The following is a 144,179-nucleotide window of genomic DNA, read 5'->3' on the forward strand; positions in this document are numbered from 1 at the left end:
CTTCCTGATGATAGACACTAGCAGGAACACAGAGGGACCCACAAAACTCATCATGTAAGGAGGGTCCTAAGGATCTCCTATCTGTTTTGATGACATCTTGATAGTTTTGACAACGGGACATCAAAGCTCCATCGCTAACAGTGAATTGTGCTCCATTGGGTGCCAATAGCAGCGGTCACATGGTCAGAACCCCACTTGTGACAAGCTATCATTCGAAGCTTTTCAGCTTATTACAGCAAAAGAGGCATCTGCAGAAGGTCATGGTAACATCCAGTAGAAGACTGCACAATGCAACATCATCTCTCCCTCTCTGCTATTCTCAAGTTCAGGCCCTGACTCTGTTATATTTTTTGAATATATCACTGGGATAGAGAATTTTAACTGAAAGGAACTTCAAGTGTTGTAGCATCCACTTTGGAAAAGGGTCGATTACAATTTTAAAAAGACTGTCTCCAGGAATACAATTAGCTTACATCGGCTGCAACACCTGCAGTTCAAGACCACCAAAGGAACGTCAAAATGCATATTTCTATTTTCCCTCATGAACTTTAACTCTTATCTATTCTACCTCCCCCACTGTGTGCGTATGTGTATCTGTGTGCGTGTATGTGTGCATATAAAAGAGAGGAATCTATTCACATTTCCTGACTTGATCATAACAGAGGTGGTGGTGTAATGGTATTGTCACTGAACTAGTAATCCAGAGACCCAGGATGATGCTCTGCAGTCCTGGGTTCAAATCCCACCGTGGCGGATGGTGAAATTTGAATTCAATGAAAATCTGGAATTAAGAGTCTAATGATGACCATGAAACCATTGTCGTAAAAACTCATCTGGTTCATTAATGCCCTTTAGGGAAGGAAATCTACCATCCTTACCCAGTCTGGCCTACATGTGACTCCAGACCCGCAGTAACGTGGTTGACTCTCAAATGTCCTTTAAATGGACGGTAGTTAGGGATGGGCAATAAATGCTGACCCAGCCAGTGATACCCACATCCCGTGAATGAATTTTAAAAAAAGATTCTTGAGAGCTTACATTCAAGACTCGTGCGTTTTGGGCGGAAAAATGGGAAGGCAACTAATTATCTAAATGGGGAGAGACTTCGGGGTGCTCCAGTGCAGAGGGATCTGGGTGTCCTTGTTCATGAGTCGCAGGAAACAAGCACGCAGGTACAGCAGACAATAAAGAAAGTGAATGGGATATTGGCATTTAAAGCTAAAGGAATAGAATATAAAGGTAAGGAAATATTGTTGCAACTATACAAGGCATTAGTGAGACAGCACCCTGGAGTATTGTGCACAGTTTTGGTCCCCTTATTTGAGGAAAGATGTAGTGGCATTGGAGGCAGTTCAGAGGAGGTTCACTAGATTGATTCCAGAGATGAGGGGTTTGTCGTATGAAGAGAGATTGAACAGTTTAAGCCGATACTCTCTGGAATTTAGAAGAATGAGGGGAGATCAAATTGAGGTATACAAGATGATAAAAGGTATGGATGGATAAAGTAGACGTGGAGTGGATGCTTCCGCTGGTGGGGCATTCTAGGATGAGAGGTCATAGTCTTAGGATAGGAACAGCAAATTTAAAACAGGGTTGAGGAGAAACTACTTCTCACAAAGGGTTGTGAATCTTTGGAATTTGCTACCCCAAAGTGTGGTGGATGCTGGGACAGTGAGTAAATTTAAGGAGGAGTTAGACAGATTTTTAAACGGTAATGGGTTGAAGGGTTATGGGGAGAAGGCAGGAAAATGGGGATGAGGAGCATATCAGCCATGATCGAATGGCAGAGCGGATGCGATGGGCCGAATGGCCTAATGCTGTTCCTATAACTATTGAACTTATGAACCCACAGACGATGAGTGGAATTGAAAATGGGAACAAAACTCAAAATATCCACCTTTGAAACTAGTACTCATCCAGACCAGAGTGAGATGACTTAGGAAAGGCTCCCATTGTCAAAGCTACTAAAGATCTCTATCCCTTGGAGAGTTAAAGAGTTGAGCTAGGCAGTTAAAGTTCAGGTTTTTCCCTAAAGACGGGAAAACTGAAATTCTAAAACTTGTGGCCATACACTTGGATTTTGAATCTGAGGAAGCAGACAAACCGACTTTAGTAAACTTAGAGCTAGAACAAAAATGACCAGAGCTAGTTTTCCGAGCGAGGGAAAAAGAGAAAGAGAGGAGGAAGAAAAATGGAGAACAAACAAAAGGCAAAGAGAGAACAAAGGAAAGTGGAAGGAGAGGGAGAGAGAGAGAGAGAGAGGAAAGAGAGGATAGCAGGCGAGAAAGAGCATGCCAAAAAGACACACAAGAACAGGAGGTGAGGTTCTTTGAACTTATATTCAAGGGGGAGATGACTGCTAACTGCTTAGAAGCACCAGAAGAGGAGAGCAGCATTCCCCAAGGCACTAGTCGCTTGCAAAGAGAACAATAAAGAATTCCCACCCAAGAACAGGGTAAATTCCCATGTGCTAGTAAAAGGGCTCACAGGAGACTGTACGAGGCACACCTCGGGGGACAAACCCTATTCTTCTTCGATTAGTACCATGGGTTCTTCAGCCTCAATTTGAATATGCAGACTGTTAAATGTTTCATCTTCAGGCTATTTTGTTTGAAAAATATCTAAAGGACTTTTTAATACCCAAAACAAGTCCAAAGGTTCTGCTACGTTTGCAGTTTCTTGCAGAATTTTAATTGTAGTTGAAGATTTTCCAAAATGTGAAATGATTCATAAGGTTATTACTTGTGGTAACTTTTTCAGATTCTTGAAATGACTGGAAGTCGTGCAGTACCTCATGAAGAGGCGTATTTGTAATTTCAGGTCTAAGTAGATCAACAATAATACACAAAACACATAGCACAGACACAGGTCACTTAGCCCAACCGGCCTCGGTCAGTGTTCATGCTCCAACAGAGCTTCCTCCCTTCTACATCTCATCTAAATCTATCGGCATATCCTTAAAATTGTATCTCCCTGATGCATTTATCTTGTTCATTCAGTCAGGATGCTAAAATCAATTCTGGGATAGAGGGAAAAAAGAGCCAGAATCCTCCTGATTACTACTGGATGTGCCTATGTGTGGATGGTGGACAAGAGCAGGATGAAGTTTGGCTCTGATGTTCCCTGCATGTTCCCTCCCTAAGGGGAAGCAGTAGCATAGTTATTGAATGTATTCAAGAGGCAGCTGGATATAGCACTTGGGGCAAATGGGATCAAAGGTTATGGGGAGAAAGCAGGATTAGGCTATTGAGTTGGATGATCAGCCATGATCGTGATGAATGGCGGAGCAGGCTCGAAGGGCCAAATGGTCTCCTCCTGCTCCTATCATCTACGTTTCTAAGTTTCTATGTTTTTATAGTGGCATCGTTGCTGGGCTAGTGACCCAGGGTAATGCTCTGGGGACCTGGGTTCAAATCTATGGCGAAATTGGAATTCAATAAAAATCTGGAATTAAAAGTCTTGACGATGGCCATGAAACCATTGTCGATTGTTGCAAGAAACCCATCTTGGTTCATTAATGTCCCTTTAGGGAAGGAAATCTGTTGTCCTAAATGTGACTTCAGATCCACAGCAATGTGGTTGACTCTTAACTGTCCCCCTCAGGGGTGGGTAATAAATGCTGGTCCAGCCAGCGACACCCACGTCCCATGAACAAATTAGAATTTTAAAAATTCAATAGCCTGTTGCCCTTGTTTTGACCCCTGTGGATACTGGTAAGTTTTAGAAAGATATCCAAATTTCAAGTTTCAAGACTTTTACTGCAATGAACAAATTAAAAGCAACATTGTCAAAATAACACCCAGTCGGCAATTTATACTCTCAACTGCAGGAGAGGTCTCCTTAACTTTTAACTGACAGAAAATCTTCCTCCATGGTTCTACCTTGTTCTATCACTTCAATGGACGCCTCATTCCGCAGGGGCCAGTCCAAAGTGATTTGAAACTCCAGGCTTACTCCCTTCATGTGGGCTTACTCCCTTTCCCTTCCTTTCGCAGCCCGGCAACTCCTAATCCCAGAACTGACTGTCATGGTGAAGGACGAATTGGAGATCCTTTCCTCTAGACAAATTACGCAAATTTTCCAGTCTCATTTAAATCTTCACAAACAAAGTCTCTTTAATCTGAGTGTGAGCCGCCGCCACCAGTGTTTCACCCGGCACGGTGGCACAATGGTTAGCATTGCTGCCTCACAGCGTCAGGGAATCGGGTTCGATTCCCAGCTTGGGTCACTGTCTATGTGGAGATTGCACATTCTTCCCGTGTCCACGTGGCTTTCCATCAGGTGCTCCGGTTTCTTCCCACAGTCCAAAGATGCATGGGTTAGGTGGATTGGCCATGCTAAATTGCCCCTTAGTGTCGCAGGATGCGTAGGTTAGAGGGAATAGCAGGGTAAATATGTGGGGTTACGGGGATAAGGTCTAGGTGGGATTGTTATCGGAGCAGATTCAATGGGCCGAATGGCCTCCTTCTGCACTGTAGGGTTTCTATGGTTTCTGAGTCACTCTCTCTCTCTTTCAGATTCTTGCACACTGACCTATCTGAGAGGCCCAGGGATTTGTTAAAAAAAAACTGTAAGTCGAGACTACCATGGCTTTCTATGGTCTATTTCCCTCTCAAAGTCCATCTCTACGGCAACATGAATCACATGGGCCTGGTATCCAGATAGAAATGCTGATTTATTATCTTCCAAATCCCCAACTCCATTCTATCTTGGAATTAAATGCAGTTTAAAGCATAATTATTTACAAAACCCGACATTCCTGACACCTCGACATGGCTTGGAAACTAATGGTCCATCCACCACCAGCACAGCTGCCTAGGTCATTGTTTACAGGTTTGAACATCTTGCACCTTCTTCCCAATCAAACAATATTTTCCCACCTTGAACCTTTAACAACAAAGCCACCCTAGCCCATTTGGCAGCATTCAGAACAGGACACACAATCCCTTTCACATTTTGCCCTAAATTAAAGACACAGTTCCAAACATAATCTTACAAACTTCATATTAAGACTCACACATGAAAAGAAAAACTTGCAATAATATTACACTTTTCATGGTCTCAATGTTTCAAAGTGCTTTACAACAAATTAAGTACTTTCTGAAGTGTACCCAGTGTTGTAAAGTGCACAGCAAGCTCCCACAAATAGCAATGTGATAACATCCATGTCATCGGTTTTAGCGCTGTTCACCAAGGGATAGGAAAGCTGCTGGACACTGGAGAGAATTCCCATTTTCTTCTTCGAGATAGTGCAATAGGATCTTGTACACCCACCTGAGAGAGCAGACAGGTTAACATCTCATCAGAAAGGCCGCACTGCTGACAATGCAGCATTCCCTGCACTAGCTTTTGTGCTCATGTGAATAATGATATTGGTCACCTGGGTGAATAACTGGAGAATGTCCGGTGACTTATGAAGCTTTTTTGCAGCAACAAGTCAATTACTTTCGGGTGAGGACAGAGAGCTGTCAAAGGGAAACGAAAGTGTTTGCTTAGCATTGTTAAAAATCTTCGCTTGATCTGAGCAATCCAAATGGACACAAGACTGCATGTTCAAACACGACTGTGGATCGCCTTATGAGACATTGACCAAAAGAAGGGCGTTGACCAAATACTCAAGTTCCATTGTGGCGACAAGGAGAGATCTCTTTATTGTCTCGTACCCAGACAGAAATATTTCAGAGACACAGAAGATCAGAAAAACAAAGTAGTGTCTCAAACAGAAGTAAATGTCAGTTGCCTTTCATGCTGTCATCATATAGTGGCAATACAGTGGTTTTATATCATGGAGAATAGTGCCATTAAAGGGAATGTGTTCAGGAAATGAGAAGTTCAACTCAGGCCATCCATATTGTGCCTGAAAAACAAGCAGGCAGGAATTAAAATTGGGCCTCTGCTGCTCCAGACCTATAAGAGTCATATTCAGACCGGCTTTTAAATGGAGAAACAGCCGACCAGCATTAGATGGGCACAAGGCTGCTCTGCTGTGCAAACTATGCAGTGAGTATCACAAAGTATCACAGTGCCAGGGACCCGGGTTCGATTTCAGCCTCGGGTCACTGTCCGTGTGGAGTTTGCACATTCTCCCCGTGTCTGCGTGGGTTTCCTCCCACAGTCCAAAGATGTGCAGGTTAAGTTGATTGGCCATGCTAAATTGACCCTAGTGTCAGGGGGATTAGCAGGATAAATACGTGGGGTTATGGGGATAGGGCTTGGGTGGGATAGTTGTCGGCACAGGCTCGATGGGCCGAATGGCCTCCTTCTCCACTGTAAGGATTCTATGATTCTATGAAACCAGGATCCTGTGCAATTGTATGCTCCAATGCAAAGTTCAAGTAAGTCTTGAGCAGCTTAATCAGTGAGGACACTTGAGAAAAGATCACAAGAAAAAGATGCAATAACATTGATCGGTGTAGTATATAGACCACCAACTAGTGGAAGGGATGTAGAGAAATAAATTTGCAAGCAAGTTACAAGAGACGTGCAAGAATTATAGACTAATTATAATTAATTAACATTTGGAATATTGTATGCAGTTCTGGTCACCTCACTGTAAGAAGGATGTGGAAGAGTGCAGAGGAGATTTACCAGGATGCTGCCTGGTTTGGAGGGTAGGTCTTATGAGGAAAGGTTGAGGGAGCTAGGGCTTTTCTCTTTAGAGCGGAGGAGGATGAGAGGCGACTTAATAGAGGTTTATAAGATGATGAGGGGGATAGATAGAGTGGACGTTCAGAGACTATTTCCTTGGGTGGATGTAGCTGTTACTTGGGGGCATAACTATAAGGTTCATGGTGGGAGATATAGAAGGGATGTCCGAGGTAGGTTCTTTACTCAGAGAGTGGTTGGGGTGTGGAATGCTGTGATAGTGGAGTCGGACACTTTAGGAACTTTCAAGTGGTTATTGGATAGGCACATGGAGCACACCAGAATGATAGGGAGTGGGATAGCTTGATCTTGGTTTAGGACAAAGCTCGGCACAACATCGAGGGCCGAAGGGTCTGTACTGTGCTGTACTGTTCTATGTTCTATAATGGCAGACTTCAATTATCCAAAGGTCACAAGGTTATAAGAAATGGGAGTTCTCCTTTTTAAGGTGGAACTTATGAAACAGATTTTTATGGCGCATTCATGCCACCGCCATACTCTGCCTCTATGATCACTTACCTTCCAATAGGCCCTAACCATTGGCAAGCCCCATGCAAAAAACAACCAACTTTCAGCCATGCCAATCATACCAAGCTGAAGAGTGGCCATTTGGCCCCTGCAGTTAAATTGTTTCGGGAACTCCACCAATGATATTGTGCTCATCTGAGATTCAGCTTGAAAATCGCCCCTGATATGAGAACAAAGAACAAAGAAAAGTACAGCACAGGACCAGGCCCTTCGGCCCTCCAAGCCTGCACCAATCATGATGCCTGCCTAAACTAAAACCAAATGCACTGACGGAATCCACATCCTTCCATTCCCAGCCTATTCATGCATTCGTCTAGTTACCCCTTAAATGCCGCTATCGTACCTGATCCCACCATCTCCCCGGGCAGCGTGTTCCAGACATTCACCACCCTCTGTGTAATAAACCTGCCTCACACATCTCCTCTAAACTTTTCCCCACTTAAATCTATGTCCCCTAGTAATTAACTTTTCTACCCTAGGAAAGAGCACCTGATTATCCACTCTGTCCATGCCACTCATAATCTTGTAAACCTCTATCAGGTCACCCCTCAGCCTTGGTCATTCCAGTAAGAACAATCAGAGTTTATCCAACCTCTCCTCATAGCTAATACCCTAATAGCTAAACAAGGTTCCCCACCAGCAATGTCAAGCTGGAAAATTACACTGAGAATGCCTATTTCTGCTGCAATCCCATTCCCGGGCGGTGGATACCTGGAAAGAAGCTTCATAGTCACCAGCCATTCTCCAGTTATTCACCCAGGTAACCAATAGCATTATTCACGTGAGCACAAAATCTATGTTGAAACTCTAGTGCAGTGGAGGGGGTGGAAGCAAGCACATTAGCAACGTTCAAGGCGTATCTTGATGGACACATGAACGGAAGGCGAACAGAGGGATAGAAACCATATCTGGACTGTAAGTAGTGGGTCTAAATAAGGATTAGGAACCAATGCAGGCTTGGTGGGCCAAGGGGCCTGTTCCTGTGCTGTATTGATCTTTGTCCAAACTCATTTTGTATTACAGGCAGCAAGATAGGGAGAAGATTTACATTTTAACACGTGGGGGCTTGAATCAAACCCAAACCAGGAATTGAAAGGACATTGAGCTGATTCTCACACAGTTGGTTTCAATTTCAGCATGAATCATTTTGTTTTCAGATGTGGAAGCAACACTTTGCAGAGACTAACCGCAAACTAGGGCCGCAGAATTGCTCAGTGCTTCACTGCATGAAAAATGTACTGTCATTGGTTTAGAAGCATTTTGCTTCAGGACCCTTACTTTCAAAGTGACGAACCAGCAATACGATGCACTCCCAATTGGAATGGGGGCTCCGATTTTATTGCTTTACGTCAGACTGCCGCATGGCTGGTATCACACTGCTCACCGCACAACAAACACTGAAAGTTACAACCTTCTTTCATTGAGTGGCGAATGTTGTGTCGATTCATTCTGCAGGGGTAATAAGACACTGTGGGTTCAGCATTGCAGGGCACCGATCTCCAGTGCAAACTAACTGCAGATAATGGGTAGAACCAAGAGCCAGTTTCCATCTCGCCTGGAACCTCATTCATATCGCTGCCTGCTTTAGGGGTGGCACAGTGGCACAGTGGTTAGCTGCCCCAGAGCTCCAGAGATCCGGGTTCGATTACGGGCTTGCGTCTGTGTGGAGTTTGTACATTCTCCCCGTGTCTGCGTGGGTTTCCTCCGGGTGCTCCGGTTTCCTCCCACAGTCCAAAGATGTGCGGGTTAGGTGGATTGGCTATGCTAAATTTCCCCTTAGTGACAGGGGGACTAGAAAGGGTAAATGCATGGGGATATGGGGATAGGGTCTGGGTGGGATTGTAGTCGGTGCAGACTCGATGGGCTGAATGGCCTCCTCCTGCACTGTAGGGATTCTATGATTCTGCTGTATGCCCCCCAGCAGCTTGTTGGCAGGTGACCAATTTCTAGAGGCTGGGGCTGCCATTTGGAAGAATCTATCAACAACACCTTGGCCATCTAAACAAAACAGCCTCACAAGTTTGATTTGTCACATGCATTGGGATACAGTGAAAAGTATTGTTTCGTGCGTGAGATACAGACAAAACACACCATTCATAGAGTACACAGGGGAAAAGGAATAGGATAGGGTGCAGAATATAATGTTACAGTTACAGATAGGGTGAAGAGAAAGTGTACAGGTGGCACCAACACAGATTGGACACCGGCGATCGCTCTGTTAAAGGAGTATACTTTGCATCTATTTTACACCGAGGAGACAGGTGTAATGCGTACCAATTACTGCTCCTCTGGCTCCTTTATCGCTGAATGGCCAGTTTCCAGCAGGGAGGAATTTTATTTGAGTTTGGGTTTTATTTTTAAGATTTGCGTAAATATCAGGTTGCTTTGCAAATGTTAATCGGAAGCACACTTGAAGGCATTGACCTCAATTCCAACTCTTGGCAGTACGTGCACCTGTGTTTGGCTGCAAACCACCACCAGCAGATACAGTCCATCAAGTTGCCTCATTTGTGCAATTGGTCTTTGGATTTTTAAAAGTAGATTTGGGCGGCACGGTGGCAAGCACTGCTGCCTCAGCCAGGGACCTGGGTTCAATTCCGGCCTCGGGTGACTATCTGTGTGGAGTCGGCACGTTCTCGCCTTGTCTGCGTGGTTTTCCTCCGGATGTTCCGGTTTCCTACCACACTCCATTGAGGTTGACTGGCTATACGAAATTGCCCTAGTGTCAGGGGGATTAGCAGGATACATATGTGGCATTACGGGCTTGGGTGGGATTGTTGTTGGTGCAGAATCAATGGGCTGAATGGCCTCTTCCTCCATTGTGGGGACTTTATGGTTCTATGAACTTTCAAACACTTGAGTGACAAGTACGTCCATTGCAGGGTAGCATGGTGGCACAATGGTTAGCACTGCTGCCTCACAGCACTAGGGACCCGGATTCAATTCCCGGCTTGAGTCACTGTCTGTGCGGAGTCTACATGTTCTCCCTGTGTCTGTGTGGGTTTCCTTCGGGTGCTCCGGTTTCCTACCACAGTCCGAAAGACGTGCTGGCAAGGTGCATTGACCAAGCTAAATTCCCCATCAGTGTACCCGAACAGGTGCCAGAGTGCAGCGACTGGGGGATTTTCACAGTAACTTCATTTCAGTGTTAATAAACTTGTGACTAATAAATAAACTTTACTTGCTTTCCACTGCAAGGGAGGGATTTTTTCCAGCAAATAAGTGAATTTGACACGAGTTTACTTTGGAAAATATTGTGATATTTTGTCTATATATATTTTCTAAAATTTCATCAGGCCCATGGAGAACTCTGCCTTGAGGCTACCACCATCATCACGAGTTCAACTTCAACTCCCAGGCATGCATGCCTGGATGGTAGCGGGCAGCTGCTAGCAAGTTCAGAAGTAAAAAAATAAAGTGAATCTGACGAGACATGATATTTGGGAGTTGCGCACATGATTCACCGAGAACAAAATAAGACTTTTGTACATGGCCGGACCTTGCTTCTCTGCTGCAAATCTTACATGGGGCGGCACAGTGTCACAGTGGTTACCACTGCTGTCTCACAGCGCCAGGATCCCAGGTTCAATTCCCGGCCTCGGGTCACCATCTGTGTGGAGTTTACACATTCTCCCCGTGTCTGCGTGGGTTTCCTCCAGGTGCTCCAGTTTCCTCCCACAGTCTAAAGATGTGCAGGTTAGGTTGATTGGATATGTTAAATTGACCCTAGTGTTAGGGGATTAGCAGGGTAAATTTGTGGGAGTGGGGCCTGGGTGGGATTGTGGTCAGTGCAGACTCGATGGGCCAAATGGCCTCCTTCTGCATTGTAGGGAATCTATGATGATATGATGTAGGAGCTTTGAACTAGATTTATCTGGGTGTGTCCTAGCAGCAATTCATTAATTAACTCTCCACCTATGGCTTTGCCTTGTAATTAAAACTGCACTTCAGTTGCAATAAAATCAAATAGAAAATGACTTGAGCATGGCTCATGGGTTCAAACACAAAGATTTTTCTATATTTAACAATGGATTAAGTGAATTTCCCTCAAAGCTCTTCTAATGCAAGTGACAGGAATTTTAAGAGCCTTGTTCTGTTTAATAGCTCAATGAACACTTAAGGCAATTCAAATTTTCAAAGGCCCTGCAATCAGCAAGTTGAAAACTGAAATTGAATGCAGTGCTCAGAGTGTAAATGTGACTGGGTGAACCACTCCACATTTCAGGCCTACACCCCGTTCCAAATCCCTAAGGCTCAATCACAATCACTCATGTATGATTCACCCTCTGCGTCATTGAAATAACATGGCGGATTCCAGACCTTTGTAATGCATCACAATAGAAACATCCTTTGGTGTCTGGAGCGGCACTGCAACACTGGCGTGACTGCCCAGCTATGGAACCCACAATTTAATTTGGGTGTGAACAGCACACATTGACTCAGTGCAAACAGTACTTGGAATGTTCAATCACTTTCACAATGAGAGCTTTACCATTTCCATCCCCTTTCCAAAAGGCACCCAGAACTCTGAAAGGCCACACATTTGCTGGAATTTGGGAAAAGGCCTGCAATCCTACCCTAAAAATGTTTTTACCTATTTTGACTTCTTATAACAGGTAACTTCAAAACACACCCCCCTGTTGAGGTTGTGGTGAAAGTGCTAAGTGCTGACTGGATCAGCCCAGTTGATTTACCTTAAAGATGGACACAGGAAGGAGGCCATTGCAAGTTTCATCTTTTTCAGAAGCGTTTTTGTTTATACTTTACACCTCAAAAGCACACATTTGAAAAAAAAAAGCACACAGTTTGCTATCCTTTAACCATCCTAAGCACTCACAGAAGTTGCATTCATGTCTGGCCAAGATGCAGAAATGAAGGATAAACAACTTCTATTCATATAGTCTTCTCCACAATGTCAGGATAATCCAAATAACATATTTCTTTATTTATTAGTATCACAAGTAGGTTTACATTAACACTGCAATGAAGTTACTGTGAAAGTCCCCCAGTCACCACACTCCGGCGCCTGTTCGGGTACACCGAGGAAGAATTTAAGTGTGGCCAATGCACCTAACCATCACTTCTTTCAGACTGTGGGAGGAAACCGGAGCACCTGGAGGAAACCCACGCAGGCACGGGGAGAACGTGCAGACAGTGGCCCAAGCTGGGAATCAAACCCGGGTCCCTGGCGTTGTGAGGCAGCAGTGCTAACCACTGTGCCACCAATCCAAAGTAACGCTGGAAAATCTCAGCAGGTCTGACAGCATCTGTGGAGAAAGAATGGAGCTAAATGTTTCGAGTCTGGGCTAGATTCGAAACATTTAGCTCTATTCTCTCTCCACAGATGCTGTCAGACCTGCTGAGATTTTCCAACATTTTCTGTTTCGGATTCCAGCACCCGCAGTATTTGCTTTTATCAGATCCAAAGTACTTTGAAAGGGTGGCCGATGTTGTTCCTTGGACGAATATGCTGGTTAATTTCACACCAAGTCCCACAAACTGCAAAACGTGATCAGTTAGTCTGCTTGGCTAATGTTAAGGGATAGATGTTCGCCAGGAGGTCAGGATAACTCTTGAATGTGGCCAAGGGATTTGGTTGGTTGCATCCACCTGAACAGGCAGTAAGTGCCCTTTAATGTCTCGTAAACATCTCCGGCAGCACACTGAAGCACAAACCCAGATTATGTGAAGCCCCAGAAAAAAGGTGGGAATGGTCACGAGATGTTCTTGGGAGGTCACGAGATGTTCTTGGCAGGCAGGATTAAGGAGAATCCTAAGGCATTCTATTCATACGTTAGGAACAAAAGAGTTGTCAGGGAGAAAATCGGACCTCTCAGGGACAAAGGAGGGGAATTATGCTTAGAACCCAAGGGAATAGGGGAGATCCTAAATGAATACTTTGCATCGGTATTCACGAAGGAGAGGGGCGTGTTAACCGGGAGTGTCTCGGAGGGAGGTGTTGACCCGTTAGAGAAAATCTCCATTACAAGAGAGGAAGTGTTAGGTTTTTTAGGGAACATTAAAACTGACAAAGCCCCAGGGCCTGATGAAATCTTTCCTCGACTGCTCAGGGAGACGAGAGATGAAATTGCTGGGCCTCTGACGGAAATCTTTGTCGCTTCTTTGGACACGGGTGAGGTCCCTGAGGATTGGAGGATAGCGAATGTGGTCCCGTTGTTTAAGAAGGGTAGCAGGGATAACCCAGGAAATTATAGGCCGGTGAGCTTGACGTCCATGGTAGGGAAGTTGTTGGAGAGGATTCTTAGAGACAGGATGTATGTGCATTTAGAACGGAACAATCTCATTAGTGACCGACAGCATGGTTTTGTAAGAGGGAGGTCGTGCCTTACAAATTTGGTGGAGTTTTTTGAGGAAGTGACAAAAACGGTTGATGAAGGAAGGGCCGTGGATGTCGTCTATATGGATTTCAGTAAGGCATTTGACAAAGTCCCACATGGCAGGTTGGTTAAGAAGGTTAAGGCTCATGGGATACAAGGAGAAGTGGCTCGATGGGTGGAGAACTGGCTTGGCGATAGGAGACAGAGGGTAGTGGTCGAAGGATCTTTTTCCGGCTGGAGGTCTGTGACCAGTGGTGTTCCGCAGGGCTCTGTACTGGGACCTCTGCTATTTGTGATATATATAAATGATTTGGAAGAAGGTGTAACTGGTGTAATCAGCAAGTTTGCGGATGACACGAAGATGGCTGGACTTGCGGATAGCGAAGAGCATTGTCGGGCAATACAGCAGGATGTAGATAGGCTGGAAAATTGGGCGGAGAGGTGGCAGATGGAGGTTAATCCGGATAAATGCGAAGTGATGCATTTTGGAAGAAATAATGTAGGGAGGAGTTATACAATAAATGGCAGAGTCATCAGGAGTATAGAAACACAGAGGGACCTCGGTGTGCAAGTCCACAAATCCTTGAAGGTGGCAACACAGGTGGAGAAGGTGGTGAAGAAGGCATATGTTATGCTTGCCTTTATAGGACGGGGTATAGAGTATAAAAGCTGGAGTCTGATGATGCAGCTGTATAGAATGCTGGTTAGGCCACATTTGGAGTACTGCATCCAGTTCTGGTCGCCGCACTACCAGAAGGACGTGGAGGCGTTAGAGAGAGTGCAGAGAAGGTTTACCAGGATGTTGCCTGGTATGGAGGGTCTTAGCTATGAGGAGAGATTGGGTAGACTGGGGTTGTTCTCCTTGGAAAGACGGAGAATGAGGGGAGATCTAATAGAGGTGTATAAGATTATGAAGGGTATAGATAGGGTGAACAGTGGGAAGCTTTTTCCCAGGTCGGAGGTGACGATCACGAGGGGTCACGGGCTCAAGCTGAGAGGGGCGAAGTATAACTCAGATATCAGAGGGACGTTTTTTACACAGAGGGTGGTGGGGGCCTGGAATGTGCTGCCAAGTAGGGTGGTGGAGGCAGGCACGCTGACATCGTTTAAGACTTACCTGGATAGTCACATGAGCAGCCTGGGAATGGAGGGATACAAACGATTGGTCTCGTTGGACCAAGGAGCGGCACAGGCTTGGAGGGCCGAAGGGCCCGTTTCCTGTGCTGTACTGTTCTTTGTTCTTTGGTGTGGATTATTCTCATGACCGTGTTACTCAGCTCAGAGTGTGACCAGCCAGCCAAACTGACTGTAGAGGCTCCTAATATCTTTTGATATCATATTAACACATTCACCCGAAACTCTTCTTTCACAATGTAACACAATTGTGAATCATTTAAAATACAGGTTAAGAACTGCATTAATCAAACTGCGTCTACAAGGATGTTGCCCAGACTAGTGGGCCTGAGTTATAGGGAGCAGTTGGCCAGGCTAGGGCTTTTTATTCCTTGGAACGCAGGAGAATGAGGGGCGACCTTATTGAGATGTATAAAATCATGAGGGGCATGGATAGGGTGAACACACATGCTGGAATTTTACCGTCTTGTCCGCCCGAGGCCAACGGAGAATGCCATCCTGTGAGCCTTGGCCACCTCGCCAGTACAATTACGGCCACGGTCTTTTTCCCAGGGGAGGGGAATTGAAAACTAGATGGCATTGGCTTTAAGGTGAGAGGGGAAAAGATTTAAAAGGGAACCTGAGGGGCAACTTCTTCTAGCAGAGGGTGGTGCGTATGTGGAATGAGCTGCCAGAGAAAGTGGTTGAGGCAGGTTCAATCGCAACATTTAAAAAGCATTTGGATAAGTACATGGATGGGAAAGGATTCGAGTGATATGGGCCAAACGCGGACAGTTGGGATTAGCTGGGAGAGCACCATGGTCAATACAGACCAGTTGGGCCTAAGAGCCTGTTTCCATGTTGTATTACTCCATGACTCTGCATCAAGCAACTTGTTAGAGAAAATCAAAGTCTGCTGCTTTGAATCTTACTTGGATTGTAACAAAAAGTTCTCACCTTCAAGCTACTGTGGTGCAAATAACATTTTTGAGTGTTAGAATTGTGTCAAAATGGGACAAATGCAGGACAGAAGCTGATTTCTTCAATATCCATAAATAGCGCTGAGTTAATTTATTATGAATGGCGGAAGAAAACAGGCAAATCATTTAACATTCGTAGTTTCACATATTACCAAGGTGCAAGAAAAACAGGTCAAACTGCCACTCAACTACCAAGGGCGGTGCAGAGAAATTTTGAGGTCACCCTCAGAAAAGGAGTGGTGAATAATCCAATGAGTATAAAAGTGAATTTTAAGAGTGCGAGCAGTACATTGCCAGCTTCCCAGCCTCCTGTGCAAAATCTCTGAATCCAAAGATGTGGATTGGGCCAGTGCTTGGCTCCCTTGAAGGGAGACAGATGAGCAGATTTTGATTATGAATAAATTTAAACTGTTAGGACTGCTGAATAAACAGAGACACCATATGGGTTGGGCATGCCAAAAGCTCTGATAAGCTTTAAGGGTTCGGTGTGATGCATTGAGGTCATTTAAGTGACTGCTTAAACTACAATATTCAGCTCATAATTCCACTAGATCGTGTCTTGCTAAAATGCAAACCTACATGATTGCAGTCATGTTATTGTCAGTAACTAAAGGTTAGATATGGAACTAGAGAAAGAAAGCCAAACAAAGCACAAGTCAATAATTGATTTAAAGACCTAAGACTTTAAATCAGATGCAAATAAGAAAGGCATTTTATTTCTATTTTCCTGTGGACAACCTCGGCCAAGACGGTAATTTATCTAATCCCAGTTTTCCACTCCAAAACCAGTTGCTAGGGGGATGTGGAAAACGATATCAAGGTGTTCCTCCCTCAGTATGGCATTTCCCAATAATAAAAATGGTTCAGTCTGCGAATTCTCTGTGTGGGGGAAGAGTCGTCCTAAGACAAAGAATCGGTATTGTCCATCAGCACTTCGGTTATTTGTCCTCCTCCTCCTCCTCCTGTATTTCTTAAGTGTGTATTTCTCAAGTATCCAAATCAGGAAAACAGGTTTGGAGGCTGCTGCTGTATCAACCAGCACAAAAGAACAGAATTAACATGTGCAGCCAAAATGATACAATCATCAAAGCTTGTGTTGAGACGGAGCCAACCAAAGTGAATTTACCCATGATCAGTTTCCAGCATGACCCCATCGGCTGGCAAACGAAAAGTAATTGCAGCGTTTAAGCAGATGGAAGAGGGTATCCTCAGAGACACAAAATCATAGAATCCTACAATCCCGAAGGTACAGGAGATCATTCGGCCTGTCAAGCCTTCACCGACAACAATCCCACCCAGGCCTTATCCCCATAACCCGACATATTTAGCCTGCTGACGCTGAGGGGCAATTTAGCATGGCCAATCAACCTAACCCACCCATCTTTGGAGTTCTTTAAAAAGGTACAAAAGTTTTAATTTGCTGGAAGGTAACATTATTAAATATTTCCTCCATTGTGTACTCGATTCTCCCTGACAAAATGCATAACCTCACACTTTCCCAAGTGTTCCATTTGCCACTATTTTGCTCACTTTCCTAATCTGTCCAAGTCCTTCTGCAGCCTCCCTGCCTCCTCAACACTATCTGTCCCCCCATCTATCTTTGTATCATCCGCAAACTTAGCCACAATGACCCCAGTTCCTTCATCTAGATCATTGATGATCCTTCTTCTTATACAATTCCTTGGTGACAGCTCATAACAGTGAGGGAGGGTGCAATCAATCACTGGGGAAGATATTTAGCTTGAAATTAATTCTCCCCCTGAAATGTATCTGACTGGCTAACATGATGCTGTTGAGATCAGGAAATGAACAGTAATGAAGGTTGTTAGGATAGAGCCACCATTATGAATATAAAAATGTAGACCATATATGTAAGCAATATAAAATTATGCATCACAAATACTGTAGTATAACAGTGAAACGCCACAAGAAATATATGTTATAAATAAAACTGCAATTGTAACTGAAGAAATGTCGATTTAATTTTAGGGTACTGATGGCATGTATAAGTGAAGATAAATATTCGACCCTGAAATTATAATAATTGTATAATTCTTTCTGATCATACATTACTCTACTTATTAACCTTATGTAGTATTCTGGACAATATTGTCACACCACTCCCTTATCGATACACCCACCTAATCGATACACCTTTGGACACTAAGGGGCAATTTAGCATGGCCAATCCACCTAACCTACACATCTTTGGATTGTGGGAGGAAACTGGAGCACCCTGAGTTTGCATGTTCTCCCACACAGACACAGGGAGAACGTGCAAACTCCACACAGTCACCCAAGGCCGGAATCAAACCCGGGTCTGTGTCACTGTGAGGCAGCAGTGCTAACCACTGCGCTGTTACGTATTCAATGTTACAATTGAGTAAAAGAGGAATCAACTGGATCAAAATAAACTTCTGCTTTCTTATCTTTTATGTGTTTTATAACCTGCACAAATAAAGACTTGTACATCTGAGTGATCTGCACTTCTGTGAAGTGTGGTGACTATTGCTCACAGTCCGTCATAGTTAGGCATTTAGATAACTGCTGCAGAAAACAAAAATAAATCTGGAACACTGGGGGTGTACTGACGTAAAGATTATCACGTACAATACTTGTGTCATGTGTTGGGGATATATTTAATTTGGAATTAATTCCAAAGTTACAGCAGAAACTTCAATCAACCAGAAGTCAGAGCAAACAATCTCTGCAATCAGCTACAATCAGAATTATACAAAGTGAGGTCACTCTGGTGTGTGAACGACAGAAAGGGCAAAATTTTATATTAACAAAAAAAGAAACGTACAGGCACCAAAAATCAACCAAGAAAAAGATTAAGGAAATAATGACAAAAAATATCATAATCATACCTCAGCCTGTTGATTTCTATGTAGATCAGGGGTCTCCAAACTACGGCCCGCAGGCCAGGTATAGAGTCCTGGGATGCGTAGGTTAGAGGGATTAGGCCTGGGTGGGATTGTGGTCGGTGCAGACTCGATGGGCCGAATGGCCTCCTTCTGCACTGTAGGGTTTCTACTATGAACAAAAGTGCTGGAAAAACTCAGTAGGTCTGGCAGCATGTGAAAAGAGAGAAAAAACAGATAACATTGAGTTGAATATGAAGAAGTTGTATCGGACTCGAAACGTTAACTATTTCTCTCTCCTCAGAATGCTGCCAAACACACTGAGCTTCTCCAACACCCTTTTTATTTCAGATTTCCAGTGATCACGGTATTTTGCTGTCCTTTTAGGTGTGAAATATGTTTGTGACTGATTCAATCTTCAAAATATTATCAGCATTGCACTCATCTTCAAATTTAATCATGCAAAAATGTAATTTAGACTTTAAAAAACAGTGCTTACAATACAGAATACAGCTTCATAGAATCACTACAGTACAGGAGGCCATTCGGCCCATCAAGCCTACACCGACAACAATCCCACCCAGACCAAACCCCATAATCATACATATATTTACCCTGCTAATCCCCCTTACATGAAGCGGCGATTTAGCACGCCCAATCAACCCAACCCGTGCATCTCTGAAGTGTGGGAGGAAACGGGAGCACCCGGAGGAAACCCACGCAGACACAGGGAGAATGTGCAGACTCCACACAGACAGTTACCCGAGGCCGGAATTGAACCCAGGCCTCTGGTACTGTGTGGCAACAGTGCTAACCACTGTGCCACCAAATTAATTGTGGCATTGGATAAAATAAAGTGCTTGCAGCATTTTTGTATCTATGAACATATCGATAATAATGAAGTCTATTGGCAGGAAGATGGATAGGCATATTTCTGGAACTCAGAATTGCTGGACCAACAAGTCGAAATTCTACGAAGGGAATGGATGATCAAGGGCATTGGCTGTCTTGTTATCTAATCCTTTCCGACTGCATCTCAGGAGAAGCAAATATATTGAGCCCAGTAAAAAGTGTTAGATTAGGGGCAGAGAAATTCAGAGCTATGTAACAGACACCGACAGGTCAAGGACTTGACCACCCAGCTATTGAAGTTTCCTTACATTTGTATTCTAGTCAATCTCATGTTGCCAGATTTTCACATCTGCACTTTTGGTCCTGCAAGTCTCTCATTTAGTAAGATGTCTTTTAATAGTGACAAGCTCAGACAAGTTGGTCAGAGTGGCACAGGGTTTATTGAGATGGATGAAGATAGTCTGCATTGAATCAATTTTTCATTGAGGTAACAGCCCCTTGGGTCATGATTCAGAACCTAGAAGAGCCTCACGTGAAGATTTGTGGAATACCCTGTCACTGATTAAGAGACTAATGATCAAGTGTGTGAGATGAATGTCACGCATGTCACAACTACAAGAGTAAAGGGCCCATCATACTCTTCCTCAGTCCAATGGCCTGGAAGAAATCATGACCCCATAGAGCCACAGGTTCCAAGTGTTTGTGGTGCTGACAAATTCTCCATTCAGGTTATGTACTTGAGGATGTCCAGAAATTCCCTTCAGTGAGTGGTTGTTACATCTAGCAGTATATTCAATTTAGGCTAGTTCCAGAGATGAGTTGGCTTGATCTATGGTATAAATACGATCCCTGTGGATGTTCTCAAGTGGGCGGTATGCAAGGCCAAGGAGAGAAATGAAGGGTCCTGGTGCTTCCCGTGTTTCAGGTCCCTTATCCCCCAACACAATTTCCCCGGCCACCTCCACCCCCCGACCTTCAAGATTCACCAAAGGTCCTAGTAAAATGAAACTACCCATTGTTGGCATCTGGTTACAAATATCATTTCATATGTATGCAGTATGTGTCATTAATATTAAGGCAGTAACAATATAATGCAGTGTTAGTTTGTGTGGTCTCTATAGGTGATCCCATCATGACTATTAAGTCAGAAAACATTTTTAAAATACTTTTCCAATTCAATCAAATCAAGTCCAATTCAGAGTCTCAAAAAGTTGAGATATTTCCGATCCAAGCTGACAAGACAGGACCTTCACACCTGTCTAGGGCCTGATCTACATGAGCCAAGCTGATTGGAGTAAGCGCAGACTCACCTCCTCCAAGGCTTGATCTCATTTGCATCTTAGCCAAAAGGCCGAGATGCCGCTTTTAAAAATAGCTTCAAATGAAGCTTAAATGTAACCCAATGACCTCAACCAAGCGCAGCATCCGATCCATACTACACTTGATCTTAGCCAAAAGGCCGAGAAGCGATGATAAGAACAGATACTACACTTGATCTTAGCCAAAAGGCCGAGTGTTATTGCAATATTGTTAATTTGACAGGAAACATCCCTTTAGTTATTTATAACAATTATTTCAGCGACTGCCACTAACATTTTCTGTATATTGCACCACATGTACATGGTGACGTCCAGGACTAGATAAATTTGTATATGATATTATTTCAGGCTGCTACTGACTACAGGTAGTTGTGTGGTTTTCCAGCAGACTTTAAACAAAAAACAATGAAGCTGCCCAAAGGTTGGAGTCTGACCTGACAATCCCAATTTTATTTCTTTAAGCGGGGATTTTGGGTCTGAAACTGTATTTGCTCTGTCCGGACAACAAATTTAAGAGCCCAGCCCACCCACTGGGGTTCTGCAATTTATGCAATCCCACCCCCAGGCGGTTCGTAAGCTTGACTAACCACATCCAAAACCAAATAACACACTCTGGCTACAACTTTTATTGAAAGGTACTTGAAATTAAGTCGCTTCATACGAGTACACATTAACATTTCAGAATGTATTTCATTTATGGATTTGAATACTGGATTCTTAAACTTGAATAATGAACAGCAACTTTCATAGATCAGAGTCCCTACCTGCAGAAGGAGGCCAACCGGCCCATCGAGCCTGCATCGACAACAATCCCATCCAGACCCTGATAGTACTCTGCATGCGTTAGTTGCAATAGGTTAACTCCACGAGATTTGAATCATAGAATCCCTACAGTACAGACAGAGGCCATTTGGCGCATCGAGTCTACACCAACAACAATCCCACTCGGCCCCATTGCCATAACCCCACATACCTGACATACTAATCCCTCTAACCTACGCATCCCGGGACACTATGGGGCAATTTAGCATGGCCAATGCACCTAACCCACACATCTTTGGACTGTGGGAGGAAACCGGAGGAAACCCACACAGACACTGGGAGAGCGTGCAAACTCCCCAGTGACCTGAACTGTGAATCGAACCCAGATTCCTGGAGCTGTGAGGCAGCAGTGTTAACTACTGTGCCACCCACAACTTTACTACTTTAAAAACAATTTCCAATCTACTGTATCGTATGTATTTTAGCCATTTGATCAAAGCTGAAAAGTTAGAGATCTCCTACTGAACACTAGAAACAGGGACCAACTTAGACATAGTTGGATGACAAATGTCACAGAGCAGTTGCAGACAAGTAACGGTGGATGTACAAGGATGGCACAAGACAGACAATTGTGACAAGCCATGACAGCAAATCCCCTGGTAGGAGTAGCTTCAAGCAAGAACAGCAGGATAGTGTATGCTTAAAAACTGAGCAATCAACGAAATGAGTTAACACTGGCTGGGAATTAAGCCTAACTGGGCTACACAGTGGTTAGTACTGCTGCCTCTCAGTGCCAGCGACCCGGGTTCAATTCCAGCCTTGGGTGACTATGTGGAGTTTGCACTTTTCCCTGTGTCTGTATGGGTTTCCTCTGGGTGCTCCAGTTTCCTCCCCCAGCACAAAGGTGTGCGGGATACATGGATTGGCCATGCTAAGTTCTCCCTAACTGTACCCGAACAGATGCTGGGGTGTGACGACTAGGGAATTTTCACAGTAACTTTTCATTGCAGTGTTAATGTCAACCTACATGTGACACTAATAAATAAACTTGAGGGAACACATCAGCTTAGCCTTTTCCTGTGACTAGAGTCAATAACACAGCAAGTCAATCTGTTCCTTCTCTTTGCGTCATCAATGCTCAATAAGTAATAGACACAAATAACGAATAATTCTTTGTTGGTGGATACAGTTATTTTTGGACAGCAGTCCACCCAGCATCAAACATGGTCTACATTAAAATAATGAAACCAAAACATTCAGTGGAGAGTTGCTTGCTCTCCCGAAGGTGGTCACACCATGCGTTAAATCAACACTGGGCCAGCAAGTTATTCCCCCTACAGGTGATGGTGAACCAGGAGGGAAATCACAGCTTTGCTTAATCCTATTCTTGTCCAACATCTACAAAGTATGCATTTCATGCGGGACCATTCGAGCAAATTACAGTGGATCCCCCAAAACATTTTTGACCCTCCTATAAGGATATAGAGGATATTGAATATAGTGCCCCAACTTACTGATTTGCTTAATATAGATATGGAAATCAACCTGTGACCTTTCCCAAAACACGTGGCACAATTAACAATCAAACATTTGGGGGGGGGGGGGGGGGGGCGCGCATCTCGGAAGCTATCTTGCTGGATAACAGTATGAAATCATCATGCAAAGCTTACTTCCTCTTCACACCCCATAACATTCCCTGAGAGAAAATAGGAAACTTGGCTGACAACTTGAAATCATAGTGGATTTTAGAATGGATAGTTGAAACATCACAAGGCATATTTTCTGAGCAGATTTAAGACAAAGCATTTTACGATGCTAAGTTTACACGTGCCAAAACTAACTTAGCAAAACAAAGGAGATTAAGAAAGATGATCACAGAGTGAGGTCCAGAACTTTCCAGTAGCATCATGCTAAATCTAACTTGGAAACCAAAAGTATATGAACAGCAATATGAGACAACTGGAATGATCAAATCAATCAGTTTTTGTGCAAATGTAAAAAAATCATTTTGTTTTTAACCCCCCCCCCACCCCAAGGAGATCTATTAAAAATCAGATCCTAGGCTTTCTGGTAGGTTTAAAGCAGCACCTTCCAAGTTGCAACCCCTATTGGGGCTTCAAAAAGAGCAGATGGCATCATGAGCTCCCCCTCCTCCAAGATTGCACCCACATAGATGCCCAGGCAACATCCACTCTGCCCCTTGCCATACCTGCATTTCAGATTCTCTCCCGAAGGAAAGTGATAGTATTGGCAGGTGGGCAGGAGGCTTCAGAAACATCTTGTGCAGGCCGCAAACCCCAAATAAGAAGCTGCCAGTCCTGTGTTTGCAGAGCTGGGCTACAAATGCGGGGCTCCACCCAGTGATAAGCCCAGGGTAACAGCTGCCATTTTATCGGTGTAAAATGCAACACAGTGCATGTGTTCCGGGCCAGGAAGCAGGATGGGGCCTTTATTGATTCTTCTGTGATGGGGGAATACAGGGAGTTCGACTGAAACTTACATAAGACATGCAATAACATTTTTATGAATCAGATTTAAATACAGGTTTTCATATCATAGGAGAGTGGTGCAGTGGCTAACATTGCTGCCTCACAGCACCAGGGACCCAGTTCAATATCAGCCTTGGGTGACTGTCTGTGTGGAGATTGCACATTCTCCCCATGTCTGCATGGGTTTCCTCCAGGTGCTCCGGTTTCCTCCCACAGTCCAATGACGAGTGGGTTTGGTGGATTGGCCATGCTAAATTGTCCCCTAGTGACCAAAGATGTGTAGGTTAGGTGTATTAGCCACGGTAAATGCGTGGGGTTATGGGCGGGGGCCTGGGCAAGATGTTCTTTCAGAGAGTCGCTGTACTCAATGGGCCGAAATGCCTCCTCCTGCTCAAAGGGTCATCTGGACTCAAAACGTCAGCTCTTTTCTCTCCTTACAGATGCTGCCAGATCTGCTGAGATTTTCCGGCACTTTCTCTTTTGGTTTCAGATTCCAGCAGCCGCAGTCATTTGCTTTTATCCTCCTGCACTGTTTGGATTCTATGGTTCTGTGTGTATGCTGCAAACTTTAATTAGATACAGAATGTTATAACGCTTCTTCCTTGCTGTTTTGTTTTTGCTGGCGTCATGTTAATTCTCAAATGTTAAAATGGAGTCACATGGAAAATAGTTTGGGACCCTCCATCAAGCAGCTGAGCTATACAGATCAGTACGGACCGGGATATAATTCGTCATCAACGTACCAATTGATCTCAACTGGAGTGGTGGTAGAGGCAACACTTTATCTCTGCAATGACTAAGCATAATACCTGGCTCAGCTGTAAAGTTCCTCAACTCTAGCAACCTGCTAACACTCACCAACTCTCAGGTACGAACAATAGTCTCCTGGAAGGGTGACTTACACCAATGGAACAACGGCTCAGGGAGGAGTGATGGGAGAAATAAAAGCTCAAGAATATTTTTTCCAGAATTAAGAAAGCAAACAGATCGGTTGGTCATATATTTATTTTTATAAATTCGTCCCATTTAACTGTACACAGTGTTGTCTTCTTCCCAAATGAAGGTCAAACAATCAGCTTCATGACACACAGTTCGCCCTGTCAACATTAAAAAAAAGCCGTTAAGAGGAAATAATTTAACATACAGGTGGAAAGAACAAATGCAAATCCTACACAAAGCATCGAAACTGATCAACGTAATCTACTTCGTGATATAACAATGTATCCATATTTATGTTTTTTTTGGGTTGAATGCTTGCACTCAAGTTGCAAGGATCAGTAATGCAAACATAATAACTTTCTACTTGAGCTCCAGCAATCCCAGGTCAGTGAAACAAATGGAAAACAATGTGATTAAAACCCCTGGGTTTTCAAATCTGGTAGGGTACTGAATTTGGGTATTTTCACGGCAACACCAAGACTGACATCCAGAACGGACAAGATGCTAATACCCACCAACAGGAATGCCTGAAAAGTGACTTTCTACCAGTCACCCAATTGCCCCATCCCCAATCAGAGTCGATGCAAGCACTGACTATAATTAAAATCCACAACTATGTTGTCCTAAAGGATTCTGAGAACATGGGCTTTTAAAAATAATTCAGAGGATATTGCCCATTACAAAATGACAACATAATCACTAAATGTCAGTAAATTTGAAAATAAACAACATACAATCTTTTGACATTCAACGTTTAGTTATTACACAAATTTTACTTGCCCATAGGTTTTCCCGCTGGGTTTATTTCTCAGTTCCAAAACTTTAATTTTAAAAAATTGATTCGTGGGACATGGGTGTCGCTGGCTGGCCAGCATTTATTACCCATCCCTAGTTGCCCGGGGGCAGTTGAGAGTCAACCACATTGTTGTGGCTCTGAAGTCACATGTAGGCCAGACCAAGTAAGGATGGTAGATTTCCTTCCCTAAAAGACATTAATGAACTAGATGGATTTTTCTGACAATCAACAATGGTTTCACGGTAATCAGTAGAGTCTTATTTCCAGATTTTGTTTTCTTAATTGAATTCAAATTCCACCATCTGCCGTGGCGGGATTCGAACCTGGGTCTCTGGGACATTAGCTGAGTTTTTGGATTGATAGTCTTGCAATTATACCACGAGATCATTGCCTCCCCTTAATGAACATATAAATAGAGTGTTGCTACAAAATAATTTAAACCACTATGTAATCATATTAGGGAGGTCAGATATTTTCTGTATTCATCAATTCTGAAAGACCTGGAAATGACCTGGTGTTCTGAAGATGATGAGAGAAATGATCAAAGTCCCACCTCAAATAATACCTTCTCACACCTGACTTGCCAAGGGTCAAATATAAAAGAGTGATATGCATTTTACAGACTGAAAGTATAACCTATTTTGATGCATGTCACATTTAAAAGTAAACACAGCTCCTTATGTTTAAATGGGTTCCCTCAGCCTTGCTGACAAGTGTCACTTTTAACTATTAGCCTGACAGCTCTGATATGCACATACAAATTATACTGTCACAAAGTCAGAGATTAAGCCAATGTAATTTATTTGATGGCACAGTAATCAAATAAATCACACAATATCATAATCTGGTAATTAAGCAGCATATTAGGCAAAAAATACTGTGCATTTGGGTAAAATGACCTCAAATTTTCCTACTGAAAATTTAGATTGCTGTAAAGGGAATTGGTAAAATGACTTAATATCTCCCACATACTGAGAGAAATTAGGAAATTAATAATACTAGAAATAAACATGGAAATTTTAATTTCATACAACTTAATTCAGGTCAGTGAATTGAGCGATGCCAGGAGCCTGACCAGCAGTCCACAAGACATACCATGAACGTTAAAACAATGCGCTATTAATTAGGTTAAAATATTGCTAAAAGGATCGAATGAGCTGGGAAAAAAAAACTCCATACTCTGAAAAAAGCTCCCAAAACTAGAATTTGGAACCAACTGAGTTCAAACCATAATTCTAGAACTAATCTTCTTCTTTATGACACCATCTCAAACCAAATGAACATCCATTATATCCTAGCATGCAAATTACAGAATCTTGCTGAAGCCTATAGAAACTTACAGAACAATGAGACACTTGAACAGAGAAATCTGACACGTAATCTGCCTGCGTACAATCTGCTATATACAATCAGAATACATTCCAAAACAAGTATCCAGCAAACTATTTTGAATCAAGACAATTTTCAAGTTTGTGAATAACATTCAATTGGGATGGATTGCCAATAAGGAGGATTGTAACTAATTACAGGAAGATATTAATAAACCTGCAGAATGGGTAAATAATTGGAAAATGAAGTTCAACACAGATAAGTGTGAGGTAGTACATTTTGATGGGAAGAATAGGGAGGGCATGTTGTATGGAAGGTGTTAGTCACGGTGGGGTAGAGGAACAAAGAGATCTTAGAATACAAACACATCAATCACAAAGAGATGGACAGAGTGAGTGGGCAAAAAACTTGGTAGATGGAACATAATGTAAGAAAATGGGAAGTAATGCACTTTTGTAGAAATAACAAAGAGGCTGAACATTATTTAAACGGAGAAATTCTACAGAAAGCTGCAGCACCGAGCGATTTGGTAGGGGTGCTCTCCTGTATAAATCACAAAAAACTAGCAAGTTAAGCCGGTAATTGAGAAGATAAATATAATTATGACCTTTATTGCAAAGGGAATGGAGTATTGAAATAGGGAAGACTTGCCAAAACTATACAAGGAATACCGTGAACAGTTTTGGTCCTCTTATCTAAGGAAAGATATACTGGCATTGGGGGCAATCCAGAGGTTCACCAGGTTGATCCCAGGTATGGGAGGATTTTATGAGGAGAGGTTGAGTAGGTTGTGCCTGTACTCATTTGAGTTTAGAAAACTGAGAGGTAGCTTTATTGAGATATATGGCATTCTCAGAGGGCTTGACAGGTCACTTGCTGTGAGGTTGTTTCCCCTTGTGGGAGTGTCTAGGACCAGAGGGCATAATCTCAGAATAAGTGGTCGCCCATTTAAGACAGAGGTGAGGAGGAATTTTTCTCTCTCCAAGAATAGTGAATCTGTGGAAATCTTTAACCTGTTCAAAGTTGAGGTGGACAGATTTTTAATCAGTACGGCAATCAAGGGTTATGGGGGATATGGTGGGAAAGTGGAGTTGAGGATTGTCATATCAGATCAGGCATGATCTCACTGAATGGCAGAGCAAACTTGATGGGCCAAATGGCCTACTTTTGCGCCTACATCTTATGGTCTAAGGTTTCAACACTAGGTACCAAGACCTAAAAAATATAAACCAAGCAGAGGTATAGAATGAAAAAGTAGGGAAATTATGCGAAGAATGTTGTAATGCATGCATTTCTGATTGCCATATTACAAAAACTAGAGCCTTGGGAAGATGAAAAGATGATCAACAAGGATGATACCAGAAAAGTGTGGGTATACATATTAGGGAAGTGGCCCAAGTGAGCGGCACAATAGCACTGCCGTCTCACAGCGCCAGAGACGCAGGTGTAATTCTGGCCTCAGGTGATTGTCTATGTGGAGTTTGCACGTTCTCCCAGTCTGCGCATGGGTTTCCTCAAGGTGCTCCAGTTTCCTCCCACACTCCAATGATGTACAGGTTAGGTGAACTGGCCATGTTAAATTGCCCCTTGGTGTCAGGAGGATTAGCAGGGTAAATATGTGGAGTTATGGGGATAGGGCCTGGTTGAGATCGTTGTTGGTGCAGAGTCGATGGGTCGAATGGCCCCCTTCTGCACGTTGGGATTCTATGATGATTCAGCAGAGAATGGTGATTTTAGCAGAATGGCGAAAATGTGGTACTTGCTACCACAGGGAGCGGTTGGAGCAATTGTGTAGATGCATTTACAGTAAGAAACAAACATACAAGGAAGTAGTAAATAGATGGGTTGCAATGATAAATTTAGATGAAAAAAGATGGCAGAAAGCTCAACAAGAGCACAGACACTAGCATGAACAAATTGAGCCAATTGGCCTGTTACTGTGCACTATATCCTGTGTAAAGTACAAAGTTTGGTTAATTTTCCCGGGAGAGAGAGTAGTTGGCAATACTTTAGCCAGGAAAAAAAGATGTATTTCGTAAACTAGAACATCCCATAAAATTGTAGAAATAGCTGGGGATTAATTTCAAACTTCCAGGTTTTAAGGAATGCTGCAAAACTATCAATATTTCATTATGCATAATGAATGGCCAGTTCTAAACATGTAATCTATTCTTGGCTAAAAAAGCAGTTTACCAGTATGGGCCAGTCAGATGGTGTTAAATCCTACAGCACTGCTCAAAAGGCAGAGAATTCAGGCCACTTTCTCTCTGCCAATTAATGCTACCAACAACAGACTAACTTGTTATTCACCTCACTGCAGTTTGAGATCTTGGTGAACACAGAACAGCTGCCTACACTAACTCATTGTTTGTGAAGTGCTTTGAGATCATTCAGAGACATGATAGTGTGCAAAGCAAACACACATTTTCCTGTTAAGTTCCTGAACTGAAAGGTTTGAGAGAAACTCCAAAATTTCTGATCTACATACACAGCAGATGCAAAGCAAACTCTTAGATAAAGGCAAAATACCGTGGATGCTGGAATCTGAAAGAAAAACAGAAAATGCTGGAGAAACTCAGCAGGTCCGACAGCATCTGTGGAGAGAGAATAGAGCCAATGTTTTGAGTCCAGATGACCCTGCGTTAGAGCTCTGACGAAGGATCATCCAGACTCGAAACATTGGCTCTATTCTCTCTCAAAACAAGCTTTGGTTTTGCAGAATCTAACTTTTTTAAAAACAAAATTGTGCTGCAATTTAAAAAATAAAGATCAAGAGGCTATGTTGGATCAGTTCAGACCTCAACCTCTTCCAGGACTGCTTTTTCGTAGGTTCTCTTTGAATCTCCCTTCAGATTTATACAAAGATACTGACCGCAACCCAAGAAATTATCTACAACTAAAAGTGGAATAATTTTTAAACCAATTACACATTAATTATACAATGCAAATCCAAAGTAAATGTTTGAATTCCTAGAATTTCAACTTTTTTAAAAGTTCCTCATTCTGCCCACTATTTTATCTCCAGGTTCACAAGACGCAATGTCTCTTCCTTGGGCAAATAAAATTAGTAACAACGATTATAATTTTAAAAAAATTAGCCTTGCCTTAAAAATAGATCATTTACATCAATCATATGTTTTTATTTATGGCGTGATATTAAAATGCTTCCAATAATCAATACAACATCAGACATGGCATTTCGCAATGTCAATACCGCGATCATTATTTTACTGCAATATTTTCTATGTGATGATCACAAGTGAGCCCAATCCCATCCACGTAAATGTACTTTCATCAGTAGCCTCCTTGACATTACAAAAACAGAAAATAGGTGCAGGAGTAGGCCATTCAGCCCTTCGAGCCTGCACCATCATTCAATATCATGGCTGATCATGCACTTTCAGTATCCCACTCCCGCTTTCTCTCCATACCTCTAGATCCCTTTAGCTGCAAGGGCTACATCCAGCTCCCTCTTGAACATATCTAATGAATTGGCCCCAACAGCTTTCTGTGGTAGAGAATTCCACAGGTTCACAACTCTGAGTGAAAAAGCTCTTCCTCATCTCAGTCCTGAATGGCTTACCCTTTATTCTTGGACTGTGACCCTAGTTCTGGACTTTCCCAACATCGGGAACATTCTTCCCGCATCTAGCCTGTTCAGTCCCATCAGGATTTTATATGTCTCTTTGAGATCCCCTCTCATTCTTTTAAATTCCAGTGAGTACAAGTCCAGTCAACCCAATCTTTCTTCATACGTTAGTCCTACCATTCCGGGAATCATTCTGGCAAACCTTTGCTGGACTCCCTCAATAGCAAAAATGTCCTTCCTCAGACTAGGTGACCAAAACTGCACACAATACTGAAGGTGTGGCCTCACCAAGGCTCTGTATAACAGCAGCAAGACATCCCTATTCCTATACTCAAATCCTCTTGCTATTCAAATCCTCTTCCTCACCGCCTGCTGTACCTGTATGCCAACCTTCAGCGACTGTTCCACCATGACACTCAGGTCACGTTTCACTTCCCCTTTTCCTAAATTGCCACCATTCAGATAATAATTTTCCTTTCTGTTTTTGTCACCAAAGTGGATAACCTCACATTCATCCACATTATATTGCATTTGCCACTCAGTCAGCCTGTCCAAGTCACCCTGCAGCCTCTTAGCATCCTCCTCAGCACACACTGCCACCCAGCTTAGTGTCGTCTGCAAATTGAGATATTCCATTCCATTGTCCAAAACATGAATTTGAACAGCTGGGGTCCAGTAATGAAACCTGCAATACCTCACTAGTCACAGATGGAATTTAACTCGGACAAATGTGAGGTGATGCAATTTGGAAGGTCTACTGCAGAAGGAAAGTACACAGTAAATGGTGGAGCCTTTGAAATATTAGCATACAGAGGGATCTCGGCTTACAGATCCACAGTTACCTGAAGGTGGCAACTCAGGTGGACAAGGTGGTCAAGAAGGCGTATGGCATGCTGGCCTTCAACGGTTGGGATGTTGAGTATAGGGATTGGAAAATCATGTTGCAGCTGTATAAAACTTTGGTTAGTCTGCATTTGGAATACTATGTACAATTCTGATCGCCACACTTCCGGAAGGATGTTGATGCATTGGAAAGGGTGCAGAAGAGATTTACCAGGATGTTGCCTGGTTTGGAGCCTATGAACTATGAAGAAAGGCTGAACAAACTTGGACTGTTTTCACTGGAGCATCAGAGGATGAGGGGGGACACGATAGAGGTTTAGAAAATGATAGACTTGGATAGAATGGATAGTCACAGTGTCTTTTCCCCTAGGGTCGCAGGGTCAATTACTCAGGGGCATAGATTGAAAGTGAGGGGGAAAATTTAAAAGAGATGCAAGGGGCAAGTTTTTCGCACAGAGGGTGGTGAATGCCTAGAACGTGCTGCTGGAGGAGGTGGTGGAAGCAGATTGCATAACAACGTTCAAGAGGCATCTGGATAGATACATGAATAGGCAGGGAATAGAGGGATATGGACTACGTAAAGGCAAGAAAATATTAGGTTACAGAGACATCTGTGTCGACACAGACTTGGTGGGCTGAAGGACTGTTCCTATGCTGCACTGTTCTTTGTATCTACTGTCAAACCCTTAAGTACCCTTTGCCAGCTTATCCTAGCCAATGCACGTCTCATACCATCAAAGTTAGCTTTCCTTAAGTTCAGGACCCTAGTCTCAGACTTAACTGTGTCACTCTTCATCTTAATGAAGAATTCTACCATATTGTGGTCACTCTTCCCCAAAGGATCTTGCACCACACGGTTGCTAATTAATCTTCGCTCATTACACAATACCCAGTCTAGGATGGCCTGCTCTCCTTATTAGGATAAGGAAGTCTCACTGATTTTCAACCCACTCCTTAGTTCAACACTCAAATATCAATGCAGGTGGGCAGAAAAGCAGTAAAATGGAATGAGGGGATGTATTTGGAGGGGGTTAAGCATGGCAATGGGGGGGGAAAATAAGAGGTCTAGATGAACTGAGGGAGCTTGTCCAGAGATGCCTGAAGATGGAATTAAGGCAGCATATGGAATCCTTTTGTTTACTGGCCGAGGCACAGAGCATAGAGCAGCACGGTGGTTAGCACACTTGCCTCTCAACGCCAAGCAGTCGGACTCAGTTCCGGCCTCAAGTCACTGCTTGTGTGGAATTTGTACATTCTCCCCATGTCTGTGTGGGTTTCCTCCGAGTGCTCCGGTTTCCCCCCACACTCCAAAGATGTGCGAATTAGGTTGATTGGTCATGTTAAATTGCCCCTTAGTGTCAGGTGGATTAGTCAGGTAAATACGTGGAGTTACAGGGACAGGACCTTGGTGGGATTGTTGTCGATGCAAGCACGATGGGCCGAATGGCCTCCTTCTGCACTGCAGGGATTCTATGATTCTAATGCAACCCAGTTCCGATGAGCTAATTTAGCAAAAAAATCAAAAAGAGCACCCTCAAATAAAAACTGGCTTTGTTGAGACAGTCACTCATGGAAAAAAAATCCACATTAGCTTTTTGAATGTTGGAAGGAAAATAAAATATCAGCTACAAATAATGTATCCTCCAGGAAGGATAAACTTGGATACCACAGACAGACTGAATTATATCGTATAGCACTTACAAAACGTGTCATCTAGTGGTGGAACTTTAGCAATGCAACTGCATCAAAATCAAGTAGCAGTGGCCAAAACATGCAAATACACATGAATTATTCATGCATCTTCAAGGCTCGAATTGTGAAAATCAGTGTGTATAGCCTGTAAGCCACAAAGATGAAAAATGTTCAGATGCAGGGCAATGGCAAGTTAGTTGATCTTGGTCTATGTAGCTGTAGGGCATGCTCCTGAGTTAGTTGCTACCCAAGATGCGCACTTCGGCTCACTGTCTAGTGACAACATCCCAGGCCTCTCAATCCTGTTAGAAAGTATATCTCACAACCTGATTTCATGTCAGATCTATCACAGTTAAAAATCGAGTGGAAACCAGTATGCTGCAGCTATTTACAACTCTTCTTACAAATAAGATTTGCGGGGTTTAACCTTCTTAATTAGTTTTAAAAGCGTCACATCTTTGCTGAAAGATGGACCAGAATTTCGATGACTGAAAAGAATGTTAAGCTCGTGTTCAAAGGAACACTATTCCTTATGGACAGGAGGAAGGCTCTAAAGCACTACGACAGATAACCAGATGGGGTAGCTCATCTCAAGGGATATGAAAAGCTAAACACCTAAAATATAAATATACTACATTTCAATTGTTCAAAAAACAAAGACTAAATTGAAAAATACTAAAGCAAAATTACGCTGTATTAAACCCTTTTTATGGCACCAAAATCATTACCCCATCTCAAAAGGATTCCAATAAATAGCATGAATATATTTGGAATCAAAGGGAGTATTCTGCAGAAGAGGAGTGATCAAAGCCTGGCAAGCAGCAACTGGGGCCAATAAAACCGCTTTGAACTTGACATACGCATATCAAAACCACAGAAATCACATTCTTCATGATAGTGGAGGGGGAAACACGATGCTACTGCAGCAGCACAGTGAGGCTTTTCATCATGGTTTGAGTCATTGCATCCAGTGTTTGTTGAATAGATTATCACACGATTCTAAGAAGCAGAACCCTCGAAGCTAAAAGTACACCTGTACAAATGATGCAGTGCAATGCTTCCACATACAAAAGCAAGGTGCTATAATATTTTCAGTATAAGAAGCCTCATCTTTTATTATGACCATTAGATTTTAGAAAAAAGATTAAGTTTTGAACTGTCTCTTTTAATTCAAGGCAAAACAGAAGGGCCTGGGAGAAAAGTTGGCGCTAAGTTGTACTGAACTCTTCAACAGGCCCACATGATTTGGTTGTCATGAGGATAGGTGGCCCAGATCAAGTCCTATTGCAAGTCAAGTACTAGCTTTAACATCTGACCACCTCAGAGAGAAGCAGCTATGAGCACATATACAGACTGTCAGATCGAAAGTTGGAGAAGGTGACCCACAACAGTGTTGCTGTGCTAAGCAGAAGAAAAAAAGATTACTTTTGGGTTATTCACTAAGCAGAGGGCTGGTGATGACAGAACTCATGTTTGAGGAAACCAGCAATGTGAAAAATGAAAGACCGAGGAATCACCAGAGCGTATGTACCTTGCAGCAAGAAATCTACTTGATTATACACAAAGGGTTGATCGAATGGGACTTTGTTTAAAAGGACACTGGAAGATTCACCTTAAAGGAAGCATCCTGTTAGGGCCGGGAGGAGTTGAACTTTAAACTCAAGGCTACATGTCTACCTAGAGTGCAACACAATGTAAATTGCAGTGAGGTTAAGGAAGGAGATACCTGTTCTGCATTTTATTGTACTGCTTGACTATTAAGTAATGTTTAGTTAACATTGATTTTGGTTCCTTTGTTAACATAAAAGCCTTAAAAGTGAAATCTTGTACAAATAGTCACAAGCTTGTATCTCTTTTTAACAGATAAAAATCTCTACTGGGATTGCAACACTATTTGAACCAAAAAAACCTTGATTTAGACCCCCTGGACAGATTTAATTTAGATTGTTTATATAAAAAATACTGAATGACTGCACGGTTTTATTAAAAAGCTGGACTCGATGCTTTTGCACTTTGTCTGAAAATAGTAAAATCAATGGACCACTAGCTCGTACAATTCTGAAATAAGGATTTGATATTTTTTACCTTCATGGAAAAGGCAAGATGCAGACACCAGCAAACGCATTCTTGATATTTATATACTTAGAAGTGAAGACATGCGCTCACTGCTCTTGCTAAATGCCACCTTTCAATTACTGCAACTTAACTGCCAGTTGTGCAGTCATTCAATATTTTTTCTATACAAAACAATCAAAATCAATCCAGGGGGCCCAAACCAACAATGTAACCACAAAGACATTGCTCAATTCAAATAAGCTCTTACCTATTAATCAAGTTACTCCAGCGCTTTTACGATTGCTTCATTAGCTTCTATGCTAATTAAGACCTCAGCCCGTTGCATCTCATCAGAGGCTGATGACAGTTCAGCGTTAGCTTTGTCCAGGTTAGCCTTCGCAGCCTGCAACAAAAATTCAAAACTTTTAACATCCCAGCAGTGAAACATCATATGCTCCTCCTTGGTATCGTTTAAGTTTTACCTCAACAGAATAATGCAAAACTGCTTTGCTGGGGCAGATTTGACACAGTAAGTGGGTACATATAGTCCACAATCCATTTAGTTGGGCCATCCAACAGGAGTTATATTTTCACACATAATTACAAGTACAAAATTAAATAGCAACGGTCGAAAGGAAAATATGCAAGCAATATTCATTAGATAGTGCAAAATCTGACCCCCAAAAATGACGACATTTTGCACAAATAGCAGTACTTTCACATGGGAATCTTTATTCAATCCAATTTGGAAATACTGTTGTCAGTTTATACCATTCCAATGCATGGCAAACACATATCCTCAGCATGGCCAAGGTGAAAATGTTCAATGTTCGAGAGTTTAACACAGGTATTCACATTTACACCTCAAAATCAACAGGAAAGTGACACAATTTCTTCAATATAGAATGGATCTACTTGCCTACCAATTTTGTTTAAAAACTTATTAATTCCAGCAAAGAATGCGATCCATAATTGGAACTCATAGCTTGGGCCCAGCTCAAAGTATACCCCATACAAGCCAGAGGCTGCACAGTTTATATTTTTCTTAATTGAGAAACCAAGATGAAGGGTAAAAGGTCCATAGTGCAGAGCATGACCAAGTTTACAATTAATCATAGGAGTGTGGATTCAATCAGCTCTGCCCCATTTGCTATGCAAGGAACTTCTCATTAAAATATTGAATGTAGCGTGCCCTTTTTTGACAACTGCACAGATGACACACATTAAGCCACTGAGAACCAGTGGTATAATAACAGCACTACCAAATCCACGGTACAGTATAAAACCTTAGCATTAATAGAACATTAGAGTAAAACTCCAAGATCATAAAGGATGGTGATGTTCTTCAGAGACCCAGCAAGCCATTTCTCAACTGGCTTCCAAATAATATCCATTTGGTCTCCAATGACAGTAAAAGCCTTGGCCAGGAGATTACAAGAAACAATCTAATTGAGTTCAGTTTCTCTGCTTGTGAAGTGCGCCTCAATTGATGCCTACTAAAAGCATAGCCGAGATTGCAAATTTGTGGCATCATCACTCAGGCACTGCTTTTATATCCTCTTAGCGTCACCAGCCCTGAAGCTCACAAGATAGCAATAAATAAGCTAAAGGCACAATAATCTCGCACATGCACATACAATCACAATTTAGTACTCTGCAGGCAACTTTGAAATATCGCTTCAATAACCATCACGGTGATATGTAAAATTATGCACAGGGTATTATTATACAGTCCCCCTTCTGTAACTTTGATCCAATGTCATTAGCAAAGAATCCCATGCCTCTCAACCAGTGCTTTTGTCTTCAAAAGAGTTTTGGTGAATAACCTTTATGGACTGGAGGTTCATTACTATGGCCACTGCTGTTTTTAATCTACATTACCATTAAAAACTTTGACTTGTGGGGTGGGGAGGCGGTGACAATGCACAATTTCCAAATTTGCACAATATATTGAAGATAATAATAGGCTTCAAGTGGACAGACAGGGTGGTGGAATGGACAGACACATGGCAATTGAAATTCAATGGAAAAAAAATATTAGATGATACATTTTGGCAAGAGAATGAGAAGAGACAATACATGTGAAATGGTATAATTATGAAGGGGGTGCAAAAAGAGGGGAGGCCTGGTGGAGCCCCTGGCCTCTGCCACCTTCGAAGATTTGTGAACAGGGCAACTAATCAGTTAATAAATCGGACACAATATTCAAGCAATTGAAGTACAAAATCAGGAAGTTATGCTAACCCTTTATGAAATACTAGATTGCATTGGCACAATATTTTAGGAAGAATGTGAAGACTTTGGAGAGGGTACAGAAGAGATTTACTAGAGTAGTTCTGGGGTGAGGGACTAGTTATATGGAAAGGCTTGCAAAAGTTGGAGTTGTTCTCCTTCAATCAGAGAAAGCCAAGAGGAGATTTGATAGAAACAATTAAAACCATGTAGGGTTCAGATAGAGTAAAAGAGGAGAAGTTGCTTCCACAGGCTGAAGGATCAATAACCAAAATTTATTGCCAAAAAAACCAGGTGACACTCAGGAAAACCCTTTTTTTAAAAAAAGGGGTTAGTTGTTACGAGGGAACAAGGATCCAGTGTGCCAGTATGTGAAAGATATAGCGCTTAACCTCTAATCATGAGATATGAAGAGTAGGGCAGTACATCAAGAACAGTGCGCGAGTGGACAGGAAGAGGTCCCAGAGAGAGAGAGAGAACCAGGAAAGGAGCCACCGAGAGGAGACCATCCCCGATGGAACCACTGGGGAAGAGAATCAAGAGACTCTGAGCAGTAACAAAGGCTGCAGTTGGCAAGCATTAAGTAATAAGCGCCCAGGAAAAGCCATAGAGATCCAAGAAGGTTGGGCAACGGTAACCCTTTGGAGCAATGCTGTTCTGCTCAGTGTGCCTAAAGAGCTGAAGTTGTGTTGATGCTGGAGTACTGACATAGCAATCCAGGCAAATGGAGTTTTGGGGAAACAAAATTAAAACTCTCCCTGCAAAGTGACCAGCCACTGAGGGAATGAATCCCAGGCTAGATCTTTTAGGCTGGAGACTGGAATCACTTGTGAGAGTGTTTCAATGAGATTGGATAACTCGTGATGTTTAGCGGCATCTGGGAGAGTTGCTGTGAAATCCATGGTATGTCTTGGTTGCATTTGCCATTTATTGTAGAGTGTTGTTTTCAACCATAGCTTGTCTGTTAATTCACATGTGCCTCATGTTAACCCTGAATGTTGGAGAAGACAGATATTGTAAGATGTTTTATCTTTCTAACCTTGTATAGTAAAATTTATTCTATTTGTTCAAAAGACGTGGAACCTTGTGGTTCTATTCTCTTAGCAAGAGTCTGGAATTTCAAACTTTGTCTGCTTTAAACAGACAATTAATGGTCTCAAACTGGACCATAGAATAAACTTGCTTATCTGGTCAAGGATAACAAATTGGGCTCCATCTGGGATTTTCAACCCACCGACAGATATGAATGCTGGCGTGTGCCGCGGTTAAGGCTGATATGATTTTCACGGTGACTTTATCACCCTGGGGACTAATGGATACAGATTCAATAGTAGCCTTCCAAAACGGAATTAAAATGGAATTGGATAAACACTTGGAGAAAGCATTGTCGGTATATGGGGAAGAACAAGAGGAACCAGAGGGCACAACCTCAGGCTAAAGGGACAATCCTTTAAAACAGAGATGTGATGGAATTTCTTCAGCCAGAGGGTGGTGAATCTATGGAACTCCTTGCCGCAGAAGGCTGTGGAGGTCATTGAGTGTCTTTAAGACGAGAGATAGACAGGTTCTTGATTAATAAGGGGATCAGGGGTTATGAGGAAAAGGCAGAAGAATGGGGATGAGAAAAATATCAGCCATGATTGAATGGCGGAGCAGACTCTATGGACTGAGTGGCCTAATTCTGCTCCTGTGTCTTATGGTCTTGAGAGCAGCAAAATAACAGTTCATGAGATGTAAAAATAGAGTTTCAAGCCCAAGTCAAAGTTTCAAACTCTTCATTAAAAACCTTAACTGGTATCATGTTTGAAATTCTGTGCACATATTGTGTGGTCAAATAAATCAGTAAGCAGACCTACGCATTCTTTTGGAATTGGAAATATTAATGCACAGGATGCTTGGAGCTAAAATTAAAAGGTCAACAGTTCCATTCGGCACAGAAAAAACACAGCTTTATAAGATTTCATTTGTCAGCAAATACTTCTTCCAGGCCAATAGATCACAAAAAAGCAGGTTGTGTTGAGGTTAATCACACCCAAACTCGCTCAATGGCACAAGTAATCAAAATATGCAAGGCTTCATATTAGCACAGAAATTAACGTGAAGGATATTCTCATATGAAAAAATAGCAATAGGGCTGGGTAACCTTGAATTAAATTGTACAATAGATTGTCTTGTGAAGAAATATAGTGAGCTGAGCAAGTTACACAAGACATCATGGCACAATTTCACACCATAGATCACTCATCTGAGAAATAATCATTGCAGGGAAAGGTCTTTTAAAAACTGAAATGGTCATAGTGTTGTGTAAAAATTGAAGGGAGCGCTCAAGACATTTGCTGATCTATTTGAACCAGAAATAAGGGGCTCTGATAGTTTACCCAGTGAGCAGTTAAACCATTAACTTAACTGATTCCCCAGGTTATAACTAATCTGATTGGTCCCATGATCCCATCGTTATGGAGGTGAAAATCAGCAAAGGTTCCCTTATCAAGTGACATTTGTTGGTCAATAAAGTGAGAACAAATTACATCAGTAAAAGGAAAAGCGTCAACAGTTTACATAGCGACAAAATGGCGAAGGAAAAAATACTTTACTTGCAACTCCAATGAGTCAGACACAGTAACACTCTATGTGACCTCTAGTTTATAAGTGCATCTCCAAGACTACATTTTCTATTATTTAAAGCAAGTTAAGTTGAACAGAAATAGCTACCTCAGCTAAACTGGTGGTGAAACAAAGTGCATTTGGAAGTCTTATTTAAGGGATTTTTAAAACTTTGGAATCAGAACATGCACAAAAAACTGCAGCAATTGTACCTTCAATGCCTCCCTTTTAAGTAAATTACAAACTTTGTGGATGGGATATCAATTTCAAACTTGCAAATGTAACCCACAAATAATTGTTAAAAAAAGTACAAGGACATTCAATTGCTTATTCAGATATGAAATTATTGAAGACAGTATATTAACTGATGTGCTTAGATTTGGATTCATATACAAAAGCATGTGACGTGTCCTAAGAGTCAAACTTATCTAACGTTGAGAGCAGAAGTCAAGAATTTCAACCCCTGATGTGCCTCGGAGCAATTGTGCACATGCAGACCGGGAGCAGGATACACATGCCCAGATCGACATTTTTACAAACTAAGTGAAGATGGTTCAAGAGAAACCCTGATAATCAAAGGAGGCTCAAAAGAAGCCCTGAAGATCCAAGGAGGCAGCTAAAATTTGGTGACTCCATACTGTGGACCTCTGGGGCAAAAGTACCACTTTGGAGCAGTAATGTTCTGCTCATTGCAGTCAAAGATCTGAATTTGTGCTCGAGTTGGTACTTGAGTAAATACGCAGGAATCTCGGGGAATGGAATCTCAGGGGACGAGGCTGAAACCCTGCGCAGTAGGCCATTGTTGATGTCGTTGAGTTGGAGAAACATTTGGAGAATTTCCAAGTTAGGTCTTCAAAAGATGAAGACCGGAAACTCTCGTGACAGTGAAATTGTTGCAGTGAGACTGGTTTGCCGAGTGGTGTTACTGATGATGGGTTGTTGAGAAATCCGTGGACTCTGTCCTGGTTGCCCGTCATTTATTGTGTAGTGTGATTTGTTCAACCACAGTTTGTCTGTTAATTCAAAAGTACCTCACATTAACGGATCAGATATTGTAAACTGTTTTATCATTCTGACTTGGTTTCGTCATTTAGTTTTGTTTGTTCAAAACCCGTGGAATCTTGTGGCTTTACTCACTGAGCAACTGTTCTGAATCTCAAACTTTGGCCGATTTAAACAAAACATTATTGGTCCCTAACCGGATCTTAGTAAAAGCCTGGAGGTCTGGCCTAGGCTGATCAGTAAAGACTGTCAAAAAAAGCCAAACTGTATCATATTATTTTGGAAGTCTTTGGATTCTAAAACACTGAACAGGTCAAATTCTTGCTCAAAACATCATAGAATGCATTGAGCTCATCAGGGAGGGGTGCATTGGTGCCAGTGATTTTACATGCCTTCATCTTGCAGTCTTTGCCATAGTCAGCAGGGGTCCATGTGGGGCTCTAGATTAGTCCGGTACTGTCTTTTGGCATCTTTGACAGATCTCCTTACATCATATCTGGCTTTCTTGTATAGGTCAGGGTCACCCGACATGAATGCCTCAGATCTGGACTTCAGCAAGCAGTGGATATCCCTGTTCATGGTTTCTGGTTGGGAAACACATCAGATTTGCTTCTTTGGCACACAGTCTCCTGCACACTTCCTAATGAAGTCAGTTACTATAGGGGCGTACTCGTTCAGGCTGGTCCAGAGATTTTAAATACTGACCAGTCTACTGACTCCAAGCAGTCCCATAGGAGATCATCCGATTCCTCAGACCACAACTTTCTGTGATGGATTCTTCCATTTCAGTTTTGTAAGCCGGAACAGGAGCACAATCACAATCTTGTGGTCTGATTTGCCAGAAGTGTGGGGGAGAGATGAAGCTGTAGAAATGTCTGATAGTTGTGTACCAGTGGTCAAGGATGTTTGGGCCTCTGGTGGAACAGGAGACATGTTGGTGGTATCTTGGTCAGACGTTCTTGAGCTTTGCCTGATTGAAGTCCCCGGCCACGATGAACAAGGCCTTGGGATATTTGGTCTCAAGGCTAATTGTAATGCTGCATATTTCGTCCAGTGCGGTCTTCACGTCTGCGTTGGGTGGGATGTAAACTGCTGTCAGGATAACTCTTGCAGAAGGTAGTAGGGGTGGCATTTTAGCGTCAGGAATTCTAGGTCCGAGGAGCAGAAGCTCGCCAGTGTTGCTACGTCTAGGCGCCATGAGGTGTTGATTGGGAGGCAGATCCCACCTCACCCAGCCTTGCCTGAGGCCGCTGTACAGCCCATCTGGTGGATTGAGAAGCCCTCTGGTTGTAGGGCACAGTCCGGTGAAGCAGAAGTGAGCCATGTCCGCATGAGACAGTGTATACAGCAATCCCTCGGTTCTCTTTGGAAAGTGAGTCTGGCTTTAAGTTCGTCAGTTTGTTTTCCAAAGAAAGGACATTTGCAAGGGGTAAACTGGGGAGGGAGGGGTCTTGGGACCACTTTGTATCACTCTCACCTGCAGACCTGCATGTTTTCCACACTTCTTGGAGTGATTGCTTCTTTTCGGGCCTGGGAGATGGTGATAGTAGTATGCGGTGTTAAGGATATCGGTGCATCCATGAAGGAGATAGTCATCGATTTCAGGAAGCCGCTGTCCACATCAATGGGGACGAAGTAGAAATGGTCGAGAGCTTCAAGTTTTTAGGTGTCAAGATCACTAAACACTTGTCCTGGTCCCTCCATGCTGAATCACTTTTCAGAAAAATGTTTCAAATCAATAAACACGTAGTCAGTTATGCAGGCACTGGACAATAGCATCCTTAGAAGTTACCAAAATTGTCCAGGCAATCCGGAATATCACAATAAAGGTTCAAGACCCAAGCAGAGCACGTTAATGTCTGACTGGACCAGGGAACATTTCAATCTTAATTGACAAAACACAGGAATTTGTACTCACAGTTAAGTCTAATTCATCTAGAGCTGCTGCTTCTTCAGCCAAGAGTTGAACTGATGAGTCCGCATTCACCGTCACAGAACCACTGCTCACTAGAAATCAGCAAACAATATATTTCAATCGTGCAAAACCTCCAATCTTTGTGCTCGATTATTTCTGGTGCAATACATCATTTTTTCTCTTGCAACTCTGGTCATTAATTTGTTTCCAATACTTTTGAACTTGAAGTTTATTTATTAGTGGCACAAGTAGACTTACATTAACACTGCAATAAGCTTACTGTGAAAATCTGCCTTAACGTTACTGTGAAAATCTGCCCAGTCACCACACTCTGGTGTCTGTTCGGGTACACCGAGGGAGAATTTAGCATGACCAATGCACCTAACCAGCACGTCTTTCAGACTGTCGGAGGAAACAGGAGCACCCGGAGGAAACCCACTGACACGGGGAGAACGTGCAGACTCCGCACAGCCAGTAACCCAAACTGGGAACTGAACCCGGGTCCCTGGTGCTGTGAGGCAGCTGTACTATTCTCAAACACACCTCTGACAATTATTATTCTTGATGTGGAGATGCCGGCGTTGGACTGGGGTGAACACAGTAAGAAGTCTCACAACACCAGGTTAAAGTCCAACAGGTTTATTTGGTAGCAAATACCATAAGCTTTCGGAGCGCTGCTCCTTCGTCAGATAAAGTGGAAATGGAAATGGAGTGGAAATTTCTACTCCATCTGACGAAGGAGCAGCGCTCCGAAAGCTTATGGTATTTGCTACCAAATAAACCTGTTGGACTTTAACCTGGTGTTGAGAGAATTATTATTCTTAACATAGTACATTTCATTTAGAATAGCACCCTGCACTGCCAGAGAGTGATCACTGGTTTCAACACAACAAACCAAAACCAGAAAGACAGGTTCAACCATATCAGTATGGCAGCAGTCTCTGAAAGTGTTAATAAAACACTAACGCAGTAAATATCAAAAACAGTATTGGGTAACAGAAATAACTAACATAGTTCGTAAGGCAATAACTTTCCACCCACCCAAGCAATGATACCCATACTCTATTTCCCGGAATTTTTCAGAATTAGCAGGATTTAAAAGCATGTTTGTATAAATGTGGGCATTGTTAATTAGCTAGTTACAGACACGTCCCTGCATTGCCAAGTGAAACACGGACAAGAAATTAACAACAGTAAAATTATAAATTGTCAAATTAGTTTTTGAAAAGATTACGCAATGAGGCTAGATAAATCAAGATTATATAAAATCCATATATACCATAAACAAGTGGTTTAAATGGGACAATTTGTATTTTCACAGAATGTACGCATGGTTGGGCGGGAAGGAAACGGTTACGGTTTTCAATAGTATGCAAATACCAGCACATTATTTTGGAAATGCTGGAGGCCACAAAGCGATAGGGTAGTAGTATTACCACTAGACTAGTAAGAGACTCAGGGTAACGTTCTGGGGACCCGGATTCAAATCCCACCTCGGCAGATGGAGAAATTTTAGTTCAATAAAAATCACGAATTAATGACCATGAAATCATTGCTGTAAAAACCCATCTGGTTCTCTAATGTCCTTTAGGGAAGGAAATCTTCCGTCCTCACCTGGTCTTGCCCATATGTTACTCCAGCGCTTCTCGGCCTTTTGGCTAAGATCAAGTGTAGTTATGCGGATGCTGCACTTGGTTGAGGTCATTAGGTTACATTGAAGCTTCATGTGTTTCATATGAAGCAATTTTTAAAAGCGGCATCTTGGCCTTTTGGCTGGGATGCAAATGAGCTCAAGTCTTGGAGGAGTTATTGCTTTCCCTCCTCCAATCAGCTTGGCTCATGTAGATCAGGCCCAGGACATGGTAATTTGGTCGCTTGCCCTGTCTTGCCAGCCTGGATCGGAAATGTCTCAACTTGTTGAGACTCTGAATTGGATTTGATTTGCTTGAATTGGAAAAGTACAAAAAAAATAAAAAAAATGTTACTCCAGATCCACAGCAATGCGGTTGATTCTTACCTGCCCTCTGAAATGGCCTTGCAAGCCACTCAGTTCAAGGGTAATTAGGGATGGGCATCCAATGTTGCCACAACCAGCAATGCCCACATCCCGTGAAAGAATTTCATAGAATCATAGAATCTTTACAGTGCAGGAGGCGGCCATTCAACCGGTTGGGTCTGCACCAGCAACAATCCCACCCAGGCTCTAACCCCGTAACCCCACATATTTATCCTGCTAATCCCTCTGACACGAAGGGACAATTTATCGTGGCCAATCAACCTAACCCACACATCTTTGGACTGTGGGAGGAAACTGGAGCACCCGGAGGAAACCCACGCAGACACAGAGAAATTTAAAACAAGGAAAGCAAAAGCCATTTTTTCCTTTTCAGATAATAGATGAACATTGTCCAGTTCAGCAAATAAAACATTATCAGTGTCCATTCGACCCATTTCAACCTTCCTGTTGTGTGCCATTTTAACTCCACACCTCGCGCTCATGCCTCCATGTCTGTCCTTGGTCTGCTGCAATGCTCCTGGAAAGCCCAGCATAAGCTGGATTAGCAACATCTCATCTTCTGGTTGCAACCCTCAAGACGCAATGTTGAATTCAGCAACTTTAGAATGTGACCTTTCTCCTTCATCTAAAACCCTTGATTTATGACATCCCACGCAGCCTCAATGCAACCCCCTCTGCTCCTCCCACAACAGACCACCTTACTTTAAATCTTAAAGTTGCTACTTTTTGTTGCCGTTTCTACAGCTCTTTTAACACAGAATCACAGAAACCCTGTAGTACAGAAAGAGGCCATTCGGCCCATCGAGTCTGCACCGACCACAATCCCACCCAGGCCCTACCCTCATATCCCTACATATTTTACCCGCTAATCCCTCTAATCTACGCATCCCAGGACACTAAGGGGCAATTTTAGCATGGCCAATCAACCTAACCCACACATCTTTGGACTGTGGAAGGAAACCAGAGCACCCGGAGGAAACCCACGCAGACACGAGGAGAATGTGCAAACTCCACACAGACAGTGACCCAAGCCGGGAATCGAATCCAGGTCCCTGGAGCTATGAAGCAGCAGTGCTAACCACTGTGCTACCGTGCCGCCCTTCAGTCTCCCTCCCTTCAGTCCCGATGAAGTGTCAAAGGACTCAAAACGTTAACTCTGTTTTGCTCCTTACAGATGCTGCCAGATCTGCTGAATTTTTCCAGCATCCTTTGTCCTTGTTTCAGATTGCAGCATCCGCAGTAATTTGCTTATTTCAATAGATGGTTGGTTTTGCTGCAAGGACAGTTCATGGATTAAAATTAAAATTCCATCCATTCATTTTAAAATGCCAGCAAAGCACTCAGAATTTCCAATGATAGAGGGAGCTGTGGAAAATATGCTTTTATTGTAAATGAATCTGTCAGAAATGCATTTTACAGAAAAAATGTTACGGTAAAAGTGCCTTTTAGCTATTGCCTTCATTTTAGAGCATGGGAGAAAAATGGCCACACTGTTTATTTTATGCAAAAATAAATCTGAACAATAAGGTCAAGTAAATTGTCAAAACCCAATACAGCCATGAAGACATGAATATATCTCATACCTAATATGAAAAGGATTACATTTTATTTTGCAGTTCCTACTTAGCCGCCTCCTCTCTAATAGGCACCATTTCATTCAAGAAACGCGTTGTTTCGGAGTTTAAGAAACTCATCCGCATCCAGCTATTCAACTGCGAGGACCACAATCCTCATTTTCCCCTGCTCATATCTGATTTATTATTGTCACATGTACTGGGATACAGTGAAAAGTATTTTTTCTCACGTGCTATAAAGACAAAGCATACCGTTCAAAGAGAAGGGCAGGGCTCAGGATATAGTGTTAGTCATAGCTAGGGTGTAGAGAAAGATCAACTTAATGCGAGGTAGGTCCGTTCAAAAGTCTGATGGCAGCAGGGAAGAAGCTGTTCTTGAATCAGTTGGTATATCACCTCAGACTTTCGTATCTTCTTCCCTGAAGGAAGAAGGTGGAAGAGAGAATGTCCAGGGTGCGTGGCTTCCTTGATGGAGTCAGTGGATGGGAGGCTGGTTTGAGTGATAGTTCACAACCCTTTCTACTTTCTTGCATTCTTGGACAGAGCAGCAATCATTAAAGCTTAGATACATCCAGAAAGGATGCTTCTTATGGTGTATATGTAAAGGTTGGTGAGAGTCGTAGCAGACTGTACACTTTTCAGTGGTAACCACTAGGTAGAAAACAGGAGAATCTTGCTGATTTACCTAATCAGAAGTACTGGAGGGACATTTTAGTCTATTTAGTTCTTTAACATGCTATGCCCAAATTTACTCAATCAGAAGAGTATTGTCTGGACAAGTTAGCTTATCTGCAGCTATCAAATTGTAGCTGATGTGCAAAAACATGACAACATTGACCATCACATCACACGCAACGTCAATTGGTATTGGGTTTTGAAGAAATGCTGTTTTGATTTAGTTTATAGTTAATCAAATCTCAGTTTTTTGGGGAAAATTCATTTCCCCAAAAAGTAAAATGAGGCCAGCAACAGTTTAAAAACTGATAGAAAAAAAGGGTCTTGTGAGAATGTGAAGAAAAACAAAACAGTCATAGAATCCCTCGTGAAGAAGCCATTCGGCCCATCGAATTTCTGACTATCTTACCCAAGCCCTCCCCCCACTGCTCTATCCCTGTGCATTTACCATGGCTAATCCATGTAACCTACACAACTTGGGACACCAAGGGGCAATTTAGCACGGCCAATCCACCTAACCTGCACACCTTGGACTGTGGGAGGAAACTGGAACGCCCAGAGGAAACCCACGCAGACACAGGGAGAATGCGCAAACTCCACACAGTCACCCAAGGATGGAACTGAATCCAGGATCCTGGCGCTGAGAGGCAACAGTGCTAACCACTGAGCCACCAAAATTCAAATATTGACAATCTTTTAAGGAATAGAATCATGGGAGCTTACACCACAGGAGACCATTTGGCACATTGTGCTATTTGAAAGGGCTGCTTAGTCCTTTTTTCTGTAACTCATCTTCATCCTCAAGCACCTGTTCAACATCCTTTTAAAATTACGGACAGTATCAGCTCTCACCACCTTTTCAGGTACAATGTATCAGATACTTAAAACCTGAATGAAAAATATGAATGAAAATTCTATTTGTTTTGCAGGTTGGGGTTAAATAAAATCCGGGGAAGAGTTAAGAAACAAAAAGAGATAACATAGACAATAAGGGAGAAGGTGGCATAGTTTAAAGTGCCTTGTTATACATGGGTTCAAATCCCACCATGGAAGGGAAATTAAATTAATAGATCTGGAACTGCTAGCTAGCTAATGATGACCAGGAAACTATCACTGGTTACCCTAAAAATCCATGTGATTCACTAAAATCTTTTAGGGAAGGAAATCTGCCATCTTTACCTGGTGTGGCCTACACGTGACTCCAGATTGGCAGTAATACGTCTGACTCTGAACTGTCCATGAATGTGTACTTCCATTTTAGAATCTATTCATTTTTATACTAGTTTCACATTTGAAAAAGATGTATATTCATTCGGTTTGATTCTTATTCGCTAAGTGTGCCAGTAAGTACTTGTACTTGAAAGCTTTTCTGCCAGTGAATAAATCCAGTAAGAAGTTTAACAACACCAGGTTAAAGTCCAACAGGTTTATTTGGTAGCAAAAGCCACACAAGCTTTCGAGGCTCTGAGCCCCTTCTTCAGGTGAGTGGGAATTCTGTTCACAAACAGAACTTATAAGACACAGACTCAATTTACATGAATAATGGTTGGAATGCGAATACTTACAACTAATCCAGTCTTTAAGAAACAAAACAATGGGAGAATCAATTTAGCATGGCCAATCCACCCAACCTTCACATCTTTGGACTGTGGGGAAAAGTTTTAAAGCTTATTTATTAGTGTCATAAATCACCATAGCAGGTAATTGCATGCTGTCTAAGAGCCTGTAACAGTGCTGGCATTGTTAATATTACAAAAGGTATCAACGCAAAGAGCCGCACAAGGATTATCAACACTTTCAGCATTCAACTTACTGAGAGATAAAAATACTTAGCAACACAAATCCTTCATTTTACTGATGTCCATCTGGTTTAAAATATCAGTGTTAATTGCCTATAGTTTATACAACTGGCAGTAGAAAATGACATTGAGAATTTATTTTAACTGTAATAATGAAATTCCATTTTAAAATTGCCCTACTTCACATACAGGAATTGACATACCAAAATACTTGCTCTGTGCACCCTCTTCATCAAACACAGTTACAATTCCAGGCTTTAGCACCTGTAGCGTGGGTACATGGGCAGGGAGAATGCCAAAGCTTCCCGTCATTGTTGGAACATCAACTTGTTTCACATTGGCTTCATTATAAAACACCTGATGAGAAAAAAAAAACAAGGTAAAAGCCAAAGAAATTGCCTCAAGTCTCCTCACCCCTCATTTCTCCCATCTTAGTCAAAACTCTGGTAAAATTGTAGGTCAGCGTTATAAATGTAACATGAGTAACATTCAAAAACAACTCGTCACCAGAATCACTGCCATTGCAAATAAATTGTAAACTGAGATACAAGTTTTCCATAAGACAAATGCTGAAAGTCACACGTTCCATCTTCAGACTATGCTGAGCTAATCTCTGGCGCAAAAGTAGAATCATAGAATCCTACATTGCAGAAGGAAGCCATTCGGCCCATCGAGCCTGTACTGACAACAATCTAATCCGCCTGACACTAAGAATCAATTTAGCATGGCCAATCCACCCAACCTTCACATCTTTGGACTGTGGGGAAAAGTTTTAAAGCTTATTTATTAGTGTCATAAAGTAGGCTTACATTAACACCACAATGAAGTTATTGTGAAAATCTCTGAGTCACCACACTCTGGCATCTGTTCGGGAAACAGGAGCACCCGGCGGAAGCCCAGAAACATTACTGTTGACCAATTATCCGAATTGCAGGGATAATATAGACAGAGGATTTACAGAAATGGAGGCAATTTAACTCATCAAGTCCATGCCTAATTTAGTTGCCACACCGTTACTGGAAATGTGTGCCTAGATATTACAAGGAGAAGATTGAGATCAAATGCCTCCAGGCATCAACTAATCCACAGACAGTCAATGTAATCTTCAACATGAAGAATGACCACTTGTTTAGGTACAGGAATACAACCAGTGCCACTGTTTCTATATCATTTACAGGAATCTGTAGAAACTTTAAAAAAAAGTACAGCACTAAATTTTCCCAAGACAAAACTATACCACTAGATGGCTCTCTTTTGGTTGAGGAGAATATTCAGATCTCTGTACTCAGAGCTGGGAATATTTGCTTTCTCAAAAACTAGGAGTGACGTCAATAAATCCTATGTTTGGAGACACAGCTAGCACAAAGGACAACGATTGTGGGGTTGTTGCCGGGGGGGGGGGCGCGCGCAATCATCTCAACTTCAAGATACCACTCAGTAGTATTCCAGGCCCAGAAAGCCCCAGCTACCTTAATTACCTTCCCTCTGTCATGAGGTCGGAAGTGGGATCTTCGCAAGTGATTTATGTTCAGTTCCATTTGCAATTCAGTTAACGAAGCAGTCTTGCCCACATGCTGCAAGACCTGCACAACACTAGAAAGATAAGTGGGAAGTAACATTCACGCCACACAAGTGGCAGGCAGTGAACATTACCAACAAGAGAGTCTAACCACCTCATTTCAATAGCATTACCATCGCCAAATCCCCCACCATTAACGCCTTCGGGGTGAACAGTGACCAGAGCTTAACTGAACCAGCCACATAAATACCGTAGCTATCCAAGAACATCAAAGACTGAGAGCGATTCACTTCCTGACTTTCCAATGCCTGTCCATCATCTACAATGATAAAGTCTGAAATATGATGGAATACTCTTCACGTGCCTGGATGAGTGCACCTCCTATAGCACTGAAGAACTCAACACCATCCAGGAAGAAGCAGCTGCTTGACTGGGACCTCAGCTGCTACCTCAAACAATTGCTCTCCCTCCCCCTCCCCACATTTGAAAGATGCACCATAGCAACTTGCCAAGATGTCTTCGACAGAACGTCCAAACCGCTGATCCCCATCACCTAAAAGAACAAATCAGCAGACGTATAGGAATGCCATTACCTGCAAGCATCCACCAGGTCCCACATCATCCTGATTATTTTAATATCACTAGGTCAAAATTCTGGAACTCTCCCAGCAGCACCGAGTATAACTACACTATATGGACGATAGCAATTCAAAGTGGTGGCTCATTACCACCTTCTCAAGGGCAACTAGGTGTGAGCAAATGAATGCTTTGCTTGCCAGCAATACCATGAATAAATACACTATCATTTTAGCTGCAGATCCTGTATTGCCGAATCTGTATTTGAGTTACATATGCAAGGAGTAGGGCCACTCAGCCCCTCGAGCCTGCTCTACCATTCAATAAGATCATGGCTGATCTAACTGTAACTTCAACCCCACATTCCTGCTTACCCCCCGATAATCTTTCACCCCATTGCTCATCTGCCTTAAAAATATTCAACAACTCTGCTTCCACCGCCTGAGGAGAGTTCCAAAGACTCATGACCCTCAGAAGAAAATTCTTCTCACCCCTGTCCGAAATGAATGACTCTTTATTTTTAAACAATGATCCCTCGTTCTAGTTTCCCCACAAGAAAAAAACATCCTTTCCACATCCACCGTCAAGACCCCTCAGGAATTTAAAAGTTTCAATCAAGTCCCCTCCCTTACTCTCCTAAACTTCAGTGGATACAAGAGCTGCCCCCAACATAGATTTTATTATTAGTATAGATTACTAGACAACAAGGAGTTATGGGGACGGGTGTAGGCAACAGGAAAGATGAAGGCATGGGCCTGTTGACAATGGCAGGTGAAATGAACAAATATGTCCTAAAACTTCAATGAGCCCAAATGTCTTCACCACCAGCTTCCACATTTAATGGATCATCCTCTGCCATTTACACCATCTCCAGCATGATGCCATCCATAACATTCCAATTTCAGCATTGCAAAGAAATGATTCTGTCTATCCCACCCAACCCTACTCATGCGCCTCAAATACCTCTTCCCTACAAGAAAGGAAATGCCACCTGCCTTCAGACCTCCTCTCTTCCCACCAAGCAGGGTCCCGAAACACTCTTCCTAGGTTGAAAACTAATTTATTTGCACTTCTTTCAACTTAATATACCATAGTCATTGTTCGCAATGCGGTCTCATCTACATCGGGGAGAAAAAACTCAGAATAGGTGACCATGTGGAATTCCTCCGTTTAGACTACAAACATGACCCCTACCTATCTGTCATTTTAATTCTCCAGCCCACCTCTGTCCCGATGTCTCTGTCCTTGGCTTCGAATCATACAGGTGATCAAGAAGGCAAATGGGATGTTGGCCTATATCGCAAGGGGGATAGAATATAAAAGCAGAGATGTCTTGCTGCATCTGTACAGGGCATTGGTGAGGCCGCAGCTGGAATACTGTGTGCAGTATTGGTCCCCTTATTTGCAGAAGGACATATTGGCCTTGGAGGGAGTGCAGAGAAGGTTCACCAGGTTGATACCAGAGATGAGGAGTGTTGATTACGAGGAGAGACTGAGCAGATTGGGTTTGTACTAGTTGGAATTGAGAAGGCTGAGGGGGGGATCTTATAGAGACCTATAAGATAATGAAGGGGCTGGATAGGGTAGAGGTGGAGAGATTCTTTCCACTTAGAAAGGAAGCTAGAACTAGAGGGCACAGCCTCAAAATAAAGGGGGGTCAGTTTAGGACAGAGTTGAGGAGGAACTTCTTCGCTCAGAGGGTGGTGAATCTCTGGAATTCTCTGCCCACTGAAGTGGTGGAGGCTACCTCGTTGAATATGTTTAAATCACGGATAGATGGATTCCTGGTCGGTAAGGGAATTAGGGGTTATGAGGATCAGGCGGGTAAGTGGAACTGATCCACTTCAGATCAGCCATGATCTTATTGAATGGCAGGGCAGGCTCGAGGGGCTAGATGGCCTACTCCTGCTCCTATTTCTTATGTTCTTATACTTAGCATCTCATCTCTACAATCAAGTACTTTATTGCTTTACAGATCATAACCTCCACCTTCAGTTTTTCAGACAGCTGTCGGTAATGTCTCTGCTATTCCCATTTACATCTCCTCTAGCCCCGTCTCATTTATTTGTCCCATTATCATTCCTTTGCCACTTAACCTCTCCTGCCTTCCAGCCTATCAGACACCACTGGCACCTTCCCCCCTTCCTTGCATCTGTACATGCTTGAAACCAAAAAAACAAATCAACCGTAAACTGTAAGTGCTACCTGACTGGAGTATCTCCTATACAGTTTTCATTTTAAAATAATTTTGGATTTGAGAATTCTTATGAATACATTTACATAAATTTCTGGTGACAGCATGATCAAAAATTATACAATTTTATACAAATTTGAAGTAGTTTTCATTTTGCATGATCATATTTAGATGCTATTGTATGTTATTCAGATGCTAGCAGCCATTTCTGTAAATGAAGCACCGGATCCTTCTGGCAAATAAAGTCAATAGACACATGGGAATTGGCTACAATTTAACTCCTCAATCTTAATGTGGACCTATGATTTAAGTAAATGGAGTAAAAACACAAAATATTGGAAAAATCAGCAGGTCTGCCAGCATTTGACAAGGAAAGCAGAGGATGATGTGTTGAATGTGGAAGCTGGTGATTAGATAATGATGACAAAGGGAACCCTGCCATGAATCTGGGAGGGAAGGCAAAGGCAACCCCGCCTCGAGTCTGGGGGTAAAGGGAAAGGGAACCCTGCCATGAGTCTGGGAGGGGGGCTGGAGTGTAGAGCAGAAGTGAGAAACATAGGATGGCAAAAGTATGGGCCCTGGAGGGAAATCGTGGTTGAGGAGATATATCAGAAGCAATAAGAAAGCGACATTGTCGGATACAACATGGACTGGGAACAGGGAGGGAGGAAGTGCAATCATGCAGCGGGGGTCAGTGGACTTAGAGTGGATATTATTTGATTTCCTCTATCTCTGGAGATAGGCTGAAAAGTTAAGGGAGGACGGAGTCACACAGATGGACCGCATGAAGGCAAGGAAAGGATTGAAATAGGAAGTAAAGTTCATGAACTCTGCCAGCTCAGAGCGAAATGGCACCTACACAGTACTGGAAAAAATGATCAGGGAGGGGACTGGGACTGAAACAAAGAATGTTCTACATACTACCATAAAAAAGGCATATCAACAAACCATATGGCTTCCCATAATGACTCCTTTCAATTGGAGGCGAGTAAGAGTCAATGGAGAAATTGTTCACAGAGAGAACAGGTCCAGCTGGGCAAAGGAGGCGATGGTGAATGGGAGCCACTTGTACCTCTCTTTCAAGGAGAAGCAGAAAGCCCACAGGCCATTTGTTGAGAGATAAAAGGTATAAAGGGATTGGACATCCACGGTGAAAAAGAGGTGGTTAGGGTCAAGATACTGTTAGTCACAGATATAACTGAAGAGATTAGACATGGGGATGAAAAAAAGAAATAAGAAATAAGTTCAGTGGGACAAGAATAGAGTGAAGCAATGGGTCTACAAACAAGGGAATTCCATTTGTGGATTTTGGGAAGGAGTTGGACCAAGACTGTGCTGGGTTGGGGGAAGTTCATGGAGGGAAGATTTTCAGAGAATGGGGTCAAGGTCTTTCAAGGTCAAACCAAATAAACAAACTCAAGTTAAATCAGGACAAAATAAAAAGGGGCAGCTCCCCAAAAGGAGGGGGAACAGCCCAAACAAAAATCAAAGTACAAAAGAAACTTAAAAACATCAAATCAATGTGATTATTAGGGTCGATAACGCATCCCAACCCCTGCGGTGCCCAACGGGCGGGGAAGGCGTCAACCACGCCCGTGGACACCGCATGCTCCCTCTCCAGGGACACCTGGCCGCGAACGTGGCCGCGGTAGAGGGGCAGACAGTCAGGATTGATGGCCCCCTCGATCGCCCGCTGCCTGGACCTATAAATGGTGCGTTTCGCCAGGCCCAGGAGCAGGTTCACGAGGAGGTCGGCATCCCGACCCGCCCCTCTCGACACCAGGTGATTTTTTTAAAACATGGCTTTCTACTCAGTGGTGATTTCATGGTCCATGGGGGAGGGAGGAGGCAGTATCAGAGAAGTGTTCAAACTCCAGAAGGCAGAGGTTGGTTCATCAGACAGCAGTGTCACCAACCTTGTCAGCAATCACCAACCTGTCAGCAGGTTTAACAACAACGCAGGCGTGCTGTGGGTTGGACCAGACAAGTTATGTTAAAGTTGTGTTGAACCTTGGCTAGACCACACCTGGAAGCAGTGGACATAATGATTGTTGTATTATGAAAAGAGTCACAAGCATGGGGTTAGGGGTTTAAACATCAGGAAAGGCAGAACAGACGTTCTCTTTTCTTAGAAAAGAGAAAGCTAAGGAAATGCCTTTTTTCGTTGAGATGTGTGCATCGACGATAAGGGTAACGCTCATTGCCCACCCCTAACTGTCCTTAAAAACATGGTAGGGAACCCGTACAGTCCATGTGGTGTTTTATACCAAGTTTTGATTTTTCTGTAGCATTATGGGTACAACGGAGTGACTGGTTAGGTCATTTGAGGGCAGTTAACCACATTGCAGTGGGCCTGCAGTCACATGTAGGCCAGACCAAGTAAAAACAAATTTACTCCCCTGAAGAACATTAATGAACCAGATGGACTTCTATAACAATCTGGTAGTTTGATGATTATTATTAATGAGATTAGCATTTCATCCAGATTAATAGGTAGAGTTTTATCTGAAACCAGGGACCATAAGTATAAGGTGATCCCCAATTAATTCAATAGGGAAATCAGGAGAAACCTCTTCACCTAAGAGGAGGCAGCACGATGGTTGGCACTGCTGCCTCACAGCGCCAGGCTCGATTCCCGGCTTGGGTCACTGTCTGTGTGGAGTCTGCACGTTCTCCCTATGTCTGCGTGGGTTTTCATCAGGTGCTCCAGTCTCCTCCCATAGTCCAAAGATGTGCACGTTAGGTGGATTGGCCATGCTAAATTGACCCTTAGTGTCATGGGGACTCGCAGGGTAAATAAGTGGGGCTACAGGGATAGGGATTGTGATTGGTGCAGACTCGATGGACCAAATGGTCTCCTTCTGCACTGTAGGCTATGGTTCTATGTTCAAAGAGTGGGAAGAACATGGAACTCACTGGCAAATACTTGCGGAAAATTCATTCAAGTGTAAGCTACATAAACTGATGAAGGAATAAGGAATAGAAGGACATATTGATGGGTTCGACAAAGTAATGAGAGAAGGGCAGCACAGTGATTAGCACTGCTGCCTCTTGGCACCATGGACCCAGAGTTCAATTCCAGCCTCAGGTAACTGTGTGTGGAGTTTGCAAGTTCTCCCCATGTCTGCCTGTGTTTCCTCCAAGTGCTCTGGTTTCCTCCCACGGTCCAAAGATGTGCAGGTTAGGTGGATTGGCTGTGCTAAATTGCCCCTTGGTGTCAGGGGGACTAGCAGGTTAAATGTATGGAGTAACAGGGATAGGGCCTGGGTGAGATTGTCGTCAGTGCAGGATCAATGTGCTGAATGACCTACTTCTGCACTGTTGGGATTCGATGAAAACTCATGTGGAGCAAATTTGGGCCTAACATACTATAGAAGTGTGTGCAGGCGTCAAATGAATGAAGCATAAATAAAACATCTGAAATAATTAAAGCAGAAGTAGAAAAACACCTGAAAAGCATTGCAAGAAACAGAGCAGATTTACAAGGGCAATAAGAGGATCTCATGAACAGGTTGGGTGGGCTGTGTTCTCCAAGAGTGAGGAGATGACCTGCTCAAGGTTGGAGATGTATTTTTTGGTGATGTTTGGTCAAGCTGAGCTACCTCTGCTGGAGAAGTTCTGGGTGGCGGTGGATTGCAGCTCTAGGAGAGGGCCCAGGCCTCGGCCTTACCTCGGTGGGAGAGGCGAATGTGAAAGACATCCCGGCGGCCGACGGCGCTGCTTCGGCGTAACCCCTGGCCAGAGCTGCCCGGGCCAGGCACAGCGGCCTAGGGCGGACGATGGAGCGGAAGGCGGTGAACATCCCGGAGACTCGCTTCTCCCTCACAAACTGACCCACAACCGGAGCAAGGACAAGCCACTACCCAGCCTGCCCCACAGCACGCCTGCGTGGACCGCTCTACCCAACCGCCCCCGCGCGGCGGCACGCTCCCACAACTGCGCACGCGCAGACCCACCGAGCGTGCACGGACCTGGCAGTTTCCCACCACTGAGCATGCGCAGACCCGGCAGCCTGGGTTTTTTTTCCCCCACCACTACGCATGCACAGACCCGGCAGCCTGATTTTTTCCCCCCCCATCACTGCGCATGCACAGACCCGGCAGCCTGATTTTTCCCCACTACTACGCATGCACAGATCCGGCAGCCTGATTTCCCCCCACCATTGCGCATGCACAAATCCGGCAGCCTGATTTCCCCCCACCACTGCGCATGCACAGATCCGGCAGCCGCGTTCCCCCTACTATTGCGCATGCACAAACTCGGCAGCCTGATGTTCTCTACCAATGCGCATGCGTACAGCTGGCCACTTCCCCCACCAATAAGCGCGTGCAGACCCGCCCCTGTCCTCGTCCCATTGCATTCTGGTCTCTGTAGTTCCTCTCCTCATTGAGGGGCCCATCCAGCACAATGCAGTGGCTGAACCCAGCCTGGCTTTGGCTCCCATGGTTAATAGGAGCATCTGAAGGGTTACAGCACAGAGGAGGCCATTACTGTCTCTCTGCAAGAACAACTCAGCTAATCCCACTCACTCTTACAACCCTCCAATGTTTTTTAAAATTCATTTGTGAGAGATGGGTGTCACTGTCTGGCCAGCATTTCTCCACTCCACCTGACGAAGAGGCAGTGCTCCGAAAGCTATGGCATTTGCTACCAAATAAAACTGTTGGACTTTAACCTAGTGTTGTTAAACTTCTTACAGCATTTATTGACCATCCCTAGTTGCCCTTGGAGGACAATTGAGAGTCAGCCACATTGATTTGATCTGATTTGATTTATTATTGTCATATGTATTACTATACAGTGAAAAATATTGTTTCTTCCATGATATACGGACAAAGCATAACATTCATAGAGAAGGAAAGGAGCTGAATATAGTGTTACAGTCATAGCTAGGGTGTAGAGAAAGATCTACTTAGTGTGGGGTAGGTCCATTCAAAAGTCTGACTGCAGCAGGGAAGAAGCTGTTCTTGAGTCGGTTGGTACTGTGACCTCAGACTTTTGTATCTTTTTCCTGACAGAAGAAGATGGAAGAGAGTATGTAAAGTAAAGTTTTAAAGTTTATTAATCACAAGTAAGGCTTACATTAACACTGCAACGAAGTTACTGTGAAATTCCCTGAGTCGCCACAATCCGCCACCTGTTCAGGTCAATGCACCTAACCAGCACGTCTTTTAGACTGTGGGAGGAAACTGAAGCACCCGGAGGAAACCCACGCAGACACGGGGAGAACATGCAAACTCTACACAGACAGTCACCCAAGCCGGGAATCAAACCCGGGTCCCTGGCGCTGTGAGGCAGCTGTGCTAACCACTGCGCCACTGTGCTGCCTCGGTGTGTGGGGTCCTTAATCATTAGTGGGGTAAAACTAACCTGTCTCACGATGGTCTAATCCCAACTCACATTCCCTATTAGTGGGTGAACAATCCAACGCTTGGTGAATTCTGCTTCACAATGATAGGAAGAGCCGACATCGAAGGATCAAAAAGCGATGTCGCTGTGAACACTTGGCCGCCACAAACCAGTTTCTACCTAAAATAGGTAGAAATCAACCCAACAGGGTTGTTGTGGTGGGAGATTTTAACTTCCTCTATATTGACTGGGACTCACTTAGTGCTAGGGGCGTGGATGAGACAGAGTTTATAAGGAGCATCCAGGAGGGATTCCTGAAACAGTATGTAGATAGTCCAACTAGGGAAGGGGCCATACTGGACCTGGTATTGGGGAATGAGCCCAGCCAGGTGGTCGACGTTTCAATAAGCTTTAAGATACTGATGGATAAAGATAAGTGTAGTCCTCAAGTTAAGGTGTTAAATTGGGCGAAGGCTAATTACAACAATATTAGGCAGGAACCGAAGAATGTAGATTGGGGACAGATGTTTGAGGGCAAATCAACATCTGGCATGTGGGAGGCTTTCAAGTGTAATAGGGATTCAGGACTGGCATATCCCTGTAAGAATGAAGGATAAGTATTGCAAGTTTTGGAAACCTTGGATAACGAGAGATATTGTGAGCCTAGTCAAAGAGAAAAAGGAAGCATTTGTCAAGGCTAGGAGGCTGGGAACATCCCAAGGCTTTTTATACATATATAAAGAGCAAGAGGGTAGCCAGGGAGAGAGTGAGATTAGATTAGTTTCACAGGTCGGTGCAACATCGAGGGCTGAAGGGACTCTACTGCGCTGTAATGTTCTATGTTCTACGGTTGGCCCACACAAGGACAGGGGAGGGAATCTATGCATGGAGCTAGAGGAAATGGGCGAGGTATTAAATGAGTACTTTGCGTCAGTATTCACCAAAGAGAAGGACTTGATGGATGATGAATCTGGGAAAGAGCGTGTAGATAGTTTGAGTCATGTTGAGATCAAAAAGGAGGAGGTATTGGGGTTCTTGAGAAACATTAAGGTAGACAAGTCCCCAGGGCCTGATGGGACTTACCCCAGAATACTGAGAGAGGCAAGGGAGGAAATTGCTCGGGCCTTGAGAGAAATCTTTGTATCCTCACTGGCTACAGGGGAGGTCACAGTAACAGTTTTAACAACACCAGGTTAAAGTCCAAGAGATTTATTTGGTAGCAAATACCATTCGCTTTCGGAGCGCTGCTCCTTCGTCAGATGGAGTGGAAACCTGCTCTCAAACAGGGCACAGAGACACAAAATCAAGTTACAGAATACTGTTGTTAAAACTGTTACTGTGTTTACCCCAATCCAACGCCGGCATCTCCAAATCATGACTACCATCGACAGGGGAGGTCCCAGAGGATTGGAAAATAGCCAATGTTGTTCCTTTGTTTAAGAAGGGTAGCAAGAATAATCCAGGTAATTACAGGTCGGTGAGTTTTACATCAGTGGTAGGGAAATTATTGGAGAGGATTCTTCGAGACAGGATTTACTCCCACTTGGAAATAAGTGGACATATTAGCGAGAGGCAACATGGTTTTGTGAAGGGGAGGTCATGTCTCACTAACTTGATCGAGTTTTCCGAGGAAGTGACTGTGGTAAACCACTGTTAGCTTACTGCCTGTGTGTGTGACATGCCTGGACACATCCCTGCCGGCCCTGCCCGGGACTCCTCCCCCCCGGTCCAGGTATAAAGGTGACTGCTCCCCACCGCCTGCCTCAGTCTCTGGACCAGTTCATCGGCATGGGTGTGCTCCAAGTCTTTTGCTAATTAAAGCCTATTTGTTCTTGCAAACAAACTAGTCTTTGCTTGATTGATAGTGCATCAATTTTATTAGCAAAAGTTTTGGGATGGAGCGGATACTAAAACCTGATAAACTCGAATTGGATCCTCAAGCTGGAGGAGCCTCTAACAGCTTCGATCACTGGCTGCGCTGTTTCGAAACTTTCCTCACCACCTCCTCCTCCGTCGTCCGGACCGAAACCGACAAGCTACACGTGCTCCACGCCCGGGTAAGCGATCAAGTATTCTCGATGATTAGAGACTCTGAAACTTACAAGGATGCGATCGAACTTTTAAAAGGCCAGTACAACAAACAGTCGAATGAAATCTACGCCAGACATCTTCTGACTACTCGCAGACAACAGCCAGGGGAATCAGGCGATCAATTCCTGCGTGCGTTGCGAGCACTTGGCAGGGCCTGCAACTGCAAGGTCGTAACAGCCGCCCAAAACACTGAGGACTTAATCAGAGATGCCTATGTCACGGGTATCAGGTCAAACTATATCCGACAACGACAGCTGGAACAGGGTGGGCTGGACCTACAAAAGACTGTGGCGCTTGCCGACTCGTTAAAGGTGGCCTTCCGTAATCTTGAGGCCTACACCCCCAACCACGGGGGCACATCATGGACACCGCGTTCACCCCCACCTCTGTACTCGGGAGGGCCACATCCCATCAATGACCCGAACGCTGCGGCAGTCTCCGGAGGCCTGAAGTGCTACTTCTGCGGCCTGGGGAAGCACCCCCGACAACGCTGCCTGGCGAAGGATGCGATCTGCTCCAGGTGTGGAAAGAAGGGCCATTACATGAAGGTATGCAGGGCGAAATCGACCTCCAAGCCCAGTAGCGCCACGTGTGACCCGCAGGGGCCGCCATCTTGGGCGTCGGTAGCCACGTGTGAGCCGTGCGAGCCGCCATCTTGGACGCCTTCAGCCGCGTGTGGGCCGTGCGGGCCGCCATCTTGGATGCCATCAGCCGCGTGTGGGCCATGCGGGCTGCCATCTTGGACGCCATCAGCCGCGTCGCAAAATCCAGTGGTGGCTTCGATTACGCTGGACCAGTCCAGGCCTCACCAACTCGCCAGGTCCATGATGGACATCGAGGTAAACGGTCGCACTACTAACTATTTATTTGACTGTGGGAGTACGGAGAGCTTTATTCACCCTAACACAGTGAGTCGCTACGTCCTTTCAGTACTGCCAGTGAAGCAAACGATCTCCATGGCTTCAAAGTCCCACTCAGTGGATGTCCTCGGGTACTGCGTGACGACCCTGACTGTACGGGGCACAGTGTACAAAAATTTCAGGCTCCTCGTGCTGCCACAACTCTGCGCTGCCATAGTCCTGGGGCTAGATTTCCTGTGTCACCTTAAGAGCATCACCATGGAGTATAATGGACCTTTTCCCCTGCTCTCCGTTTGCAATCAGCAGTTCTTAGATCGCCCACCGCGCACCACCTGCAGCCTCTCGACTCTTAAAGTTGCCCCTCCCACACTGTTGGAAAATCTCACCCCCGACTGCAAGCCCATCGCCACCAAGAGCAGACGGTACAGTGCGGGAGACAGAGCTTTTATCAGGTCCGAAGTACAACGGCTCCTAGGGTAGGGGATCATTGAGGCCAGTACCAGCCCCTGGAGAGCCCAAGTAGTAGTTGTTAAGACTGGGGAGAAACATCGCATGGTCATTGACTACAGTCAGACCATTAACCGATACACGCAGCTGGACGCGTACCCCCTTCCCCGCATATCTGACATGGTTAATCAGATTGCGCAATATCGGGTATTCTCCACCATCGACTTAAAATCTGCATACCACCAGCTCCCTATCCACCCGGAAGACCGCCAATATACTGCCTTCGAGGCGGATGGCCGTCTCTATCACTTCCTTAGGGTCCCCTTCAGCGTCACCAATGGGGTCTCGGTTTTCCAGCGTGAGATGGACCGAATGGTAGCCCAGAACGGGCACCTTCCCGTACCTGGATATCGTCACCATCTGCGGCCATGATCAGCAGGACCACGACGCCAACCTCCACAAATTCCTCCACACCGCCACACTCCTAAATCTGACCTATAAGGAGAAGTGTGTATTCCACACACACCGCCTCGCCATCCTTGGTTGTGTTGTGGAAAATGGGGTCATCGGTCCCGCTCCCGACCGCATGCGTCCCCTCCTGGAACTCCCCCTCCCCACCAGCCTCAACGCACTGAGGAGATGCCTGGGTTTCTTCTCGTATTGCGCCCAGTGGATCCCCAATTATGCGGATAAAGCCTGTCCGCCCATCAAATCCACCTCTTTTACCCTGACGGCAGAGGCCCGCCTGGCCTTCGACCGCATCAAAGCAGACATCGCAAAGGCCACAATGCACGCTGTAGACGAATCCATCCTGTTCCAGGTGGAGAGCGATGCATCTGACTTCACCCTAGCCGCCACCCTTAACCAGGCAGGCAGACCCGTGGCCTTCTTCTCACGAACCCTCCAAGGCCCTAAAATTCGACACTCCTCTGTCGAAAAGGAGGCCCAAGCCATAGTGGAAGCTGTACGGCACTGACGCCACTACTTAGCTGGTAAACAATTCACCCTACTCACGGACCAACGGTCAGTTGCATTCATGTTTAATAACCTGCAGCGGGGCAAGATCAAAAATGATAAAATATGGTGGAGAATTGAGCTTTCCACCTACAATTACGACATCTTATACCGGCCTGGGAAGCTCAATGAGCCCCCAGACGCCCTGTCCCAGGGAATATGTGCCGGCACACAAATAGACCAATTGCAGACTCTCCACAACGACCTCTGCCACCCAGGGGTCACCAGGTTTTTCACTTCATTAAAGCCCATAACCTGCCGTACTCCATTGAGGAAGTCAGGTCTATAACCAGACACTGCCAGGTCTGCGCAGAGTGCAAGCTGCACTTCTATTGGCCAGACAGAGCACACCTCATAAAGGCCACCCGCCCTTTCGAACGCCTAAGCGTCGACTTCAAAGGCTCCCTCCGCTCTTCTGACCGCAATATATACTTCCTCAACATCATTGACGAATATTCACGTTTCCCTTCGCTATTCCCTGCCCGGATATGACCTCGGCCACGGGCGTCAGGCCCCTGCACAGCCTCTTCACCCTGTTCGGTTTCCCTAGCTATATCCATAGCGACCGGGGATCCTCCTTTATGAGTGATGAGCTTCGACAGTACCTGCTCTCCAAAGGCACAGCCTCGAGTAGGACCACCAGCTACAACCCCAGGGGGAACGGACAGGTAGAGAGGGAGAACGCGACAGTCTGGAAGGCCGAGTTACTAGCTCTGAGATCTAAAGGTCTTCCAATCACCCACTGGCAAGAGGTCCTCCTTGATGCACTACACTCTATTAGATCACTCCTTTGCACAGCTACCAATGCTACCCCTCATGAAAGAATGTTTGTTTTCCCCAGGAAGTCCTCCTCGGGGACCTCACTACCGTCGTGGCTGACGTCCCCAGGCCCTGTCCTGCTCCGGAAGCACGTGAGGACCCATAAATCGGACCCCCTGGTCGAAAGGGTCCAACTCCTCCACGCCAACCCCCAATACGGCTATATAGCGTACCCCGACGGGTGGGAGGACACGGTCTCTATTCGAGACCTGGCACCCGCAGGTGCCCCAGGGACCACTACGACCCACACCCCCAACCCCCGTATACAGCACGCCTGAGCCCCAGGAGCCGCCACCACGCACCCGACAATCGGAAGGGACTACAGACGACTCGAGCGACTACGGCCTGGCGCCTGAACCAACACCGCGGCCACCGGAACCGACACCACAACCGGCACTAAGGGGGTCGCAGCGGCAGATCAAGCCCCCAGAGAGACTAAATTTGTAAATTTGTAATTCTGTAAATATTGTTCCACCCACCTCACCCCCGCCGGACTCTTTTTTAAAAGCAGGGGGTGAATGTGGTAAACCACTGTTAGCTTATTGCCTGTGTGTGTGACATGCCTGGACACTTCCCTGCCGGCCCTGCCCGGGACTCCTCCCCCCCGGTCCAGGTATAAAGGTGACTGCTCCCACCCCCTGCTCAGTCTCTGGACCAGTTCATCGGCATGGGTGTGCTCCAAGTCTTTTGCTAATAAAAGCCTATTTGTTCTCGCATACAAACTAGTCTTTGCTTGATTGATAGTGCATCACCCCCCCAGTCTAACGCCGGCATCTCCACATCATGCTTAATTGAAAGCTGTAATATTTGAGCTATCACCTCATCCCAAAGCATAAAGCTGGATATTACTGAGGCAGCATTGTCTTGATTAGTATAAAACTGAGGCCAACGCTCCTCGACACTGCCCTGAGGTGCTTTCTTCCAGGTGAGATGTTAAGCTGAGGCTGTATGCACCCTCTCAAGTAAAGATAAAAGATCTCATGGTTTTATTTCAAAGTAAGAAGTCTCACAACACCAGGTTAAAGTCCAACAGATTTATTTGGAATCACGAGTTTTCGGAGCGTTGCTCCTTCATCAGGTGAAAGAATGCATCTTTGTAGAAACTTGATGCCGTGCCGGTATGCGTGATCTTCTTGGAGATCCTCTCCGCTTTGAGCCAGCAGTTTGTGGTGTGGGTGGTAGCCATGATGTGGCGATGGCGTTGGACTGGGGTGGGCACAGTAAGTAGTCTTACAACACCAGGTTAAAGTCCAATAGATTTATTTAGAATCATGAGCTTTCGGAATGCTGCTCCTTCATCAAAGAGCAGAGAATCTCTCCCGCGTCCTGGCTAATACTTATCCCTTAACCAACATCACTAAAAACAGGTTACCTGGTCACCATGTTGCCATTTGTGGGAGGTTTCTGTGCACTGCCTGTGCACATTTCCTACTTTACAATAATGCCTACACTTCAAAAAGTATTTCATTGGCTGGAAAGTGCTTCAGAGTTTTTCAAGGTTGCTTAAGGAGTTTTGTAAATAGATGTTTCTTCTTAAAGTGTTAAAAGATGTCTACCACACATCCTGCAGGGATTGGTTAGGTGGTGACCTGGTACTCTTTTTGGTTGTTGTCCTCCCACCGCCTCCCCCCCCCGCCCCCCCCCCCCCCCGCTCTCCCCCACCTCCCCCCCCACCGGCATGACAATGACCAGGATAACTGCCTTCAACACCATCACTCCATCAGCTCACTCAATGCAGAGTCGGGAGCAATCTGGTAGTTAAAGGCCCGCTTGGCTTGGTTAACACAGGAGATCTCACCTGGGGGTCCATGAGAAGGATTTGCGGGGTCTGCATCTTCTCCCAACTCTGCATCTTCTCCCAACATCACCAAATTTTACCCCAGGTCGATCCAGCTCTTCTCAAAGGTCAGCAGCAATAAGTCAGTGCTACATCACTCATGTGACCTACTTGACCCTCCCCACTCTCATGAAGCAGCAATTCATTTACAGAGTTCAATATTAAAACAGCCAACAACATTTTAAATCCATTTCCCATTGTTTAAATCCATTCAGAGTTACTGTGTGATGTTGAATACCATTTGTTCCCAATTCTCTTCCTTACGGTGGCACAGTGGTTAATACTGCTGCCTCACAGTGCCAAAGGCCCTGCTTCGATCCCCAGCTTGGGTCACTGTCTGTGCGGAGTCTCCACATTCTCCCCGTGTCTGCATGGGTTTCCTCCGGGTGCTCTGGTTTCCTCCCACAATCCGAAAGACGTGCTGGTTAGGTGCATTGGCTGTGCTAAATTCTCCCTCAGTGTACCCGAACAGGTGCTGGAATGTGGCGACTAGGGGATTTTCACAGTAACTTCATTGCAGTGTTAATGTCAGCTTACTTGTGACACCAAACCTGCGTGCTTCTTCTGACTGATAGAAGTTGGCTTCTCTTCAACTATTACCACGTGGGAAGGTATAGACATTTCCATGGATAGAGTCTCTGACTGGAGTGAGCGCTCTGGGTGTGAATGCTCTGACTAAATCCAATGGCACAGTAAGAAGTCTCACAACACTAGGTTAAAGTCCAACAGGTTATTTGGTAGCACGAGCTTTCGGAGCGCTGCTCCTTCATCAGGTGAGTGAAGGAGCAGCGCTCCGAAAGTTCGTGCTACCAAATAAACCTGTTGGACTTCTTACTGTGCCCACCCCAGTCCAACATCGGCAACTCCACATCATGAATCCAATGGAGTAGACACTCTGACTGGAGTGAGCACCCTGGGCCCAGCACAGCTTCCTGAAGGTAGCATTTCCATTTAGCACAACTCACTGATGCAAAGCCGGATTTTCGGCAATGACATTGGTGAATCCAAAGTACCCAAGGCAGGATGAATATTGATGATAACGTGCTTACGAAGATTCTGCCACAATTTAACAGCATTGCTACTCAGTGCCAGCAACAAGTTTCACATTAAACACAAATTTTTATTTTGAATAAAAACTTGTGATATGAAGAATTCTTATGACATGGGAGGGTCGCCTCAGAAGCATAAAGGCTATGGGGGGAAGAGGGTGGGGAAGTGGTAATGTCAAGGAATTAACAATCCAGGTTGATTAATGTTCTGGGGGCGTGAGTTTAAATCCCACCACGGAGACTGGTGGAAATTAAATTCAATTAATAAATTAGGAATATAAAGCTAGATTTAATGGTGACCATGGAACTATCATTAATTGTCGGAAAAACCCATCTGGTTCACTAACGTCCTTTAGGGAAGGAAATCTGCCGTCCTTACCTGGTCTGGACTACATGTGGCTCCAGAGCCACAGCAATGTGGTTGACTCCTACCTGCCCTCTGAAATGACCTTGCAAGCCACTCAATTCAGGGGCAATTAGGGATGGGCAACAAATGCCAGCCAGCGACGCCCATGTCCCATGAAACGAATAAAGGAAAACAAAACAACACATTTATCACCCAGCAGGCCCCTCCATTGGTAAAATGTGGATTTATCTTTATTTTAATTGTCTTTTGATCAGAAAAATCAGTCATAAAGGTTTTATCTCATAAATAAAAAAACTCCAGAGACACAACCATTCCTTGACAGTTTGATGCCCTTGGCTTCTCCTTGGCTACTTGTCCTGGTCTTCCTGTCCTGAAGGTTTTTTGAATTGATGGGATCACACGTTTGTTCTGCAAACTCCGTGATGGATTATGCTCCATCTGTCATTATGTAGCAATCAACTTGTCCTTGTTATCTTCATATTGTACCTTACCCTTTCAAAATATACAGTCATGTAAGGTGCATGGTCCTGTGCTCTCCTTTGGAATTGCCAACTCTCCAGGATTGTCCTATATTTTAAGTTGATCTTTCTCTACACTCTAGCTATGACCGTAACACTACATTCTGCACTCTCTCCTTTCCTTCTCTATGAACAGTATGCTTTGTCTGTATAGCGCGCAACAAACAATACTTTTTACTGTATGTTAATACATGTGACAATAATAAATCGAATCAAATCAATATTTTTTAAAAGATTTTTTTCACACTTTTACTACTGATAAAAATATTGGAGACGTTTGCGGGAGGCAGGATTGGTGATGTTTGACCGACACTCAAGCATCAGCCAACTGAGTAACGTGGGCTCAGTGCAGACCCCGATAGTCACAGTGGCTGAATCCCACCTGATCATTTGGAATTGAATATTAATCTACAGGAGCAATATAAAGAATATTGCTCCCTTGAAAAGGCAGTGCAGGACATCTGGTTATAACGAAATACATGGCTTTGAGTAAATTCAAATGTTCTTTCGTAAACATCAAGCAAACTTCCCAATTTTGGCATGTCAGCTACGACTCTCACCAACTTTTACAGGTGCACCATAGAAAGCATTCTTTCTGGTTGTAACACAGCTTGGTATGGTTTCTGCTCTGCCCAAGACCGCAAGAAATTACAAAAGGTCGTGAATGTAGCCCAATCCATCATGCAAACCAGCCTCCCATCCATTGACTCGGTCTACACTTCCCGCTGCCTTGGCAAAGCAGCCAGCATAACTAAAGACCCCACACACCCCGGACATTCTCTCTTCCACCTTCTTCCGTCGGGAAAAAGATACAAAAGTCTGAGGTCACGTACCAACCAACTCTTCCCTGCTGCCGTCAGACTTTTGGATGGACCGACCTCGCATTAAGTTGATCTTTCTCTACACCCTACCTATGATTGTAACACTACATTCTGCACTCTCTCGTTTCCTTCTCTATGAACAGTATGTTTTGTCTGTATAGCACACAAGAAACAATACTTTTCACAGTATTTTAATACGTGTGACAATAATAAATCAAATCAACAAAATTAAATCGAGATCGCTCTGTCAGCATTTAAATTACAATTATGAGTCATATAAACTTTTACAAAGCACAATATTATCAGGATTTCGCTCCTAGTCAGTCACTGCTGGGATACCGGTGGAAGAAAACAAGCAGAAACTCAACTAAGTTTCTACAGGAAACATCTTTTCTACTTTGAAAGCATCAAAACTATTCTTTAGAAATATTCCTGGTGGAGTGTGCTGCTCAAACAAAATATAAACAGATTTAGCCCCAAGTATTAGCGGGAGCCTTTTCCAATTTTCTGCTGTGAATTTGGCTGGAGACTGGGCAGAAACACAAGGATCAGAGGCATCAGTGATCCTAATTTCCCTCTGCTGATTTGCTGACACAGTGCCAGGGACTTAAGTGGCCTCAAACCTGCGGCACAAAACTCCCTTTGTTTCCTATTAAATAATTCCGAGCATGCCTAATTTCCAAAGTGGTGTCTGCACCTTCAGTTGCCTGGGTCTAAAGCTCTGGAATTCCCTCCCTAAAACTCACCACCTCTCTGTTCTCCTTTGGACACCTGTCCTAATATCTTGTTATGTGGCCCGGTGTTTGATAATCTCTGTGAAGAACCTGGTAATGTTTTATTACTTTAACGGAGCTCTATTAAGTGGCTGTTATCACATACTATTTAGCACCTAGCAAGCCTAAATGTCTGTACTCTGATTTCACTTGCTGTCCATAAAAAAAGGGGCAAAAAGATCTGCAGAGGGTATTATTTGAATATGGCAATGGAGTGGTTGAGGTCTAGCTGGCACAGAGGAACCAGTCTGTTCCCACGTACCTTCCCCAACAAACACTTGTTTCCAGCTACCCCAGTCCAATTTTAAATCCCTCCGTAGCAGCGGCACTCTCCCTCTCCCCCTTAAAACCCACCTTTCTGAGCAGCTTTGTGAAAACACATTCCTAATCATTCCTTCCTTTGGTTTCATGTCCATCCTCCTCGTGTCTGCAAAATATCTCAGACCACCTTTGCCAGTTCAAACACTCTGCAAGTCTGAGCTGATGCCATTTCAAGAAGTCAGGCGAGTTTAGAAAATTTCTACTGTCATGTTAAGTTAGTGAATTTTTTCTCATGGCGAACAATCATTGAAACAACTATGACATCAACAAGTTCCATCCTACCATCAGACTCACCATGGATTACTCTCCGGAATCGGTTGCATTCTTGGACACATGTATCTCCATCAAGGACGGTCACCTCAGCACTTCACTTTAGCACAAGCCCACGGATAACCTCACGATGCTCCACTTCTCCAACTTCCACCCGAAACACATTAAAGAAGCCATCCACTACGGACAAGCCCTCCGTATACACAGGATCAGCTCAGATGAGGAGGATCGCAACAGACACCTACAGACACTGAAAGATGCCCTCATAAGAACAGGATATGGCATTCGACTCATCGATCAACAGTTCCGACGAGCCACAGCGAAAAACCACACCGACCTCCTCAGAAGACAAACACGAGATACGGCGGACAGAGTACCCTTCGTTGTCCAGTACTTCCCCGGAGCGGAGAAACTACGACTTATGTCTGAAGGCTACAGAGCTGTAGATGGCACAATAGCTTCGAGATACATACCCCTAACTCACACTAATGCCAAAGTCAAATGTAAAAGTTGGGGTCTAGGCTAATTTTGTAACGTACCTTGGAGTTTCTGATCTGGTCCCCAACAACGTTCAAAATAAAATTTAAGGAATTAAAATTGAATGCCAGTTCCATTTTGTTAGGGGGAGCATTCTAACCATTTAGTCCCAAAGATGTGCGGGTTAGGTGGATTGGCCATGCTAAATTGACCCTAGTGTCAGGGGGATTAGCAGAGTAAATGAGGGTTACGAGAATAGGGCCTGGGTGGGATTGTGGTCAGTGCAGACTCGATGGGCCAAATGGCCTCTTTCTGCACTATAAGGGATTCTATGAATCTCGTGTTGCTGGAGGAGTAGAGCTTTACTCAATGAGAGTGCACGCCTGGAATTCAGGGACAGATGTCAGTACAGCCAGTCTCATTTTCCACCCATTAAAAATAACAGACGGAAAATCATGCAGCCTGTGATGGAGTTGAGTTCCTGATGTGGGCTCATATAATCCACACTGCTGTGCGCTAAATCATAAAACTCTTTCATTATTTTTGTCATTTTAAAGGCTAGTTTTTAATATTTGCGTTCATATTTTGTATACAAAATAACTGGTACAGCAGACAGTCCCACACATAGACTGTACTCAGCAACAAACATGAGAAAACATACAATATTCAACTTCCAGAAATATTATTCTGATCACTAACACTGTCCTATAATCCACCGTCCTTTACTCACAGAGTTAAAAATATTATACATTCAAATAATAAAAATCAACAAATAACACTGATTAACCCTCATTTCCTTTTTGAAGGCAGAACTCACCTTATTGGCAGAGGGCGGAGCAGCGTCAGATGGAAGTTCTTCAAACATCCGCGGTTGAAAGGATTTGGCCTCAAATCGAACATACCGGTACGTTGTCAACAACAAACATTCAAACATTTTCAGAACCAAACAAGAATTGGTAGCAAAATACCAACCAGAAACTTTATTTGTGCACAAGAAGTTCCTAATTACAATTTGATGGCATGTCTGGATCAATTTATGTTATCTTTACATATTTAAAAATTAATTTATAGGACATGGGCATCGCAGGCTAGGCCAGCATTTATTGCCTATCCCTAGTTGAAGGTGGTGGTGAGCTGCCTTCTTGAGCTGCTGCAGTCCCAGAGGGGCAACCACCGTGCTGTTAGGGAGGATTTTGACCCAGCAATTGTGAAGGAACGGCAATATATTTCCAAGGCAGGATGGTGAGTGACTTGGACGGGAACCTCCGGAAGGTAACATCTTTTAAGGCAATATCATTTTTTTAATATTTCCATTTGTTTTGGTGATGTTAATGCAACAAAGAATAGCAAGACAGCCTGAACAGAGAAATAAACATGATGCAATGTGAAAAGTTTCAAAGAACAGTGACCAAGTAGCAGGACACGGCATGTTTGCTCTTATCCTCCATACACTGCGTCTTATAGATTGTAGCTGGGTAGATGACAAAAAAAGATCAAACTCTTCCCCCACTCTATCACTCAGACACACATCTCTATGGCTGGTTCACGCGTGCATTAGCTGAGAGACTGAACCCTCTGACAGACAGTGAAGTGCAACCAGGAGTAAAGCAGGAGAAAAATATCACATGAAAAAAGAGATGTAAAAGGGGGGAGGGGAGGGGGGAGAGAATACCTAATGAAGGAGAAAAATACTTTGTTAAATATGTTCAAGAGGGAACTGAACACGGCCCTTGTGGCTAAAAGGACCAAGGGGTATAGAGAGAAAATGGGAATGGGATACTGAAAACATATGATCAGCCATGATCATGTTGAATGGAGGTGCGGGCTCAAAGGGCCGAATGGCCTCCTCCTCCTGTGCCTAATTTCTATGTTTCTAATAGAATAAAAGCAGAAATTACATCTACAAAAAGCAAATAGTGAAAATTGAGAAAATAAGTATTTAGGTAAAGGGTCAGGTTGATTAATTTGGAAATTGAACAAGTTTTCCAATGATAAATGGTACATTCAAACCAACAGATATTTCCAAGTTGTACTTGTAGAGGTGTGGCAGAAAGACTTTTTTCTCTTTTAGGGGATGTGGCATTGCTGGCAAGGCCAGTATTTGTTACCCATCTCTAGTTGTCTTTTAACTGAATGGCTTGCTAAACCACTTCAGAGGGCATTTAAGGGTCAACCACAATTACTAAAACAGGAAATGCTGGAAAATCTCAGCAGGTCTGACAGTATCTGTGGGGAGAGAATACAGCCAACGTTTCGAGTGTGGATGGCCCTTCGTCAGAGTCAACCACATTGCTGTGTATCTGGAGTCACATGTAGGTCAGACCAGGTAAGGACGGCAGATTTCCTTCTCTAAAAGGACTTTGTGAACAAGATGGGCTTTTATGACAATCAATGATAGCTTAATCATTCCAAATTTATTAATTGAATTTAAATTTCGCCAACTGCCATGGTGGGATTTGAAGCCATGTCCCCAGATAACGAGGTTGGGCCTCAGGATGACTAGGCCAGTGATATTGCTAATATGCTGTCACCTCCATCAAATTCACAGCACAAACAATTGCCATTCACCTCAACGTCTCTATGGCAACATTTACGGTCCACACAAGCCTCCTTAAACTCTTCTTCAAGTCATTCTTGTAGCATTATCTCCCATCCTTGTTTCCCTCCTGTCTGTATCTAGTTTCCTCTTCAATGAATCCAGGCTATTCACTTCAACTATTCCTTCTAGAAGTGACTACATATTCTCCAGACTCCGTAAATTTATTCAAATATTGGGAAGATTGAAACGACTGTTTTCGATCCCTGCACAACCTCAGCTCCTTCCTCACTGACTGCACCCCCCTCTCTCGGGTAACCCTCTGAGGCTGAACCAGACTGTTGACAAACTCAGCGCGGAATTCTCCGATCTTGCCCACGGCTGGGATTCTCCAATCTCGCCCGTGGCTGGGATTCTCCGATCTCGCCCGTGGCTGGGATTCTCCGATCTCGCCCGCGGCTGGGATTCTCCAATCTCGCCCGCGGCTGGGATTCTCCGATCTCGCCCGCGGCTGGGATTCTCCGATCTCGCCTGCGGCTGGGATTCTCCGATCCCGCTGTTGTGAATGGAGATTTGGCTGAATTTGCCAAATTCTCCGTTCTCGCTGGCAGCGGTAGTGGGCGGTGAGAGATCAGCGAATTCCAGCCTTTGTCTCGTATGACCCGGAGATGCAGTTCAACTACATATCCTCACCATCAATAAGATCGCCTGTTTCCACCACTTAATATCGACTAATTCCATCCCTTTCTCAGCTCATCTGTTGATGTAAGCTTCACGCAAGCCTTTACTATCTCTAGACTTGACTATCCCAGTGCATTCCTGGCTGAGCTCCCACATTCTACACTGGGTAACTGGGGAAATCTCTGTTACCTGTGTCCTTACACATTCCAAGTTCCATTCACCCATCACCCTGGAGCTCATTGGCCTTCATTGATTAAGCAAGGCCTCGATCTCAAATCCTTATCCTTGCTTTTCAAACCCTCCTTAGCTTTGCTTTCTTCCTATCTCTGTAACCTTCTCCAGCCCCTACACCCCTCCCTATCTCTGTAACCTTCTCCAGCCCCTACACCCTCCATATCTCTGTAATCTCCTCCAGCTCCTACACCGCTCCCGATCTCAGTAACCTCCTCCAGCCTCTACACCCCTCCGTATCTCTGTAACCTTTTCCAGCCCCTAACCCCTCCCTATGTCTGTAACCTCCTCCAGCCCCTACATCCCTCCCCATTTTTGTAACCCCCTCCAGCCCCTACACCCCTCCCTATCCCTGTAACCTTTTCCAGCCTCTACACCCCTTCCTATCTCTGTAACCTCCTCCAGCCCCTACACCCCTCCCTATCTCTGTAACCTCCTCCAGCCCCTAAATCCCCTCCCCATCTCTGTAACCTCACCAGTGATCGTAAACTGGTAGACCAACCACATCAATCCAATTCCAAGATGGCGCTGGAGCGAGGCAACTTCTTGCAAGCTGTGCCCAGCATACCTTCTAATTCTATCTTTTACTCTCGTTCTGTGCATTAAGTTGATCTTTCTCTACACCCTAGCTACGACTGTAACACCACATTCTGCACTCTCTTCTTTCCTTCTCTATGAACGGTATGCTTTGTCTGTATAGCGCGCAAGAAACAATACTTTTCACTGTATGTTAATACGTGTGACAATAATAAATCAAACCAAATCAAATCAGAAAATGGGCGGCACGGTGGCACAGTGGTTAGCACTGCTGTCTCACAGTGCCAGCGACCTGGTTTCAATTCTGGCCTTGGGTCACTGTCTGTGTGGAGTCTGCACATTCTCCCCTGTCTGCGTGGGTTTCCTCCGTGTGCTCCGGTTTCCTCCCATTGTCCAAAGATGTGCAGGTTAGGTGGAGTGGCCATGCTAAATTGACCCTTAGTTTCAGGGGGATTGACAGTGGGGTTACAGGGATATGCTCTCGGTGGGATTGTTGTCGGTGCAGGCTCGATGGCCACATGGCCTCCTTCTGCACTGTAGGGATTTCTATGATCAATATCGAGGCTACTCAAGCTAGTCAAGGACTGGTATTCTGTGGTGAGCTCCAGACTCCCCAAAGCCACTTCACCACCTACAAGGCACAAGTCAGGGGTGTGCTGGAGTGCTCTCAACTCACTCGGATGCGTGCAGCTGCAACAACACAAGCGGCTCAACACCATCCAGGGCAAAGCAGTCTCTTTAATGGGTCCCTTGTCAGCCTGCCCCTGGGGTTTGAGAACAGGCCTTGTTCACAGTAGTCAGCGTTGGCTGATGGGTTGTTCCCGAGAAATGTCCAGACAGAGAGACCCCCCACCAGATGTGTCAAGGCTCTCCACAGAACAAAGAGTGTTCAGCGTGTCTTGCTGATGGCCTTGTTGCTTTGCAGGCCAATATTCGGGTTTTAGGACATTTTAACCACTGCTCTCTTTGAGAGCTCTGCCCCAGAGCAATGGCAGGGCATGAAAATGGCCCAGGCAGGAAATCTACACCCACCCATCTTTCAGCAGCTGAAGGAGGCAGAGGGCAAATGAGTTCCTGGCTTTGTGGTTGGAGTGATCTTTCAGAACTCTAAGCAGCCCAGTCGAGATGGGCAGTGGTCCATACCTGGAACCAACTGCCTGTTTAAAAGTAGATACAAAAAAACAACGACACAAAACGTTGTAGCAACTTTTACCTCCACACAAACATTACACGTGGAGCAGTGTCGACAGCGTAGAGGCCGAAATAACCTACAGATATGGCACCATTTCTTAATGAAGGTGATCCCGTTGATTGTCACTTCCGCTGCCTCCAGTAAATAGTTCGGGTCATCAGGATCTACAACAAAAGAAAACACTGAGAATTGTGCAGTCGTTGGTCATTCATTCCATTGTACCTGTCCCAGCTCTTTGAAAGAGCCATTCAATTAGCCTTACCCCCCACCCCCGCTCTAGCCCCATTACCATTCAAAGGTTTTCTTTTCAAGGGTTTATCCAATTCCCTTTTGAAAATTGTAAAAAGTCTCACCACACCAGGTTAAAGGCCAACAGGTTTATTTGGAATCATGAGCTGCTCCTTCACCAGGTGTCACACTATGTGTAACCCCCACCATTTGGCCTGGGCTTGCAAAATCCTACTAATATCCTGGCTTGAGACAATTCACACCTCTTTAACCTGTGCTCAACCCTCTCTCCACTCGCACTGTCTGTACCTGTAAAGACTTGATTACCTGAAAAGATTCACATTCCAACCATTATCTTGCAATTGTGACTCTGTCTATATATGCCGTGTGTGGTGAACCATAGATGGTTACCACTATGGGTACTTGTACATATGTTACTCTTGTTACTGTTGGGGTTAGGGTTGGGGTGTTCCACCTGTTAGCATTGTTCTGTGGTACACTCCGTTTGGCTCCGCCTTCTTACAGGGGTATAAAGGTCACTGCTACTTCCTAGTCGCCCTTAGTCTGGGATAGTATTGTTAAGCAGTATGCTCTATTCTTGTTGTGAATAAAAGCCTTTATTCCCGGGTACGTCCTAGCCTCCCGTGTGAATTAATCGCGCATCACCGTGTTTGTGAAACCTACCTCTTCACTCACCTGATGAAGGAGCAGCGCTCTGAAAGCTCATGATTCCAAATAAACCTGTTGGACTTTAACCTGGTGTTGTGAGACTTCTTACTGTGTCCACCCCAGTCCAACACCGGCATCTCCACATCATGGCTTTCGAAAATTACTACTGTTGTGATGAACAAGTGACTGGAAAACCAAAAATGAGGTGAATACAAAGCTGCCTAGTGTGTCGGAAGAAGGAGGAGGAGGAGGTAGAAGTGGAAAAGCAACAAGTTTGCTGCTCAGTGTTTGCCACTGACCACCCTTGGCTTATCTCTTCTCTCAACCTGTCTGTTTCTCACCCCCTCGTTTATGTTTATTTCCTGTCATTTGCAACCGCGTCACTATTGAGGCAGACGGACATATTTTTCAGATTTGTTTTGTCGGGAGTACTCGAATCGACAGCCTCAGAGGTCAGTTCGATGCATCCAAATTTTTAATTTGTTATTTTGCACCCTGTCACAGCTTGTCTTTTAGATATATATTTACCAAGGGCTCTTGTCTTCTTAATTTCCTCCGTCTCTCTGGGTCCCTTGTCCTACCTTTCCTTTCTCTCGACTTTATCGATGAGTAAAACTGTTAGTGACAGACTTTACAAATCCCCCACATGCTGATGCTGCAAGAAAGCAGTGATATTACTGCATGGAGGCGCTCACAAATTTTTCACAACTTCTAAAGCAACATGGGTACATCTGTTTTGTTTTTTCTCTCTTTTGTTCTGGCTATGGGAGGTAATAGCTTCAGAATTGCCTACGTCTGTCTGTGGACAACTTTCTGAAAGGTTTGGGCCATAAAGCTGTTTCTACCTTTCAAGAAGTGCACTCTAGATCACAACAGACTTCTATTTATTGACTACAGCTCAACCTTCAACCCCTACAAAAACTCATCTCCAAACTCTGTGGCCTAGGGCTCGACCCCTCCCTCTGCGACTGGATCCTGAACTTTCTAACCCACAGACCGTAATCAATAAAGATAGGCAACAACACCTCCTCACCTAGGTTCGCGCTGGCACAGGTCCCCCGGGACAGGGCATCTGGGGGTTCATTGAGCTTCCCAGGCCGTAAAATGTCGTAATTGTAGGTGGAGAGCTCGATCCTCCACCTCAAAATCGTATCATTCTTGGTTTTGCCCCGCTGCGCGTTACTGAACATAAAAGTGACGGACCGTTGGTCCGTGAGCAGGGTGAACCATTTGCCAGCTAAGCCAGTGCCGCACAGCCTCCACGATGGCTTGTGCCTCTTTTTCGACAGAGGAGTGTTGAATTTCAGGGCCCTGGAGTGTGCGCGAGAAGAAGGCGACGGGTCTGCCCGCCTGGTTAAGAGTGGCGGCTAGGGCAAAGTCAGGCGCATCGCTCTCCACCTGAAATGGGGTGGATTCGTCTACAGCGTGCATCGTGGCCTTCGCGATATCCGCTTTGATGCGGTCAAAGGCCAGCCGAGCCTCCGCCACTAGGGGAAAAGATGTGGATTTGATGAGCGGACGGGCTTTGTCTGCATAATTGGGGACCCACTGGGCGTAGTACGAGAAGAAGCCTAGGCATCTCCTCAGTGCTTTGAGGGTGGTGGGGAGGGGAAGTTCCAGGAGGGGACGCATGCGGTCGGGGTCGGGGCCGATGACCCCGTTCTCCACAACACAACCAAGGATGGCGAGGCGGCGTGCGGAATACGCACTTCTCCTTATTATAGGTCAGATTTAGGAGTGTGGCGGTGTGGAGGAATTTTTGGAGGTTGGCGTCGTGGTCCTGCTGATCATGGCCGCAGATGGTGACATTATCCAGGTACGGGAAGGTGGCCCGCAGCCCGTTCTGGTCCACCATTCGGTCCATCTCACGCTGGAAAACCGAGACCCCGTTGGTGACGCCGAAGGGGACCCGAAGGAAGTGATAGAGACGGCCATCCGCCTCGAAGACAGTGTATTGGCGGTCTTCCGGGCGGATAGGGAGCTGGTGGTATGCAGACTTCAAGTCAATGGTGGAGAACACCCGATATTGTGCAATCTGATTGACCATGTCAGAGATGCGGGGAAGGGGATACGCGTCCAGCTGCGTGTATCGGTTAATGGTCTGACTGTAGTCGATAACCATGCGATGTTTCTCCCCAGTCTTAACAACCACCACTTGGGCTCTCCAGGGACTGGTACTGGCCGCAATGATCCCCTCCCCCAGGAGGCGTCGCACCCCAGACATAACAAACGCTCTATCTCCAGCGCTGTACCGTCTGCTTTTGGTGGCAATGGGCTTGCAGTCGGGGGTGAGGTGTTCAAAGAGCGAGGGAGGGGCGACTTTAAGGGTCGAGAGACCACAGGTGGTGCGTGGTGGCTGGTCTAATAGCTGCGGATTTTGGACGGAGCTTTGGGGAAAAGGTCCATTATATACCATGGTGACGCTCCCAAGGTGACACATGAAATCTAGCCCCAGTAGTACGGCAGTGCAGAGCTGTGGCAGCACGAGGAGCCTGCACTTCTCGTACACCGTGCCCCATACAGTCAGAGTTGCCACACAGTAGCCGAGGACATTCACTGACTGGGACGTCGAAGCCATGGAGATTGATTGCTGCATTGGCAGTACTGGCAGTGCGTAGTGACTCACCGTGTTAGGGTGGATAAAACTCTCCGTACTCCCACTGTCAAATAAGCAGTTAGTAGTGTGGCCGTTTACCTTGATGTCCACCATAGACCAGGCGAGTTGGTGAGGCCTGGACTGGTCCAACGCGACCGAGGCCACCGTCGGATTAGGCGAGGAGCCGCACGCGGTGGACGGTTCCCAAAATGGTGGCCTGCGTGACTCACATGTGGCTGACGTCATCCAAGATGGTGGCTCCTGTGGGTCGCACGCAGCCTATGGCGTCCAAAATGGCAGCTCCCGCGGATCGCATGTGGCCGATGGCATCGAAGATGGTGCCTCCCGCGGATCGCACGCAGCGCTGCTGGGCCTGGAGGCCGATTTTGCCCTGAAAACCTTCAGGTAATGGCCCTTCTTACCGCAGCCAGAGCAGATTGCGTCTTTCGCCGGGCAGCGTCATCATGGGTGCTTCTCCAGGCCGTAGAAGTAGCACCTCGGGCCTCCGGAGCCTGCCGCAGTGGTCAGTTCGGCGTCGGGACGGGGCGTGGCATAGGTTTGCGGCCCTCACGGGTACAGAGATGGCTGCGGTCGCGGTGTCCACAGTGCGCCCTCGTGGTCAGAGGTGTAGGCCTCGAGGTTCCGGAAAGCCACCTCCAGCGAGCTGGCAAGCTCCACAGTTTTCTTCAGGTCCAGCCCACCTTGTTCCAGCAGGCGCTGCCGGATATAGGTCGACCTGATGCCGGCGACAAAGGCATCTCTGATCAGGTCGTCGGCGTTTTGAGTGGCGGAAACGGCCTTGCAGTTGCAGACTCTGCCGAGTGCATGCAGTTCGCGCAATAATTGTTCAGTCGATTCCCCCGGCTGCTGTCTGCGAGTGGCCCGCAGATGTCTGGTGTAGACCTCATTCGGCTGCCGGTTGTACTGGCTCTTTAGGAGATCGATTGCCTCCTGGTAAGTTTCCGCGTCTCAGATCATCGCGAAGACATGAGTGCTGACGCGGGCGTGGAGCACGTGTAGTTTGTCGATGTTGGTTACGACGACGGCGGAGGAGGAGGCGATGAAGGTCTCGAAGCAGCGCAGCCAGTGATCAAAAGAGTTTGAGGCCCCAACAGCATGGGGATCCAAGTCCAATTTATCAGGTTTTAAGAGTTGTTCCATCCCAAAAACTTTTGTTAATAAAATTGATGCACCATTGATTACGCAAAGACTCGTTGTTGCGAAATAACAGGCTTTTATTAACGAAAGAACTGGAGCACACCCGAATCGATAGCTAATCCGAACTGAGGTAAAAGGGGCGGAGAGCAGTCACCTTTATACCCAGAGAAGGGCGGAGCCCCGGATTGAGGCAGCAGGGGCATGTCCAGGCATATCACATGAACAGTGGTTCACCACAGAGTGAATATAATGCAGACCTGCTAATAACTCTTACTGTCCTTAGAAAACTTCAAGGGCATGACGCAAAACTCAAATGATTATTATTAACAAGCACATTTATTTAATTTCATCAATAGCACAATTATCACCAAAGCATCATAGAATCCTTACAGTACCGAAGAAGGCCAGTCAGCCTATCGAGTCTGCACCAACAACAATCCCTCCCAGACTCTGTCCCCATAACCCCACATATCTACCCAGCTAATCCCTCTGACACTAAGGGGCAATTTACCTTCGCCAATCAACCTAACCCGCACATCTTGGGACATTAAGGGGCAATTTAGCATGGCCAATCTACCTAACACACACATCTTTGGACCGTGGGAGGAAACCGGAACACCCAGAGGAAACCCACGCAGACACTGGGAGAATGTGCAAACTCCACACAGACAGTGACCCAAGCTAGGAATCAAATCCGAGTCCCTGGCGCTGTGAGGCAGCAGTGTTAACCACTGTGTCACTGTGCAGCCCATATCGTCCAGCATTAACATCACATTGTTACAGCATGCATTTGACAGAGGTCAGAGCATTACTCTGCTTTCTGGTGACGTTTTTGATTCAACTCTAAACATTTTCAGATGGTAGCAGATTGACTGGGTTTAAAATACTGATTTGACCATGCTGCTTTAAATATGTTAAAATGATCTTTCGCTGCCTTTCTTCCTGGCACACTTTTGGCTTTTATTTTTCTCTACATGTCAAAATGTAGATAAAGCCTGCTCATATTCCAAACCATGATCCAAAAATATTTCTAACTTAGTTGAATGTTGTTGAACATTAAATATCCTATTTAACACCACTAGAATGGATCATCCGCCCAGTGAATTGGGTCAATTATATAGGAAATGCATACACGCTATCCAATCACTTTAAGCGATGGTTCTGCTAAATAAGTTTGTGGAGTTGTGCGTTGCCACATTAATTAGCTTAGCACTTCTGGTTCCTTGGTTCCTTTTCAAGAATATTGGTGCATCATTTTATTACTTATGTGAGAACTATAAAGAGAAGTTGAATTTCTATAACACCTTTCACAACCTCGGGACATTTCAAAACATTTTACTGTCAAAGTGCAGTAACTGTTGTTCTGTAAACTAATGCAGTACTGAATTTGCACACAGCAAGCTCCCACACACAGATATGTCATAAGTGGCTGGTTACTCTGTCTGGAGGTTGAGAGATAGAGGTTGAGTGAGACACAATCCATTTCACTGAACTGGATCAGCGTACCAGAAATCATATCTATCAGATTAACTTTTATTCTTTTTAAAATTATTTTATTCTTTTTATTTTTTGCAGGTGCACCATAGAAAGCATTCTTTCTGGTTGTATCACAGCTTGGCATGGCTCCTGCTGTGACCCAGACCACAAGAAACTACAAAGGGTCAGAAATGAAGCCCAGTCCATCATGCAAACCAGCCCCCCATCCATTGACTCTGTCTACACTTCCCGCTGCCTCGGGAAAGCAGCCAGCATAATTAAGGACCCCACCGCACCCCGGACATTCTCTCTTCCACCTTCTCCCATCGGGAAAAAGATACAAAAGTCTGAGGTCACGTACCAACTGACTCAAGGATAGATTCTTCCCTGCTGCCATCAGCCTTTTGAATGGACCTACCTCGCATTAAGTTGATCTTCCTCTACGTGCTAGCTATGACTGCTACACTACATTTTGCACTCTCTCCTTTCCTTCTTTATGAATGGTATGTTTTGTCTGTATAGCATGCAAGAAAAAGTACTTTTCACTGTATACTAATACATGTAACAATAAATCAAAATCTGGTATACTTTAATTAAACAAGATTAAAGAGCAGGAACTTGGTTTTTCATTGAGTCATAAAATTCATCTGAATTATGGATCGCACAAATAATTTTAGGTTTGTTATGCATTTAAAAGGGTTGCAGGTTGCTTTAAGAGCTGATCACATGATGTGATGGTGATGTCGTTAGTGTGTTTGCAGATGCTGCTTTTTACTATTCTGTTCTGTGAAGAGAGCAGCTCTTCAATAAACCCTGTGGTTATTTTGAATCTATGTGTGCAAACCACATATTTTCTTTTTGTGCAAAACCCACAACCCCTAACATAGTTAGGAAATTACAAGGTTATCAAGGCTGATGAAATTAAACTTTTATTTCAATTGTTCTCCTCTCCAGCCTTCCGGCACTAATTTTAATTAATTTGAAACTATTAAACCTCTAATTTAAGCATCTCCTACAAATATGTCCTAGGAACATGAGTAGGCCATTCAGCCCATCAAGCCTGCTCCACCATTCAATTAGATCATGGCTGATAATCAACCTCAATGCCACTTTCCCACACCATCTCCATATCCTGTGATGTCATTAACCTCCAGAAATCTATTGGTTTCTGTCTTGAACAAGTTCAACAATTGACCTTCCACAGCCTCTGAAGTACAGAATTCCAAAGAGACCCCCCCCCCCTCACTCCCGAGTGAAGAAATTCCTCCTCATTTCAGTCTTAAATGGCCTACACCAATGGGGATATGGGGGAAAGGGGGATCAGGACATTGAATTCAATGATCAGCCATGATCAAAATGAATGGAGGAGCAGGCTCAAAGGGCCGAATGGCCTATTCCTGCATCTAGTTTATATGCCTTACCCAGAGATTATAACTCCTGGTTTTAGATTCACCAGCCAGATGAAACATCCCATCTTCATCTACCTTGTCATGCTCTGTAAGAATTTTGTAAAATTCAGGAAGGTCACCCCCTCATTCTTCGAAACTCCAGGGAATACATAAGACCATAAGACATAGGAGTAGAATTAGGCCACTCGGCCCATCGAGTCTGCTCTGTCATTCAATCATGGCTGATTTTTCTTATCCCCATTTTCTTGCCTTTTCCCCATAATCCCTGATCCCCTTATTAATCAAGAACCTATCTATCTCTGTCTTAAAGACACTCAGTGACCTGGCCTCCACAGCCTTCTGCGCCAAAGAGTTCCACAGATTCACCACTCTCTGGCTGAAGAAATTCCTCCTCATCTCTGTTTTAATGGATCATCCCTTCAGCCTGAGGTTGTGCCCTCTGGTTCTAGTTTTTCCTACTAGTGGAAACATCCTCTCCACATCCACTCTATCCAGGCCTCGCAGTATCCTGTAAGTTTCAATAAGATCCCCCCTCATCCTTCTAAACTCCAACGAGTACAGACCCAGAGTCCTCAACTGTCCTTCATACGACAAGCTCTTAATTCCAGGGATCATTCTTGTGAACCTCCTTTGGACCTGTTCCAAGGACAGCACATCCTTCCTGAGATATGGGGCTCAAAGCTGCTCACAATACTCCAAATGGGGTCTGACCAGAGCCTTATACAGCCTCAGAAGTACACCCCTCTCTTGTATTCTGCCTTCCTAACTGCTGACTGAACCTGCATGTTAACCTTAAGAGAATCTTGAAGAATGACTCCAAGTCCCTTTGTGATTCTGATTTCCTAAGCATTTTCCCATTTAGAAAATAGTCTGTGCCTCTATTCCTCCTTCCAAAGTGCATAACCTCACACTTTTCCACATTGTATTCCATCTGCCACTTCTTTGCCCACTCTCCTAACCTGTCCCAGTCCTTCTGCAGCCCCCCTGCTTCCTCAATACTACCTGTCCCTCTACATATCTTTGTATGCAGATTCAGTCTCTTCAATCACTTCTCATTAAACAATCCTGCCATCCCAGGAATCAATCTGGTGAACCTCTGTTGTACTCCCTCTATAGCAAGTACAGCCCTCCTTAAATAAGGTGACCAAAACTGTACACAATGCTCTAGGTGAGGTCTCACCAAGGCTCCATACAACTGCGGCAAGACATCTTTACTCCTGTACTCAAATTTCCTTCTGATGAAGGCCAACATACCATTTGCCTTCTTAATTGCTTGCTGCACGTGCGTGCTAGTTTTTAGTGAGTCATAAACAAGACACCCAGGTCCCTTTGGGCACCCTCACATCCCAACCTCGTAATGTTTCCAACCAAAGTAAATATATTTGCACTTATTCACATTATATTCCATCTGTCATGTTCAGCCCATTCACTTGACCTGTCCACATCCTCTTGAAGTCTCCTTGCATCTTCCTCACAACTTACACTCTCACCATGTTGGGTGTAATTGGCAAATTTGGAAATATTACAATTGGTCCCCACATCCAAATCATTTATATAGATTGTGAACAGCTGTACCTAGTGCAGATTCCTATGGTACCACTAACAGCCTGCCAACCCAAGAATGACCCATTTATTCCAACTCTCTGCAGACACTCATTGACATTGGGATAAATAAAAGTCTTGAAATGGGGCACTGGGGTGAGCGGAGGGTTTGCAATGGGACTCTGGGGGTAAGTGTTGGGTTTGCAATGGGGCTCTGGGGTGAGTGTTGGGTTTGCAATGGGGATGTTGAGTTAAGTGTTGGGTTTGTAATGGGACTCTGGGGTGAGTGTCGGGGGGCACTGGGTGAGTGTTGGGTTTGTAATGGGGCTCTGGGGTGAGTGTTGAGTTTGCAATGGGGAGGTTGGGGTGAGTGTTGGGTTTGCAATGGGGAGGTGGAGGATGAATGCGTGGCTGAGGGACTGGAGCAGGGGGCAGGGATTCGGGTTCCTGGATCATTGACCTGTATAAAAAAGACGGGTGGCACTTGAATCCCAGGGGGACCAATATCCTGGCAGGAAGGTTGGCTAAGGCTACTGGAGAGACTTTAAACTAGAAAGGTTGGGGGGAGGGAATCGAGATGAGGTGACTGGGAGCGAGGAAGGTAGCCCACAAATAGAGAGGGATTGTAGACAGCGTAAGAGGGAGAATAGACGGGTGATAGAGAAGGGGAGAGCTCAGACCAATGGTTTGAGATGTGTCTATTTTAATGCCAGGAGTGTAGTGAATAAAGTGGATGAGCTTAGAGTGTGGATCAATGCTTGGAAGTGTGATGTGGTGGCCATTACGGAGACTTGGGGACAGGGACAGGACTGGATACTTCAGGTGCCGGGTTTCAGATGTTTCAGAAAGGACAGAGAGGGAGGTAGAAGAGTGGGGGGGAGTGGCACTGCTGATCAGGGATAGTGTCACAGCTGTAGAGAAGGTGGACACCGTGGAGGGGTTGTCTATGGAGTTTCTGTGGGTGGAAGTTCGGAGCGGGAAGGGGTCGATAACCTTGCTGGGTATTTTCTATAAGCCGCCCAGTAGTAACAGGGCTGTTGAAGAGCAGATAGGGAAACAGATCCTGGAGAGATGTAGTAATAACAGGGTTGTCGTGATGGGAGACTTTAATTTCCCAAACATCGATTGGAATATCCCAAGGGTAAGGGGTTTGGATAGGGAGGAGTTTGTGAGGCGTATTCAGGAGGGTTTCCGAGGGTTTCCTAGATAAACCTACAAGCGGAGAGGCTGTACTCGATCTGGTACTGGCTAATGAGCCTAGACAGGTGTCGGATCGCTCAGTGGGGAGCATCTTGGGGATAGTGATCATAACTCTATCTCCTTTACGCTAACATTGGAAAGAGATAGGATCAGGCACGCTAGGAAAGTGTTTATCTGGAGTAAGGGGAAATATGAAGCCATCAGGCAGGAGATTAGAGGCGTAAATTGGAAGGAGGTATTCTCGAGGGAAAGTACCGAAGTAAGGTGGCAGATTTTCAAGGATTGTTTGTCTGGAGTTCTACATGACAACGTTCTGATGAGACAGGGAGGTTTTGGTAGGTTACGGGAACCGTGGTGCACGAAAGCTGTGCTGAACTTAGTCAAAAGTAAATGGAAAGCGTACAATAGGTTCAGAGAGCTAGGCAATGATGGAGATCTAGATGAGTATACGGCTTGTAGGAAGGGACTTAAGAAGGAAATTAAGAGAGCCAGAAGGGGTCACGAGAAGGCCTTGGCAGGTAAGATTAAGAAGAACCCTAAGGCATTCAATAATTATGTGAAGAGTAAAAGGATGAGATGTGAAGGAATAGGAGCTAGAAAATGTGAAGGTGAGAAAGTCTGTACGGAACCGGAAGAAATAGCAGAGATGCTTAATGAATATTTTACCTCGGTATTCACGGTGGAAAAAGACCTGGGTGGTTGTACTACAGGATTGTGGCGGACTGAGAAGATTGAGTTTGTTGACATTAAGAAAGAGGATGTGTTGGAAATTTTGAATAGCATCAAGATAGATAAGTCGCCGGGACCGGATGGGATGTACCCCAGGTTACTGTGGGAGGCGAGGGAAGAGATTGCAGAGCCTCTGACGATGATCTTTGTGTCGTCGATGGAGACGGGAGAGGTTCCGGAGGATTAGAGGATTGCAGATGTGGTTCCTATATTCAAGAAAGGGAATAGGGATAGCCCAGGAAATTACCGACCGGTGAGTCTCACCTCAGTGGTTGGTAAGTTGATGGAGAAGATCCTGAGGGACAGGATTTATGAACATTTAGAGAAGTTTAGTATGCTCAAAAGTAGTCAGCACGGCTTTGTCAAAGGCAAATCGTGCCTTACGTGCCTGGTGGAGTTCTTTGAAAATGTGACTAAACACATTGACGAAGGAAAAGCGGTAGATGTGGTTTACATGGGCTTCAGCAAGGCGTTCGATAAGGTCCCCCATGCAAGACTTCTCGAGAAAGTGAGAGGGCGTGGGATCCAAGGGGCTGTTGCCTTGTGGATCCAGAACTGGCTTGCCTGCAGAAGGCAGAGAGTGGTTGTAGATGGGTCTTTTTCTGAATGGAGGTCGGTCACCAGTGGAGTGCCCCAGGGATCTGTTTTGGGACCCTTGCTGTTTGTCATTTTCATAAATGACCTGGATGAGGAAGTGGGGGGATGGGTTGGTAAGTTTGCCGACGACACGAAGGTTGGTGGGGTTGTGGATAGTCCGGAGGGATGTCAGAAGCTGCAGCGTGACATTGATAGAATGCAAGACTGGGCGGAGAAGTGGCAGATGGACTTCAACCCGGATAAATGTGTAGTGGTCCATTTTGGCAGGTCAAATGGGATGAAAGAGTATAATATCAAGGATAAGACTCTCAGCAGTGTAGAGAATCAGAAGGACCTTGGGGTCCGGGTCCATAGGACTCTTAAATCGGCCTCGCAGGTAGAGAAGGTGGTTAAGAAGGCGTATGGTGTGCTGGCCTTCATCAACCGAGGATTGAGTTGAGGAGTCAGGAGATAATGATGCAGTTTTATAAGACCCTCGTCAGACCCCACTTAGAGTACTGTGCTCAGTTCTGGTCGCCTCATTACAGGAAGGATGTAGAAATTATTGAAAGGGTGCAGAGTAGATTTACAAGGATGTTGCCTGGATTGGGTGGCATGCCTTATGAGTATAGGTTGAGGGATCTCGGTCTTTTCTCCTTGGAGAGACAAAGGTTGAGAGGTGACCTGATAGAGGTGTACAAGATGTTGAGAGGTATAGATCGGGTGGATTCTCTGAGGCTTTTTCCCAGGGCTGAAATGGCTGCTACGAGAGGGTAGAGGTTTAAGGTGCTGGGGAGTAGGTACAGAGGAGATGTCAGGGGTAAGTTTTTCACTCAGAGGGTGGTGGGTGAGTGGAATCGACTGCCGTCAATGGTGGTGGAGGCAAACTCGATAGGGTCGTTTAAGAGACTTCTGGATGAGTACATGGGACTTAATAGGATTGAGGGTTATAGGTAAGCCTATATATAGGCCTAGGTAGGTAGGGACATGACCGGCGCAACTTGTGGGCCGAAGGGCCACAATGTGCTGTAGTTTTTCTATGTTCTATTAAGGGGCAATTTAGCATGGCGAGCCCACCTAACCTACACATCTTTGGACTGTGGGAGGAAACCGGAACATCTGGAGGAAACCCTCGCAGACATGGCAAGAACATCGAGCTCTGCACAGTCACCAAGACTAGAATCAAACCTGAATCTCTGGCACTATGAGGCAGCAGTGCTAACCATTGTGCCACCATGCCGCCATTTGATGATTTCCTTAACCCACTGCTTCACAGGATATTGTGTTGCACCTCTGTTTACAAAATTGGTAAAGTCTTAACAGATGTTAATTTTTAAAATCTATTCTTTCATTTGATTTGATTTATTATTGTTACAAGTATTAATATGCAATGAGAAGTATTGTTTCTTGCATGCTTTACAGACAAAGCATACCGTTTATAGAGAAGGAAAGGAGAGAGTGCAGAATGCAGTGTTACAGCCATAGCTCGGGTGTAGAGAAAGATCAATTTAGTGCAGAGTAAGCCCATTCAAAAGTCCGACAGCAGCAGGGAAGAAGCTGCTCTTGAGTCGGTTGGTATGTGACCTCAGACTTTTGTATGTTTTTCCCGACGGAAGAATGTGGAAGAGAGAATGTCTGTGGTGTGTGAGGTCCTTCATTATGCTGGCTGCTTTTCCGAGACAACAGGAAGTGTAGACAGAGTCAATGGATGGGAGGCTGGTTTGCGTGATGGGATGTGCTCATCACTGGCAAGTCCACATTAGTTGTCCATCCCTAATTGCCCTTTGAACTGAATGGCTGGCCAAGCCTTTTCAGCGGGGAGGGCAGCTGAGAGTCAAGCACATTGCTATGAACCTGGTGTCACATGTAGGCCAGGCAGGGCAGGATGGCAGAGTACCTTCCTTAAAGGGACATTGGTGAACCAGATGGATTGTTACAAGAACCAACAATAGCTTCATGGTCAGTTACTGAGACTCGCTTTATATTCCAGATTTATTGATTGAATTTAAATTGCACAAGCTGATGTAGTGGGATTTGAAACCACGTTCCCAGAGCATTAGCCAGGGCCCTTGGATTATTAGTTCAGTGACATTACCACGACACCACTGCCCTCAACCTGGTTAACTATAGGGTAATTGGTGATGTGTAAGGACCAACATCGACCAGCAGAGGGAGCTCTGGCTCTATAAGATTGTAAGACGTTTAACAACACCAGGTTAAAGTCCAACAGGTTTATTTGGTAGCAAAAGCCACACAAGCTTTCGGAGCTCCAAGCCCCTTCTTCAGACGAGTGGGAATTCTGTTCACAAACAGGGCATATAAAGACACAAACTCAATTTACATGAATAATGGTTGGAATGCGAATACTTACAACTACTCAAGTCTTTAAGAAACAAAACAACGTGAGTGGAGAGAGCATCAAGACAGGCTAAAAAGATATGTATTATCTCCAGACAAGACAGCCAGTGAAACTCTGCAGGTCCAGGCAACTGTGGGGGTTACAAATAGTGTGACATGAACCCAATATCCCGGTTGAGGCCGTCCTCGTGTGTGCGGAACTTGGCTATCAGTTTCTGCTCAGCGACTCTGCGCTGTCGTGTGTCGCGAAGGCCGCCTTGGAGAACGCTTACCCGAAGATAAGAGGCTGAATGCCCGTGACCGCTGAAGTGCTCCCCAACAGGAAGAGAACAGTCTTGCCTGGTGATTGTCGAGTGGTGTTCATTCATCCGTTGTCGCAGCGTCTGCATAGTTTCCCCAATGTACCATGCCTCGGGACATCTTTCCTGCAGCGTATCAGGTAGACAACGTTGGCCGAGTTGCAAGAGTATGTACTGTGTACCTGGTGGATGGTGTTCTCACGTGAAATGATGGCTTCTGTGTCGATGATCCGGCACGTCTTGTAGAGGTTGCTGTGGCAGGGTTGTGTAGTGTCGTGGTCACTGTTCTCCTGAAGGCTGGGTAGTTTGCTGCGGACAATGGTCTGTTTGAGGTTGTGCGGTTGTTTGAAGGCAAGAAGTGGTTGCCTTCAAACAACCGCACAACCTCAAACAGACCATTGTCCGCAGCAAACTACCCACGACACCACACAACCCTGCCACAGCAACCTCTGCAAGACGTGCTGGATCATCGACACAGATGCCATCATCTCATGTGAGAATACCATACACCAGGTACACGGTACATACTCTTGCAACTCGGCCAACGTTGTCTACCTGATACGCTGCAGGAAAGGATGTCCCGAGGCATGGTACATTGGGGAAACTATGCAGACGCTGCGACAACGGATGAATGAACACCGCTCGACAATCACCAGGCAAGACTGTTCTCGTCCTGTTGGGGAGCACTTCAGCGGTCACGGGCATTCGGCCTCTGATATTCGGGTAAGCGTTCTCCAAGGCGGCCTTCGCGACACACGACGGCGCAGAGTCGCTGAGCAGAAACTGATAGCCAAGTTCCGCACACACGAGGACGGCCTCAACCGGGATATTGGGTTCATGTCACACTATTTGTAACCCCCACAGTTGCCTGGACCTGCAGAGCTTCACTGGCTGTCTTGTCTGGAGACAATACACATCTTTTTAGCTTGTCTTGATGCTCTCTCCACTCACGTTGTTTTGTTTCTTAAAGACTTGAGTAGTTGTAAGTATTCGCATTCCAACCATTATTCATGTAAATTGAGTTTGTGTCTTTATATGCCCTGTTTGTGAACAGAATTCCCACTCACCTGAAGAAGGGGCTTGGAGCTCCGAAAGCTTGTGTGGCTTTTGCTACCAAATAAACCTGTTGGACTTTAACCTGGTGTTGTTAAACTTCTTACTGTGTTTACCCCAGTCCAACGCCGGCATCTCCACATCATGTCTATAAGATTGACCAATGTTTCGAGAAGATCAGATGAGATAATTAAATTATTTTTTTCAATTGTGCAGCCCATTTCAAAATAATTAGCCTGATCTTTATAAAATAATAATTATTCACTTTGACACAAAACAGTATTAACATTATCACCACATGACACTTGCAATCGAGTAGTTCATACTTAAGCAAATGGAATACTTACTAAACAGCAATTGTTTCCCCTCCCCCTGCCAACCCCCCCACCCCCCCGCACCTCCCCCCCGCCACCTCCGCTCCCCACCCCCGTCCCAACACGCACACACAGGTTGGAAGGCTGGAATTATACCGGCACACCCGTCCCGATTCCGGGGACGGGTCAAGCTCGGAGAATGGCATTCTCCGCATTCCTCGGGCAGGATTGTACGAACCTCGGGCGGACGTGTTGGTAAAATTCCACCCACAATGTACCGTTTGGTGTGAGATCATGAGGGCGATTCTCCCAAAAGATTCCAAGTGTTGAATTCGTGGGAAAACTGGAGTAATTCATGCTGGCTTTTTCAGTGGAAGTTCACACAAGATTCTTCCACACTCTGTGCAATGCAGAGGCCGCCAGCGTGAATATCATTAGATTTCAGGGGGCATGTATTCCCACCTGGGAGGCTGAAACCAGTGGACCTCTGTGCATGCACAGTAGAAATCATAGAAACCCTACAGTGCAGAAGGAGGCCATTCGGCCCATCGAGTCTGCACCGACCACAATCCCACCCAGGCCCTACCCCCACATATTTACCCGCTAATCCCTCTAACCTACGCATCCCAGGACTCTAAGGGGCAATTTTTAACCTGGCCAATCAACCTAACCCGCGCATCTTTGGACCCCAAACTGTGGGCCCCAAACTGTCAGCCTCCCCTTTCTGGTCAGCATGGGACACCCGCAGTGCTGCCCCCCCCCCAAACCCCTCACGGCCCAATCACGGCCCCCCCAACCATTCCTGGGCCAGCCTCGACCACCCTCGTCCTGGCCCGGCCTGATCTCCAGCTGCTCCCCCCAGCAGTCCTGACCCTCGCAACAGGCAGCTCCTCCCAGCAATTGAGGATCGATTGGAGAAGTCTGGACTGTTCTCCTTGGAGAGAAGAAGGCACAGAGGAGATCTGATAGAGAGTTTCAAAACCCTGAGGGAGCTGGACAGAGTAGATAGGGAGAAATTGTTCCCGCTCGTAAAAGGATCTAGATTGGGAGGGCACAGATTTAAAGCGATTTGCAAAAGGAGCAAATGCAACCTGAGAAAAATATTATTTCACACAGCAAGTGGTTGGGGTCTGGAACACATGCCTGGGAATGTGGTGGAGGCAGCTTCAATCAAAGAACAAAGAACAATACAGCACAGGAACAGGCCCTTCGGCCCTCCAGGCCCGTGCCGCTCCCTGGTCCAACTGGACCATTCTTTTGTAACCCTCCATTCCCACTCCGTTCATATGGCTATCTAGATAAGTCTTAAACGTTTCCAGTGTGTCCGCCTCCACCACCTTGCCTGGCAGCGCATTCCAGGCCTCCACCACCCTCTGTGTAAAATATGTCCTTCTGATATCTGTGTTAAACCTCCCCCCCTTCACCTTGAACCTATGACCCCTCGTGAACGTCACCACCGACCTGGGGAAAAGCTTCCCACCGTTCACCCTATCTATGCCTTTCATAATTTTATACATCTCTATTAAGTCTCCCCTCATCCTCCGTCTTTCCAGGGAGAACAACCCCAGTTTACCCAATCTCTCCTCATAACTAAGCCCCTCCATACCAGGCAACATCCTGGTAAACCTCCTCTGTACTCTTTCCAAAGCCGATGTATTCAACAGGGCATTAGAATAGGAACAATATGCCAGGGTACGGGGAAAAGGCAGGAGAATGGCCATTATGCTCATTTGGAGAGCTGGTGCAGACACGATGGGCCAAATGGCCTGATTCAGCGCTGTAACAATTCTGTGATTCTGAGAACCAGAGTGTTTCATGGCCTCCTTGCTGGCATTCCCATTTCCAGCTTCCACAAATAACAAGATGCAATGAGCTATGTTCTCCCACGCCTGATCAATCACTTGTCAAGACCCACTGGCTCCCTGTGCCCCAGTGAGTGGATTTTGGGATCGCTGACTGTCCTCATTTCTATTTCCCTCCATGGTCTTATCCCACCCAATCTCAGTCAGTTGATTCACTTATACATTCCTGTGCACAGCTCTGCTCCTCTGACACCAGTTCATTCCTGCTTGCTTTCTCTCAATACACTTCCATTAAGAGCCACACCATCACCAACTATAACCAACCCTTTGGAGCTTTTCAAAAGACCCCCGAGCTCATTACTGTTTGTGTTTTCACTTCCCTCTGTTCCCCTCTCCCACCTGCAATTCATTTTTTCCCCATTATATAAAGGTGCTTGCAACATTTTATTGTACACAAGGAGCATTTGTCATGATGGTGTGATGTGTGCGTAGAATCCCTACAGTGCCGAAAAAGGCCATTTGGCCCATCAAGTCCCACCCAGCCCCTTTCCCTGTAACCCCACGTATTTACCCTGCTAGTCTGCCTGACACTTAAGGGGCAATTTAACATGGCCAATCCACCTAACCCACACATCTTTGGACTGTGGGAGGAAACCGGAGCACCCGGAGGAAACCCACGCAGACATGGGGAGAACATGCAGACTCCGCACAGATAGTGACTCAAGCCGGGAATTGAACCCGGGTTCCTGGCGCTGTGAGGCAGCAGTGCTAACCACTGTGGCACCGTACTGCCCCCCTTAATCTGTAATTTCATCGGCTGATCTAACATTTATTGAACTGTTTGGAAAGGACCTTTTTAAAAGGAAGAAAAGGTACTGACTTAAATGGCTGCCACAAGTCACCTGATGTCTGGTATTACCAGTTGAATGGTTTTCTGAAAGGTTCAACTGTAGAGTACAATTAGGGCGTACCCTGGCATCCTCATGGAATTTCACTCTTGCTAACATCAAGAACTACATCAAAAGAATTATTGAAGCTGTACTGGACCTCACATTTATACTTCTACAAGTCTATCTCTCAAGTGGAGATAGAAAGCCTACCAGGATAATAGTTTTATGGAAAGATGTTTTTCTTATCTCAGCAAGGTAGATAATGTATGAATCATAAGCAAATGGCTGGGACATTATTGAATCAAATTACCTAGGCCTTGGGACAAATAGCCACGGTCTGTCCAGCCATAAACTGAGCAAATATCTTCTGACAGCATTATGGGGAAAGAGGTCATGTGACCAGAATGACAATTTTTAAAATCCAATTTAATTCACCATGCAATCTGCTGAAACAATAGTTTGCAGAACCTGCCACTGGGTTAGGAATGTTCACTCTCTCCCCTTCCCTTCGAAGTTAAGATTCAATCTCAGTTACAGTTTAAAACTCTCACACTGAGATAGCGAAGTTCCATTGAAAGGAGCCTCAGGTAGAAAAATCACAGACTTCTGGGAAAGACAGGCTATGTTTTAAAAATAAAATGTCCCTGATAATCGTATTCTTACATGGGTTTCAATTCCTGGAACTTCAAGATTACCGTGTGGGAAAATCTGTTGCAGCCACAGATTTTCTGGTTCCGTTGCAGTGAATGGAGATTTGGCTGGGAGCAAGGTTCTCCATCCTCGCTGCTGCAGTAGCCGGGTGCGAACAGTTGTTAAGATCACGCCCAATGTATTGGTGCATTTTTAATATATTTTTTGAAATGCATCAACTTGCCTTGCGAGCCCTCTCATCCTGGCCAGGAATTGTTAGATGGCAGAGTTACCCACCCCACCACCTGAAAATTCAGCAGGGAGTACATGCCTGCCAATGCTAGCTGTCCCACAGCCATTTAACTCTCTAACCCCCTGAGGAGAGCAACCTGGCGATGTCCCATCCCAGCGAGCTGCCCGCAACTCTACCTGTCCCAACAGCGCCAGAGCTGAGTAGTGGGTGCTGCCGGAACTGCAAGCTGTCCCTCAAAGAAGTTCAGTGCATCCCCGAGCCAGGTAACTCCCCTACCGAGGGAGGGGTCGAGCAGGGAAGGGGCACAGGCTTTGGAGGCTAGGCAGGAGGAACCAAGTGGGGGAGGTGGTAACAACTTGGGAAGGGAGGGGGTGTGTTGCCCCTGATGAGCAAAGGACATACCCTAAATACTGAGTCCCCCCACTTCCTTCCTGCGTCTCCAAGAATCTTTATCAAAAGCGGGCTCTCCACTGATTCTTGCCTGCCTATACCAACCGTTTTATGGGGTGGGCAGCATGCAACACAGGTCAATTGGCTCAATTGCCCAGTGATTACTCTTTAAAATCATGGACAGGCTGCCAATTTCACAAACAGCTTTTAAATTCAAGTTCCATCTTTCTTTCTGTGCAACCAAGGATAATAAATTTGGCAACATAATTGTCACAAACAGAATAATTTGGATTTAGAATTCAAATTAGTATCATGTTGTTCTGTTTCAGGATTACAGTCTCGCAATTTCAGTTGGCCCCAGCTTGAAGTACAATTTGAGTAACATTCCACGTTTGACTGTTACAATATCTGCTTGACAATATGAAAATGTATATACTGCAAGACATTACAGGTAAGCTTCCAGCGCCAAGTCTATCCTCATTTCAGAAGAAAAGGTGTGACCAAACATTTTGCAAAGTGCTGACTTTAAAACTAGTGGACTAAATTTTCTTCTACAAGCATAATCGGTGAAATTGGTGAAAATTGCACCCAGTGATTTACACGAATATACAAAATAGGAGCAAAAGTAGCCATTTGGTCCCTCAAGCCTGCTCCACCATTCAAGAAGACCATGGCTGATCTGTGTGAGTTGAGTTCCACATTCTCCATTCTCCCTCACAGCACCAGGGACCTGGGTTCAATTCCGGTCTCGGGTCACCGTCTGTGTGGAAATCATAGAAATCATAGAAACCCTACAGTGCAGAAAGAGGCCATTGGGCCCATCGAGTCTGCACCGACCACAATCCCACCCAGGCTCCACCCCACATCCCCACACATTTTACCCACTAATCCCTCCAACCTATGCATCTCAGGACACTAAGGGGCAACTTTAGCATGGCCAATTCACCTAACCCGCACATCTTTGGACTGTGGGAGGAAACCGAAGCACCCGGAGGAAACCCACGCAGACACGAGGAGAATGTGCAAACTCCACACAGACAGTGACCCAAGCCAGGAATCAAACCCAGGTCCCTGGAGCTGTGAAGCAGCAGTGCTCACCACTGTGCTACCGTGCCGCCCTTTGCATGTTTTGCATGTTTTGCATGTTTGCATGTTCTCCCTGTGTCTGCGTGGGTTTCCTCTGGGTGCTCCAGTTTCCTCCCACAGTCCAAAGATGTGCAGATTAGGTAGATTGGCTATGCTAAATTGCCCTGTAGTGTCAGGGGGATTAGCAGGGTAAATACTCAGGGATACGGTAATAAGGCCTGGGTGGGATTGTTGTTGGTGTGGGCTCGATGGGCCAAATGGCCTCCTTCTGCACTGTAGGGATTCTATGATTCAACATAGGGCGACACGGTAGCACGGTGGTTAGCACTGCTGCTTCACAGCTCCAGAGACCTGGGTTCGATTCCCGGCTTGGGTCACTGTCTGTGTGGAGTTTGCACATTCTCCTCGTGTCTGCGTGGGTTTCCTCCGGGTGCTCCGGTTTCCTCCCACAGTCCAAAGATGTGCGGGTTAGGTTGATTGGCCATGCTAAAATTGCCCCTTAGTGTCCTGAGATGCATAGGTCAGAGGGATTAGTGGATAAATATGTAGGGATATGGGGGTAGGGCTTGGGTGGGATTGTGGTCGGCGCAGACTCGATGGGCCCAATGGCCTCTTTCTGCACTGTAGGGTTTCTATCATTCTATGAACATCCACTTTATCAGTACTGTTCAGGCTCTTATATATTTAAATCAAGTAACCACTCACTCTTCTAAACTCCAATGGAAATAAACCCAGCCTTTCCAACCTATCCTCATATGACAACCTGCTCATTCAAGATATCAGGCTCGTAAACCTAGTGTCCCTCAGGTATGTGCTGAGATTCACCTGCATATCACTAACCACAAAATTTGGCATGAATCAGAACAAGTAGGCAGCATTTAAAAGCGTAATCTAATGGAAGATTACGTTTTGTTTTAAAACGTTTCCCTGATATATTTAAGACTGGGGCAGCATGATTGATACAGCTGAAAACAGATTTATCGCAAAGATGTGCACTTTTAAATCCCAATCTCATTGCTCCACTGGTGACTATCCCAATTTTAAAATACTGAAAATGATTATGAAAAGATTGATAAAGGTATTTTCTAGTTATGCTTAGATTGTCAGTTCCTTCGAAAATTGAGGGAAAAAAAGTACACTTAAAGCTTACAAAATGTACCTATCACTATCCTTGCACCAGAAGATATAGTTTAACTTTTGGAGCTTTCTCAAAGATCAGTTACCGAGTGCAGTTAGCAGTAACTTCCAATGTTTTAACCTGGGACTGTGTCCAGTCTGTGGATAGAGCAGTCTTCCATCACAATTTAAAGTAATTGGCAAAAGAAGAAACAGAGATGATAGAAAAATGGGGTGGCATGGTGGTTAGCACTGCTGCCTCACGGAGCTAGGGACCTGGGTTTGATTCTCGGCTTGGGTTACCATCTGTACGAAGTCTGCACATTCTCCCTGTGTCTGTATGGGTTTCCTCTGGGTGCTCCGGTTTCCTCCCACAGTCCAAAGATGTGCAGGTTAGGTGGATTGGCCATGCTAAATTGCCCCTTAGTATCAGGGGGACTAGCTAAGGTAAATGCATGGAGTTGTTGGGATAGGGCCTGGGTGGTATTGTGGTCAGTGCAGACTTGATGGGCCAAATGGCCTCCTTCTGCACTGAAGGGGGGATTCTATGATTCTACGAAAAAGTTTTTCCTGCACCGAGCTTGAGAGTAAGGTGGAGGCAGGATCAACCGAGTCATTTAAGAGGGAATTGGATTATTATCTCGAAAAGGAAGTATGTGCAGGGCTGCAGGTAGAAGGCTGGGAAATTGGCATTGAGTAAGTTGCTCATTTGGAGAGTCAATGTAGATATTGTCAGGAAGTTGGAATGAATTGAAAAGCAAAGAATTGTACAGATCGGCAGATAGTTGCAGTTGGGTTTGTGAAATGCAAACTAGACTCGTAGCAGGGTGAAACAAAGTCTCGTGGCCTATATCATAGCCACCCCCAGTCAACAATTTTTTTTTCACTGGGAGTCAAGCTATTGCGCCGATAGCAGAAGAAAAGTTGCCTATGTTACATCCCAGAAATTCTACTCTAAATTAGAAGAAAAGTTTCCCAAAAGCAAGTACAGGCCTTGTGTAATAAGTATTTGCTAGATTTGGCTCATGGTATTAAAACCTCTGGGATGTTGTTTTAGGGATGGTGTATTCTCAAAGTTTAGAAAAGTAGATAGATTAGATTGGTGCGGGGGGATCTCAATTATATTGTCTGGGATTATTGCAGTCGATTATAAATGTTGATCTGTAACGTTGCATTTCTCGTTTGGGCTTTAAAGTTTCATTAGTGTTTTGTTATTTGAATATTTACAAGAAGACCGACATTTTTCCTCACTAGATTTCATCTCTTCTCTCACATTTTTACAAATCATAAAAACAACCTGTTCAGAATCAGAATCAACTTTTACAGATACACCCTGCGCCATTCTTTCTGGTTGTATCACAGCTTGGTATGGCTCCTGCTCTGCCCAAGACCGCAAGAAACTACAAAAGGTTGTGAATGTAGCCCAATCCATCACGCAAACCAGCCTCCCATCCATTGACTCTGTCTACACTTCCCGCGGCCTTGGCAAAGCAGCCAGCATAATTAAGGACCCCATGCACCCCAGACGTTCTCTCTTCCACCTTCTTCTGTCAGGAAATAGATACGGAAGTCTGAGGTCACGTACCAACTGACTCAAGAACAACTTCTTCCCTGCTGCCATCAGACTTTTGAATGGACCTACCTTGCATTAAGTTGATCTTTCTCCACACCCTGGCTATGACTGTAACATTACATTCTGCACTCTCTCATTTCCTTCTCTATGAACGGTGTGCTTTGTTTGTGTAGCACGCAAGAAACAATAGTTTTCGCTGTATACTAATACATGTGACAATAATAAGTCAAATGAAAGTTCCAAGTTTCCCTCTGGGATTTGGGATGCCCTTGCATTGAACAGGGTTCATAGCAACATGAGGGGCCGAATGGCCTTCTTGTGTGCTGTAACTATTTTGTGATATTGGCCCAGAGCTTCTGGTAAGAGCCCTGCTGCAGTAAACACCGCTGACCATGATTAAAGCTTGGCCTTTCCTCTTTCCAGCATCCTCGGTTGCAGGATTTAGCCACTGACAAGGAGCACTAGTGAGGTGCAAAAGTGTAAATTTAGTGAAATGTCTGGGCAGGTTCAAGCCAAGTCTAGCTAATGTCTGCTAGACATTAGCTAGACCACTGGTGAGGTCAGTGTCAGATACATCGATGGAGAGGTCCATCGAAAGTTTGAATTTCCCGGGTAATAACATCAGGACCTACTCTTGGCCTTGAAGCTCGATAATGATGAACATCTGAAAGTTTGCTGCTATTTCGATCAGAAGATCCAGGCCAAGATTTTTTAAACCAGTGCAAAAGTGCACCGAAACTCAAATTCCATTGAATGCAATTTACATTAAAAGGTCATGATCTTTTGCACCAGTTACCCCCTTTTTAAGCTGAATTCTGACAAATAAAGATAATGCAACTGGATGGATCCTGGCCAAATATTTAGTAATTGAAATATGAATTTGATTAATAACAGCCTAGGTGTAATGACTTCAATCAGGGCATTGAGGTTGGCCTATTGAAGTACGAACTCCCTGAATAAGAATCCAATTGATGGGCCAATCAGGGAGTCTTTGCCTTGTACTTAACTGGGAGTGTCAGTTCCTCTGACACCCCGGAGATAGACTGCTAGCACTCTGTGTACTGCTGTTGAGTTGTAAATAAAGGGATTTTGGTGACTTCTGCCTAAGCAGACTTATTACACTAGGCTGTAGCATGAACCCTAAACACAACCCCACCGCATCAGCATGTTCTTTCTCAATTGATTGTCAGGGTCAAGGGGGATTAAATTATCACAATCAGGCAACCCAATCTCAATTCAATCCCATGTCTGTCTGAATTTGTCCCCCTGACACTAAGGGTCAGTTTATCATGGCCAATCAACCCACGCATCTTTGGACTGTGGGAGGAAACCGGAGCACCCAGAAGAAACGCGTGCAGGCACGGGAATAACGTGTAAACTCCACACAGATAGTCACCCAAGGCTGGAATTGAACCCAGGTCCCTGGTGCTGTGAGGCAGCAGTGCTAACCACTGTGCCACCGTGCCATCCCAGGTCAGGGTTAATCCAGGCCGTGGCTGGTCTGCAGTCAGGCCTGCTACCACATGTGGACAAGGACACCCAAATCCTTCAGTACTGCAATAATCTCCATTTAAATAATATTCTTCTTTGCCATTCTTCATTAACCGGGTGGCACAGTGGTTAGTACTGCTGCCTCACAGCACCAGGGACCCGGGTTCAAAACTGGCCTTAGGTGATTGTCTGCGTGGGTTTCCTCCAGGTGCTTTGGTTTCCTCCCACAGTCCTAAGATGTGTAGGTTAGGTGGATTGGCCATGATAAATTGCCCCTTAGTGTCCCAAAGTATGTAAATTAAGGGGATTAGCGGGGTCAACATGTGAATCACGGGGATAGGACAGGAGGTGGGCCTGGGTACAAAGCTCTGTCGGAGAGTCAGAGCAGACTCAATGGGTTAAATGGCCTCCTTTTGCACTGTACGGATTCTATGAACCCCTGACACTATCATAATAGGGGATCTGGCAGCATATTTGTAAATGTCGTTCGTTATCTCACTCCTTTAAAATATAAGCAGGACATTGTTATCAGTCAAATCTGAGTGGGAAAAATAATGTCAATTGATAACAACAATTATAAAAATAAAGCTCCTTTTGCTTCATTGAACTTTCTCCCAATAGAAATTAACTGTCTATTAATAGGATTTTGTTTCATACATAAGTAATCTTTTAAGAAATTGAGTGAGGGTGCAATCTACTGCGGTACAAAGCTCAGCAATGAACAGAATCAATCAAATATTTAATCCCAGGGTTTAAGAACAGATGAGCTCGACTAAGACAACATTCATTTTTATTTTGTAAATTTCAGTACTGAGTAACATCTGTTAACTGTACATTGCAAATAGTCTAGAATGAAATTATGAACAGAATCAAATGCAATATATTTGGATTTACGTTATAGCAATTATCTGCAAAAAGTTGCCTTTGCAGTGAAGTTGACATTTTTAGCAAAGACTGATTTGTGATTATTTGCATTGAAAACCAACAACCTATAAATTTTGCACTGCTCGTCAAAGAGATATCCCAGTGCTTTTCTGGTTGGCAGTTGGTGACCAGTGGCGTGCCGCAGGGATCGGTGCTGGGGCCTCAACTGTTTACCATTTACATAGATGATCTGGAGGAGGGGACTGAGTGTAGGGTATCAAAGTTTGCTGATGACACGAAGATGAGTGGGAAAGCGAATTGCGTGGAGGATGCGGAAAGTCTGCAGAGAGATTTGGATAGGCTGAGCAAGTGGGTGAGGATCTGGCAGATGGAATATAACGTTGGCAAATGTGAGGTTATCCACTTTGGGAGAAATAATAGTAAATTGGAATATTATTTAAATGGAGAAAAATTACATCATGCCACTGTGCAGAGGGACCTGGGGGTCCTTGTGCACGAATCGCAAAAACTCAGTCTGCAGGTGATCAAGAAGGTGAATGGAATGTTGGCCTTTATCGCGAGGGGGATAGAATATAAAAGCAGGGAGGTCTTGCTGCAACTATACAAGGCACTGGTGAGGCCGCAACTGGAGTACTGTGCACAGTTTTGGTCCCCTTATTTGCGAAAGGATATATTGGCCTTGGAGGGAGTGCAGAGAAGGTTCACCAGGTTGATACCGGAGATGAGGGGTGTAGCTTATGAGGAGAGATTGAACAGATTGGGTCTGTACTCGTTGGAGTTTAGAAGGTTGAGGGGTGATCTTATAGAGACATATAAGATAATGAAGGGGCTGGATAGGGTAGAGGTAGAGAGATTCTTTCCACTTAGAAGGGAAACCAGAACTAGAGGGCACAGCCTCAAAATAAGTGGGGGCCGGTTCAGAACAGAGTTGAGGGGGAACTTCTTCTCTCAGAGGGTAATGAATCGCTGGAATTCTCGGCCCATTGAAGTGGTGGAGGCTACCTCGTTGAATATGTTTAAATCACGGGTAGCTAGATTTCTGATCGATAAGGGAATTAAGGGATATGGGGAGCAGGCGGGTAAGTGGAACTGATTCGCCTCAGATCAGCCATGGTCTTGTTGAATGGTGGGGCAGGCCCGAGGGGCTAGATGGCCTACTCCTGCTCCTATTTCTTATGTTCTTATGTTCTTATGTTTATTGTGACTGACAGTCAGAAAACAATATATTCACCCATTGTTGTAACTGTAAGCTAAGTTCCAGTGGATTCAAGGTGTGTTATGAATATCTTATTCTTTGTGCATGTTAATATTTTAGAAGTAACATTCAGTTCTGGAAAGATTGAAGTTATGGGGAGGCAGTGGTGTTGTGTTATTGTCCCTGGGCTAGCATTCTAGAGTTAATGTTCTGTGGACCGGTGTTCGAATCTTACCATGGCACATCGTGAAATTTGAATTCTATAAAAATCTGAAATTAAAAATCTAATGATGACCATGAAACCATTGTTGATTGTCAGAAAAAACCATCTTCACCAGTACCCTTTAGGAAAGGAAACTTGCCATCTTTACCTGGTCTGGCCTTTTTTCTGGTTGTATCACAGCTTGGTATGGCAACTGCTCTGCCCAAGACCACAAGAAACTACAAAGGGTCGTGAACGAAACCCAATCCATCACGCAAACCAGCTTCCCAACCATTGATGCGGTCTATACTTCCCGCTGCCTCGGGAAAGCAGCCAGCATAATCAAGGACCCCACACACCCTGGACATTCTCTCTTCCACCTTCTTCCATCAGGAAAATGATACAAAAGTCTGAGGTCACGTACCAACCGACTCAAGAACAGCTTCTTCCCTGCTGCTGTCAGACTTTTGAATGGACCCACCTCACATTAAGTTAATCTTACTCTGCACCCTAGCTAAAACTGTAACACTACATTCTGCACTCTCCCCTTTCCTTCCCTATGTACAGTACGCTTTGTCCGTATAGCATGCAAGAAACAATAATTTTCACTGTATACTAATACATGTGACAATCATAAATCAAATCAACGCGACTCCAGACCCACAGCACTGTGGTTGACTCTTAAAAGCCCCCTCAATTAGGGATGGGCAATAAATGCTGGCCCAGCCAGTGAAACCCACATGCCACAAATGAATAAAGAAAACTGTAGAAAATGGAATAAATGCGACTGAAGCAGCTTGGAGTTGATGACATGTAAAAGGATGGGACCATGTTGGTGAAAGTGGTTAAGAGCTTGAAAGGTAAGAGCCATCGAACAGTAGCTGGAGAACTGGGGATGTGATGTGTAGGGCCCAATGAACTTTCACTGAGATACATTTTCGTCTTTATAATGGTCTGATAAGCTTTTCTCAGATTTTGTTTCCATATTGTACCATTCTGATATAATAATCCGCAACTCTTTAACTTCCTTTATGGAAAGAGCTGGTGTTTATATCACACCAGACTGCTCACCAAGAAATCGCAATCTGCTTCCCAGTTAATGAATTAATTTTAAGTTGTTTCAATTTTCCCGCAGTCAGGTCCCAACAACATCAAGGGTGGGATTCTCCCCAAAAAATTCTAAGTGCCGAATTCACGTAAAAGCTGGAATAAACTCCGTTGCTTTTTCAGCGAGATTTTCCAAATGAATCTCCCACGCTCTGCGCACTGCGGAGCGCACGAGCGTGATTCATGTGGAAAAACAGTGAGCCTATTCCCAATGGAGAGGCCGGCAGCAGAGCGGAGATCAGTGCATGCGAAGTAGCCCTGCACTGCTGGCCTCCTGATCGCTGGCCAGCACCGTGACCCCCACATCGCTGGCCGTGCAACCCACCCGCCCCCCCCCCCCCCCCCCCCCCCGCGCGCCCCTCCGTCATCCAATCTTTGGCCTCCCGGAGGTATCCAGGCCAGCCTCAACAATCCCTCTGCTCCCCTCGCGGATCTCAAAACTGACTATTCGCCTGTTGTAGTTAGCGCAATCGGAATCACAAATCGCAACATCTACAACATTTCAACATCTACCCCTCACGGACAAGTCAAAGACTGATTTGTATATTTTTTTTTACTTATTTGCTTTTGGATGCAATTCTCATTTCTAACCTGTGTGAATGTATATCCACGTGAATGTATATCCATGCATATCTACGTTTTCTTCATATTTAGTAACTAATAAACTCAGTCTTTCTTTAACTCAAGAAAGTCTGGTTAAATTGATTTCTTTTAAAACATAGATATTGGGACTAGGTATCTGCAAGGGAAGGGATCCTGGTTAAATTAATGCCCATCTAAGGGGGTTGAATTTAAAATAACAGGATTCAGTGCAACCCTCCTCACCCAGGACATAACAATTTGGGGGGTACCCCTACTGGAATTCAACAAATTGGGGGACACAGCCTGGGGCCCGATTGTAACAAACAGCACAATGCAACTTGGCAAATTAAAAAATATAGGCTGATATCATCTAATTAATATTGGTTACCTGTAGCTAGATACTCACCATTCCACTTACCAACAAATCCAGTTGACAGGCATGCAAAACAATGATGGATTTTGACACGACTTATGTCAATGCATCATGTTTTCGTAACAAATTCAAATAAAAAATTAATAAGCACTTACCGAGAGACTGCTTCTGGTTTAAAATATTCTGCAACTGGGGTAATTTTGTTTTTCCTTGCAGTCAGCATGGGCACAAGTCAGAACAGCTCAGTTATGATCAGGTTGATATAGAAAATCTAACTGACGGAAAAACAATGGAGAGTCAAACATAAGTCACTCCAGCACACCGACGTTTATGCGGAGTCATTCCAAACTCACATTACACTTTATGGTTCCATTAATAAATAAACTCCATTATGTTGTATCCATTAATACAGACACTCAAACCTCTTCTTTCTTTCTACACAAATGCTCCAACTTCATATTCTCATCAACACACACACTCCACTCCTACACTAATGCAAAAAATTCAATCTCACATTGACATCATTAAAGCTGCTCCAGTATTGCTGCTATTAACATTTCAGCTATTACTGCCATGGACAAATATATCCCGAATCTAATATCTTACTCAATATCGCACACACTCCAACTTTACCCTATCATCAACCAGGAGGCCGCTAACAACAGAATTTTCAAATGCGCACTTCACTACAAGCAGTGTCAAGTTTTACTGTGTCCTTTCCATTCACTGGACACTGAGAGCTCTGGTTCCCTGATTCTGGTTATATCCTTCCTGTCACACCTTTATGTGTCCCTTCCCCCCTCTATTCCCCCTCCCCAAGCTCAGAATTGTGTCTTGTCCCTTCCCAATCTCCGAATGTGGCCTCCCTCCTCCCCAATCCTCAGAATTGCAACCTCCACCATCTCCCCCAACCTCTGAATTGTGACTTTTCCCATCCATGACCTTTGAATTGTGGCTTTCCCCCATTCATGACCACTCTCTGGTCGGAGGTTTTGGGGGGTGGGGTTGGGGGGGGGGGGGGGAAAGGGGGAGGTGGGGGGTGGGGGGGAGGGATGCAGGCCACAGCTTGGATGTTAGGAAGTAGGAAATCCTCAGAAAAACTGAGTTAACATTTCAGGCGGGTGTCCTTTCATCAGGTTTGTCTGGATTAGCTATACATGCAGAGGAAAACGGTAAAAACTAAAGAACAGTATTGGGAATTTTATACTAGAAAAATATCATGAATCTTAAGGTGTACCTCCAAATGTAAATAGGTAAAGGTATATTGAAGGTTTAGCTCAGTTGGCTGGATGGCTAGTTTGTGTTAGATGAGGGGATGTCAACAGTGTGAGTTCTAATTCCTGTACCAGCGGAGGTTATTTGTCAAGGCACTACCTTCTTCACCTTGCCCCTCACCTTTATGTGTGGTGATCCTCATGTTAAAATCACCACCAGTCACTCCACTATGGCCCAGGTGGTTATTGAGGGTCTAAATTTAAGGTTGAATTTGGACAATAATTCCTTTGAATAACTCATTAGAGGGGAAGATTCAATTGATTGGAGGTTAGTGCTGATGAAAGGATCCTTCATTATAATTGTCAAAAGTAAGATGGATAAAATAACTGGCCAAGAGGGGAGGCTTTCTGTATCTTTCATTATTCTACCTCTTTAAAGCCAAGGTGCTTTAGGGCCACAAGACCAACATTTCTGTCTCAGAGACCCTTCCTGAGTAACTCCTGCAAAGAATTAGTAACATTCTTTATCATCCCTGGTCTACAATTTATAATCTAGGACTGAATTTAACCTGATATAAGAAAGATCCACGGGGGAAACACTGGGCTGAATCTTACTGGCTACCAGCGGGCAGGAAAGCAGGTGAGTTGTTCTGTAAATTAGGGTGTTGTGTCATCAGCGCCATACCCACCTATCGCTGCCCCCTCTATTATTTTACGGATGGCCAGGGTGGCGTCCATGCACCACTGGAAGACCTCACGGCCAGTGGAGCTCCCATAGGCATAAGAAAACGATATCTGCCTACCGGAGACATGAATGTGGTAAGTTTCCAGCATTTTCTCACAAAATTTGCCGCATTTTGCATCCAAGATGCTGAAACCTTAGCATTGGGCATGTCTGCTCACATTGTCTGTACCTTTAAGACTTGATGACCTGTAAAGACTCGCATTCCAACCATTATCTTGTAAATTGAGTTTGTGTCTTTATATGCCCTGTTTGTGAACACAACTCCCACTCACCTGATGAAGGAGCAGCGCTCCGAAAGCTTGTGGCTTGTGCTACCAAATAAACCTGTTGGACTTTAACCTGGTGTTGTAAGACTTCTTATTGTGCTTACCACAGTCTAACGCCGGCATCGCCACATCATTGCTATCATCTGTCCAGCTGTCTTCAGAGGGTGATGAGATCTGAGCAGCACCTTGTTTAAGTGCATTGGATCATTGCAAATCCTAACCATGCCATCTTTCTTTACTGCAGCCACCATTACTGAAACCCATTTTCTGATCTCACCTATAGGAGTTATGACGCCCAGTGTCATCATCCAATGCAGCTCATTGGCTATTTTCTGCTTCATGGCTATTGGTACTCTTCTCGGAGAACAAACTGTTGTCAATACTAAATCATCTAGTGTCATGTGGTATATTACTGGAAGCTTGCCAATGATGCCACAGTTGAAGAGGTCTTTGTACTCTATCATTTCATGGGCAGAGTGTTACAGAGCATGTGTATCTCTGGACCAAGTTGGATGAGCCTCAGTGTGATGCTGACCCAAAAACCTAACAGTTGCCTTAAGTTCTTTGATTTGATTTATTATTGTCACATGTATTAGTATACAGTGAAAAGTATTGTTTCTTGCGCGCTATACAGACAAAACATAACATACATGGAGAAGGAAACGAGAGAGTGCAGAATGTAGTGTTACAGTCATAGCTAGGGTATAGAGAAAGATCAACTTAGTGTGAGGTAGGTCCATTCAAAAGTCTGATGGCAGTAGGGAAGAAGCTGTTCTTGAGTGGGTTGGTACGTGATCTCAGACTTTTGTACCTTTTTCCCAGTGGAAGAAGTTGGAAGAGAGAATGTCCGGGGTGTGTGGGGTCTTTGATTATGCTGGCTGCTTTGTCGAGTCAGTGGGAAGTGTAGGCAGAGTCAATAGATGGGAGGCTGGTTTGAGTGATGGACTGGGTTTCATTCATGACCCTTTGTAGTTTCTTGCGGCCTTGGACAGAGCAGGAGCCATAACAAGCTGTGATACAACCAGAAAGAATGATTTCTATGGTGCATCTAGAACATAGAACATAGAACAGTACAGCACAGAACAGGCCCTTCGGCCCACGATGTTGCGCCGAGCTTTATCTGAAACCAAGATCAAGCTATCCCACTCCCTATCATCCTGGTGTGCTCCATGTGCCTATCCAATAACCGCTTAAATGTTCCTAAAGTGTCTGACTCCACTATCACTGCAGGCAGTCCATTCCACACCCCAACCACTCTCTGCGTAAAGAACCTACCTCTGATATCCTTCCTGTATCTCCCACCCTATAGTTATGCCCCCTTGTAATAGCTCCATCCACCCGAGGAAATAGTCTTTGAACGTTCACTCTATCTATCCCCTTCATCATTTTATAAACCTCTATTAAGTCTCCCCTCAGCCTCCTCCGCTCCAGAGAGAACAGCCCTAGCTCCCTCAACCTTTCCTCATAAGACCTACCCTCCAAACCAGGCAGCATCCTGGTAAATCTCCTCTGCACTCTTTCCAGCGCTTCCACATCCTTCTTATAGTGAGGTGACCAGAACTGCACACAATATTCCAAATGTGGTCTCACCAAGGTCCTGAACAGTTGCAGCATAACCCCACGGCTCTTAAACTCCAACCCCCTGTTAATAAAAGCTAACACACTATAGGCCTTCTTCACAGCTCTATCCACTTGACTGGCAACCTTTAGAGATCTGTGGATATGAACCCCAAGATCTCTCTGTTCCTCCACAGTCTTCAGAACCCTACCTTTGACCCGTAGAAGTTCTGGTTGATTATATGAAACTTGAAGCTGCTGTGTGTGCAGTGGAGAATGGCCGACCTTCAGTGTGGATGGCTTGTCCGCCATAGGCCACAAGGTCTACCTACGTATTTGGGTCCAGTGCTGAATTTGGATTTAATTCCCATAGCATTCACCTGGGCAGTACATTACACTTTGCTCCAGTGAAAGGAATAGTTGGAAAGAAAGATGGTGGCCATCTTGGAGAAATACTGGTTAGATTCGTGAGAGCTCTTCAGCGCATCAGTGCAAAAGATACCAGGAACATAATTTATATCCTAAGGGGAAAGTTGTAATGCTAGAGCTTAATACTTGCAAGATTAAGGAGCACCAGGAAGGTTGCAAGTTTAAAATGTCATCAGTAGCGAATGATCAAAAGGAGTGTTCTGTAAATACAAGTAACTGAAACCTTTACTGCGGTTGCGTGAGTCAGCTTAAACAATCAGGGCCCGTGCAAGCACCAGGCAAACTAGGTGGTCGTCTAGTGTGGCAACAGTTGAGGAGGGTGGAGGTCGCAAAAAATGGAATGGACTATTCATGAAGCTACATAAGTAAACAAACAGGCTTCAGTGATGGGAATGAAAGTTCTAGATGCGATACATCCATATACTGACTTACATATAGATTTCTGTGTATTTACATTGCAGCCTTTTCCAAAATATCATATTAGATTCTTCATTCTGTTGATGTGGCAGTTTCACAAATTGGTACAGCTACGTGACTATTCCAAAACTGTGAATCAGTAAGTAGATGGGCCGAATGGCCTCCTTCTGCACTGTAGGGTTTCTGTGATTCTATGAGAATGTAATTTAATCTAGCCCACTCTATCGTAATGATTATTGATCGTGTAAATTACACATAAAACACCTGTTGCAGGATTTTCCACAACCCTCCTCCCGAGCATATTGTGCAGCAGTACAGGTGGCCTGGCATTGGTCAGTGACTAGATCTTCCAGACCCGCCGCTGTAAATGGGGTTTCCTATTGTTTGCATCCTTCAACGCCAGGGAAACCTTGGCGGGGGGAATTCCTGTCAGAAGGTCCCACTGGCGGAAACAGCTGGAAAATCCTGTCCATAGTATGACATAATGTGAACCATATTACACTTTAAGATGTGCATTCTATCTCGTACATATCCTGTGAAAAGTGTAGAATGAAACATCAGGCCATCCAAAACTCTGCTGCCTGTGCCAAAACACCAAATTCCATTTATTCCTTACCCCTGTGCTCATTGACTTATATGCTCAAGCAATGCCTCAATTGTAAAATTCTCATCTTTGCCATCAAATCCCTCCATGGCCTCACTCCTCATCTCTGGAATTTCCCCCTGCCCTACAATCTTTGGGAGATATCTGTGCTCATCTAATCCTGGCCCACCCCGATTTTAATTGTTTCACCATTCAAGATTCTAGGTGTCCAGATCACCAACAACCGGTCCTGGTCCCTCCACACCGACGCTATAGTTAAGAAAGCCTGCCAACACCTCTACTTTCTCAGGAGGCTAAGGAAATTCGGCATGTCCGCTGTGACTCTCACCAACTTCTATAGATGCACCATAGAAAGCATCCTTTTCAAATGTATCACAGCTTGGTATTGCTCCTGCTCTGACCAAGACCTCAAGAAACTACAGAGGGTTGTGAACATTGCCTAGTCCAACACGCAAACCAGCCTCCCATCCATTGACTCTGTCTGCATTTCCCGCTGCCTCAGAAAAGTAGCCAGCATAATCAAGGACCCCACACACCCCGGACATACTATCTTCCACCTTCTTCCGTCGGGAAAAAGGTACAAAAGTCTGAGATCACACACCAACCGACTCAAGAACAGCTTCTTCCCTGCTGCCATCAGACCTTTGAATGGACCTACCTTGCATTAAGTTGATCTTTCTCTACACCCTAGCTATGACTGTAACACTACATTCTGTACCCTCTCCTTTCCTTCTCCCCTATGTACTGTATGTATGGTATGCCTTGTCAGTATAGCGCGCAAGAGACAATATTTTTCACTGTATCCCAATACATGTGACAATAATAAATCAAATCAAATTAAATCAAATCATTGTTGGATGTGCCTTAAGCTCTGGAATTCCCTTGCTTAACATTTCCACCTCTCCTTTGTCCTTTAAAATACTTGTCTTTTCTGGCCTTGCTTAATTTCTCTTCTTTTCCAAAGGGCTAAAAGCACTAGGTGACCACCTAGTTTGCTTGTGGTTGCATTGGCCTTGATTGCTTAAGCTGACTTGTGCGACCGCAGTAGAGATCTCAGTTATTGGTATTTATGTGTTCGTAATCTCCTTTTGATCATTCAATATTGATGACATTTTTTTAACTAGCAACCGTCCTGGCGTTTCTTAATGAGAATACAAAATCAGTATTGTAACAGTCTCCTTTTGCATGCTAAAATAAATCTGCAATTATGAATGGAGTATTTTAGTGCATAACTAATGCACGGCATTCATTTTAAAAAGTTAGTTGTGGGGGCTGGGAGGTTTCGGGTAGAAAGCTGAAGGCAGCTAATAATACTTCTGCCTCATCCCTGTAAACAGTGGCACACATTCAAAAACTGTACTCACTGAATACAGAATAGGTAAAATAATAGAAAAATTCAATCGCAAGAAGATTTGAGCCAGAATGTTGGTGGGCAGAAAATGTAACTCCAATTTAACAGGGAGATAGATCTATTCCAAGGAACTACATACTAATTAGCTCGCTGTCAGTGGTGAGAAAGATACTAGGATCTTGGCTAAAAGATCAGGGAACAAAACATAGAATCCCTACAATGCAGATGGAGGCCATGCAGCCCATCGAGACTGCACTGACAACAACCCCATCCAGGGCCTATTCCCGTAACCCCACATATTTACCCTGCTAATCCCCTGACACTATGGGGCAATTTACCATGGCCTATCAACCTAACCCGCACATTTTTGGAGTGGGGGAGGAAACCAGAGCACCCGGAGGAAACCCACGCAGACACGGGGAGAATGTGTGAACACCACACAGTCAGTGACCTGAGACTGGAATTGAACCCGGGTCTCTGGTGCTGTGTGGCAGCAGTGCTAACCACTGTGCCACCATGCCGCCCCTAGAAAGGGAGAATATAATTTTTAAAATCCAGCATGGATTTCTAAAAGGAAGGTTATGTTTAACCAATCTCATTTAATCCTTTGAAAAAGATTAATCAAGGATGATAAGGACCAAATATCTTAAAAGATGAAGGAGAGGTGGAAAGGTTTAGGAAGGGAATTCCAGAGCATAAGACACAGCCAGCAATGTTGGAACAATTAAAATCGGGGATGGGCCAGAATTATATTGAGCACAGATAGAACAAAGAACAAAGAACAGTACAGCACAGGAAACAGGCCCTTCGGCCCTCCAAGCCTGTGCCGCTCATTGGTCCAACTAGACCATTCGTTTGTATCCCTCCATTCCCAGACTGCTCATGTGACTATCCAGGTAAGTCTTAAACGATGCCAGCGTGTCTGCCTCCATCACCCTACTTGGCAGCGCATTCCAGGCCCCACCACTCTCTGTGTAAAAAACGTCCCTCTGATATCTGAGTTATACCTCGCCCCTCTCACCTTGAGCCCGTGACCCCTCGTGATCGTCACCTCCAACCTGGGAAAAAGCTTTCCACTGTTCACCCTATCTATACCCTTCATAATCTTGTACACCTCTATTAGATCTCCCCTCATTCTCCATCTTTCCAGGGAGAACAAGCCCAGTTTACCCAATCTCTCCTCATAGCTAAGACCCTCCATACCAGGCAACATCCTGGTAAACCTTCTCTGCACTCTCTCTAAAGCCTCCATGTCCTTCTGGTAGTGCGGTGACCAGAACTGGATGCAGTACTCCAAATGTGGCCTAACCAGCGTTCTATACAGCTGCAACATCAGACTCCAGCTTTTATACTCTATTACCCCGTCCTATAAAGGCAAGCATACCATATGCCTTCTTCACCACCTTCTCCACCTGTGCTGCCACCTTCAAGGATTTGTGGACTTGCACACCTAGGTCCCTCTGTGTTTCTATACTCTTGATGGCTCTGCCATTTATTGTATAACTCCCCCTTACATTAGTTCTTCCAAAATGCATCACTTCGCATTTATCCGGATTAAATTCCATCTGCTATTTCTCCGCCCAATTTTCCAGCCTATCTATATCCTGCTGTATTGTCCGACAATGTTCATTGCTATCCGCAAGTCCAGCCATCTTCGAGTCATCCGCAAACTTGCTGATAACACCAGTTACACCTTCTTCCAAATCATTTATATATATCACAAATAGCAGAGGTCCCAGTACAGAGCCCTGCGGAACACCACTGCTCGCCGACCTCCAGCCGGAAAAAGACCCTTCGACTGCTACCCTCTGTCTCCTGTGGCCTAGCCAGTTTTCTACCCATCTAGCCACCTCTCCTTGTATCCCATGAGCCTTAATCTTCTTAACCAACCTGCCATGAGGGACTTTGTCAAATGCCTTACTGAAATCCATATAGACGACATCCACGGCCCTTCCTTCGTCAACCGTTTTTGTCACTGTGGTGAACCATCGTTGGTTCCCACTGGATAGTACTGAGCCAGGGGCTGGCCAGTACTACAAGGATGTACATATGTTACTGTTGGGTTGTGCTATTGTTGCTGTTGGGGTTAGGGTGGGGTTGTTACACCATTGTACTGTAGTGTTGTGGTACATCCCAGTCGGGCTCCGCCTCCTGGGAGAGGTATAAGAGTCCCTGCTCTGGCCGGGACCCCTTCAGTCTGGGATAGTGTATATAAGTTCTGGCAGCTTCATTACAGTAAATAAAAGCCTTTCATTTACTGAGCTTCAGGCCTCGTGTTTGAGTAGCGCATCAATTTTATTTACTGTCGTTAAACTCTCGTCGAAGAAAAAAAAAAGAGAGAGAGTATGGAGCAAATTCTGAAGCCGGAACGCCTTACGCTAGATCCACGTGCGGTGGGCGCTTCTAACACCTTCGACCACTGGCTGAAGTGTTTCGAAGACTACCTGGCAGCCTCCGCAGTGGTCACCACAGGTGATGACAGACTCCGGGTCCTCCATGCGAGGGTAAGCAACACTGTCTACCTCGCGATCCGTGCGGCCACCGATTATACTAAGGCCCTCGAACTTCTGAAGAAGCGCTATATCAAACCACCCAATGAGAGACACGCTCGTTACCTCCTAGCCACTCGACGACGGCAGTCTGGCGAAACGATGGAGGAATATGCGAACGAGCTCCTACAGCTAGCCAGGGGCTGTAACTGCAAAGCTGTGTCGGCTGAGCAGAGCATGTACGACCTCGCCCGAGATGCGTTTGTGGCCGGGGTCGGATCGTCGTACATTCGACTTAAACTGTTGGAGAAGGGTAACCTTAACCTTACCCAGGCCATCGAGCTAGCAGATCGGAATGTGTACTTCCTCAATATCATTGACGAGTACTCTCGGTTCCCTTTTGTTGTTCCCTGCTCTGATACATCCGCTGCCACGGTTATCAAGGCATTCAGTGATCTCTTTACCCTGTTCGGGTACCCCGGCTACATCCATAGCGACAGGGGCTCGTCGTTCATGAGCGATGACTTGAGGCAATTCCTGCTCTCATACGGGATTGCCTCGAGTAGGACCACGAGCTAGAACCCTAGGGGTGATGGACAGGTGGAACGCGAGAATGCTACTGTCTGGAAGGCTGTCTTACTGGCGTTGAAGTCAAAAGGTCTTCCAGTCTCCCGTTGGCAAGAGGTGCTCCCTGATGCGCTCCATTCTATTCGCTCCCTCCTGTGTACGGCAACCAATGCTACTCCCCACGAGAGGATGTTCTCATTCCCTCGGAAGTCTTCCTCGGGGACCTCATTACCGTCTTGGTTGACGTACTCAGGACCCGTCCTCCTGCGGCGACATGTAAGGGCCCGCAAGTCTGACCCGTTGGTCGAACAGGTCCATCTCCTCCACGCCAACCCTCAGTATGCCTATGTGGCATACCCTGACGGGCGAGAGGACACGGTCTCGATCCGAGACCTGGCGCCAGCAGGGGACGTAGCAACCCCTGTCGCTCCCATACCCCCTGTAACAAACCCTTTATCTCTTGTTTCTTCCCCGGACACGGCGCGGGCAGCATCGGGACCATTGCTTAACCATTTTACTCCCATGTACAGCTTGCCTGAGCCCAGAAGATGGTCGCCACTGCAGGGCGTGTCAGGATCCCATGGACTACCGTCACCTCAGGGTCAACCCGGCCTGTGAGTCCGTGGAGGAACAGTTGGACATCGCCTTGGGGAGAACGCCACCGCGAGTGCCTACTCCGGTGTCACCGACGGTATTGAGGAGGTCACAACGACGATGCGGTCCCCCTGACCGTCTGAACTTATAGACTGCTGACACTTTATTCTGTTTTTTGTACCCCGCCGGCCTTTGTTCTCAAAGGAGGGGTGAATGTGGTGAACCATCGTTGGTTCCCACTGGATAGTACTGAGCCAGGGGCTGGCCAGTACTACAAGGATGTACATATGTTACTGTTGGGTTGTGCTATTGTTGCTGTTGGGGTTAGGGTGGGGTTGTTACACCTTTGTACTGTAGTGTTGTGGCACATCCCAGTCGGGCTCCGCCTCCTGGGAGAGGTATAAGAGTCCCTGCTCTGGCCGGGACCCCTTCAGTCTGGGATAGTGTATATAAGTTCTGGCAGCTTCATTACAGTAAATAAAAGCCTTTCATTTACTGAGCTTCAGGCCTCGTGTTTGAGTAGCGCATCAGTCACTTCCTCAAAACACTCCACCAAATTTGTAAGGCACGACCTCCCTCTTACAAAACCATGCTGTCTGTCACTAATGAGATTGTTCCGTTCTAAATGCGCATACATCCTGTCTCTAAGAATCCTCTCCAACAACTTCCCTACCACGGGTGTCAAGCTCACCGTCCTATAATTACCCCGGTTATCCCTGCTACCCTTCTTAAATAACGGTACCACATTCGCTATCCTCCAATCCTCAGGGACCTCACCTGTGTCCAATGAAGAGACAAAGATTTCCGTCAGAGGCCCAGCAATTAGATCTCTTGTATTTACATCACCTGAGCAGTCTATGATAGATGCCATCAGGCCCTGGGGATTTGTCAGTTTTAATGTTACCTAAAAAACCTAACACTTCCTCCTTTATAATGGAGATTCTCTCTAACGGGTCAACACCTCCCTCTGAGACACTCCCAGTCAACAAGTCCCTCTCTTTTGTGAATACCGATGCAAAGTATTCATTTAGGATCTCCCCTATTCCTTTGGGTTCTAAGCATAATTCCCCTCCTTTGTCCCTGAGAGGTCTGACTTTTTCCCTGACAACTCTTTTGTTCCTAATATATGAATAAAATGCCTTAGGATTCTCCTTAATCCTGTCTGCCAAGAACATTTCGTGACCTCTTTTTGCCCTTCTAACTCCCTGTTTGAGTTCTTTCCTACTCTCTTTGTATTCCTCCAGAGCTCCATCTGTTTTCAATTGCCTGGACCTAACGTACGCCTCTCTTTTCCTTTTGATCAGATCCTCAATTTCCCTGGTTATCCATGGCTCTTGAATCCTACCTTTCCTATCCTTCCTTTTTACAGGCACATGCCTGTCCTGCAGCCTTATCAACTGTTCCGTAAAAGACTCCCACATGCCAGACATGGATTTACCCCCGAACAGCCTCTCCCAATCAACAGCCACCAATTCCTGCCTAATCCAGCTGTAGTTAGCCTTCCCCCAATTTAGCACACTACCCTTAGGACAACACTCGTCCTTGTCCATTACTATCCTAAAGTTAACAGAGTTGTGGTCACTGTTTGCTACATGTTCCCCTACCAAAACTTTGAGGACCTGACCGGGTTCATTTCTCAGAACTAGATCCAGTATAGCCCCCTCTCGAGCTGGGCTATCTACATACTGTTCCAAAGAACCTTCCAGTATGCATTTTCCAAATTCCTCCCCGTCCAGACCCCCAGCCCTAAGCACTTTCCAATCTATACCAGGGAAATTGAAGTCTCCCCCTACAACAACCCTATTTTTTCTGCACATATCCAGAATCTCCTGACATATCTCCAAGGATTACAGGGCAGGAGGGAATTCTGAGATAAGGAGGAGTGAGTGAGGCCATGGAGGGAGTTGACAGCAAGGATGAGAATTTTACAATTGAGGCATTGCTTGATCCGGAGCTGATGCCAGTCAGTGAGCACAGGGGTGATGGATAAATGGGATTTGGCGTAAGGACACAGGCAGTAGAGTTTTGGGTGGTCTGAGGCTTACTGAGGGTACAATGTGGAATGCTGGGCAGGAGTGTGTTGGAAACGTCAAGTCTAAAGATGCAGCTTGGATGAGGGTTTCACCAGCTGAGCTGAGGAGGGCTTCGTACAATTGGCAGGGAGAGGGACGGAGTCAATGGCTGGGGAACAGAGTTTGCAACATGCACTGAAAACAATGGCCAGGATCTTCCAGTCCCGCCGAAGATGACCTCACACCACCATGCGTTCATCGGCGATGCACCCGTCAAGCAACGCAAATGACCATTGACTTCAGCATGACCAGAAGATCCCACCAGCAACCAATGGTAAACCACCTCTGCCGAGGGAAAACTCGCCATGGGAATGGATCGATGTTATATATAGGTCAGAAACTCCAAAGTGTTCTATGACATCTGCCTGGATCATAAGATTTGCACTTTGAATTTGACGAGGGTAAGCATGATAAGTTTCACTTCAGGTATGATTCAATTGACCCACCAGGGAGCTTTTATCGAACAAAGTTTATTTAAGAATATAGTTAACATGTATAGAAAGAAAATTAACAATAACATTTACCAATTACAAACAAGAAAGAATAGAACAATCATGATATTATTTAGTCTTTAACAGGCATACGAAATGTTCCAATCAAACAAGCTTCCCTATACAAAACCCTTGCCACAAGTTTAGCACAGAAAATACGAATGCCCACGAGATGTTAGAACTTAGTCCTTTGGATGGAGAATTGAAACTCTGACTTCCCAGCTTTGTAACTTCAGTAGCCCTCTGGATATACACACAGGTCAGCTTGAAATCAGAACAGCTTCCAAAAATACCAGGGAGAGAGAGGCTCTTGGCACGCCAACCACTAACAACAGATTTTCAACTCCAGGAAGGCCAGGAGACTTGCTTCCAGCTAGCCAGCAGAATCTATAATACCAGGGAGAGAGAAAAACACTGCTTTCCACTCGACAATGAGGACAGTTTCTAACTAAGCCAGCAGCTAGCTGCCCCAAAGCTGTAAGTGAAACTTTAAATTGACTATGAAAAAAGAACTGTCCAAAACACATGACCCACCACCCAGCCTTCCCCCAAACAATGCAGGGTCATAAAACAAATCCCAGAAAGTACCTGAGGCCTATGGTAAAAATAAACAAAACCCCATTCAAACCATTGTAGCAGCAATAAAAGAACTTTTAGCAGGCAGCCCGACAACAATGAAAAAACCCAAAGCTGCATGACTGCAGAGAACATGATTTTAAAAAAAAACTTCTTAAAGGTACACCAACATCATAGCCAGAAAATTCCAGCCAATGACTTCAGTCTTCTCAATGATTAATTGGAGGAAATCCATACTCATCCAGTATTGGATATCAGATACAGTAAGAAGTTTCACAACACCAGGTTAAAGTCCAACAGACTTATTTGGAATCACGAGCTTTCGGAGCACTGCTCCTTCATCAGGTGATGATTCACTTGATGAAGGAGCAGCGCTCTGAAAACTCGTGATTCCAAGTAAACCCGTTGGACTTTAACCAGGTGTTGTGAGACTTCTCACTGTGCTCACCCCAGTCCAAAGCCGGCATCTCTGCATCATGGATATCAGATAAGCAGCATGATAAGTTAGCAGCAATACAGGAATTGAGGAAGAAAAGTCATTGCAAGTGACATTCTGCCTACGACTCTATAGATAATAATGGAATGAGACAAGTGCAGACCCACCCAGCTGGACAGCAGTGAGGTGTTGGAGGTGGATGGTGTCTTTAACTGTATCAAAGATTGCATACAGGTCAAGAAAGGAGAGGTGGGATAGTATAGCTTTATCACAGTCATGTAGGTTGATCGATGGGAAGGATTCAAACATGGAGTTCCTGGAAACCATTCAGACAAAATTCCACTGGACATGATTTTAATAAAGATGTTAATCCATTCCAAATACATGCCTCTGTTAAAAAAAAGACAAAGGGATTGTTGACCTGGGTATTTGACAGCTCCTTCATATATTGCCTATAAACTGGACAGCAATCCAAAACTGCCCACGCAGGCCATGCTCACATCGGTCTCTTTAAATCACCACCCATGCACGGCCACATAAAAAAACCTCTGACGAAGGGTCATCCTCACTAGAAACGTTGGCTCTATCCTCTCTCCACAGATGCTGTCAGACCTGCTGAGATTTTCCAGCATTTTTCTGTTTTTGTGTAAAAAATGTTAAAGAGGTCACGCACTGAGATGAGTCACCAGCACACTCCACAACGAAGGAGAAAATGCTGACTGCACGTTCCTTGATCAGATAAGTTGAGACCCAAGCCTCTAATATGGGATAGGATGTGTGAACTTATTACAAGCCAAAGATGCCCTAACTGGCTTATTGAACAAAATTATTGAGGCCACATACCTAAAACATACCTCAGGTCTTTTGCAAAGGCGAATAAGGTTCGTAATATCTGTTTGAAGCCTCCTGTAAAAGAAATAAGTTGGCTATTTGAAGGAAAATCTTATCTAAGCAACCCGCAAGGCCATTGTGGGCTGCCACCAAAAAGTTAATTTATATAATAAAAAAACACAACTTCCTGAAGATGGGCATCTGCTGACCACGTTCAACCAGCCCAACCCTCCCATCTGACCACAACCCCAAAACCTTCCCAATTCCCACCTTGACTGCTGCCCCTACTGGTCATCTGTCCTCTTTCTGAGGCACCATCCCCCTCCCCCCCCCCCCCCCCACCCAGCATCTCCCCATCCCCTCCCCCTTCTGGTCAGCTACCCATCTCCAGTCATCCCATCAGAACCACCCCCACCACCCTCCCCCACATCCTCGGGGCCAAAGCCCTCTCCCCATTCACAGAACCCCTCCCCCCCCTAAATGAAGTTCACACTTTGAACTTTGACAATGCAGGACCGTAACCACCTCTCTTTCAATTTTAAGCATTTTGAAACTATGATTTTTGATAACCGTTGAAGTTGTGCCTGCCTCTGCTGCTTAACGTTCAAGAATCCTTCCAGTAAAATCTGGAAGTCTCATTGCTTTAAACCTCCTCTTAAAAAACAATCTCAATGCTTCTCAGGAACATCCTTACCATTACTTGATAAGAAGGGACTCCGGGTAAATTTGGCTTTTGAAAAGTTGCAGCAATTCTCGGCTTCACTGCATGACTTATATGGCCTTTGCAACAATTTGTTTATTGTGACACTGTTAAGATCTGCAGAGGTGGAGAAGTTTAAATTGGTTTGTGTGGGAGCAGTGATATCATCAAGTGGTGACGTCACCTTGGCTTGCATCAATGCTGTGTGACTGCAGCTGGCAAAACCTTAACCCTTCCCCACGTGAAGATATTAATAACATTAGCTGATGTTTCAATGACAAAGTCAAAACTATAACTAAACCAAATAATAGCATAATTTTAATTTGCCACAATTTATGCTAGACTTTGATGCCTCTGAATAGGTAGAAAACAAAAGCATTAGAGTTTTGAACTTTATTTATTAGTGTCACAGGTAGGATAACATTAACACTACAATGAAGTTACTGTGAAAATCCTCTAGTTGCCACAAACGGCACCTGTTCGGGTACACTGAGGGAGAATTTAGCATGGCCAATGCACTTAACCTGCATGTCTTTCAGACTGTGGGAGGAAACCGGAGCACTCAGAGGAAACCCACGCAGACATGGGGAGAACGTGCAGACTCCGCACAGACAGTGACCCAAGCTGGGAATCAAACCCGGGGTCCCTGGCGCTGTGAGGCAACGGTGCTAACCACTGTGCTATTGTGTCACACTGTGAGGCAGCAGTGCTAACCACTGTGGCACCATGAGTTATCAATAGAAGGCATATAAATAGATATAAAAGGGCAGTCATAGACAAATGCAGTTCCTTAAATACATACATATGAATCCTATTCAGAAGTGAAATTATGTATATATCGTATTTAATTTATTTGAAAGTTGGAAGGGCTGTTCAATAAATAGAGTGGGTGTTTATTAAATCTCTCTTTATTGAGAGGATGGTTTCACTTTGTATCGTACTAGATTTAAGCAATTCAAAAACTCCCTTGCTTGCATTGCTTATGTTAAAGCAGAACAATTTCAAAGTCATAACAGAAAGGAAATGGCTGTAAATCATGCACAACAGGCATTAATCTCGATTGCTGCTTCAAAGGGGCAATGGAACAAGATTAAGTATAAGGCTGGATTTTCATTCTGGGACCAGACCAGATCTGTGTGGTCAAATACTGCATGCATTTTGCCTTGAGGGCGAACCTCACATGATGTTGTTTCCTGTGGAGCTCGCTGCAGAGGAGGAGATGGGTGAATTTGTGAGATTGGAGAATATCTCAGGTTGCAGAGGGGTGGCTGGGATTATTGATAGGCATTCACTGCATAAGGTGCAGGGCTCATTTACAAGGATGATACCTGAAACATGGGGTAAACACAATGGGAAGGATTGACTGTCTGAGTCTCTCCGGTTGGCGGTGGCACAGTGGTTAGCACTGCTGACCCTCACAGCACCAGGGACCCAGATTCAATTCCCGGCTTGGGTCACTGTCTGTCTGGAGTTTGCACATTCTCTCCGTGTCTGCGTGGGTTTCCTCCGGGTGCTCCGGTTTCCTCCCACAGTCCGAAGGACGTGCTGGTTAGGTGCATTGGCTATGCTAAATTCTCCCTCAGTGTATCCGAACAGGCGCCGGAGTGTGGCGACTAGGGGATTTTCACAGTAACTTCATTGCAGTGTTAATGTAAGCCTACTTGTGACACTAATAAATAAACTTAAACTTCTTTTGAAAAAAAAAGAAGGCTGAGGGGTGACCTAATAAAGGTCTTAAAAATTGTAAAAGGTTTTGTTGAGTGAATTGTTGAAAGAATGTTTCCTCTCTTTGGGAAGAGCATATCTAAAGGTGGGGGCAGAGTGCTGCACTGGCACCTTCTATCTGAAGCGGACTTGTCCAACACAATGTGGCCCGCCAGATATGTTGGATGTTCAACTGACTTATAGTTGAAAAATGCTGTAAAGCTGTTCATCCAATCACAGGCTGGTTCCTCCCTCTATTTGCGGCTGATAGGCTCACTAGTTCCAGGAAACCTGTGATTGGACGAGCAGCAAAGAGTGGGAAGGTAAGTTTTGAAGGTGAGTTCCAGAGTCCAGAACGAAGGACAGCTGGAGTGGCAGGGCCCAGGGGAGCCCGAGTGGGGCCCGAGGCAGCTGGAGCGCTAGGGCCCAGGGGAGCTCGAGTGGGGCCCGAGGCAACTGGAGCAGCAGGGCCCAGGGGAGCCCGAGTGGGGCCCGAGGCAGCTGGAGCGCTAGGGCCCAGGGGAGCTCAAGTGGGGCCCGAGGCAACTGGAGCAGCAGGGCCCAGGGGAGCCCGAGTGGGGCCCGAGGCAGCTGGAGCTCTAGGGCCCAGGGGAGCTTGAATGGGGCCCGAGGCAACTGGAGCGCTAGGGCCCAGGGGAGCTTGAGTGGGGCCCGAGGCAACTGGAGCAGCAGGGCCCAGGGGAGCCCGAGTGGGGCCCGAGGCAGCTGGAGCGCTAGGGCCCAGGGGAGCTCGAGTGGGGCCCGAGGAAACTGGAGCGGCAGGGCCCAGGGGAGTCTGAGTGGGGCCCGAGGCAGTTGGAGCGCCAGGGCCCAGGGGAGTCCAAGTGGAGCCTGAGGCAGCTGGAGCGGCAGGGCCCAGGGGAGCCCGAGTGGGGCCCGAGGCAGCTGGAGCGCCAGGGCCTAGGGGAGCTCAAGTGGGGCCCGAGGCAACTGGAGTGTCAGGGTCCAGGGGAGCCTGAATGGGGCCTGAGGCAGTTGGAGCCTCAGGGCCCAGGGGAGCCTGGGTGGGGCCCAAGGCTGCTGGAGCACCAGGGCCCAGGGGAGCCCGAGTGGGGCCCGAGGCAGCTGGAGCACCAGGGCCCAGGGGAGCCCGAGTGGGGCCTGAGGCAACTGGAGCGCCAGGGCCCAGGGGAGCCCAAATGGGGCCTGAGGCAGCTGGAGCACCAGGGCCCAGGGGAGCCCGAGTGGGGCCCAAGGCAGCTGGAGCGGCAGGGTTCAATGGTGTCTGACTAAATGAGCAACTGGAGACTGGCGTGGTGAGGGAGAGGGAGAGGGAGTGTGATGGTGTGAGGGATAGAGAGTTTAAGGGGGGTGGGAGGGAGAGCAGTGGGAGAGAGGGAGAGACACTGTGGGGGTGGAGAGAGTGAGAGCGAGGGCAGACAGTGTGTCGGGGGAGAGGGAGAGAATATGGGAGAGGGAAAGAGTGTTGGGGAGAGAGAGGGAGAGAACGTGGGAGAAAGTGTGGGAGAGTTAGAGTGTGGGAGAGAGAGAGTGTGTGTGTGTGTGTGTGGGGGGGGGGGGGGGGGGCGGCGGAGGTGGTGGAATGGAGGGGGGTTGGAGAGAGACAGGGTGATTCATATTAATTCCTTGGCTGTTGTGGCCTGAGGACATGAAGCACAGTATAGTGTCTGTATTCCCTGTTGGCGGTTTTACATGGAATTTACATCACAGAAACAGGCCATTTGGCCCATTCCATCTATGTTGGTGTTTATGTTTCTCAGAAGCCTCCTCCCACCCTTCCTGATCACACGATCAGAGTGACCTTCAGCTTTTTCTTCCTCGTGTGTTTACCAAGTTCCCTGAGTGTATCTATACTAGCATCATAGCATGGTTACAGCACAGAAGGCGGCTGTTGGCATACTGTCTTTGTGTCAGTTCTCTCTAACAGCAATCCAGCTGGTCCCACTCCTCTGTCTTTTCCCCGTAACCCAATAAAATCTTCTCCAGATAATTATCCAGTCCCCTTTTGCAAACTGCAATTGAACCTGTCTCCGCCACACTCTCAGGCAGTGCACTCCAGATCCAAACCATTTGCTGCATGAAGAGATTTTTCCTCATGCCGCCTCTGGTTCTTTTGTCATCACCTCAGGGTTCTCGACCTTCTGCCAATGGGAACAAGTTTCTCCCCAATTATTCTGTGCGACCCTTCATGATTTTGAACGTGCTTAACAAATCTCATCTCAACCTTCACTTCTCCAAAGAGAACAGTCCCCAGCTTTGCCAATCTATCCAGTCATTGAAGTCTGTCATTCTCAGAACCATTCTTGTAAATCTTTTCTGCACCCTTTCTAAAACCTTCACACCCTTCCCATTCAGGCTGAACCAATATTTTATGAAGGTTCATAACTTATTTGCTTTTGTAATCTGTGCCCCTCTGTATAAAATGCAGGATTCAGTATAATTCATTAACTGCTTTCCCAACCTGTCCTGCCACCTTCAATGATTTGTTCAAATATAAACACAGGTCCCACTGGGTGTATCTCTTTTTGAACTGTACCCCTTATTTTGTGACATCTTTCCTCATTCTTCTGACCAAAATGTATTCTTCTCGCAAATTCCACTAAGCATGGTATTGAATTCCGCCATGGTCTCCGTCTTGTGTCGCAAGTGCTCTGTGCCATTGGTGCTCTGTGCCTCCTGAAAATAACGCTAATCCGACAGCTTTCTCTTCAGAACAATGGTCTAGGGATCCAGGACCACATGCTTGGGAGCCAGGGCAGTATTCGTCTTAAGCCTCAGCTCCCCACTACAAGATCCCACCCTGACTTCAGGCACTGTGAATGTCACGCATGGAGGACTACTGCGCATATAAAGGCATGATGTGGAGATGCCGGTGTTGGACTGGGCTGGGCAGAGTAAGAAGTCTCACAACACCAGGTTAAAGTTCAACAGGTTTATCTGGAATCACGAGCTTTTGGAACGTTGCTCCTTCATCAGGCACTCACCTGATGAAGGAGCAGTGCTCCGAAAGCTTGTAATTCCAGATAAACCTGTTGGACTTTAACCTGGTGTTGTGAGACTTCTTACATATAAAGGCACTGAGAGGAAAGTGCAGGGGTGAGCAGTTAACTTACCTTTGTTGCTTTGCTAAAATTGTTATACTCCTTCTTGCATTGCAACTGTGTCCCTGAGTCCTGAGATTGAAGGAGTCTCAGTCATTGCCACAGCTGCCTCTCCTGAAAAGTGCATACTTCACACTTACTTGATCTCCTGCTCCACATATCCATTTTAAAGCTTTGCAGTCCCAGCTTATTGATCTTTGCCACTTGTTTCTTCAATCTGCCCATCATCCTTCTGATCCAAGTTACTCTGCACTGCTGCTATCAATCCTTTAAGCAGCAGCAGGTTTGATATTTTCAATGAGCATTTACTCTTTCACACAAATCAATTGATCTGTGCAAATGTCAAAATCCTGCATCCGCACAGGTTTTTTGACATAATATAAATTCTGAATATTTGTGCAAAAAAAATTCATGACGTGGTGGTGTGGCTTTTACAAAAAGTGCAATGGGTGGTTAAAAAAAAATGAGCCAGTGAAATCTAATGGATGATATGTCTGCACCCTCCTCGGTTCTTGTCTTTCTTCGCTCAACAAGAGTTACAGCACAGAAGGAGGCCATCAGCCTAGCATTGGTGACAGGAGCCACCTGTGCACTGCTGCCTCACAGTGCCAGGAACCCGAGTTCGATTCCAGCCTTGGGTCACTGTCTGTGTGGAGTTTGCACATTCTCCCTTTGTCTACATGGGTTTCCCCCGGGTGCTCCGGTTTCCTCCCGCAGTCCAAATATGCGCAGGTTAGGTGGATTGGCCATGGTAAATTGCCCCTTAGTGTCTAAGATGTGTAGTTTAGGGGGATTAGCCATGTTAAATTGCCCCTTAGTGTCTAAAATGTGTGGGTTAGGGGAATTAGCCATGCTAAATGAGCCGGATTACAGAGATAGATCACGGGGGTTATAATCTGTCGGAGAGTTGGTGCAAACTTGATGGGCTGAATGGCCTCCTTCTGCACTGTAGGGATTCTATGAAATATAACGGTGACTTGTTTGATGTGGGAATTAATTACAAACTGTCTGGCAGGTGTCCCCTGTGGTGGTCTGAAAGAATCCTGGGCTTTGAAGTCAATCCTGATTTTAACCTTTACAATATTAGGAAGGACTGTCCCAGTTCTTGGTCTGCAAGTCTGGCTGTAGCAGAAAGCATAGCACTACATCTGCACTGAAGAGGAGGAATCCTCTGCATAGATGGCTCCTGCCTGCCATGCTCAGGGAGGAGTTGCTGCCTGGGATATCCAGGCCCTGGGATAATGGTGATAGATGTGCAGATAATAGTTCATCAGAAAATGTTACGTGCCACATTGGGATGTGGTAAAGGTAAACTTTCTGATACCAGGAGATCCTTGGCATTGAAGCACAGGACAGCAAATAAGGGCCAAGTGAAAAATCTCAAGCGACAATGGTAGAATAAAATGCAATGTTCTGGCGCACCCGAAAAATAGCCTTAAGAAAGGCTGCTCAATGAGTCTAGCCTGTTGCTGAACTGCTTTCCCCAGCTGCATTCCCTAATCCTGCCACCTCCACCACACAGTGTATGTCGCCTCTCCCAAACCTGGGAGATTCAGCAGGAAAATCCGCGATTTCATCATGTGGGCCTGAATTGTTTTGTCTGTCGGGATTGCACATTCGGCAGCCTTGGAAGCAGACGCAACACAGGCTTCTGGTTGCGGTTGGCTCCAGGACACGATTTCACGCCAGCTGGCCGATTGACGGGCAGCCAATGTGAAACACGCGGTGGGAAAGGCTCAGCTGTGCCAGGGAGGGCGGGAAGAGGCTGGGCACCAGGAAAAGGGAGTGCGCGGGCTGACACTTCTAATATTTAAGTTTATTTATTAGTGTCACAAGTAGGGTTACATTAACACTGCAATGAAGCTGTTGTGAAAATCCCCTAGTCGCCACACTCCGGCGCCTGTTCGGGTACATTGAGGGAGAATTTAGCATGGCCAATGCATTTAACAAGCACATCTTTCGGAGGAAACCAGAGTACCCGGAGGAAACCCATGCTGACTCGGGGAGAACGTGCAGACTCCGCACAGTGACCCAAGCCAAGAATTGAACCCAGGTCCTTGGTGCTGTGAGGCAACAGTGCTAACCACTGTGCCACCGTGCCACCCTGTGCTGCCTCTGGGGGATAGCTGTTGCGGAGTTGTCTCGAGGAGCTGCTGGCGTGTAAAAATTAAATTGAGATGGATAAACGATGCCAGGAGTGTCCAGGCAGCACATTTAAAACACAAAAAACTCAGTCCCCAGACACCCTTAAAATTTTATTTCACCCCGCCCTGGATTGAGGTTGCATCTAAAGCCTAAAGGTTGCCTGGCCAACCAGCCCGCCCACAAACCATAAAAGTAAGTGAGCTCATAAAATTGTGTCCAATTGGCTCGTTAATGGGCTAAATTGCCTGCTTGATTGTCAGTGGGCGCAGTTCCGACTCTCGCGCTCACCTGCCAACTGAACTATTATGGAAGTGCGCGGGGGTGTTGGGATGCCCAGAGGGTGGCGAATCTGTGGAATTCATTGCCACAGAAGGCTGTGGAGGCCAAATCATTGAGTGTATTTAAGACAGAGATAGGTAGGTTCTTGATCGATAAGGGGATCAAAGGTTACGGGGAAAAGGCAGGAGAGTGGGGCTGAGAAACCTATCAGCCATGATCGAATGGCAGAGCAGGCTCAATGGGCCAAATGGCCTAAATCTGCTCCTATATCTTATGGACGTCTTCAAGCGCGGTTTCACGCACTTCCAGGTCAGTTGCGCGCAAGCCTGAGCAATGTAAAATTCTGGCCGTGAAGACTGTGCATGCACAGCCTCCTGAAACACCACCAAAACCACAGCTCAAAAAAAATCAGGCATGCAATTAGCCTGGTGGACAACCTTGTGCGCTCGATCGTACAACTTCCACTGTTCTGCCAACTGACATCACACCATTTGTGCTTTGAACTGTTGGCAGACTAGCAGTGGCCACTATGAAGCTCATGATTGCCTGCTGATCCACCATTCCATATCTCACCAATGATCCAATTTGTCTTGTTGGTATTTTTGACAGTAGTGTAAGGGGAGAGCTGACAGCATTACACAGACACAGCAGCCAGAATTCTACCGCCCCGCCCGCCACGGGAATCGGAGCGGATGCAGAGCGGACCATGGGAAGGTCCATTGACCTCGGGTGGGATTTTATGGTTTCAGGATGTGTTTGAGGACACGCTGTGTTTGAGGACACATTTTTTTTTAATACTTTTCCAATTCAATCAAATCAAATCCAATTCAGAGTCTCAACAAGTTGAGACATTTCAGATCCAGGCTGACAAGACTGGACGGGAGACCAAAACCACCCTGTCCTGGGCCTGATCTACATGAGTCAAGCTGATTGGAGAAGGGGGAGGATCCTCCTCCAAGACTTGAGTTCATTTGCATCTTAGCCAAAAGGCCGAGATGCCGCTTTTAAAAATTGCTTCATATGAAACACATGAAGCCCCAGTGCAACCCAATGACCTCAACCAAGCGCAGGCGATCCATACTACACTTGATCTTAGCCAAAAGGCCGAGAATGTTTGAGGACACATGCACGTTATGCAATGCTGCTGAACTGCCTCCCCTCTCAAAACATCCCACGGTTAAATTTTGTGAAGGTATACACAACTGACAGCTTTAAGGTCACAGTGCAAAGATTATTTTCTTTAAACAAAATATCATCAAAATTAAAGTTCAGCTAAAACTGCAGGGTATGTAGAAAGGACTACCAATGTGTGCATTGATTTTTCTTAATAATTGGAACATGATCCAATTATGTTCTTTCGGAGAATCAGAATAGAATGCAATTTCATTTGATTTTGTCCTGGAGGGGGAGGGAGCAATCCTTGTGTAGATGTATTTCTGATTATTCCGAACTATTTGCTATGGTTGCTGTTAGAGATCAGAGTTAATGATTACCGCGCTCCTCAACCGGGGAGAAGATTCACAAGACGCAAGGCTGCTAAATTTTACATTAGGTTTTTCACATCAAGCACACTCCTGGGACCTCTGTCTAATTGAGGAGGGGGTGGCTCACAGATGAGGAAGTATGAGTCATGCGCTGCTCTGGCTTGTATTTCTGCTGGCAACTCAGTGTGGGATGAATCCATTCATTAATTGAGCAACTGAGTCAGGAGCTCCTTGGTGCAGCATGTGGCAATTGTACCCCAACCTCTGATTCTTGACAATATGCATCAGCCCTCGTCTCGAAAGAGCTCCTTTTGCCGACTGTGTATCAGTGCAGCATTCTAATGTTCCATATTTTTCTTGCTTGTGTTCTCTGGAGTGAAACATTTTGTGGCTGTCAAATTTGCCAAGCCTGCATTATTTGGGATACTCGCTCAAAACATTCCCGTGAAATCAGTGGCAGATAAAATTCAACTGTGGTGGGGGTGTAAAATGGGCGGTAGTGGATTGGCCGCTGCCATATCCTCTGCTTGAGGACTTTGATAGAAAGATAACATCAGGTGGGGGGTCTCTAATGGATGGTTGATGCACTGTGTACACTCCATGACGTTGCATTTCACCCCCAATGAATCAGCTCACTCAAGTAGACAAGCACCTAGCCTCGTTCACTATTACCCAAAGTGTGCCTTTATCTGCATTCCATTTGTATACACACCTCCAAATTGTACCAGGATCATACCCCATACCAAGAATATATGTGAAGCATAAAATTCAATTAGGAAATTGTATGACTCTTGTTCAGTTCAGCAGGGGTTGTTGATATAGCTGTCAGGGACGGGGCTTTCTCTTGGAGGCACAGTGGCACAGTGGTTAGCACCGCTGCCTCACAGCACCAGGGACCGGGGTTCAATTCCCGGTTTGGGTCATTGTCTGTACGGAGTCTGCACATTCTCCCGGTGTCTGTGTGGGTTTCCCTCCGGGTGCTCCGGTTTCCTCCCACAGTCTGAAAGATGTGCAGGTTAGGTGCGTTGGCCGTGCTAAATTCTCCCTCAGTGTACCCGAATAGGCGCCGGAGTGTGGCGACTAGGGGATTTTCACAGTTAATTCACTGCAGTGTTAATGTAAGCCTACTTGTGACACTAATAAATAAACTTAAACGAGATAAGAATGTATCAAGAATATACGTTCCGTTGCCATTTTCTAAAATATTGTAAATTTTCCAGGCTCATATGAGTCTGAATTACTGGATGGATTTGTAACTCCATATAACAGAACGCTTATTTCTCTGCATACGTGAGGAAATAAACTTATGTGTGTGATGGTTCAACTCATAGAATCATAGAACCCCTAAAGTGCAGAAGGAGGCCATTTGGCCCATCAAGTCTGCACCTAGCACAATCCCACCCAGGCCCCATTCCCTTAACACCACATATTTACCCTGCTATTCCCCCTGACACTATGGGGCAATTTACCATGGCCAATCAATCTTACTTGCACATGTTTGGACTGTGGAAGGAAACAGGAGCACCCGGAGGAAACCCACGCAGACACGGGGAGAATGTGCAAACTCCAGACAGACAGTCACCCGAGGCTGGAATTGAACCCCGGTCTCTGACGCTGTGAGACAGCAGTGCTAACCACTGTGCGCCCATTTCAGATGATTAAATAAAACATATTATATAACACATTGAGCAGATTACAAATGAATAACTGGATATTACATAAGGCTACCATTCTTCTGTTACTTTTGACGTAGAGTCTCAGGTGTGCATTGACGTAGAATGACCACGATACCCTGGAGTAAAAAGAACATTGAGGGAAGACAGTGAGAAAAGGATAAATGGAAATCCAGTAGGCAGGCTAGTAATAAAATACTGAAACAAGACCAAGAGGAATAGAGTTCTGGGAAGTTCAAGCAAAATATATATTTATGTAGCACTTTTAATGCCCATAATTATTCTCAAAGTGCTTCCTTGTTAATTAATTAATTTGGAAATATAACCTCAGTTGCAGGAAAACACGGCAGCCAATTTGTGCACATTCCGCCGACAGATAAATGACAACTAATCTATTTTTTATGGTGTTGATTGAGAAATGAATTTAAACCAGGACTCACCACCCAATCTAATGTTTCACCTGAAAGATGGCACCTCCAACAATGCAGCACTCTCCAGAAAGTGGTTGCTTTAGTTATGTGTTTCTGGGGTCTTGAACCCATAACCTTCTGACTCTGAGCTAAGAATGTCACAGATGAATCAACCAAGCCAACCAGATGTGTAAGGAAATTTACACAAAGTATACAGCACAGAAACAGTTCCGTACTCCACACAAATTTCCTCCCATTCCATTTACCTCATATTTCAGTATATCTTTGTTTAATTTGATTTGATTTATTATTGTCACATGTATTGGTAAACAGTGAAAAGTATTGTTTCTTGCGCACTATAGAGACAAAGCATACCGTTCATAGAGTACATTGGGGAGAAGGAAAGGAGAAGGTGCAGAACATAATGTTACAGTCATAGCTAAAGTGCAGAGAAAGATCAACTTAATGAGGTAGGTCCATTCAAAAGTCTGAGGGCAGCAGAGAAGAAGCTGTTCTTGAGTTGGTTAGTGTGTGATCCCAGATTTTTGTAGAAGGAAGAAGGTGGAAGAGAGTATGTCCGGGGTGCATGGGGTCCTTGATTATGCTGGCTGCTTTTCCAAGGCAGCAGGAAGTGTAGATGGAGTCAATGGATGGGAGGCTGATTTGCGTGATGGACTGGGCTTCGTTCATAACCCTTTGTAGTTTCTTGCGGTCTTGGTCAGAGCAGGAGCCATACCAAGCTGTGATACATCCAGAAAGGATGCTTTCTATGGTGCATCTGTAAAAATGTATTTTCTTTCATATGCTTATCTGTTTTCCTTTTGAAAGTCCAAGCTATTTGCTTCATGGGCAAATGTTAGCTTGGAAGCATTATCACTGGACTAGTAATCCAGAGACCCATGCTGTGGGGAGCTGGGTTCAAATCCCACGGTGGCAGATAGTGGAATTTGAATTTAAAAACAAAGAAAGCTGGAGCCAATGGTGTAAAAACCCATCTGGTTCACTCATGTCCTCTAGGGATGGAAATCCTTGGGAATAATTTTCCGACCTCGCCGTGCCTGGCACAGGTCATGCCGTAATCAGAAAATGGTGGCCCAATGCCAAACGGTTTGCAATCGTCCCAGCCTCACTCTACTGGTGCAAACCGGATCACGCCCAAAAAGGGGTGTGAGGCTGATTAGCATGAGATTGATTTGATTTCAATCTCATCTGGCATGCAATGCCCCCCATCCCACCCCACACCCCTTCCCGGCATGCTTCAACCTCTTCAGTGGGATACAACATGGGCGAGGATCACTATTGGTCTCCACCAGTGAAGACCAGGTGTAATCACCACGACGATGGGGCTCGGAGGCCTTAGAAGTCCTCAGGTGGCCGGAGGCACTGTCCGGCCATTCCTATCGGGCAATGCCCACCTGGCAGTGTCCACCAGGCACATTGGCTGTGCTCACTGCACACCCTAGCAGTGCCAGTTGAGCACTGCCAGTGTACCTGGGGATGGGGTCTGAATGGGCATAAAGCCTGAGTGGGGGCCATGACGGGGGGGCTATGATGGGAACGCTATGATGGGGGTCATGCAGCGGGGTCGTACAGGGCGGAGCATGATGGGGGACATTTTGGGTGTCATTATGGGGAGCATGTCGGGAGTCACGTGGGGGAGGGCGTGTCAGGAGCTGGACAGGGGGGTCCATCGGAAGGGCCCCAATGCCCAGATGCTGGCGACTAGATGTCAGGGAAGAGGTGGGGGAACATGATGCCTATGGTGTTGGGGGGGGTGGGTGGTGAGATCCATAGGGGAGGAAGATGGTCTCCTAGTGTGCTGTGAGATTGGAAAGGTCTGCAGGTGAGCTCACTGGAGTGTTTAGCACCCCCCCCGCACCCCCGACCATCCCTCAGTACCAGCATGCAACTCACCACCCTGTCAAAAAACGATCGAGTTTGGGACCATTGTGGTGCACTTGACAGATCAATGTGGTTCACTCTGGCATTCTTGCCATTTTGATATAGGAGAATTCCACCCTTTGGCCGCGATTCTCCCATCCTGCTGCACTATGTTTTTGGGCACATCACATCAGCCTATTTGTGGGGTTCACACGCGCATTTGTGTCCCGCTAGCATCTCCCAGCTCCAGATTTCTGGCGGCATCAGACCCACCCTATAATCAGCGGGAAGGCGCAAAGACGATTTAAATGGTCATTTGCATAGAATTTAAATGTGATTAGCTGGCCCGGGACTGAAGTTTCTGGGCCCGCTAGCATCTCCCCCCACCAGAGTGGTTCACTCCAGCGGGGTTTAGAGTAGCTCCCCACTAACGGGGAACTAGCAGCCTGACCCCGCTGGAGTGAAGTTGGGGGGGGGGGGCAATCGGGGCCCCTCAGAGGGTTGGGTGGTGGTGGGGGTGCCCCCTGGGCATTGGCACCCTGGCAGTGCCAGCCTGTGCCATCGGCATTATCCAAGGGCCAAAGTGCCAATGCCCAGGGGGCACCTTGGCACTGCCCATCAGGCATGGGGCAGTGCCAAGGGGGGTGGTGCATCTGAGGGCAGGGTCCAGGGGGGCCGGTGATTGGTGGGGATGGGGATCCCGCTGCCACCCTGCACAGGGATCGTTGGAGAAAGGAGGGAGGGCAGTGATTGAGGCGGACAGTCAGCTTTCTGGGGGAGGTTGGCACTGCAGTGGGGGAGGAAGTGGGTCAAGACTGTAGGGTAGGGCTGGCCGGTGATCAAACTAGCCAGCAATCAGGAGACCATCAGGGCAGAGCCACTGTGCATGCGCCAATCTTGGCACTGACAGATCGGCGAATGTGCAGTGGCTCATTCAGTGCGCTGATTTCAGCCAGCAGGGATAGGCTCCGCCCCTGATTTTTAATGATATTCACACTGGTGCCTCTGCAGTGCAGAGTGTGGGAGATTCTCTGAAACTCCCACTGAAAAACCAGCATGAATTACTCCAGTTTTCATGCGAATTCGACACTTAGAATTGCTTTGGGAGAATTCCGCCCTATGTCTTTGCCAAATGTTATTTTTATTTGGTCTGGCCTTGATGTGACTCCAGACTAACAACAATGTGGTTAAATGCCCTCTCATGGATAATTAGGAATGGGCAATAAATGCTGGTCTAGGCCAGTGACGCCCATGTTCCATAAATGAATTTTAAACAATTTTCTGTGATGGCGCGTTCCATATTTTAACCATTTCACCTTAATTCCCGATTGTATTATTGTGTTGTGTTTCTGGCCCCTAGTTCAAAATGAACATTGGGTAGGGAATAGGTACTTAGAGTCAAAGGGCAGGATTTTATGGCCTCACTCGTCCTGAAACCGTAAAATCCCACCCGAGGTCAATGGACCTTCCCATGGTCTGCCTCTCGCCCGCTCCGATTCCCATGGCAGACGGTGCTGTAGAATTCCACCCATAGAGTCATAGAGCAATATAGCACGGAAACAGGCCCTTTGGCCCAACCGGTCCATGCCAACCATGGTGCCCTCCCAGCTAGTCCCAATTGTCCACATTTGGCCCATATCTCTCTCATCCTTTCCCATCCATGTACTTATCCAAATGCTTTTTAAATGCTGCGATTGAACCTGCCTCAACCACTTTCTCTGGCAGCTCATTCCACATACGCACCATCCACTGAGTGAAGAAATTGCCCCTCAGGTCACTTTTAAGTCTTTCCCCTCTCACCTTAAACCTAGGTTTCAATTCCCCTACCCTGGGAAAAAGACTGCATGTTCATCCTATCTATACCCCTCATGATACGCCTCAATTTGGTCATCCCTCATTTTCCTATGCTCCAAGGAATAAAGTCCTAGCCTGGCCAACCTCTCCCTATAGCTCAGGCCCACTAGTCCCGGCAACATCTTTGTAAATCTTCCATTATGATGTGGAAATTGAAGGTTCGGTCGAAACTACAGATGAAGTAAGGTTGTTTACTTGGGATGCAGGTCAAAATTCATAGAATCATTTAATCACAGAAATTCTACAGTACAGAAGGAGGCTATTCGGCCCATCGACTCTGCACCGACAACAATCGGTGCAGAGTCCTATCCCCATAACCCCACATATTTATCCCGCTAATCCCTCTAACCTACGCATCCTGGGACACTAAGAGGCAATTTTAGCATGGCCAATCAACCTAACCCGCACATCTTTGGTCTGTGGGAGGAAACCGAAGCACCCGGAGGAAACCCACGCAGACACGGGGAGAATGTGCAAACCCCACACAGACAGTGACCCAAGCCGGGAATCGAACCCAGGTCCCTGGAGCTGTGAGGCATCAGTGCTAACCACTGTGCCACCCGTGCCACCCCTGTGCCATCGTGCTGCCCCATTATCGAAGTAAGAAAGGAAACTCCTGATATATTCAGCAAATGTATCTGCAACTGTAGTGTTGTGTGAGATTAGAGGTGGTGTGCATGAGGGGATGAGATGTAAAGATGTGGTAAAGAAATGATACAGAGCACTTTAGACTCAAAGCCTGCATGGTATTCAGGTGACAATGAAGAGAAGGATGAAAATACAAGAAGTTGAATACATTCAGTGTGCGTGGATGAGGTATTGAGCTTTGTGGCATTCGAGAAAGCGTGCCATACAAAAGGAAGAATTGAATTTGCAAGAGAGCTGGGTAGTAAATAAACATTTAAAATGATGGATTAGGGGCTGTGCAACTGGAGGAGACATAGGCCAAGCAAAAATAAGATGCAGCTAGAAATTATTTAAGTATGAGAGTGAAAAAGAAGGGGGATTATAATAAAAGGATTTGAGGGATTAACCTAATCAGGTTTAGACTAAAACCAGCAGATTACAGAACAAAAGGAAGGACATGGAAGCACTGATGATTAGGGAGAAAACCAATATTAACGGAGTAACTGAAACTTTGTTAAAGATTATGATGTGTTGCATTTTGACATTTGATAAAAACAGGGTAGGAGATGGGTGCCATTGTGTCACAGGGAGGGATTAAATGCAATTGCCAAATGGTGTTGAATCTTTCTGGATTGAAACGAAAGAACAAGAAAAGGAAAGATTACGGTGAATATGCCAAACACTCCGAATAGGAGACAAACAAAATATTTTGGGAGGAATAGTGCAGATTAGAATAGATCCTGAACAGCGATGGTGGTGAATTTTCATTTAATATTGATTGGAATGTACCCCTATAACTTTAACCTCCCAAATATTGATTAGATGCAGTCCTCTATTATAAGCTCCTTAATATTGATTGGGATGCATTCCGCTATTGTTATCTCCCGAATATTTATTGGACTGCATCGTGTCGGAGCTTCTACTACCAATGTGAATTTATTGATCCCATGCAGAATTTATTTTGAAAGCAGCACATGCGGCAACTTACAAGTGTGCGCTAAATATTAAATCTGATTTTAACTAATGAAGAGAAGCTCGACTGATGTATTAATAAGGGACCATCTTAAGACCCAGACCACTTTTTAAGATAAAAATAAATTGTGAAAATAGACAGGAGATGGTAAAGAAATCTGATCTTAATAAATTGATCCTAAGAGTTTGAGAAATCACAAAATGGTAGAAAGAGAAAGAATTTATCGATTTATAGACGTTTACAGTGCAAAAGGAGGCCATTTGGCCCATCATATCCACACCAGCCAACAAAGGTGTGACTACATTAGTCCCATTTTCCAACCCTTGGGCCATAGCCATGGAGGTTATGCCAGCACAGGTGAATATGTTTATAATTCAGGTCAGAAACTCCAAAGTGTTTTATGGAGCCCGCCTGGATCATAGGTTTTGCATCCTGAATTTGGCTAGGGTAAGCATGAGATGTTTCACTTCAGGTATGATTCAAATGACCCACTAGGGAGCTTTTATCAAACAAAGTTTATTTAAGAATATAGTTAACATGTACAGAAACAAAATTAGCAAGAACTTTTATCAATCCCAAACAAAACAAGATAACCACGATAATGCATAACCCTTAACAAATATATCTAAAATGTTCCAATCAAACAAAACTTCCCATAGACAAAACCCTTTCCACAGGTTTAACACAGCAAGGACTAATGCTCATGCGATACTGGAACTGAGTCCTTTGGTTGGAGAATTGAAACCCTGACTTCTTAGCCTTGTAACTTCTAGCAGCCCTCTGGATACACCTAGAATAGTTTGAAGTCAGAACAGCTTCCCAGGACGCCAGGAAGACTCTCTGGTCAAGCCATCGATTTTCCACTCAAGGAAGGCAAGAAGCCTTGCTTTAAGCCAACCAGCAGAATTTCCAAAACCAGGGAGAGAGAGAAACACTTCTTTTCAGCTTGATGTCCCTACTAAAACTAAAACTGCAACCAGCCAAACAGAAAAAGAATTCACTAGGAAGGAAAAAATGTCCAAAAACACATGACCTGCCAACCAGTCTTCCTCCTAACAATGCAGTGTCATAAAAAATTCCACAGTAAAAATAAACAACCCTATTTAAGCCATTGAAGTAGCAAAAGAACTTCTACAGACAGCCCAGCAACAATGAGAGCTGAAGCTGTGGGAACTGCAGAGAACATGATTTTTAAAAAACATTTCTTAATGGTACACTAATGTCACAATATCTAAATATTTATTAAATGTTTCGAGAGTTTCTGACTCAACCACTGAGTTCCAGACTGGAATGGCACAGTGGTTAGCACTGCTGCCTCACAGTGCCAAGGACACGGGTTCAATTCCAGTCTTGGGTGACTGTCTGTGTGGAGTTTGCACATTCTCCCCATGTCTCCGTGGGTTTCCTCCAGGTGCTCCAGTTTCCTCCCACACTCTAAAGATGTGTAGGCTAGGGGGATTGGCCATGCTAAATTGCCCCTTAGAGTCCCAGGATGTGTCGGTTAGGTAGTAAATATGTGGGGTTATGGGGAGAGGACCTGGATAAGATGCTCTGTCGGAGTGTCGGTGCAGACTCGATAGGCTGAATGGTCTCCTTCTGCACTGTAGGGATTCTATGAATCCCGCCACCCTCCCACCTATCAGATCTCAAGATGTCCTAGCACAATTTACAGCAATGATTTGGAAATATGGGGTGGGATTTTCCCCAGATCAGAAATTCCCCCCTGAGGTCAATAGACCTTTATATGGTCCGCCAGATTCTCTGTCTTGCCTGCTACGATTCCTGCGGCGGGTGAGATGGGAAATTTTCAGTCAGATACTCATAGAAATCATAGAAACCCTACAGTACAGAAAGAGGCCATTCAGCCCATCGAGTCTGCACCAACCACAATCCCACCCAGGCCCTACCCCCATATCCCTACATATTTACCCACTAATCCCTCTAACCTACGCATCTCAGGACACTAAGGGCAATTTTTAGCATGGCCAATCAACCTAACCCGCACATCTTTGGACTGTGGGAGGAAACCGGAGCACCCGGAGGAAACCCACGCAGACACGAGGAGAATGTGCAAACTCCACACAGACAGTGACCCGAGCCGGGAATCGAACCTGGGACCCTGGAGCTGTAAAGCAGCAGTGCTAACCACTGTGCTACCGTGCCGCATTACTACATTACTGTGGTAATGTAGAAAATGCAACAGTCAATGTACACACAATATGGTCCACAACCAGTGATAATGGCCAGATAATCCATTTTTAGTGATGGTGGTTCAAGAATAAATATTGGGCCAAAGCACTGTGGATAACTACCCTGCTCTTCTTCGAATAATACATGGGTTCTTTAAAGTCCATCTGGAGGGTACCTGGAGAGGTTGGGACTGTTCTCCTTGAAGATAAGAGGAGATTTGATAGAGATGTTGAAAATCATAAGGGGGCTGGACAGAATAGATAGGGAGAAACTGTTCTTGCTCATAAAAGGATCAAGAATGAGAGGGCACAGCTTTAAAGAGAATTGCAAAATAAACAAATGTGGGAAAAACACTTTGTCACAGAGCGAGTGGTTCTGGTCTGGAACGTACTGCCTGGAAGTGTGGTGGGGGCAGGTTCAATTGAGGCATTCAAGAGGGCATTAGATGGTTACTTGAATAGAGACAATGTGTTGGGCTACGGGAGAAAGGCCAGGGGAATGGTTCTAAGTCATGATGCTCATTTGGAGAGCCAGTGCAGACACGATAGACAAAATGGCTTCCTCCTGTGCCGTAACAATTTTCTGATTCTGATTCTATTACATAAAAGTAAAAGATGTAAAAAAAGTCTTTTTAATACCTAGAAGCAATTTATTCTTTAAATTGGAAGAGAACAAAATAGAAGGATGCAAAAATCAGTTCAGTTGACTAGGAACGTTAAGAAAATGAAAGTTTACAGTTTTCAAAAGTTAAAGGGGCGGCAAGATAGCACAGTGGTTAGCACGGCTGTTCACAGCACCAGGGACCTGGGTTTGATTCTCGGCTTGGGTCACTGTCTGTGCAGAGTTTGCACATTCTCCCTGTGTCTGCGTGGGTTTCCTCTGGGTGCACTGGTTTCCTCCCACAGTCCAAAGATGTGTGGGTTAGGTTGATTGGCCATGCTAAATTGACCCTAGTGTCAGAGTAAATGTGGTTTACGGGAATAGGGTCTGAGTGGGATTGTGGCTGGTACAGACTTGATGGGCTGAATGGCCTCCTTCTGTACTGTAGGGATTCTATGAAGATAAAGAAGTTCATAAAGGTAGACTGGAGAAAACTAGTATGGGCTCCAACAAAGGCACAGAAAGTAAATATTACAGTGAATATAAGGATAAACTGTCCAGTCTTCTAATGTATTAGACATAGACAAAAGAGGAACTAAAGTGTTTGGGGATGAAGGTAGGAATTGTACTTGATGATCAAACTATTTGACAACTATTTTGCAACATATGTTTGCTACTAATTGAGGAGGTAAATAGCAGAAGAGGGGACATATTCTTGGAGTGAATAGGTATTTCAATTTATAATTGAAAAGTACAAATATTTAGATTACAGCCAATGAAGTTATGTGTGGTCTTGGCTATCTCTAACATAGGAGTTCAGACCCACAATTGTGTAGTCACATATGGATATTTTCCAGTGCCGATTAGATTCAAGGCAGATCCAAGAAGGCATGAAATATAATTGCTCACTTCAAGACAACAAAAACAGAAAATGCTGGAAAATCTCAGCAGGTCTGACAGCATCTGTGGAGAGAGAATGCAGCCAATGTTTGGCCTTGAAATGTTGGCTCTATTCTCTCTCCATAGATGCTATCAGACCTGTTTTAGTTTTTCCAACATTTTCTGTTTTTGTTTCAGATTCCAGCACCCGCAGTATTTTGCCTTTATCATAGAAATCTATAAACCTACGCAAGCCACATTACTTTTTAATTCATTCATGGGAATCAGTGTCACCAGAATTCCTAATTGCACTTGAGAAGTTGATGGTGATTCACCCTCTTGAAGCATTAGAGTCCATCATTGCAGTTTCAGTACAATTGAGTAGTTGCTAAGCCATTTCAGAAGGCATTTAATGAGTCACCCATACTGCTATGAATCTATAGTCACGCATGCCCCAGACTGGTAGCAGGCTGGCTTCCCATAGGATTGGAAACATGATGGGTTTTTAAGATAATCTGTTATTTTTATGGACACTTTAATTGGTATTAACTCTTAATTCCAATTTTATTTTAAGTAACTATTGGTGGGATTTGAATATATGCTTTAGGATTATTAGTCCAGGCTTCTGGATTGCTAGTCCAATAAGAAAATCACTCTACTATTAAACCCATTAGTAATTGATAGTAGGGAGCTAGTAGAGTAAGTTTTTCACTCGGAGGGTGGTGGGTGCGTGGAATCGGCTGCCGGTAGTGGTGGTGGAAGCGGATTCAATTGAATCTTTTAAGAGACTTTTGGATAGGTTCATGGAGGTTAGTAAGATAGAGGGTTATAGATGAGCCTAGAAGGTAAGGAAATTGTTCGGCGCAACTTGTGGGCCGAAGGGCCTGTTTGTGCTGTAGCTTTTCTATGTTCTATGTTCGAGATTGCTTGAAATAAGGTGAACACCATATTAAAAAAATGATCAATATTGGAGACATTGATCAATGGGAGGCATCCATTGTGACTCAAAAGACTATGATAGAATGTTCAAGCACCAGCTTGGCTTAGCTGGTATTACGCTTACCTCTTTATTAGAAGCTTGTGGTTGATTCTTAACTGCCCTCTGAAATGGCCCAGCAAGCCACTCAGTTGTATTCAACCTCTACAAATGGAGCAAAAAGGAATGAAACCAGCCAGACCACTCAGCATCGACCTCAGCACCAGAAATGACAATGGCAAACCCAGTCCTGTCAATCCTGCAAACTCTTCCTCACTAACATCTGGGGGCTTGTGCCAAAATTTGGAGAGCTGCCGCACAGACTAGTCAAGCAACAGCCTGCCTTGGTCATAGGGAATCATACCTTATAGATAATGTCCCAGACACCACCATCACCATTCCTAGGTATGTCCTGTCCCACCAGCAGGACAGACCCAGCAGAGGTGGCAGCACAGTGGTATGCAGCCGGGAGGGAGTTGCCCTGGGAGTCCTGAACATTGACTCTGGACCCCATAAAGTCTCATGGCACCAGGTCAAACATGGACAAGGAAACCTCCTGCTGATTACCACGTACCGTTCCCCCTCAGCAGATGAATCAGTACTCCTCCATGTAGGCAAGGGACAAAATGTACTCTGGGTGGGGAAATCACAAGGTCCATCACCAAGAATGGTTCAGTAGTATCACCACAGACCGAGTTGGCTGGGTCCTAAAGGACATAACTGCTAGTATAGGACTCTGGCAGGTGGTGAGGGAATCAACCTCATCCTCACCAACCCTCCTGGCACAAATGCATCTGTCCATGCAGTTTTGGAAGGAATGACCAGCACACAATCCTTGGGGAGACAAAATCCCATCTTCAGAGAGATACCCTCCATCGTATTGGGTGGCACTACCAGCATGCTAAATGGAATAGACTTCGAACAGATCTAGCAACTCAAGACTGGGCATCCATGAGGCACTGTGGGCCATCAGCAGCAGAATTGTGTTCAACCACAACCTGTAACCTCATGGCCTGACTCTACCATTACCACCAAGCCAGGGGATCAACCCTGGTTCAATGAAGAGTGCAGCAAGCATGCCAGGAGCAGCACTAGGCATACCTAAAAATGAGGCGTCAGCCTGTTGAAGCTACAAAACAGAACTGCTTGCATGCCAAACAGCATAAGCAGCAAGTAATAGACAGAGCTAAGTGATTCCACAACAAACGGATCAGACCCAAGCTCTATAGTCCTGCCACATCCAGCCATGAATGGTGGTGGACAATTAAACAACTCACTTTGGTACAGTCCAAAGACGTGCAGGTTAGGTCAATTGGCTATGCTAAACTGCCCCTTAGTGTCAGGGTAAGTACGTGGGGTTACAGGAATGGGACTTGGGAGGGATTGTTGTCGGTGCAGACATGATGGGCCGAGTGGCCTCTTTCTGCACTGTAGGGATTCTATGATTCACTGGAAGAAGTGGCTCCACAAATATCCCCATCTTCAATGATGGAGAAGAGTGGCATGTCAGTGCAAAAGATAAGGCTGAAGCATTTGCAATAATCTTCAGCCAGAAATGCTGATTGGGTGTGCAAACTTGCTCAAGAAATGGGTCAGGAACTCTCCCATTTTCATGCTGGCTGGACACTTAGAATCAATCTCGTAAAATTCCATCCTATGATTCTACAGCAGTTAGAGGCAGAAAAGAGGCAGTGCCTTCTTTGCTGATTTTCTTTGCTGCTCTCTGTGTGTATTCCTGTGCTGAGGATTTGTTTTCTGTATTGTGGTTGGAAGTTTGGTATTCTAATTGTGTCCAGATGAGTGGGTTCCACCTGATCAACATCGGACACAACGGTTCCCACACCGATCGGATGATTTGGGCCTACGGGTTGAATCCGTGTTATGGATTTGATAAACACAGTAAGAGTTTTAACAACACCAGGTTAAAGTCCAACAGGTTTATTTGGTAGCAAATGCCATTAGCTTTCGGAGCACTGCTCCTTCTGCAGCAGATATCCACTCCATCTGACGAAGGAGCAGCGCTCCGAAAGCTAATGGCATTTGCTACCAAATAAACCTGTTGGACTTTAACCTGGTGTTGTTAAAACTCTTACTGTATTTACCCCAGTCCAACGCCGGCATCTCCACATCATGGATTTGATTATGCAATAATCCTTCCTGACCTTTCAGACCTATACAGAGAAATTACAGTAAGTCCTCACTTAAAGATGCTGTTGCGTTCCTAAAAACAACAACTTTAAGTAAAACAACTTTAAATGAATCACATTTTCCCACTAAAACCGATGTAAAAGGTGTGGTTAGGTAAAAAAAAGCATTAAAACAGTTTTTAAGTTGAAATATTTTGCACTGCTAAATTTCTAATGCAATAACTTCCAAATAAAATAAATTTAAAAACAAAAAAAATATGTTAAGTCTAGCCCAGGTGAGATTCCCCAAAAATTGTTGATACTGTCAATTTGTCACCATCTGGCCGGGATACCCCAAATTTGCTATTAACCCGGGTGAGGCGGGATAATGGACTCCCTGTCTTTATTTAACCCACCCTCTGCTGGTAGCAACAAAGGTTTAATCTGACAAGGTTCCCATTCCCTTGGGTACTTTTGTCCAGACCCAATAGTTATGTTTAAAAAGGAGCCAACCTAACCAGGTTTTTTTGAGTTAAGATAGAATAAGCTTATTAACTAATAATGTAGGGGAAAATAATAAAACGCATGCATCTACGGTTCTATAGATTAGAAGTCAGAATTGAGTCCAATGGCAAGTGAATATTTTTTAAAAGGTGTACGGAGCCATGCTTGAGTTGCGAGTAGATGATGAGCATTGCAGCTGATGCAGGTTGATTCCAGTAGTTCACTTCTGCTGGTGAACAGTTGGTTATCCAGGTCAGGTGTTCTTTGGTTTGGAAGAGAGATTTCAGGTCATTTTCCAGTTGCAATCTTTCTGCTGGCTTATTGACTTTCACAGTCAGAGAGAGAGTTTTAGATGTCCTTGCAAAAGATAGCTATTTTGCAGGAGCCCTTCAAAATGCCTGCAAAGTTCCCTGTAGGGCGGTATGGTGGCACAATGGTTAGCACTGCTGTCTCACAGCGCCAGGGACCCGGGTTTGATTCCCGGCTTGGCTCACTGTCCGTGAGGAGTCTGCACATTATCCTGGTGTCTGCATGGGTTTCCTCTGGGTGTTCTGGTTTCCTTCCACAGTCTGAATGATGTGCTGGTTTGGTATATTGGCCATGCTAAATTCTCCCTCAGTGTACCCAAAAAAGCGCTGAAGTGTGATGACTAGGGGATTTTCACAGTAACTTCATTGCAGTAAGCCTACTTGTGACCCAAATAAATAAACTTTAAAACTCAGTTAAGTATCACCTTCAGCGTTGCAAACTTCCAGTTTATTTTCTCACCACACAGACTGACCGTCAGACAGACACTGGGCAGCTCTCTTGGTTAGTTTTTAAGCCCGGTCTTTGTGTATT

At 45.2% G+C, this 144,179-nt stretch overlaps 1 protein-coding gene and 1 non-coding gene across 2 annotated transcripts; both read right to left on the reverse strand.

The window, feature by feature from the left end:
- Positions 1 to 20,609: 20,609 nt before the first annotated feature.
- LOC144479797 (U2 spliceosomal RNA) lies at positions 20,610 to 20,791 on the reverse strand. The gene has a single exon (XR_013495568.1). It is a non-coding gene; the product is annotated as a U2 spliceosomal RNA (small nuclear RNA).
- A 4,086-nt stretch (positions 20,792 to 24,877) lies between these two features.
- Positions 24,878 to 57,178, reverse strand: atp5f1d (ATP synthase F1 subunit delta). The gene is made up of 5 exons (XM_078198294.1): positions 56,911 to 57,178; positions 49,155 to 49,308; positions 42,890 to 42,978; positions 35,402 to 35,536; positions 24,878 to 24,987 (listed from the first exon to the last, which is right to left on the reverse strand). Exons 1-4 carry the CDS (start codon positions 57,040 to 57,042, stop codon positions 35,414 to 35,416), a joined length of 498 nt encoding a protein of 165 aa, XP_078054420.1. The 5' UTR covers positions 57,043 to 57,178; the 3' UTR covers positions 24,878 to 24,987; positions 35,402 to 35,413.
- Between the last annotated feature and the right edge of the window lie 87,001 nt (positions 57,179 to 144,179).

This window comes from Mustelus asterias, chromosome 26 (genome assembly GCF_964213995.1).
Source record: "Mustelus asterias chromosome 26, sMusAst1.hap1.1, whole genome shotgun sequence".
Lineage (NCBI taxonomy): Eukaryota > Metazoa > Chordata > Chondrichthyes > Carcharhiniformes > Triakidae > Mustelus > Mustelus asterias.

Excerpts from the sequence above, each read along its gene's own strand:
- atp5f1d (XM_078198294.1), bottom strand. The coding sequence starts at position 57,042 with ATGTTCACCGCCTTCCGCTCCATCGTCCGCCCTAGGCCGCTGTGCCTG. Across the intron at positions 49,309-56,910 it reads CATTCGCCTCTCCCACCGAG|GTGTTTTATAATGAAGCCAA; the intron begins GTAAGGCCGAGG and ends TTTTCTCATCAG. Across the intron at positions 42,979-49,154 it reads TGCACAGAGCAAGTATTTTG|TGAGCAGTGGTTCTGTGACG; the intron begins GTATGTCAATTC and ends GCTGATTTCTAG.